This window comes from Melozone crissalis, unplaced genomic scaffold (genome assembly GCF_028551555.1).
Source record: "Melozone crissalis strain CALT ecotype California unplaced genomic scaffold, PUWL_Pcris_2 ptg000018l_1, whole genome shotgun sequence".
In the NCBI taxonomy this organism is placed as follows: domain Eukaryota; kingdom Metazoa; phylum Chordata; class Aves; order Passeriformes; family Passerellidae; genus Melozone; species Melozone crissalis.
The window spans coordinates 36561698-36678479 of record NW_026535796.1 but is presented as its reverse complement, the minus strand read 5'-3'; the positions used below and the strand labels follow the sequence as shown (position 1 = coordinate 36678479).

Genomic DNA, 116782 nt, shown 5'->3' with positions numbered 1-116782 from the left:
AGGAAGGGGGCTGAGTAAGAGCCATACTAACTCACCTGTGAAAGCGGTGAAGTTAAAGCAGACCTTTGCAACAAGCAAATATTCAGTGACTGCAAGTTAGACATGCACTAAACGTATAGCCGTTAAAAAAGGACTGAAAGTTCAAAAGAGTGATTTTGAAAACGACAGGATAGAGCAAAAGAGGAGACTAGCATTTCCCACATTATCAGACAAGATAAAATCCATCCACCAAATAAAAAAAAAGGGGGGGGAAAAAATCTAACCTTGATAGAAATGAAGTGGAATTATTGTCACCTTAAGTAGGTATACCACAAGACAAATGTCAGCATAAATGTTTGTAGTCTTCAGAGGGGGAAACTCGAAAATGTAACCTATGCACAGTATAAATTAGATTACATTATTCTTGGATAATTAATCCCTCTCCAGCTACATTAGTTATTCAAACATTTTGAGTACAATACATCAGCCACTATTTTGATATAACTCTTTAAAAGTACTTTAAGTCAGTTCACCAGTATGTGTTTCCTAAATGTAATGAATCCCCTCAATACATCTTTTTTTTTAAGGTAAGCAAGTGATACCATGGCCATAAAGAAATTTTAATATAAATCCTGATCTTATGGGCTTATGTTAAATCTCGTATAAGTGAGGAATCCCATGAGTTACACTTATCCCATTTAGGATGGTGTATCCTTTGGAGGTGTCCCAGAGAGAGGTCAAGCTGAAGCACCCACAAGTGTCCTAGAGAATTTCACACTGCATTGTATGAATTCCCTTAGAAACACTGGCTATCCTCTGCCCTGTTCAGTCATGTCCTTCTGACATACTGCTCACATCTGTAACTCACCTGCAGCCCTGAGAGCCACCACTCACCACCACATTTTGGTGTCTGTACCAACCTGACTAAATAACAACAAAGCCACAGGCAGGCACTGAATTTCAAGGTAAATGAACAAGGGAGAGAGACGGTCCACAGAGTCACAGATGAGACACAAATGTGACTCAGTCCAGCCAAGTCAGACATGGGGCTTGCAACTGTTCACCACTTTGGCCAGTGCTAAGGGACACAACCCCAGCATGGTGTAAGCGATGAGCTAATGACACATTTCATGAAGAAGAAAGCCGCAAAGCAGTACAGGTTCTGAGAGTGGAAGCACATCTACTTCTGTGCTGCTACCCCGTCTGGTCCTGTCCCACCCATCTTGTCCTCTGTGGAAACTAAACACACATATACTGTTTGGCATAGCTGAGAGTCAGCAAATACAACATTACCACAGTTGCTACAATCTGCAAAACCTACACTTGTCCAACACTCAGGGTAATATTGCCTGGCATTCATGAGGCATAGCCTGTCTTCCTGTTTTTGGAACCATAGACAAGATAAAAATTCTCATCCACCAATGATATCAGTTGTGGGACACAATTGTATTATTTCATAATAATCTGAGATCTTATTGATCTCTGAGGGCAAATCACCAGAATGAGATAGTGGGGCAAGCTCAGGGTTCTGTACTGTGTGCTCCATTCAATCCTGCTGATCTTTCCCAGATCTGGAAACACCAACTCAGAGTCCAACTGTACTATAGGGAGGCTTTTGCCAGGATCTGTGGGACTTGCCTTCTTTTTTCTTCTCATGCTGTTGTGGTTCCCATGACCATAATTTTTAAAAATTAAATGCAGATATATCAGAGATCAAACAAACATAAAAGTTTAGTGGATTTAGGCTTGCCTTGGATCCTCTACCCAATGGGAGTAATCAGCCACTTAAATTTCACCTAATGTGTTACATGTTACAAAAATCATGCAGTGCTATACCTGTCTACATTCTCCTCTAGTCCTCTTCTTACTGCCAAAGTAACAGCTTGTCCCAGGGACACTGTATACCTTATTAAAAATGAGAAATTAAACTCTCTGCACCTTTTGGCTTTGGCAAAGAAATATTTTGGTTGGCACAGGCTGACAACAAAGCATACAAAACCATCCAGCAAAACAAATGTATCATCAAAGGAATTTCTGTTGTCTTTTGGACCTCTCTCTAGCTTCTCAGATTATCTTCTCAGACGACGTAACAACTAGGAACCCAGACTTGGTACCATGCACGTCTGTGATGTGGCAAAACTTGTGTGACCTGGGCCACATGAATATGCTTCTGCCTTAGCCATAATGAAGAGGGATGAGAGGGATGAGATTGTGCTTGACATAGCAAGGAAGCTCTGAGCATATGCAGATGCTGTGCATGGCCCAACACATGCCAGAATTGCAGCGGTGGAAACACGTCTGCAGAAATTAGAGGATAAGATAGAGGAGGATCACAAGAAGCTCAGAGAGGAGGTTAAAGAAAACCTTCTCCAAATTTCAGCAGTACAGATCCGAGGTTCCGGTATCCAAGGCAGACGTTTCCCAGATGGTGAGAGAAGGTACACCTCACGAGCTGAGCTGTGGTTTTACCTGCGTGATTCTGGGGAAAACATGAGAAGGTGGGATAGGAAACCTACTGCTGTTCTGGCACGACGGGTGCGTGAATTGAAGGAAGCCACCAGAAGGAAAGCAGCTCCAGTTGCCCGTAGCCGAACGGCCAGGTATGATGATGATGACATGTCCGATCCCCTTGAAGAAACATCCAAAACATACGCCCAGGGAAAGAAGGATAACCAGGCTTAGAGGGGCCCTGCCTCTAGCCAGGTAGAGGCACGGGAAAACTGTGTTTTCTGGACTGTGTGGATTTGTTGGCCTGACACATCTGAACCACAAGAGTATAAAGCTTTGGTTGACACTGGTGCTCAATGTACATTAATCCCATCAACACATGTGGGGACAGAGTCTGTTTCTATTGCTGGTGTGACAGGGGGACCCCAGGATTTCACTTTGGTGGAAGCTGATGTGAGCCTGACAATATTGCTTGGCACTGTCCAGAGACAGTTTGTCAGCTTCAAATATCTTCCAGCTTAATCTCAGTTTTCTCACAACCAATTTTGATGACCTAGTACGACTCGGAGCACAACAGAGTTCTTACTTCTCACAACATGACCTAGTTTGCCAGAAAAGACCAGAGATGTGTATCCCGTCTCTAATTACAGTACTGCTGGAGTGATTTGTTGCCGTACCTTGTGTGTTACTCTCTGGCAGCCTGCCTCTCTCCCTCTTTTATTCCAGCTTCAGAGTTACTTTTTATATTTCACTGTGTATGGACAAAGCAAAGGAAAAACAGATTTATTGGTGGGAAGATAAGTAGTCCCAAGATTGGAGTCATTTCAGTAGCCTATCATAAACCAATTCCTCACTTGTCTGGAGTACTTACCATTACTAATAGGGTAACCTGAATTAGCTACTCCATCATAATTGTGCTTCAGATTCCTAAACAAGAGGAAGGGTAATTTGCTTCGTTGCTCTTTCACCAAGAGCAAAGTATTTTGGAATACTTTTCATTTATTAGGGAAAAGGAGCATGCACATAAATACTGGCATCAGAAGCTTTGGCATGCCAACAGCTCTGTGGTAGTGGTGATAGTTCAGAAAGAGTTAATGGAAGGAAAATATCTTCCCAGCTATTTCTAAGGGATCAAAAATGGAAATTATAAAAGATTCCATATAAAAAATGGCAAAGCTGACAAAAAGATGTTCAGAATAGACTCTAAAATAAATAAGAACCGCTTAATACATGATTTCTGGGCTTGAACCATAAATGAGAGAATGAAGGGACTCCCGTCATTGAAGGCCTGATAGCTTTGAAGGAAACAGGACAGAACATGCACCTTCAGCTGGGATGCAGGTCTGGATGCACCTCCTTCTGTGCTTCAAGACTTGGCTTGCACATTCTGAGCCAGGAACATCAACAGAGTTTGGGTAGAAAAATGACTGTTGCTAACCACATGGTGTTTCTGTGGGCACTGGTTTCACTCGGAAAAGTTACGTTCTAAGTAAAATGATGTTTGCATTGTAGTTTCTAGCATGTTTAAGGAATTTTCTGGTTACAAGTTTGCAATCACTGTTCAGTTGTTTGCCTCTGTCAGGGCTCTGGCCTGGCCAACCTAACCATGCCAGCACCATGACCCTCTCTAGGAGCTCCGGGGTGTAGTAGGAGTCCTTGTAAAGCATATGTGTTGTATAAGTGGCCTTGCCCAGATCCTAGTTGTTCTAAATGAGCTACAGCTGTGAAGTCCTTAATTGGGCAGCAGCTGTCGCTCATGAAGGCAACTGGGATAAAAGGGGGTGGGTTAACCTGTCAGGGAGGGTCTTGGTGGAGTTCTGATGAAGTAGCTGGAACAACACTGCTGAGAAGAACTGCTCATGAGAAATCCAGCCAGAAAGGTATGGGACTCTAGAAATATAATAACAACAATATGATTACAACACCAGGGTCTGGGTCAGCTCAGGCCTGAGCTATTCAAGCACTGAACTCATTCCCAGCCTAATTCCCACAGCCCCGTCTTGCTGACTGGTTTTCCTGCATTTACTGGAGACCTATGTGGTAGCATTGTCTTCTCTCCAGTCCTGTCTCCTTGGCAGACCTTGGACATACATTATAGTCTTGCCTCCAGCAGTCTCTTGCTCCTCATAAATGGACACTGGATCTATTTTCATTCCCTGCCTTGCTGTGACTGTCAGTATCACCAACCCAGTCCTGCTGAGATGCTGCAGGACTGTGTCCTGTTGGCAAGGCCACTCTGTGCTGTGGCCATGCCTGGCTCACAGCCTGCAGTCCCCTCCTAGAGTGGCCTGTCAGAGCTGAGAGCACTGATGGCCCTGACTGCCCCTGTCTGGCCTTCACCGGGCCTTTCCTCCAGCCTGCACAAAACCCAGGACAGTGTCAGCCTCCAGGGCTATCAGTCCTGCCCCAGCACCACCACGCACAAACAGGGGCCGCCTGTTCATGGGCCCCGCTGTGCCAGCCCTGCCACCCAGGCTGCCGTCCTGGCCCAGCCTTAGCCTGTCCCAGTTCCCCAAGGAGGTGACAGTACCTGGGGTTGTAGCTGCCCTAAAGGCCACCAGCAGCCCAGCCCCTAGTGGGGCTGGTGGGATGGAATGGAATGGGCTGCCAGGGCCTCTCTGCTGATTGAGGAGGATCCTCTGTGGCTCCTGGTGCTGCCCTGAGGGAGCTGCTAGCCTTGCATTGCCATGCTCTGCCTTCTTCTAGTCAGTTCCCAGTCCTTCTGTTCAACTTTTTCAAGAACAGGTCCAGTGAGATGGGGGAACTAAGAGCATATTTGTAAATCTACAGATAACCCCAGGCTAGGGAGGTCTCTGAACTCTGTATTAGAAAATAAATTCTAAATAGAAAAATACAGGTAGCTACATGCAATAAGACATACCCTGCATGGCACAAATATGGAAATACGTTGCAATTATTCAATTTCATTTTGCATTTTTAGCACTGTCTGGAATACTTTATCATCAAGAAGTAGACAAACAGGATTATTGACAGGATAGTAAGGAAAATAGTAGGTTTAGAAACATGACCTATACTGAAGGAATGATAGAACACAGTTGCTTGGCTTAGTTAAGACTGCCACTGTTTTACGCTGTAAAAAAGAACAATAATCAATAGTTTTGATCACATCAGTTTTGAAAAGTGATGGCATCTAGCAGCTTAGAGAGACTGGCAACTTTTCAACCCTGTAGAATATTAATAAATGTTTCTCTTTTATATACTAAAACCAGTTAATGTATTAAAAGTATTACCAACAAGAGTAAATCCACAATTATAAATATAATCCTAAGAACAGACATCCAAAATCCTGTATGCCCTGAGGCTAGAGAAATTAAGTAATTTTTATCAATTAGAATATCTTGTACTCTGATTCAAATAAACATATAGGAAAGAAAGTCACTTTTAAATCACCGTACATTGCAGATTTTTTTTTCTGGCTCTTTCAGAGACCCCTGCATGTTCCTATTAATTTAAACACAGCGAGGCTTGGCAGGCATTTTTTCCACTGTTACAGGCACTCCCTCTAGTGACAGCCACAGTTTGTCATTTAGTACATATCATCTCAAGCACTGCAAGGCTCCGAATTCCATCATTTTTGTGGTGCTTTCTGAAAAAAATAACATTATTATCATCTGCCAGATTTGGTGTAGTTTCTCACTTTTCCTTTCACTGCTTATATGGTTTATACACAAATCAGATAAACCGCAACAGGTTCTAACAAAAGCAATTAGGTCTAATTAGTGTTCCACATAGATCACCAGGTATCCACAGCCACATCTAGGAACATCTGCATGAGGAAATGTTTAAACTGGGAAAACAAATCAGTAAAGAGTAGATTAAAAGACTTGGTGGGGTTTTTTTCTGACTAATCCATGTGTTTTGACATACTAGATGCTTGGAAGATATGCCAATTCCTACCTGTTTCTATTTCAGTATTGCAAATAATTTCTGGCCTCTCAGAAAAAAATACATTAGACACACTGCTTTGACACAGCATCATTTATCAAGTGTTTGAACAGCTATATGAAATAATTTTATTCTAGGTTCTTGAAGATTCATGTTAGTATAAAAAAATTGTCTTCTATTTCAAGGTAGTTTGGGAGTTTTATGGTTATGGGATATCGAGGAACTCTTGTGCTTTTCCTTACTGTAAGAAAAATCCATGAAAAACTGTGAACATTGAAATACTCAGTAGGCTGCAGGATAAAGAGGAGGTACTGCTTTGTAAAGCCTTATAAAGCCTGAGGCTGTCAATTCTAAGAGTGCTCAGAGAGATGAGCAAGATGAAACTATCTCTTGGCCTTAAGCAATTAGTTTAGGAAAGAATGGTGAGAGCTGTTTTCAGGCAGTATATTTGTCTACAGAAAGGGTTATTGAATCACTGAGTCACAGAATCATTGAGATTGGAAGGGACCCTGGAAGCCATCTGCCCAAGCCCCTGCTCAAGCAGGGTCACCTAGAGCTGGTTCCCCAGAACTGTGTTCAGACAGCTTTTGATTATTCCAAGGATGTAGATCCACAGCTTCTTCATGCTCCCTGTGCCAGTGTTTGGTCACCCTCAAGACTGAAAAGAGTTTCCCGATGATGACAGAAAGTCCTGTTCCATTTGCGCCCGTTGCCTCTTGCCCTGTCACTGGACACTCTCCCTTCAAGTATTTACACACTGATGAGATCCTCCAAGCCTTCTCTTCCCCAGGCTAGACAGCCCAGCTTTCTCAGTTTTTCCTCAATGGAGAAATTAATTATCTTGGTGTTCATCATCCTGCCAGTAGCTACCTCAGCAGCCGTGGGTGCATCCCAGGGCCTATGGACTTATGTCTCTCTTTGTATATTTTTTTCCCTCAGGCTTACATTCCCTGTGCCTCTTCATCTAAAGTCAGCTTTCTAGCCATCTCTGACTTCCTTAGAAATAACCTTTAGCAAAAATGAATTTGCCCCCATAATTCAGACTTCAGACAGATCTTGCGCTTTTCTTTGACTTGGGTCATGGCACATACTTCCTTTAATAAGGAGACCAGCGTGTTTAATAGAGGAGTTTGAGTGTTTATTACAACAACCATAAATAAAAAATGGCTAAATGGCTTTCAAGCTCACTGACATAGGTGACAATTCATCTACCACATGGTGCTTCTCCTCTTTTATGCATTTATGATAGCTGTTCATAAAAGAACTCATTTTCTGAGTACCATGAAAGATGAATCTGTAGGACAGTTATTTATTTCGTGTTGTCTTTTTTTTTTTTTTTGATAGCCTTGTGAAAGAAATAGCGAAACAATTTCCTGAAAGCTACATGAATAATGACTTGTCATGGAGGACAAGTAGTACAGCATGAAAAGGTATCATTGGTGGCAAATACAAAAATTTAAAAAATTGAATTTAAGCTTAAAAAAAAAGTTATAGTCCTTCTGGATTTTCTAACTCTTAAGGTATGTGTCCTCAGACTCAATACACATTTATTTATATATATATGCACATTTATTTATATATATGTAATGGGTCAGAATAATATTTCTTTTATTTTTTTAAAGTTTTAGCCAAGATCTGTATTTGTATTATATATTTGTATTAGTCAAGGAGCACAACAGCATTAATCAAGCAGCACTAACCCAAAGTAGAAAGACCATGCTGGCCTCTCTAAATGCAAGCACCGTCATGTTACTGTCTAACACAGCACTTCACATAACAGAATGCTGGGATATAACTTTTCAAATCCATCTAATACTTTCTTAGAAAGTTAAACAACTTCTTTATAATTTTGTCTAGTATAGTGGTTTGTTTTGCACAGTTAAATAATTTCTCATCATCCTCATTCCAAACTGAGGATGTACTGTAGCAATCTTATGAACATATTTAACATCCTTATGACAAAAGGAAACAAACAAACAAAATCACAATACTCTTTAGCTTCAAAAAAACAATTCCAAAAACATAACTCTGAGAACTGTAGTGGGTACATCAGTATAAACTACTAGGAAGAGTAAAATTAATGTATGCATGCTCTTTGAAGGAAGAATCAGAACAGCTTTTTTGAAGGACAGATGTTCCTTATATGTTTTGAAAGTCATCTGAAGCTGTCAACAGAACTCTAGATACAGTTTATTTAGATTTTCAATTTGCCTTTAGCACAGTCTTCAGCAAAGACCCTTAAATTATGCAAAACCACAGAGTAGTAATAAAGCAGTTTTACACACTCAGAAGTAAGCTTCCAGAAATCATTGCTAGGAGGTCGGGAAGGCACACAGGATTATACAAACTGAGGGTCTACAGGCCTGTAAACAGACACGAAAGGAAACAGCCTTCTTACAAACGAGCTCTGACGTGACAAATGTAGATGACAGAAGAAACTACAGAGGGTTAGAGCATAGTACATAGCCAGGTTCGTGTGCTCTCTCTTAATATCCTGCTGTCACTGATGAACACAGTGTGCTGGGCCAAATGGACCACCAGGGCAGTGCAGTTACCTTTGGCTGGAGTGCTCACCTACAGGTGATCAAATATTCCAGTGAGTGTTGGCCTATTGCAAGCTATGCCCAAATTTCAGAGGCCCAGGAGACATTTCCTGTAATCGGTCACAGCACTCTTTATCCCTTTTCTCTCTTATAGGTCAGTCAAAGCAGTAATACCTGGTCGTTTTTACTGCACACAAGGACAATAGATACAACATTTGGGAGCAGGGGAATGCGTGGCTTAAGGAAACAAGAAGCCAAGAACCAGGAAGGGAAACGCCTCCTTGTAAGAACAGCTGCTCCGTAGCTCAATGCCTTTCCCCACCCTGCCTATCAGCCATCTGCTCGCAAGCGGAACAGACTCGCCGGCTTTACCAGTGCGACAGCTTTTGTTTCTGCTCTTCGCAGTCATTTAGCTGACTTGTTTGTAAACACCAATGTGTATTTTGTAAAAACTCAGTGTTTCGCAAAACAACGTTGACAAACACCAGGTCACTCGCGGAACCGCCCACCGCTCCCACCAGCGCTCTCCGCAGGCCCAACGGCCTCCCAGCAAGGCGGGACCTGCCCGGCCCTCTCCGCGCTGCCGCCGCAAAGCCTCTCGGGAGTTGAAGTCCCGCACCCTTCCTTTTCCATGGCGGGCCCGCGGCTTGTGGACTCGGTGTCCCATGGAGCGCTGCGGGGGGCCCGGCGCCCGGCCCGCGGCCCCGGCAGCTGGCGGCAGGGCGGCTAGTTCAAGTTGCCATAGCGGCGAGGTGAGGCGGGCGGGAGGTGCCCGGGGACGGGGCGGCCTCGCCTCGGAGCGCTGTGCGGTGCGGGCTGGGGGTGCGGGAAGGGCCGCGGCCGGGGCGGTGTGCGGGAGGCGGCTGTCCGGCATGGAGCGCCGCGGGCAGGCGGGCGCCGCTGGGAGCGGCGGCGGGAGGCACGGGGTGCCGCGGGGCGCTCCGGAGGCCCGGCCGGCGGCATGCCCGGGCTCCTGTCTGGGCCAGAGAACCGGGAGACTCTCGGAGCTGGAGTCGGGTGTTAGTGAAGTTCCCTGCGTGCCCGGCAGGAGGAGGATTCCCCGAGGGCATTACTTGCTAATGAACAGTGCGAAGGAACCGTTTCTGTGTTGTGCTGCTGAAGAGTGCTGGGAGCACGGTGTGACAAATTGGTAATAAAATGGGGTATTGGTCCCTGAAGGCACGATGGTGAAATATCGCCATATGGGATCACCTTCCTGTCTTTTTCCAGACTCATACAAACACTAAGGAAAGGGCCTTTCAGGTGTCATGTTGTTCCTTTCTGAAATGATTATAATTTTTTCTTTTGTCGTGCTCAGTCTTAGCTATAAGGCTTCAACCATTCCTTTAACACTAAGTTAGTTACCTAGTGATAGATTAGTCTGTGTGGAGCTGAACAAGTAAAACACTCGAGGAATAATCAGGTTGTGTACACTGACTTTTATCTTTTGTTTACTTAAGGTGAAGAGCTTGACGTTGAAATTGTCAGCTCTACTTCTTACCTGGCAGATCTCTTTAAAAGTCCTCAGTGAAGCTGAAATGTCCTGCTTCCTACAGGAAAGGAAAATACTGAGTATTGATGCTTTTCATCAGTTCAGCAAGGGTTATGACCTGCTTGGGTAGAACTAAAAACCAGTGAGAGCCAAGTGATTCTTACTGTCCAGTAGGTCATATGTGCTGAAATTAGTGTAGCTTTTTGGAAAAAGTGATAAGCTTTTGTTTTGTTTGTTTCAATTGATAGGCAGATGTGCATTTGGAACATTTCTACAAATTTCTACTTCTTTGTGATTTTTTTTAAAATCTAAAGTGAAACTTGCATAGTTGCTTTAAAAATGAGGATATTGCCTTATGTGAAACAGCTTCTTCACCTTAAAAGTACTTGTGGTTCCTTTTAGGTTGCTCATGAGAACAAAGAGGAATGCTTAAACGTAAATAGTAAGTTTTCTTCAGACAAAATGTCCTCCTTATCCTGTGCTTTGTTTTATTTTTACCTTGATTACTGTCCTTTCTTCTGTGCTTTGGCTAGTATGTATCTTAATGAGCCTATTTTTGGACAGCTGAAAATAAACCCATTAATCTTTCATGCTGTAAATAATTATTTCCCTTTTTTCCTTCAGTTGTTGCTTTTCAATAGTTGGGGCTCTTATGGTTCAGTCTACTTTTTTATTGGGTTTTGCTGATTGGTTTTTTTTACCAAATTACAGTAAAGCCAATATTATTCCATGTTATTATCTGTACCAGTATTTTATTTATTTTATTTTTCTTTGTCTTTGAAAATATCCCATAATTTCTATTTCCCAGTGTTTAGTGTTTATTCATGTTCAGTCTAATTAAGACTTCATTGCAGCTGACTAGAGTGAGGCACTGGAATAACGAATTCTGATACTGTTGGTAAAAATGTGCTTTAGTGAGGTGAGATAAGGAGAGGAAAGATGAGGTAAATTCACCAGTTCAGTAAAAGAAGGAATACTGATATACTTGAGCACAGACTAAGCACGTTGATTTGCTGTTCTTTCATGTTTGAAAGGTTTTTATCCAAGTCTGGGGGACACAAATGTGCAACCTTTTGAAAATTAAATATAAAGGCTTGGAAAAGCATCAAGTTGCCTCTGTATAAAATACAATACAAGATTTGAATCCATCCATGGGTTTTTTTTTGTAAATTTTAGCTCTCATAGCTACAAGAATGTCATCTTTGCTGTGACTTTTTTTTGTTGACTACAGGGGTTCAAGAGTTTGCTAGTCTATTTCTTCTTTCACCAAGTCATTCCATGACCTTAAGGCAAACTGCTGCAGTGTATAATAGTTTAAGAAAAAATTTCAATCTAACCTACCTTTTGAGGGTTGTTATTTTAATCAGTTACTATATGATTTTACTATACTAGGCACAGCTGTCTCTAGTTTTTAATAATTTCACCCATCTGATGATTGTTGAACTATTTTGCCTCTATTTTGCTGTCCTTGAGATTTAGCAATCCCCCATTCTGAACACAGCTTAGTGAGTAGTGTGAGGTAAAGGAGAGAGTGGTTCTGCAGACCAGGAAGATTGATGAAACATTGATGTTTTATCACTCTGTGTTTGGGGGGGAGAATTTGCTTTGGGCTGTGATTTGATCATGGATACTGAACATTTGGAAGCAGTGAGATTGCATATTTTGATTTAATTTGCTCCTAAGAGGCTCTGCCTTCTGCATCTTGACCCTGCTTCAGAGTGGGAACAAAGGCAATAACTGAGGGGCAGTTGCAAGATCTGCTTCAGAAGTACATCCTGCTGACCCAAACCAGAAAGGCAAATGTCATCTGAGTTGATGAAGTTGCTTTGGGAATGCTGTGCAAGACTTCAGTTACAGACAGGAATTAACACACATTAATTTTTCTTCCTGCCTAGGCTTCAAGACACTGATGGCAGATTCATCCAGTGATTCAGACAACTTATTTACGGGTCGGGTTGGAAGGCGGCCTTTGAGAGCGTCCCACAGCAGAGCTCAGAACTATGGTGCTGAAGAAGTTACAGAGAAGATCCATACTTTAGCAAGCACTTTGCAGGTTGTTTCCAAAATACAACTTTAAAGTATTTATAGAGCCTGCATTTCTGTAACACAGAGTCAAATTTTCATTTCTAAAGTTGTGGAATGTACTGTTCAGATGGGAAACATTGCTTTCTCTGCAAACCAAAGATTTGGGAAATAATTATTTCCCAAACCAAAGTTTTGGGAAATAATTCATACTGCTTTTGAGCTGAAAGTGTGTGGCTTGTCACACTTTTATACAGCTGCTATATCAGACAGTAGTAGGGTGTTGTTAGAAATAATGATGTGTTGGGGAATACTATTTTATGAAGTTAGCAAACTGAGTAAAGGCAAATCAGCTTTGTTAGATTCTCACAAAAGGCATGAAATTTTCTAGCAGAAGGTTTCAGCCTTGTCTTGGTTGTCTTTGTACTCTGTAACATTTCCAAATTTCTGACAGATATGTAAGTGGTCAATTCCTTCAGGAGACAGCTTATATTTCAAATATTTTCTAGATGTGAAAAAGCACTGTGGGAAGCATTATTTCTAAACTTGTAAGAGAGCAAGAAAAAGTGGAGGGTGTAGAGGGAATATCTGCTTTGTAAATTTAGCTATTCTGACACCATTAGTGCTGGAGAATTTATTCCCATTCTACTCTAGTTGACAGTTCTGACTACCTAGAGTGGGTGGGTGTATATTTTATTACTTATTATTTGGGTAGAAATATTTTTTTTAATATATGAGAAGAGAAAAATCAATATAGAATGGTAAATTTAAAATTTAAAACTTGTTATCTGGAAAATAAATATCAATCTAGAAAAAATATAATAATAAGAATACAGTCTGACTACTTTTTAAAAGGGATTCTTTGGTATTCTGATTCTGTCAAACCTCTTTCTAGCTGCTCTTCTGAAATTCTGATTTTAAGCAAATTGCTTTTTATGGACTGCTTTTCAGCAGATCTTCCACTGATCCAGCTGTTTATCTGGTGAGAAAATACTCATGCAGTGACCTTACCTAGTGTGTTCACCATCAAAAACTTGTTATTTCTCAGATAACTATTCTGTTCTATAAGTAGGTAATGTTAAGATTGTTGGATTAAAAAGTTTTTTCTACAGAATGGCTGAAACTTAAAAAAACTTTTTATTTGATGCTGAGGCCTTACTGTTGTACTGGAATTACAGAATCTGGTTGTTTTTTTTTTTCTTCTTAATTTTCCTCCCTTTAGCCATCCCTTCAGATTCTGGTTACTTGAATAGGATTTTGAATGCTTAGAGCCTTTAGAAAGCATTTGTGTTTCAATTTAATCTTAGTAATCAATGAGAATAAAGACAACAGTAATGTTTAATGTGAGGAAGTTTCTGTTTTGACTTTTTTTCTAAACCTTTTTTATTTAAGGATACCAACAGAAATCTAAGACACGTTGACCATTTGCTAGGACAATACAGAGAATACAACAAGGAACAAACCAAAGCAATAACAACTGTGAGCAACTTTCAGTTTATCTTAACTTTTTTGGCTTTTTCCATTAGTAGAATTCATAGCTGAAAACTTGGTATTAATGGACAGAATATATAAGGAATTAAGTAGCTGTAAACAGAAACTTTTAATTTTTATTTGAGCAAACTAAATCATAATATAGTAATATGTTATGTAATGAAACTCTGACAGGTTTTGTAAGCTTGTTACTTCTCTGTTTATAGGCACCCAGTAGATTATGTTATGGTGCTATGCAAAGTACAAGATGTGTAGCTGAAATAGAGTATTAGGGAACATGTTTCTTTTGCAGGAAGAAGTGGTAAGATAAAAGCTGAATTACAGCAGGGAATGAGATTGTGGTCATCCTGGTGTAGCATTTTTCCCTGTCATTCTACAACAGTTTCTGGACCTGTTGACCAGCTTGCTCTAAATTGCAGAAAGGATGCAAAATTCTAAAATTAGTCTTCTCATTTTAGAAACTCAAAACTCAAACTTGTATAAACTTGAAAACAGGTGTCTTAGAGAAAACAAAACAAATCAATGCTGCTAGGACAAGAGAAGTTTACAATTTGGTTACAAGCTGCAGCAGGTGCTGCCTTAAAACAGATACATATGAAATGTAGAATATTTTACATGTGAAGGTAGAGAGAGTGAAGAAGCAAATGTGTAGAAAAGAAAGCTTGTTTTCTTCAGAGAAAGAGATCCACCATATAATTCTGCAGGAGTAAAGCATCAATGTAACCAATATACATACAAGCCAGTATACAAACTTCTCTTAGAAAAAGGAGAACCTTTAGAAATTGATGTTTTGTGGATTGTCAAATAAAGGTGTAACAAGGCAAGTGGCTAAGAACCAAAGTTAACAAATGCAATTGTAAAAAAACAAGATGTAAGTTTGAAAAATGAAGAACTAATTTTTGAATATAGCTAGTTCTGTAGTCTTAAATTGGGAATGGCTTCCTTTTCCTGGAAGTAAAACTTCTAAAAATAGAGGTTTCTGTAAAGCTGCTTAGGGAAATTTGGTAGCCATGTAAAATTGATTCCAGATAGGGCTGGTGGAAGCATTCCAGTAAAAAATAATTTCTTGGAAGTTATTTTCTGAATTTTGTAGAACTGTTAATGAGCATTGCTGGCAAATAGGTCTTATTTTGGTTATAGGAGATAAACTTTTGAGTTTTCATGGTGGTGCACCATGTGGTGCGCCACTGTTTTAAGAAACTTGATATTTGAAGCTGCCAGTGTTGGAAGCATGTTTTGCTATAATTACAGGAATGTGATAAATGAGATATTAAAGAAAAATTCGTAGCTGTACTTGGCTTAAAATAGCTTTTATTCTCTTAATGACTTTTAAATAAATATTTTCTGTGCTTTTTAAAAAACAAGTCTGTGTTCATATTTCAATAAATTGAAATATTTCAATAAATATTAATTAATAATAATTAATTAATATTAATATCAATTTCGTATTTCAATACATTTCTACAGTTGAAAGAAACACTGGAGCAATCTATAGGTCAGTTGAGGAGCCAGCGACTAACACGAAACTGTGGAATGAGAAGTGCATCTCTCTCAAGCTTATATCCCAGTGACCTGGATGGAGAAGGACCATCAGGTAAAATGCTTGAAGGGCTTGAGTATGCTTGAATTATGTCATATGGCTGTGCTATGCAAAGAGGAAATGAGGAAAAATGTGTAGAGATGGTCTTATGGAAAGTCGTCGTTGATGACTTAAAAGAAACCGAGTTTAGAAATTTGGGAGACCTGCATTAAGTTATGCAGTTTTTTATGTGGTAAATTTTTCAGCTTTGTGTTTCTGTTAGTATTTTCTGCCGGCATCCCAGGAGATCTAAATGAAATGTTGATTCTTTCAGCTGAGGAAATTAATTTTCCACTGCATGAGTTGTAGGTACATACAGGTTAAAACTAAATCCAAAAGATATTGCAGCTTCTGAAGCTTGCTTCACAGCAAAAAGGGAATTTAAATTTTAAATGCATGAGATTATGGATGTTTGGAAACAGTGGAAAAGAAAAAACCAGAAATTATTTATGACACACAAAAGAGTATTTTTTTTTTTCCTTGTATATCTCACAAAATTCATTAATATTTTGGGAAAAGGTTTGTTTGGGAGGAGTATTTCTTTTAGAGGTAGTGTTGAATATATTTTAGCAGAAAGCTCTAAAAATTTAATTTCTATGTAAAAGCTGTGAAATATAATAGTTTGAAGATCTGATAGATTCATGTGGAGGAAAAAGTGGTTGGTTGGGCAAATAAAATTTGAGGAAAAACTACTCCTTGGAGAAGATTTCCTCTTTCTGGAATACTTGTATGTCATGGGTAAGAAATGTTTAAAGTGAAGAAGAATCCTGGGAAGAGCTAAGAGTCATATGCATGATATGTAATTCAGTAGTTGTTTTGTCTGTAATGTGACCTAGAAGGATATTGTCAAGATGAAATAAGCCTTTTTTTGTGAAGCAAAATGCAGAATTTCCCATACTAAATTTTGTTTTCCTGCTTTTTTTTTTTTTGTATCTCATCTCCTGCAGGCAACCACCACTTCCTGCCTACTTCTCCTCTCAGGGATTACGGAGGCGCACAGGGCAATAAACACCGAAGGTCTCGATCTGCAAGTGTTCGGTTTGTCAGTGAGGCAGACAATGTGGAGCAGGTACAGAGCACTAATGGGAGCTGCTGTTCCAAACAGGCAGTATGTTTGCTCTTTGAGAGTCCAAGAGTCTCAAAGACTCTTTGCTTTTACACTAAATGAGGTGATTCTGAAGACGCAGCTAAGAGTGTTTCAGTTATGATTTGTGCTTTCAATGTTACCTGCTTTTTTCATTAGGCAGTCACCTCTTGTATCTGTCATGAAATTTCATGCAAATCATTATAGAGAAAAAGATGCAGATGGTAGTGGTATCAAAAGTAAAATATGAAAATAATCTTCCTACTTTTTAGGCTGTCTAATGACAAAGAAAAATAATCTCTGAATAGCCTGTTTAGTCTGGAGAGGACTGAGAGGGGATATCAGTAATGCATATTAATATCTCTAACATGGGTGTCAAGAGGAGGGTGCCAGACTGTTCAGTGGTGCCCAGTCACAGGACAGGGAACAATGGCCATAAACTGAAACACAAGAATTCCATCCCAGTGTGAGGAAGAGCTTTAGAGTGAGTATGGCAGAGCAGTGGCACAGGCTGCCCAGGGAGGTTTTGGAGTCTCCCTCTGGAGACATTCAGAACCCACTTGGACAAGTTCCTGTGTCACCTTTTCTAGGTGACCCTCCCTTGGCAGGGTGTCACAACTGAATCAGGAATGGATGAATGAGTGACACACTCCAGATCTCTTCAGGAGGCTAATAATTTTATTAGGAACCCATTCCTCTTTATACCCTGTTCAGACACAGATGGACCTGACTGGTCCTTTAATCAACACACCTCACATGATTGGCTAATTAAGGAGACACCCTTTGGTAAACATCTTATAGGAAAACAAGTGTTCAAAGCACCAGCTGCAAGGCTGTTTTAATTCTTTCTCTCAGCCTTCTTAAAACTCCCCAGAACAATTCTTGGGATTGTTTATCTTGCTTTCTCTCTCTGACCAGGTTGTCAGTATCCACAGCAGGAGGCTTGGATGGGATGACCTCCAGAGGTCCCTTCCAGGCAGTTAACCTTCACCTTTGTGCTGAAGCTCAGTGAGGCTGTGAAGGGGGTTATTCTGCTTTAGCTAATGGTGTAGAATCTTAGTGCTTTTGGTTTTAGTTCACTGTAGCTTGACTTGATTTTGAACCAGGTAGTTCTTCATCTTAGTTCGTGGTCTGACCTGTGAGTGGGATAATTTGAGCCTGTATTTCAGGGAGATGATGGGAGGAGAAGATGTGTGTGCCACAGGTAATTTTCATATTCCTTAACCTGTATCTGCTTGCAGACTTGAGAAAAAATAAATTAATTACCTTAATGGATAGGATTATAGTGTTTCTGTTATCCTATAGGTAGAGAGGAGATTTCACTACCTGTTTTTGCTTTTTTCAGACAGGGTGGATAGACTTGCTTGAGTGAATCTGTGTAGACTAATGTTAAAGAAGCTGATTGTAAGGTATTCACATTGACTTTATTAAATCAGTCTCAGCTTCCAAATAATTTTAAACTTAACTAAAACAAGTTTTCTCAGTTGACTTTTTGGGAAATGATAGAAATTTTAGACTTTTATTTTACCCTGTTTCATTGTCTTTTCAGTCAAGTTCTCCCCCCATTCCTTCCTCTCCCAAGGTAAGTGTAGAAAATAATCCTTGGAAGGAAATATTATATGGGAATCTTTCCTCCCAACCATCCAAAATCCTTAGGACTATTTTAGATTATTTCTTGATATTCTATAAATATCTTGGAAATTTTATTCAAGGGAGTTCCTGCAATGCATACAGAGTTCTTCATATTAAGTAACTATGTAGGCAAATAGCATTTTTTTTCTGGTTTTGATGATAACTGCTGGTTTATGTTTATTCCTTATTCTTGCTTTTCAGTGGGTGAATGTGGCCTTTTTCTTGTCATTAACTATTTTGTGAGAAGAGTATAGTGCTTTGAGGAATGGTAAACTAGAAGTAGCCATTGATCATGATTGTAGGTAGAAATTACACCAGAGATAAAGCTGTACTGCTAAAGTAAAGTTGTGGCTTTTTCTATTTTCTGCAACCACTGTTCTCTTTATTCCCATTCTGAATTTTTCTGGCTGAAGTAATTTTTCAGCCAAATGGTCTTTTAACTCATTCAAGTCTCTCTCTTTCTTAGCACATACATGTTGAAAATACAACATGTTATTTCAAAGTCCTTCAGGTCAGGTGGGAATTTATGGTTAATCATACAGGGGAGGTAGTAGTCCCAGTGTCTGAATGTTGAGGGCAGTCAGCTTGATTGTGGAAGATCCAGGTTTAAATCTAGGACACAGAACAAAGGAATATTATAAATTAGGTTTTTTCATAAAGATAATCCTGGCCATGGAATTGTTGACAGCAATAGGTTGCATTAGGATGGATTAACTGTCACTTTCTGTTCCATGAAGAATGAATGACCTATTCATTTTTTTATTTGCTCCCTAAAACTTTGATGATAAATGAGGAGCTTGCTGAATGGGCAGAATGGGAGGTTTTTCAGAAAAAACCTCCGTTGTCAGAAGTACTTTTCAGAAAGTAGATGGGTGGTTTTGTTTTTTTTTGTTTGTTTGTTTGGTTTTTTTCCTGAGGTTTGAAAAAGGAGTATGTAAAGTCTTGGGCAAGGTAAAATACCTATTCTTGGTAGTTCCTGAATACATTATACTGTTCTGCTTGTTTCATTTCAAGTTCCCATGTAATCTATTTATGGTAGCATATATAGCTGGGCAGACTATAGACTTTGTTTTACCTATACTGGTATCTATTAACATGAAATTTGTCCCTGAACATTACTTGTTCAGATATTTCAATTTGCTTTGCATTGAGTTGAAGAGCTGGTATAGTTTGTAAGCTCTGAACCACATTAAAAAACCATAGTTAGGAAACTTGGTTTATCAAATAAAGTACTGAAAGTTAAACTACAGTGAGCAAGTATTGTGAAGGGTGGATTGAAACAGAAGTGCATAAGCCTCATCCAGTCATCCAGGCTCAACTACAGTTCATGGAGTTTTAGTTTTTTTAGGTTATTTTTATCTACTTTATTTTAAAAAGTGTGTAGATATCTATTTTTGGAATATCACAGAAAAAAAAGGGTTCCTAAGCCTTGGCATAATTTGTGGATTTCATTTACAGCTGCATTCTTTCCACCAGTCTCTTCGGGATCTCAGCAGTGAACAAGTTCGCCTGGGAGATGACATCAGCCGCGAGCTCTCAAGAAGAAATCGGTACAAACAGAATGTAACTCTGTGTGGAGAACACTGTGGAAAAAAAATTCTAAAAACTCTTTCAGTTCAGAAAATAATTTTATGGAGAATGAGTGATTGTGCAACATGTAGATGAAAGCAGGGTTATGAACTGCTTGTTTTATGTCATCTTCTGCAGTATTTTTAAATGTTAATAACACCTACTGATTCCAAATTGTATAATATATGGGGCTTTCCTCAGCTTTTTCAAGTATATGCACAAAATAACAAGATCTAGGGATTTTCTTTTATTATAACTTTGCTCTTAGTTTGTTCTTGTAACTGAGTCCCTTCAGGGCAAGCTCTCCTGCAGGCCGTAATGTATATACTTTGTCAACATGTGGTGCTTTGTTCAATAGCAATAACAGGAGTTAGACTGTTAATTCCTAGTAGGAAAGGACTGTTCAAAAGGACTGTGTAGATGTGTCCATAATTTTTTACTTGTTGACCTGAAACCTGGCTGATACTTATATGCTCTGTTGCTTCACTTGAGGAATGGGAATGCTTTTTATAATGAATTTTCCACTTGGGGCTTGTTTCTCATTATGCTATAAATTATTATGAATTGGCTATAGAACAAATTGAGGAAGCAAAAAATTCTGGGGGGAGTTGTTGCTGCTTAAAATTATCATGGGTGCTGCTTAGCTTCTACTCTGTAGAATGTTGTCTTACTTATATTTTTCTATGAAGGACTGATGCTGAATTAAGAAAGACTCTAGAAGAATTGTCTGAAAAGCTCACTGAGTCCCAAAGACAAGAAACGGTGAGTGTGACTCACATGAAAAGGATTATTTTAATCTGATATTCTAAACAAGATGTGGGCTTCTAGTTTAAAGTATCTGTTGGCAATTGGTATGACATACTGATATGTATATCTGAACATGATCTTATTTGGGTTGCTGTAGTTTGTTGAAATGTTACCCTTTGATGATGAAATCAGCAAGGCAAGTTTTATACTTCAGGTGCTTGTTTTAAGTACAAATGTTTTGCAGGTACGTGTATTGTGTGTTTTTCTGTTTCAAAATATACAGCCTTGGAGAAAGGTGCATTTTAACTTTGAACATTGGTTTGAATGCCTATGATTGTTCAAGGTACCTTTGGAAAGATACAAGCTTTCCCGTGTTAAGATGGTAAATACATTTGTTTCTTCTTCCTTCATCCCTCCCTCCCTGTTCTGTTCAATCCTTATCATCTGTGTAGCAAAATGGAAAGAGTCTCTTTGGGCTGTACTCTTCTCTAAAAGCTTCCTGACAAAATGTAGCAAAGGAGGCAGGACAGCCATGACAGTCTTTTTTGTTTCCTGTATCTGCTGGAAGCAGACTAACTGTACTCTATGTTACTTAAATCTGAGAGAGATCTGCTATTGAGATTGAAGTCAAACAGCATATTGCTGTAGGAACAAGAGAAGTTGAGAATCACCCCAGTAATAAGTAGGTGAGAATCCTGTAGGTAGCTCTTGACACATAGGACTTGAGTGTATGCTTTATGTAAGCATTTACTGTGATACTAGTAGCAAAGCTGACTTTCCAGAGCAGGTGTTATACGTGCATGTTTTCCTGTAGGTGATTCATCTTGCTCTAGAATTGCATGAATTGGTACTAAATGCTCTGCCAAGGGCTGTAGTGATGTGTTTGTCACTGATAACAATATCATTGGCATGGACCACTTATTGGTACCAGCAAACTTAATAAATATCCTTGTGTAAATTCATGTTTCTAGATTAAATTGGAGATTGATTCGAGAGACACTATTTTTACCAGTTATGTTCTTGATAGGGTCCATCAGAGAAAGAAGACTTGCCTTGTCAGCCTTTGTAGGCTGACAAAGGCCATCAAAATATGATGGGGTTGTCTTTGTTGGAATGTTAATTTTGATTTCTCCTACTAGCCTGGTAGGATAAGGTAAGTTTATCTGATAAAGAATTCTTGATACTTGGACAATGCTGCATTTTTCTTGTAGCAGACTTCTCAATATACTTAATTTTTTTTCCTCTTTTATGTACCAGGAAATTAGCAAACTCAATTTTAACCAAGGTGGTTCTCAAGAAAATAGCTGCTACAGCTGGCTACATTACAACTGTTCAGTGCCATTGCATGAGAGAAACAAACCTTCCTCAATCCTCTGGAATGGAGGCATCCACTATATGTTCATTAATGAAAGAAATAACTAGCTCTTTGACCTCCTACACTACTCACTGCAATAGAGCAAGTAGGGTTTCAAGACATGAAATTGAAAGTTACAACTTTTGACCTGAGAGAAGCAAAAAATGAGAGAGGTGAGGTATAACAAGGAAGTCTTCTGTAGAATGTTAATGCTAAGGGCAAATTCAGAAGAGTAAGTCTCTTAGTTGGGAGGGAACATTATAATGCAATAAAGCTATGAAAACTGAAATATTTACTGATATTCTTTTAGTGAAGACACAAATGCTGCAGTAAGCTGCAGTGGGATGATTTTTATGTGTAGGACTAGTAAGAATTCACCTGGAATATTCTGCTCATTGCTGATTACTGATTTTATGAAGAACATCATAAAGCCAGGTGGAAAGAAGACTGGAAAGAGGAGAGGGGGGGGAAAAAGAAAAAGGGGAAAAATAAAAAAGGTCACTAATTCAAAGACTTCAAAAAGACAGAAGAATAGCTGCGATTCAGTTTGCACAAGAAACAGATCATTAGGAAGGATCTAGCCATGTATGATGAATGCCCAAAAAGTGGAAGTTTACTGTACAATATAAGACAGTCATCTAATGATAATTTTGTACAATACAAGTCTAATCACCTGTGAGTTAGGAGCTTCTTGGTCTGGAAGTGATCTGTCTGCTTTCTGTACTGAGAAATAATCCCTCTGTGGATTTCTTTTTTGAAACTTGTCCAGTCTTTATTATAACTTGCATATCTTTATGATCTTGTCTCATAGCAAGGGGTTCTCAAAATAGATTATATATTATGTGAGGAGCTGCTGCTTTTTTGGTGATCTGGTTTCTTGGGATTGTTTGGTCATTTTGTGTATATGTGTTTTGGTTGATGTGTTTTGTCTTGGGTTTTTTTGTTTGTTGTTGTAGGATGTTTGTTTGTTTGGGTTTTAAATCTAATTTTTCATCCCTAATTTTAACTTGGGAGGTTGTTCAGTTTCTTCAGAGTCTTTTTAGAGTGTTACTTTTCGGGCCAAAAAATTCTGACATAATTCACTATCATGTCCAGCCAATTCCCCACCGCTTAAAAAGCCTGCTGGTAGCAACGTTGTGCACTGCTGCTTTGCCAGGGCTCTCCAATCCTAGGTGTGGATCCCTTGCCCCTGTTCAAAGCCTACTGATCTCCTGTTGAGGCTGGCAGAATCAGTGAGATGAGGTAAATGCAAAAAAGGGGAATTTAGTATGGATGTTAAAAATAAAAATAACTCTCATAGTATGCATAGCAAAGCATACATGAGATTAGAGTGCATGTGCAAACTAGGGTCTGTTATTGTAGATATTTGACATCCTTTAGCATGTGTATGCATTTAGGAATTTTTCTAATGAGATTACTTAATTCAGAATTGATTGTCATTGGTGAAAATGAGTTGGATAAGACAAAATACTACACTTCTTTGTGCAAAGTTGTTTGGGAACTTTTATCCTTAATGCCTTTAGGCTTGGGAGTGTTTATCACCTCAAGCATTGCCATCCATGTATTTATATTCTGCTGTATGATTCTTGGCAATAAATTGTCAACTTGAAATCTTGATAATTTCACAGGATGAGCTCATGGTAGAAACATTCTTTTCGTTTCAGTGTCCTTAAGTCCTTTATTTTTTAGAGACATATATCTAAATTCTTACAGTTTGGTATATTTGGTCCTGTTTGAAAATTGTCTGTGTGTAGATGTGTGACAATAAAGGTCTAAGTCACTACAGTTCTTCTGAGTCACTAGTTCAGGATTTATTTTATAAGGGTTTATGATTCTTAGAGCCTTTTTCATACTGCATTTGAGTACTTTAGGATTCATACATCACAACAAAGCACAATATTTTACCTCAAAAGAGAGCTTTTCCATGCCAGTATAAAAAACAGATGACATTGAAGGTGGTGACTCAAGCATAGTTGGATGTCTGTTTCAAGTCAAGCACTCTTCATGGCCTTGTACTTGAGAATTTATGTGCAGTTTTGCTAAAAAGTCTTTCTGGTTCTGTGACTCTCTATATCAGAATCTCTTTCTTACCTAGACATTTTGTGAGATTGCTTTGTTCTTGAAAAGGGTTTGGATGATTGCTACACAGGCATATAAGCAATTGAAAGAATATTTACTTACTTTATGGTTATATAAGATAGCCCTCTTGGATATTTTGTTGCAATTGCTTGGATAGATGCACATCTCAAATAGCACAAGATGCTGATCTTTATACATAAAAAGTAACTTCATCAGAGCACAGTTTAGTTAAAATTAAGTAGATGCTTGATTGAGATGGTGCTATTATAAAATGATGGTAGACTGTTTCTGGAAGAAGACAACAATGTCAAGTGAAATGGGTCTTACATGGAGTTACTGTGGTTATGATACCTCAGAGAGCCAGGATTATTGTCAGATAATTAACTGTTCCTCAGAAGATCTGGAATAAGGAATTTTGGTGCTGCACTGGTGACTTGTAAAAGGAACATATATTATCATTTGCCATGAGGGAAAAGTTTAACAATATTTAAAATTGGATCTCTGAAAAAAGTTTTCACTTTTGTGATTTTAATACTCCTGTTTCAAGTTTGCATTGATGATAAAACGGGTCGTAGCAAGAACAGCAGCAAAAATCTGTTGAAATAGATTTCTATTAGCAGGACTTTTGCACTAGAAATAACAGTGGAAAGCTGAAAAACAGGTCAGAAATTCAATAAGTAGAATGGTGCTTTTTGTACAGTAAGCATCCAGCATCTTCCATGAGATTATATTTAGCTGCGTGACTTAAATGTCACCCTAGTTTTACAAAGGACATTCTGTTCTTTGTGTTTAATTGTGGGGGAGGAGAGGAGCTTTTTGATAGCAGCAAAATATATGAAAGCAGATTAAGCTACCTGGAAGCTTAGTGGAGACACAGCTCTAGTATCATCATTATTATTCAGATAGTCTATTGCTAAAAATGCATGCTTGAAATCACATTCTAATATGTTCTGAATGCAGTAATTTAGTGCTAATATTCTGTGTCGTTGTGTAGGGCCTCTATAATCTTTGTACTGTCCTTTGGTGAAGCACTTATCTACACTAAGCACTAAGGATTTTGATAACATTCAGAGGTCAAGATACATAGTTTCATGGTAGAGGTGTTGTTCTGAGTCAGGGTCATTTGGAACAAAGGAAGACAAGTATGTTTGTAAGTTTACTTTGAAAGTACTACTTAATAAATTAACTGTTTCTAATTTTTTTTAATCCCTACTGTTGTATGCTGCAGGCTCTGTGACAATCTTAGAAAAGTCAGAGAGGCTACAAAAACAGGGAACATAATTCTCACGGGACATTAAAGCCTTGCTGAAGTGCAAAGGTGTTACCAATACCATACCAATATACAGAGTATGGGAAACAAATAGGAGTTGTAAGTAGCATCAAAATGTTTGGTGGTTTGTGTTGGTTGTGGGGTTTTAATTTTTTTTGTTGTTAAAGAGGATTATGTCTGTAGCTGAAATTTCCATGACAAATATTATGATATATAATCCATCTTTTGTAGTACCTTGTTAGAAATAATACAACAATTATATCCTGGAAGTGAGTTGAAGGAAGTCAGAGGCAAGGCAAATCACTTCATAAAGTTACTTTCTTACTTGTTCTGAGTTAGTGATAATTTGTAATGAAATCTGAACTTTGCAGGAATCTAAAGCCTGTCTAGTGCTGCCTTGTGTCCTGTTATCTGCTGTGCATGCTAGACCCATGACAGTGAAATAGTTACTAAACTCTCCTTTGGAATGTCATCTTTGGGGGTGATGTTACTTTTGAATCTTCTGTCAAAATTATATGTTTTCTTTTTTAATAGTGCAATATAATTAGTGCACTAAATTAGTGCTTAATAGCACTAAAGCTATTAAGAAAGTGCTTCATTGAAAAAGGTGCATGAGAGAGCTGAGAAAGCTTCTGTCTTCAGAAACATAGTCAAAACTTTTTGAAAAAATGTTAAAACATTACTGTTTCATTTCTTTATGTTAGATATGTATGGGGGAAAAGATGACAGTTTATTGCTTGGTTTCAGCAAAGCTGTAACAAGTTTAATGACAGTGTTATTTTCTGTTCCTACTACCTAGTATCATTGTTTCTGTTAGCTGGAGTATTTTATTAATTCTGAGAAGTAATGCTAAGTGGTAGTTGTCAAAACAAACATTGCCACGTGGTCTTTTTGTTTTTTTATACATTAGTTTTTAGTAAGTAATTTTTCTGGATTATGGCTGCAGGGCTTTCATAGCTTCATGAAAGTGTGTGGTTTGATGCGGTACCAGGCATCTTCTGATGGTTTTAGGAAAAAATACAATATTCCAGACTGTAAGCTGACTGTTCATCTGGCTGCACAAACAAGAAGTGTTTTCTGAGAGACGTATTCTGTTGTAAAGAAAGTGTTTTGTTCATGAAGCCTTGTGAAGCCCAGATTATAAGCGTAGCCTTGATTGTGTTTCTGTTGCTACATGAATTGTGTTGCTTGTGGTAACATTTTCTATGCAGGCATATGCCTAGTCCTAATAGAAGTGTGCTTAATGGGGAAAGATGAGAATTTATTCATCTCCACGTACATCAAAAGCTAATAGTCAAATGGTGCTTTATTTTTTATCTCTTTTTATCTCTTTCTCTTTTTATCTAATTATAATTTGGTAAGGGATATATTGTTTTCTAGTGTTTTAAAATAATTAGTTTTAAGGTAGGGAGGAAATGATACATAAGTATTTTTCTTACTAATCTTTAACGAAACAAATTTAATTTGCTGCCTCAAGAGGGTGCTGTCTGCTAGCAGCTTGAATTGCAAAAGTGAAGTAATTCTGGTATTCTAGTCTGATTGAACTTTTATGTTCATAATCCAAGTTGCTTTAATAAACACCTGTTGTTGTTTGTATTAGTTTCTACATGGATTCACAAAATATTGGGGAAAAAGCTTAAGTGATATAATTATTTTGTGTTGTTACACTTATTTTCATGTATTTAGTTCTTGTTTACAACTTCTTACTCACAGATTTTGGATCATTAAGGAGGCAAACATTGGTCTGTTTTGCAGGCTGGAGATATGAAAGAAATGTCCTTCCAGAGGTTAATCAGGCTTGTGACAGAGTAGCTAAGACTTTCGTATTGCAACTTCACATTAGGCTGCTCTAACCTTGATAATGAGATATTTAACCCTTGAGTAGAGCCACCACTGTAGAGAAAAATATGCATACACATAAAGGAGAATCCTGCCAGCAAGATAACAGTTTGGTTCCCTGCCTGAGTACTTCTGGAGTACTGACTGCTATAACTAGTTATTTTCTCTGCAATTCTAAATCTGCTCTAATAAAATACAAATGGTGTTCTCTTTTCATTTTGTCCCATGATCTATTTACATTTTTGCCATTGATATTTTCACATGTATTGAAAGGCACACTAATTTCCAACAGCATGTGTTTTTTTCCTTGTGAAGGTATCAGAACGAGTAGAGAGGAGACTTCAGGAGATAGAAGAAGAGATGCGTGCTGAAAGACAGCTCGTAGAAAGGCGCCAGGACCAGCTGGGCCACGTGTCTCTTCAATTACAGGAGGTATGAAATGAAAGCTTCCCTTGTAGTTTGGATTTAGTTATGAATGTGTTGCATTTGTGAGCCTGTACCTGTCAAATTGGCAGCAGTGCTCATATCTTAGGCACATGTTTTAGCTCAGTCCAGCTCACATTGTTTTGATCAGATGATATCAAGCACAGTCTCTGTCCTTCATTATATTGTCTTGACTACATTTAGACCTTTTTGGTAACTGCCACAAATCTTCTAACAACCTACCCCCTATGCCCTTCCTGAAAACCTAAGCAAACAAAAGCAAGTCATTCGCTGGGTTTTTTCAATTAAAAGGTTTTATTTTCTAAAAGGTAAACTTCGCTTGCTCAGGCAAATGAACACTTTAATTTATTTCAACAAGCAATCTAAAGCACTTTGTAGTGGCCAGACAACTTTTCAGTGCTTTCAGTTTTATTCAACAATACCTGATGAAATAAAAAATACTATTTAGGAGACAAATAGAAATGTTTAGAATATAATTTAAAATTTGAGACAGCTATTAGCTTTTTTCCTTCTTGTTTTAGAAAACATATGAAAAATACTACTTTTTGATTTTACTTCTTTTTGGAAAATCTGTTTCTTCACATAGAGTGACTTTTTATTTCACTCCACTTAAGATTTGCAATGTTATCTCTATCTGTGCAGTAGGATACTAAAATTGAAAATAAATATGCAATTCCTTGGTTTTCACTCTTAGTATTTGTAACATAGCTTTTTGGAAGGCTTGATACTGTGTGGTGATACTGAGGAACCTTGTTCATGATGCTACATATTTCATGTAAAGCTAGAGACTGTTCAAAGATGTCATATTTTAGAAGATGATATGCTTTTTTAAAAATATAGATAACAAGTTACATTTATCAAAAGGCTTGGAATCCTTCTGCCAGTATTTCAGGAAGACTTTTTGTTTCATTTTCCTTCCAGTTCATGCCCTGTTGGGTGAAAAGAACTAGTGTACTGAATTTCAGTTTTCATCACTCTTTAATATGCCTATGTCCACTTCTAGATTCTTCAGTTGTTTCTTCAGGCTGGGGAAGGGATGCTTAATGCATTGGGGGAAGGGATGCTTAATGCATTGGTGTGATTGGATAGTGTTATCTGCAGAATGGAACGTTCTTATTTTATCCTTTTAAAGGGAAGATGTCTTGTGTTCTCTGAAGATACATTGACACTGCCATAGTTTCTTTGTAAAGAAAACTTGAACTCAAGTGAATGGGTTCAAATGTAGTTCAAAGAATTTTCATATGATCTTTCATAGATCATGAGAATGATCATAGTGTGTGTGATCATGAGCCTCCAGGCTTGGGTGCCTTTTATTCTTGGTAGCTTATCTTTTGAATTTCATGCAAAAAGAATATGAAATACTGAGTACATCCTAGACCTTCTATTCCCTTAAGGTGTCCAGCTGTGAATTAAGATGGTTTAATAGTTTCTTCTGTAAATTCTATTTTATTTTTGTAAATTATTTTTCCTGAGGAGCCCCTTTTTAAAATACAGTTAAAGTTGCTGTATTTTAGAAAAAATGTATTTGAACTGCCTTGTGTACTTTTGCATAGCCTAGTGAGAATAAAGTAAATAAATATTTTGCTACTGTTGTTATTTGGATGAAACATGTTTCTGTATAATTTTGAGCTTGTTACTTTGTTACTCTGTTTATCATCCTTTGTAATTCAAACTGTGAGTTAGATGGACCAAACTCTGACAGTGGCCTCAGTCTTGTGGTAATCATTGCACAGACATAATGTTCTATTGAGGTCTACTTCTGTTTTCATTTATTTCTCCAAGATGCTTCCCAAGTAACATAACTGGGAAGGAGGGTAATGTTTGGACTGAGTTTTAAAATCCTGTCATTAATATGGCCTGAATGATTTACAGAGAAATACTACTTAAAGCATTTGTGGCTGTTTAATGATATAATTTTTTCATTAGTTTGCCTGTTACAGATTTCAAATGAATTAAAATTTTTCTTTTGCATGTGATCAACCGTTGCTCTAATTCAGAAATTGTGTGACATTTGTGAGGATTAGATGCTATTTTTTTTAGTGAAGTGCAGTGCCTGTAACTGACCACTGTTTGTCAGTGTTTTACCGTCTTAAGAGAATCACCTTCCTAAATTGCAATTATTAAATTATATATTTGCAGGATCTAACACAACATGATACATTTATTTTAGCTTTTCTCTTGTCTGTCTTTTCTCTCAGTTTTTTGTATAATGTGCAAACTTCTGATTTGCAATGTAGTATTACATATTACTATAAGCATAGACTGATTATGAACCAGGAAGATATCTACATGTATACTGGTCATTAAGAAAGCTTGATGTATAAAATATTTTATCTTTAAGTTTTAAATTTGCATTTTTGTTTTAAATCTTTAACCTGTCTGTGCTGTGTGTAGTTGTAAAAAACCTATTTTCTGCACATTTTACGTCTCTTTTACCTTAGTGTGTATTGGTACATTTAATCAGCAATTACTGCAAATTAGAAAATAGCAATTAGCAAACAAATTCATGCAAATCGTATTATCGTAATTTTTACTATATTCCTGATATAAGCATTTTTCTGATTAGAAAGAACAACAAATATTCTTTTCTTGCCAGGGGTATTGACCTGTGTGAATTGCTGTAACAACTGAATTTGTTGTGTAAATGAAAACTATCTTGAGATCCTTCAGTGTTTCTTTTTTTTTTTATATAAAGACACCATCACCTCTTACTTTTGTTTGCATTTTTACATCTATTTTCTAAAACAAGATCAAGTATCATTCTTAAAAATGTTTTCTTTGCATTCTTTTCTGTGCATTGGGTGTCCTGGATGGCTTTACAAAATTCTCTGCTTGGCTTCTTGGACTTTGGTGAAATGTGTCTGTGTGTTCATGCTTGGCATGCTTTAGGTAAACAGATTCATCATTATAGAACCTTTTGAATCCACTGACTGTGGTAAGGCAGTGACTGCAGTTATGTCTTAAGCTAGCAACTTGGGTAGGCCAGGAAGCATTTTTTAACTTTCTCCTAGTGCAACTGTACACTTAGACTCTGTTTGCCTTCCACTGCAAATACTGTGAACTGCAAGAAGCTGGTGGACGGAGGGTGGGGTAAACTGATGGTCAAAAGTCTTATTGAACAATGTTTTTTGCATTTCTTTATCACTGATCTTTTTAGACAAACATAAACTTGATCTGTGCTCTGAGGCACCTGGATATTTTAGAGCGTTGTCGATACTTGCTCTTTGGCTCTGTGCTATGCCACCTGTGGCCAATGGTTTCTGTTTTGATTGTAGTTTGAATCTGACTCTTGCTTGGAACATGAGCAAGTCTCATACATATCTGTCACTGAAATAGCTAGGTAGTCTCTTTTTAACTGCCTGGCTGGTATGTTTAGGTAGCATACTTGGAGTCATGCTAATCACTAATGTAGCAAGTTAGGGAAAGTGTTTTCATTCAGATTAGGATGTGGTACATTTTTGCCTTACTTTAAATTATAGCTTGTGGCTGTTCTGTTTGTATGTTTGTGATAGTATGAAACACTCACTGATCAGTCTCACTTTGAAAGAGCAAGTTTCAGTTTGTGGTCTGTACACAGCTTTCAAAAAGTCTGGTTTTATTTAAAAAGAAAAAACAATACAGCAAAACCAAACTGAGACCAAAACCCAAATCCTAAGGAAAGTTAGTAGGCTTAAGTTGCTGTAAAAGTTATGATTTGCTCTTGAAAGGTTACCATATGTTGGAAAGATTGAGAACTTGAGTTGTTTCACAATCATCCCCATAGTTTTTCTCATGTATAAGAAAAATTAATCTATGAAGCAGTAAGTTAAGATTTTGAAGTTTTGAGGTTCAACAGATATTCTGTGTGTATGGATGAGGTATGCTCAGTTGGGATATACCAGTTACATTTGTATTCTAATGCTGTCTTATGCTAGTGAGCTCTTTATAAAGTCCTATAAGAATTGCCCTCCTTAGTAAAATCAAAAGTTCATCTAGTCTGACCACCTAGCAGGCAGTGGAACTTGTGGCTGGTCCTTCCCACAGACATGCTGTGAAGACCTCTGTACATGAAAGTTCTCTGTCTCCTGTGGCTTCCAATATACCTGCCTCCTCCAAGGCTTCATCAACCTTGTCAGTCTCTTCCAGACCAATCTGGACACAAATGCTTTCAGAGGAGGATCTTGGTAGGAGGATCCTGCTGACTGCAGGCCTGGTGCCATTCCTTGGTGCTTCAGCTTCTCTGGGCAGTGTCTGCCTGCTGTTTGTGAGCCATCAGGGAGGAGTGTGTGCTTGAACTGCTGTCCTTAGCATCCTTTTCCTAGTTCCCATTTTTGACATTTGACTTCCTCAGCCCCTTCTTTGGGGACAGCAAATGAAATCAAAGAATCAGCTGGATCTTTAAATGTGTTGTTTGGTTTTTTCTTTTACCCCTCCTAAGAGAAAGCTTATATAGCAATCTTTAGTGGTGAAACAATGAGCGTAGCCCAAAACAACAAGAGAGAATTATTTAAAAAAGAGGACAGAAAGGAGGCAAAACACAATTAACTTTTACCTGTACAATTTCTGAATTGTCAGTATGAGCTGACGTTTGTCTGGCTATGCATGATCAGATGTTTCCATTGCCTCATGACATTTTGATTAACTGCTTACCTGGCACCTACTGGTTCAATGCAGGTTTCACACTCCAAGCAGTGCACATGTAGTATGTTTCATTTACTGTAACACTACTTCTTTTTTGCAGTATTTTAACTCTGTGATATCTATCTGTATCTCTCTATATATATGAGCTGTTATTTTCCTTAAAATGAAATGGCTATGGGCTATTTTTGCAATATGCAGAAAATAAAATGGAAGGTTATATTTATAATATCAGTTATAGTAAAGGATGCATTTCTGTTTGAAATGATTCCTCTTTAATAGCCTGAATATCAGTCAGTGAAGTTGAAATGGCATATTTATTTCCATGGTTTATTCTGGGAATTAGGATGTGCTACTGATGCAGAGATTTTTTGCTTTTAGCAGGAATAATCTTTGAAAATTTTACTAGTATTCCTGAATCCAGCCCAGCTGTAATATATTCTTTGTGATTCTGACCTCTCTAGCCAAATTTGTACATGATAACGTGTGCGTTTGGTACTATATTAATTATTAATTTAGTGCCAAAAATCAAATTGGCCTAAATTTGACTGTCTATAGCAAAGCTTCTAATTTTGCTAGTAAAACTGATGGTTGACTGCAGTTAATAGACATCATATATTCCAATTGGGCTGTTCTGAACCGATACTTCTTGTCATTAAAAATGAAGAAAGAAAAAAATGCAAGCCAAAACAAAAACCCAATGAACTTGAGTAATGCAAAACAGCATTAGCTGAAAAGATGATCTTAGGCTTTTGTTCATGTTGCTTTTTGGGACTTCTCTCAGGAGCCTTTTTGAGTAAAATGTATGCAGTGTTGAGTTTTATAGTTGACTGGAATGATAGATTTCAATCTCTACTGATTATTTAGGAAAGTACCTTAAATGTGCTACAGTCTTCTATTATCTGATTAGGGATCAGTATGACTAAAAGTATAACTCTTTACGTGGTATAGTCTTTTCAGTGACATAGTTTTGATTAATGCCTTCCATGGTCTCAGATTTTAATGTAAGCTGTTCAGGCAGAAGAGTAATCCAAACTGTACTGAAACCCTTAGGTTTTCTGAGGTGAGGTTGTAAGAGGAAGGTAAGTATATAAAGCCATTTATTTTCTCCAGAAAGCTGCTTTTAAAGCCAAAACTTCTAAGCTGAATGCCTGGTCTCACTGAAGTTGATTAATATCTTGTATTCTGTTTTCATACACTGAAATTGCTCTTCTGTGTACAGTGAAGAGAAAATGTTCAAAACTGAATGAAATGGCACAATTTATAGGGACAGATTTCAAGGAAGATAAGAAGAGATTTTCCTATAAATGTAAAATGAAAATGCTGCTTGGGAATGACAGACTGGGAAAAAGAAATTTCTTTCTGGAAAAGCTGTGCATTTTTGTTGTTGTTCCGTTGTTGTTTTAGCAAGTAATTATGAAAGCAATAAATGTGCTTATGCTTCGAGATGTGGGATGAAAGTAAAAGATTTGTGGTCAGGTACCTAATTAATTGATTTGTGACTAGTGTGAAAAATGCTTGGTCACGTTGCGCAGATAAAAACTGTGATTTATGAACAGTTACAGAAATTCATGGCAAATTATCAGTGTGTGGCTACTGATCTCTTTCAGCTGATGTTTCTAAGTGATATTTAAAATGACCCAATGTGATTTTAGATACCTCAGTCTGAGAGGGAATGGGAAAAGTCTCCATGGAATTTTTTTTTTTTTTGTTATTGTTGTCAAGGAAGGGCACATCAGTGTTGGTAATTATTGATCAGGAAAGTTTCAGTTGATTCAGCTGTAGTTCTATGGCTTTAAGGATCTGTCCAGATTCAGAAAAAAAGAAACTTTTCCTTTTTTTGTTTTTGACTTCTCACACAACCTTATGGTAGTGTTTTCTTGACCACAGTGCACTGAATTTCATAACATGCACACTTTATGTTAGAGAATATATTATTTTTCTCTTATATGTGCACAGCTAATCTGTAGGGGATCTCTTGAGCCTTTTAGACCTTAATCTAAAGGTGTTTGGGGTCAACTTGAGAGTCTGGAGCTCTATACATCGGAAGGATGTTAGTGCTGCTTTAGACGTTGTGTTTGTCCCTGTTCTCTGCATGGGTGTGTTTATGTATGCATGAACTTATATTTATCTTTTCATAACAATATACATTGGCTTTACATGGAAGTATTAGATGCAGACAGAAAGCATTTGTCTAGATCTTCTTTCTTTAATTCTTTATTTTTAAAAATTTTTAATTTTTTTATTTTTAAAAATTTTTATTTTTAAAGATTTTTAAAATTCTTTATTTTAACAACCTTGGAATGCTGGCTTCTGTAAATTTTGTGATGATGTTTGCAATATATTTTTCTCCTCTAAAGGTTTTAAGGAAGCAAGATGTTAAAGCAGATGAAGCAGAAGAACTCATGAGAAATAAACTTGTGAAGTATGAAAGTGAAAAGCACCAGGTAAGACTTTAATTTTTCCTTTTTGTTTGATTTTAAATGAGTGTATAGTGTCATCTGTTACAGTATATGCTTTCTTTTTCTGAGAAACCAGCAGAATGAAACTTTCTTTACTCTTTAAGAATTCAAGGTGTGGGATTTTTTCCTGCATCAGAGGCACTGTGAAATAGCTTTGCTCAGCTTGTGTCTCTGCTTCAAAGCTCTTCAGTTATAGTATGTTACTTCTAATGGCTCTTCCATCCTGTCAGGCAGACAAATTTATAACTTGGGCATAATCCTTGATTTCTTTCTCTACTTTGTCTCTGAATTTGTATGTAGTCTGCTGTTTCTTATTTGCAGGAGCTCAAAGCAGCTTTTCTTCATCCCTGCAACTAGCTCATGCTGGTTATGTTGCACCATAGTTATTATTAATTACTCTTACTGAACTGTTGCCATATTTCACTCTTTCTTTTCATAGAAAAGAAAATTTCTTGTATTTCTGTTCTAGCAGGATGCTAGGGCTATATTATGCTTTCCTTGGTTTTTTTTCCACTTGCATCAAGTTTAGCATCTTTCAAAGGAATACCCCTTCATGCCAAGCCTTTATGTAGTGTAGTGTTTTATGTAGTGTTTTATGTTATGTTGTTCTCTTCATTCCCTTAATGTTGGTCCTGTTTACTTTGCCCATTTGCCAGGCTTTCAACATCCTCCTTCAGATTGCTATCTCAACAATAACAATTTCTGCTGTCAAAACCTCTATTTATTTTCAAGTGGATCTTTGAACTATTTATGGAAGAAGTCAAAAAATATTTTGAAGCTTTTGCTTTCGTTTCTTTTTTTTTTCATGGTCATCGATTTGATGACTATTTCTGATTACACATTTTGAATATTATGTCTTTAGGAAAACTTTCAGTTTTATTAAATTTAGGGCACTTCAATTTTTAGTCATCTTGTTTCCAGAACAATTCAAATACATCATCTTGCGCAACACAGAAACCCCATAGGTTTTACCAATTACAGTTCTACCAATGCGTGTCATCTTTAACACTTCTAGGAATAAAATACTTACCAAAGGTGACTTAAAATATTAAGTCATTATTAATTTTGAGTTTGAAAGTATGTTTCAAATCCAGGGACAATGTTTTTGAAACTTTGTTAAAACTTATCTTCCATTTTTTTTCTTTAAACCCAGTAAAAATTTACTTTTGTGATTTTTTTTGTTTTGGGTGATATTAATTATTTTATATCTTTATGAATAAATTTATATATTTGTGGAAAAATTATAGACTGTAAGTAAAATTCCCTTTATGTAATTTAAATAAATATTGCAGGGATTTATTACAAATGAAGGTTTACTTAAAATTTTGGACAAATAAAAATAGTGTGTATATTATACCACATTTTAGATAGATGCTTATGTGGATGAATTTGTGTCAAAATTAAATGTTAAAATACACTTTTATATTATGATGCCTACATTGCTTTTCTTTTTTCATCATCCTCTGAAATGCAAGCTTGAGCAGGAATTGGAGCAGTCCCGGAAAAAGTTGAGTGAATCTGAAGGCAGTAGAGAAGCTCTTTTGCATCAGGTAACTGCTTTAGTGTGGTAAAAATCCTAAGGTTTTCATATTAGGTTGTGTCTGAGTCTTTTTGTTTAGTATTCTTATCTCATACTCTGATAAAATGGTTTTATGAAGGAAGGCATGAGGTATAGGAAGACAGGTTTAAGTGTGTATAATATGTGGACTGAGCTCGTTATCCTTTTTCTGCTTTCCAAACATTTATGTGTATGTGTTCCTATATATTAATTATAATAGTGATAGTAATGGTATGTTTTCAGTACATAAACACATTTTGTGAAATTTCCTTTCATAATATACTTTAGAACTACTCCTATATTAGTAATCATTGTTCTGCAAAGCATATGCTATAATTGGTGAAATCAGATAAATCAGTGACCTAGAGGTATTTGGTACATTGTAACATGTAATAAAAGTAAATAATTACCTGAAAAAGTATCTAAAGTGTGCTTTAAACAATAGCTATTGATGCATGTATGATTAAATTCAAAATTTGTAGGAATTTGGATTATGACTTCAGAAAGAATTCCTTTGTCCTAAATATCTTTCCTTTAGAGGGACTGGATAAAAAGACTGAAATAACTAGGGAGGGGGCAATTGGCATTCTCATCTTTTAGCATTAGTTGTTTGTCTTGTGTATCTAGCAGAATACTAGTTTTGAGTTAGCTATATTACTGTTTTGAATTTAAATAATTGTAAATGGCATATAGATTAATATGAATAACAGATATTTTTCTTCAATTCAACTTCAGCATGTTCGATTTTCTCTATTTTCCTACATGTCATCTTTGTAAGTGCTATACTGTATATCATAGAAAGGAAAATGTGAAGACCCCTGTGTTTCTTATGAATAAATACATTGTATTTTTAAGGAGCACAATTTAAATAAAACATACTCTTTATTAAATTTGGATAGACATTTTCACTAGCTATGAGAAAAGACAATTGCAACATATAATATGGTAGCATTTTGTTTGGTCTAAAGAAATTAATGCTCATCTGTGGTCAACATAAATTAAAAGGTTTCCTTTAATTTTGAATAATTAATTTATGGCCTGTAATTAGGAAGTAGTTTGTCTTTTTGTTTACCATCTGCAGTACTCTCAAGATGTATTTATAAATATTTTTCGTGTGCAATATTTTTCAGTGTTTAATAGAAGTATGCTATTTATGTTTTTTGTTCTGTTTTTCATTAACTTTTGATGCTTGTGCATATATTTTAGATTGAAGATCTTCGTTCTCAGCTTTTGAGAGCAGAAGAAGACCGTGTAGAATTGCAGCATCAAATCTCTTATGCTGCTATGCATCGCCAGAGCTATCAGGATGCACAGGATGATGACAGGAGAATTAGAGCAGGTACAGCTAATATTTTACACTGGAGACCTGCAAGCTAGTTAGTGGGCATGGATATTAATTTTATCTTAGAGTTGCAGTCTAATTCTTCTATTGTTTTGACAAAACCAGCCAATTAATTCCTCAGATTTAAGTTAATACATATTGGCACCTGAATATTAACAGACAAATAGCAATGACAATTAATTTATGATAAAATATTTTGACTTGCATGGTTAAAACCGATGAGACAATTTCAGCAAACTGAATGGTGTTTTTACAGAAGAAAAACATGTATTATTTTTAAGTAATAATTTTCCAGAAAACGGGCATTTCAGTCCATTTGCAGTTTGAATTCTGCCATTTTGAAAATGATAACATGAGTCATTGATTAGGTAGTTAATAAGGCTGATGACTTTCTGCTAGAATTTTTAAGCTACATGTTCCTGAGTGCTTTAGAAAATTTTTCTGTATGATGCAGTCAGAGCTTCTGTTTGCACTATGTTAGGGTTTTAGAGTTGGAATAGTTTTATTTAGAAGACAAATACTTTAAACAATTTCGAGATATAATTGCATATTAAATTACCACTTTAGCAAGGTTTTCAATTAATTGCTAGTTATCTATCTGTATTTAAACTTTTCAAACATAATCACATAGGTATTAGAGAAAGTCTTTATCTTTCTCCTTATTAGCATAGCAATGTATTACTCAAGGTAATAGAGAAAAAATGACTCTATTCTAGAGTCCATTGTCTATGGGACTATTTAATTGGTTTGACTAATGACATATTTTCTTAATTCAGAAGCTGAAGTACAAAAATAGCTTCGTTTTTAAAATAGGACTCTGACTCCATGTTTTACAAACCTCAGAGCACTGGAAATGGGCTTAGCTTCAGAAGTGTAATGCAAAATAATAATTTCAATAGTTTTTTCTCCAATCATGTTAATGTATCTGCCTAAAAGTTAGTTTATTTGGAGCAATATGCCTTTCATATTAATAAAAGCATATTTTAACTTTCCTATTAATCTAATAAAACAGTTGTAAAAATATGAGGAAAGTTATAATGTACTGTAAATGTTAAAATACATGAATACATTTGTATAATTTTTGCTGTTGTGTTTCACCTTGCTGTGTTATTCCTTTTTCATCAAAGATATATGGGAAGAAGACAAGTAGAGATTTTTTTCCCTTTGCCTCCAGTAGTTATTTATGACTTAAGACCTTTGAATTTCTGATTGAGAGAATTTATAGCTTACTCTTATCACAATCTTTGGTTGTAGTTTCAGGATTCAGACATAAAATTCACAGATAATGTGACTTTCAAACTGGGAGGTATTACTCTGGTGAGATAAAACCTTGGCCTTGGAAGTGATGGCCAAATTTCATTTACACCAGAACTTCCCCACTGTTTCTTCCATTCTATTTTATTTTATTCAGTTTTGCTGCAGCTTTTGTTGTTTTGGTTGGCTTTTTATTTGAGGGGAGCAGCTGTGTGCAGGAGGAAGAGTGGAAACCCCTATAAAATGTTGGAGAAGTACTGTTTTATTGTTATTAAAATGTTATTAGCTTATGATACAGGTATACAATTTTTCACAGATATTTTGGTGAAAATCAATAGTTGTAGAATAGTCTCAAGTGGAGAAACAAATTGCCAAAAATTAATTGAGATTAAATTAATTTACCATGAGTTGGTATTTCTACTGAATGTGTTGCTCTTTTCTTGCTGTTTTATAGTAGCTGAAAGATATGAGAGAGAGAAGCAAGATCTAGAGAAACATATTTTGGAACTTAAAGCAAAGCTGAGTCATAATGCTGTAATGTCAGAGGTAGAAGAACTGAAGAGATGTGTAGAGCGTAAGGACAAGGAGAAAGCACAGCTTGTGATGCACATACAGGTAAGTTGAGTTTTGCTGCTTTTTGCTTGGTGGCATTTTTGTTTTTTAAATAATTTCTCATCTGTTTAACATTAGGTGATGTATCAGATTAGGGATTAACCTTTAAAACTGAGAGTAACTGTCATGCTCATTATTTATTGTGTAAAGTTTGAAAATTGCCAACTTTTTTCTCTCCCATGTAATACTAAAAAAGGTATTTGCTCTTGCCAATGATTCCATGGTTTGGATTACTTATCTTTCCCATGTGCAAAGAAAAGTTGATCTGATTTTATCAGCACTTACTGTTAATAATGGTTTTTGGAACTACTTTTATAAGGTAGTACTTACTTTCTTATTCCCTATTCCATCATTCCACAGAACTGAAGTTCAACTTTAAAAATTGAAATGCCTTGTTCTATAGGAGAGTGTAGTGGAATAACAAAAGTAGGTCACAATTTCCCTTTTTTTAGTAATTAAATGCAATATAGTAATATAATCATAGGTATTAGTAGTCTTCTTTATGGTAAGCATATTAGAATGTTTAATGTGATTCTTTATGAGAAGGATGAGAGCAGCCTTTTGTACTGGAATTTTAGTTAGAAGATTTTGACCATAAAACGAGATCCAAGTAGGCAATAGCCTTCTTATTTAAGATGGGAAATTTCTGTGTTTCTTGCTCTTGCCTAGATTTGTCATTGGTAGTAGAATGGCTGAACAGTAACAATTTTCTTCTGTCTACCGTGACTGTCAAGAGAAAAGAGTTTGCAAAACCATGTGTACTATTTCAGTAGTCAAGATTTTACTTTTTGTTCAGCTTGTATTTTGGCATTCTGTAAGCAAGGAATTTTGTATGTATTTTCCTAATGAAGGTACTTATCTATGAAATGATATTGCATATCTTTGGAAATTCAAATGTAGGAATTGATTTTTTTTGTCTTTATAGATTTACAGGACTATACTCTTCAGTTTACTTCTGTTACCTTGTCAGTTCTCTCCTGATTTAAATCAAATTAATACATCAAATTACTTTTGGAAAAAAATGGCCTTCTGAAAATAAGTTCCTACGTGCTTTATGAAATTCGGTTGTTGAATAGGTTTAAAAGAACCTGAAGTGTTTCTGTAGAGGGTAAGATGAGCAGAACTCATTTCCTGGTGTCCATCAGCATTTGTATTCTAGCTGGTAAATAAAACCCATGAGTAACTGAAAACATTCTGGGTTTTGGTTTTGTTGTGCCTGGGAAACTAATTATTTTGGTGACAGGAATTAATGGGGTAAGAACCCACATAAACCCAATTATTTTAAACTTCTACTTGTAGAACATGCTTTCTTAAGGGTCAGAATGATTTTATAATATTAATTTCCTGCCCTGAAAATACTCATGCAATAGTGCTCAGTTGGGGTCATTGTCATTTCTCTGAGTTAGAAATCTTTGACTTCCCTCATTTTCTCAACAGAAAATACTTTGTACTTCTTATCTGCTTCCCACTGCCGTTCTCCTACAGGGGCAGTAACAGGAAAATAGCTAGTGTGTTTTTCTTTTAATGAGACATCAAGGAATGCAAGGATGTGAATTTCTAAACTTGTGTACTAACAAAGCATTTTGTCAAGCCTGTTCTGACAGCTGCTCCTATCAGATAGTCTGATTCCCAGTTGGAAGTGACCAGTCATGTTTGACTTGGGTGTGATTTATCTTTGTTTAGTGGGGAGAATCTAACTTGCCTCTGATGTAAATGGGATATTAGAAATTTCTTTTGATTTATTAAAATATCATTGTTTCCAACAATTTGAGTTGTGTGTGTTGTACATTTAGCCTCCTACAGTTTCCATAAAATTACAGTGTGATGTGAAATGAACAGGATGAAAAACGTTAAAACATATTCTTAAACTCATGTTTAGAAGTGAGTTCAATCTTAGTTCAATTTGATTTTAAATTTAATATTTATTTCAGCTACTCTAGTTTACTTAAGGGAGTGGTTGTGCTATCTTCCAAATGTTTACAATCATCTTCAAGTCATTTTTCTGCATGAAGCCAAATAGATATGGGGCTGTTGTGGCTAAATGTTAAGATTTAACTATTATGACTAAGAAATAATTAAAGTGCACAAATTACAAAGATGCTATACCCTACTTTCTCCGTAAGTATTTTTAGAGTCTTTAGAGTTTTTTAGACTCTTTTAGCCTGGAAACTTGTTTGATTTACTAATTACTCTTCATTTGGATTTGGTGTTAGTATTCTTATAGTATTGTCCAGTACAGCAGTCAGTTTGTTAAAATATTTCAGGTTTTCTGAGGGTATTGATATGTTTAATTAATGTTAGAATTCTTCAGTTATATAAATCTTTCAGTTTTATAAAGATTGATTCATATTCTCACTAAAATTTACTTTTACTTTTTCTTCTACAAATGAAGTTGTCGGCCAATTAAATGGCAGTAGTGCAAGCCCTTATAGATTAGAAAGAATTTTGGCAACTGCACCCATGTTAACACAGAGATACACATTTATTGCACATAACTAGGAATTCAAAAGTACAGATCAGTCCATTTGGGACTTCTGTTTTGATATAGAAACAGAGTGTGGAGATACTTTCTCTGTCCTCTTGCTTTACACGGCTGGCTTCATGAAATATTGACTTGCTGTTATGCTGTTTTCTACCTGATTTCAACTGTTGGGTCTGTGCTGGCTTAACTCTTTTAAGCAAAGTGCAAACTCTTTGCTAAGGTTTATCTTATTTACACATATTGTAAAAATAAAACATTAAAAGTCACTTCATATTGGTACATTCATGTCAAAATCCAGTTTTCCTCCTCATGCAAATAGTTCGGGTTGATAAACTAGTTGCATCAAGGTAAATACCTAAAACAAATGTTCCTCTTTATTATACTGTAAATCAATAAATTGGAGGTTGATTTACTTCTACACGATAAGGGGAATGTTTACAGTTAATTGAATATTATTTTATGTGTTTAAGATTAGACTCATATTTCATTAAAAAGTTTGTGGGAGCAGTAGTTTTGTTAATGAAGTGTGTACTCTGGGGAAATTATATATAAATAACTATTTTTTTGTGGTGCAGTGTTGAGTACTACATGAATTTAGTCTGACATCCTTTATGGTCTCCAGAAAGACATGAAATAGGAAGTGATAATAGCATGTGTAATCATAGGACTAAAAAAATGATGACCCGTTTTAGAAAATCTGTGGAACGGTAAATGTACTATCTGATTGTATTTTATGAGGTTATTTTTAACTTCTGCTATACTCAATTTAAATCTTTGTCTTTAAAGAAGTATGTTAATCTGTTTTCATTGGAAATTAAGCTTGTTTTGATTTAAATTTTGCTAGTTGTAGCTTATGAGCTTGTTTTGGTTATCTTTTTAGTACAGCAAATGCTGTCTCAAAGAGATTGGTACAATTTGCTGCCTGCCAGGAGATGTTGGCCTGGTTTGGACAGAGAAAAAACCCCAAACTAACAAACTGACAAGGAGAGAGCCCTTAACAACACCCTTAACAACAAACCCAATCTCCTCCTTCCCCCAGCCTTGTGGAAGTATCCTTGTCTAATTAGTCATTCTATGTCCATCTGTAAAGTTTCCCAATCTTTCATAGATAAAATAATTTTCCTTTATCCATTCTGAATTGCAGTCTGTTTATTTCAGGCTACATCCGCTGTTTTTTTCAGTCATTCTGAAATCTAATCCTCTTAAAATTATTTCAGTCCCCTGTGGCTTGATAATATGTTTGACTGGCTATAGATCAGGTCTATCAAATTTGTCTTTCATAATGAAAAGGCTGAATGGTATGAAAGCAGTCTAAATAGGCCCAAAATGCAGAATACTAATGTGAATTTCTGTGTCATGATCTCAGAAAAATACAATTTTGCTAGTGTTACTTCAAAAACTGATTTCTGAGCATGTCCTTTCAGAATGTGTGTGGACACTATTATTCCTGAGTTTCTTATGAGACTGTTCAGAGAAATATGATTTGAAAAATAGAGAATATTTTATTTTTAAAATGTGTGTTTTCAATTTAATTAATTTTTGAAAGGCTTATATATGCCTCTGACACTTTCAAACATCTTTGCACTTTGTTCTAGAAGCATTTACCAAGCTGCTGTATTCTCTTTGTATTCAATGCTAAGAAATATACCTTTATTTAGCATATTGTTTTCATACAGGCAACCAGCATAAAACTGGGTAACAACTAGCTCATAAACTATAAATTCCAGTTGTTGTGGTGACTGCTGTTTTGTCCTTTCCAGTTATTCTTTTCCTCTCATCTGTTTACATTAATCTCCTTATATCTTACTATTTGGTTTATTTCTTATTTGTGTAGTGTGTAATATATAGTCAATGATTGATCTCAAACTTAGAATACAGAAAAATAACAAGAACAACTAGAAGAGGAAAAAATGCAGAAAGAATTGAGTAGTATGTATTCTACATCTTGTGTTGGAATTCTTTACTCTTGCAGAGGGGGAGATTCTCTGGGCTAACAGAATTTTCCTTGATAGTCAAGAAGATCTTTTATGCTGTTCATACTTAGTAAAAATGTGATTTAATGTTGCTGTATGTTATTTGATAAAGTTTCATACTGCACATCTTTAGAGAATGTTTGTATTTTGCTATTATCATTCCAGATGTTAACATCTGACCTGGAAAACAGGGAGAAGCAACAGGAAAAAATGCTGGATCAGCTAAAGGAGATAGAGAATTGCTACAAGGCTTGTGAGAGTGGACGCAGACAAACTGAACTCCAGTCTGCTGAGTTAGCTCAGCAGGTTGAAGAGAGTACCAAGGAAGCAGAACGCTATCTCAGTGAATTCAAGCACTCAGAGGCACTCAGGCTGGAGATTGAGAAAAAAAGAGAGGATTTGAAGGTGAGAGCCCAGGAAACCATCCGCCAATGGAAATTGAAGTGCAAGAAACTGGATCGTGAGGTAGAAAAGCAAAATCAAACTATCAGTGAACTGATGGACAAGAATAGTCAGGTAAGATTTGTTGATTTTTTTTGGTACCATTTCCCTTTGTTTTGAAAATGAAGAGAAGGAGTTTATATGCAAACTGTGACTTAAACTGCTTTCTGCTTTAAGTTCTGGACCTCTTCTGTATAATTTTCAGAACTTTTTCTTTAAAAAATCAATTTGAAAATTGATTGTGTAACATTTCTGAGGTTTTCGTTTGTCTTTGTTCAGTATGGCAGACCACTTATTCCTCTTTTTTTCCTCCTCTAGAGTTTCTCAGGAAAAAACATAGTTTTTATTTTTTTTTTTGGTTTTGACTTAGAATTATTTGTTCAGTTGCTGACACTGTTTTAAAGACAAGCACATCAATGCTAATGTTTATCATCCTCTATCAGAATAATGATAGAAACCACGATTCTGTTGACAAGAGTTTGTTTCTATAGTGGCTGATATAGTGCTTAACTCTATGCTGTGAGCTTTTATCTTAACTTACATGCTCTGCTGGTGCAGTCTGTCATATTGTATGGCTTTTGTTTTACAGTGCTATACTCTTTTCACATATTTTCTCATGGCATCCTTCCAGTTTAAGTTACTGAATGTGATGGGCTTGAGAGGGCTCCATCCTCTGTTTTGTTTTGCTCAAAGATTGAGGTTTTCAAGGGCTAAATGGGATGCAGTGGTGGATGTCTATTAATCCTGTGTTGTTTCTGATCCAACAATCTGTTCTGAGAGTGGTTCATGAGTACAAGCATGGTCAAAGCACAGGAGAAGTCACAATGGGGCTATCACTGAGTTGAAATTAATAAAATGTAGCAAAACTAAACTTTGATTCCTGGTGTTGCTATTTCTTTCCTATTGCCTATCATATTCCTTACTTTTTATTATTATTTCCTCTTTCCATGCTCCAGCAATTCATTTTATAGTAATCTTGTATTTGTTTGCCCTAGTGCTTGTCTGGGAAAGTAAGTGTGGTGGTTTGACCAGGAAGAAGTGGGAATTCTGGGATGCTGTGGTCATTCTTACATGATTCTTAAGCATGTAAGAAGTTGGTCAGTCTTGCCTAAGAAAATGGAGGTTGTAAGGAGAGGAAGAAAACCTGAATCATTTAAAAAAACATGGGTGTCTATGAAATGGACAAATAAGAAGCAAAAAGTAGAAACAAATTGTGAATAAGAAGCAGTAGTTCCCAGAAAGGTTCTGGAATCACTGTTCTTGTAAACACATAGGCTGGTCTTTGTAGAGGCACTTGATAACTCTTTCCATGTTGAAATTTTCTTTGTTATGTAAGATTCTTTAATATGGATTTTTCCTCTTTTTATGTGGCAAGTATATTCATATGCTAAATGCAGTGGTTAAACTTTGGCTTAAGCTCCATTTAAGAAATGCTGTCAGTATTTGTTTTTACTTTTGAAGTGGTGACCATCCTGCCAACAGGTTTGAGGTAATTGTCTGATGAAGAAAGTTTCTTTATTTTAAGATATAGAAGATTAAATGAACTGTGTGTCATTGTGAAGGAGAAAAAAGTACAAACAATGTTTCATGTTCTCAATATAGAGTTGGAAGCAGTTTTACCTATAGAGATATAATCAATCTAGGTGCAGCATTTAGTATAAACTTGAGGTAGCTAGATGAACATAATTTAACTACCTTTGAAATGCAGACAATTAACAATTGAGACAAAAATCTGTAAAAACAATAAAGGAAGAAATCTGTAAAAACAATAAAGGCAGTTTGTTTTCTTTGATTTCTGTTAGAAGACTTCAGAGGGTTGATGGAAAATTTTCAAAATTGGGTTGCAATCATAGCTTGCAATTTTGAGATTTTTCAAATATTGGCAGACAACAAATGTGCTATACAAAGATTGTTTAGGTTTCATTCTTTTGGAATTACTGGGATAATTTGGTTGAAGTTTTGCCCATGTAGTTGTCCTTAATATTGTTTGACAGTGGAGTTTCTGACATCTTTTGAAACATATGTTCTTTAAATTATGTAATGTAGAAAACATACTCAAAGCAAGTAACTTATAGGTTGTAGTTTGAAATTTTACTGGAGTTTTGTTTTTGTTTGGTTTTTGGTGGTGCTTTGAGTTTTTTAAACCAAATTCTTCCAGTAGAATTACAAGATAGGTTTAGGAGAGTCTTTTTGTCGGGTAGGTTTTTTTTTTCTGGAAAAACCCATGATGGTCATCAGTCCATGTCCTCAATTTATTACATTTGTATTTTGCTTTGTGTTGCTTATTCTTGTTGTAATTGCAAACTGTTTTATTATTTTTAACTGCACGCTTTTAACCCTAATTGCCTTTTTGTTCTGGATTGTTTCAAGTTATTTTGCTATATCCATAAGAAATGTGTGTTGCTTGTGGAATTGATGAAAATGCTCAGTAAAATTTAGTATAAAATTTATTAAGTCAGTTGAAAGAATCTGATATATTGGAACAGATTGCCCAAATGGGTTGTGTAGTCTCCCTCACTGAAGATACTCAAGAACCATCTGGATGCCATCCTGTGTCTGTGTTGTAGGAAAAGTCTGCTTGAGCAGGGAGGTTGGACCAGATGACTCATTGCGGTCCTTTCAAGCTTGCACATTCTGTGATTCTCTGCTAATTTTTACATTAAATATATCAATGTTGAACACCCAAGCCCTCAAGATCCTAGGAAAACACGGGAATTTTTTATTATTTTATTGCATTTGATTGATTTCTATTTAGGAGATGATGTCGTTATTTCTTGGCTTTGATGCATAAGTGAATCAAGCTTTTAACTGCTACTAATTCATCTACTGGGCATAATTTCAAACAGAAGTTAAAGCTAGTATGCTTCCTATGTAATATTTTAGAAAATAAACAAAAATAAGTCAGCATATGGAATGGACCATAGGTATGCTTTATATTTCCAGTAGTCATCCCTGTATGCTGCTGCATTACTCTATTACCTTATTTTCTCCATCTTGTTTTCTGGAGGAGCCAATAAAGAAACACTTCTCAGTCTGCAAAGAGAGAGTGTGAGAAGCAGAGAATTAACCAGAACTATCCCTATTTAGAAGGCTATGTAATTTAAGGACGAGTCCAAGTTTGAGATTGCACATGATCTAAAGTGTGTAAATTTAAAGAAACACTGACTACATTTGAACTGAGTTCGTCGCAAGCAAAAATTTTGTATTTTCACATACATATGTTAATTGTTCCATAGACATTCCTGATGTCTAAGGATATCCTTCCAACAATTGTCTTTAATTGCTTCAGATCAGAATGGATTTTTTTTCTTTCCTAGGCCCTTAAAGAAAAAGATGATCTCAAAAGTCAGCTTCTCTCGGCTATAAATCAAATAGAAAACCTGCGGAAAGAGCTGAATGATGTGCTTACAAAGAGAGCCCAGCAGGAAGAACTCCTCCACTGTAAAGAGGTAAAACTGAATGAAATGGAGTCACACCAGGTATCTCTTGAAGAAGAGATCAAAGAAGTTCAAGGTACCGTAAAAAAATTGGAGAATGAGTTGAAAAAGCAAGTCTTTCTACAAAACCAAATGCAAGCTGAGAAGGAGCACTTGAAGACAGAACTTGCAACTATTAACTTGTTTCATAAAAAAGACCAAGAACGACTCCTAGAAATGCAAGCAGATGTAAAACATTTAAGTGCTGTCCGTGTGGAACTAACAAACAGAATTGCAGAAGAGGAGAAAGCCAAAAAGGAATTACTTAAGAGCCTCTCAGACCTCCAGAAACAGCAGGAATCTAGTCATGAAGAGATGATTTCAGCTAACAGGCAGCTGAAGATGGAAAGAGAAATTCACCAACAGGAGTTGGCAGATCTTAGATCAGAGTTACAAAATGTGAAAATCAAACATGAACAAAATGTTCAAGAGCTCATGAAACTCCTTAAACAAGAAAAAGATGATGGAGAGGCTCAGATTAGAATACTAAAGGTACTTATTGCCAAGAATTCCAATGTCAGATTTTCCCCCTCCTCCCACACACCCTACGCACAGCCCCTGCCACTGAATGACGACGGTAATAAAGCATGGACTTTAAAGCACTTAACACACATGTTATTGCAAGCCATTGTAAAAGTTTAAAGTTCAGGGTAAAAGTGTTACAGCACCAGTTTTAGGTCAGAAACTTAGTTCAAAAATAGTAAAATAGATATGATCAAAATAAAAGGAAATTTATGATGCTGTAATGTTTTAATATGGCAGGCAGGTGAAGTCCCAAGTGACTGGGAAGGGGAAGCGTTGTATCATACAGTCACCCCAGGACACCATCTTTTAATAGGGTAGAAAGGAGGACTGTCCTTTCAGGGAGCTACTGGCCTGTCAGCCTTCTCTCTTTTCCTGGGAAGATCATGGAACAAAACCTTTTAGAAGCTACACTAAACCACATGGAGGACAGGGAGGTGATTTGAGACAGTCAGCGCAGCTTCACCAAGGGCAAATCCTATCTGACCAACCCAGTGGCCTTCTCTGATGGAGCTGACTGCATCAGGGGACAGGGGAAGGGCTACAGATGTCATTTAGCTGGACTTTTGTAAAGTGTTTGACACAGTGCCCCACAACATCCTTCTCTCTAAATTGGAGAGAGATGGATTTGGTAGGTGGACTGTTAGATAGATAATAAATTGGCTGAATGGTCACATTCAGAGGGTTGTGGTCAGTGGCTCAGAGTCCAGATGGAGTCCTGATGTGCAGGAGTGATGAGTGGTGTTCCTCCGGGATCTGTATTGGGACTAGTGTTTAGTTATGTAATATATCATTCATGACTTGATAATAGTTCTTAAGCAGTTGGTAACATGGAAACCTTTAAGTGAAGAAAGCAATAAAAACCCCCCTAGGTGGTTGTTAGTAGAAGGATCATTAAAATCAAATATTTTGACAGCAGTGCTTTAACATTGTAGACCTAATTTTTAGTGTGTGTGTGTCATTATTTAAGTGGTCTGTCCAAAAGTGGTTTTTTCTTTGGCAATGACATTGAAATTAAGAGTTTACATTTGATATCAAGTGAGAAGAAAGAAAGTGTATTCTGGATGCAAATAAGAAAAAATAAGTTGGTGGTGACTGTGTTTTTCTATGAAGCAGCAAGTCCTACTGTTAGGACCTTTTTGTCTTTACTGATTGTTGAACCTAAACAGAGTATTAAAAAAATTGACTTCCATATTTCATTTACAGTTCCATGACTACCCCAGAATCATAAATCCTAAATATGTTTTTTAAGAGCAGAAGGTTTGAGGGAGATGAATTTTCTAAGATATTAGGGTAGGCAAATTTTTCAGAAGTATACGAAATGATAATGCACAAGATTCTCTTAATTAAGAGACTATAAGTGAAAAAAATAGAAAATCACATGTGTCTCTTGGAAGATCTGATGAGAACATGTCATCCTGCAGGTGATTTGGTTACTTTTTGTCTGAACTCATCATTACATTGCATTTGGATTTCAATTTTATGGACATACTTTTCTTCTAAAGTAAGGTAAACTTAAAATACATTTTATCTTTTTTTACCCCTTTTTTTTTTTAAATAAGTATTTTGTTCTTAGAGTAGTCTTTGGGGAAATCCAACAGAAAAAGTTGGAGTTTTTTTAACCTATTACATTTTTTTTTCAAGCTGCTAAGATTTTGTGGCTAGCAACCGATTGTCTTTTACTGTTACAGTAATAGTTGACCTTATTTATACCTCAGCTGTGTCCAACCTTTGTAACTGTTTTTGGAAAGGAATATACATACCCTGTCCAATGATAGTTAAAGCTTTAAAAATAAAGGTTGGTTGAGGAAGACTTGAGGAGTGAAGGGAAATTTGATATATTTGTAGAATCCAAAGCCTTAAATTTAAAGAGGATGCATTTATGAGTTACTTCCAGGAAATCAAGGGTAGAGAGTCCTGTGTTTAGAGAACTAACTTCTACACAGATTGTAAAAAGAAGTGACTTTTGATTTTAGTTGTTCTTTCCTCTCTTGCCTACTCTGTGTGGTACTTTCTGCCCCACTTTTTTCTGGTTTCCTGTACTGCAGCACTGGATTGAAAAATAATTAAGTAGTTAAGGATTTTTTGCGGTAGTAGGGAAGGTACCATAAAATATTGGATGATGCAAGAGAACCAGAGAAAAACAGAGTTTTTAGAGATACCAGTGTTAAGAAGGATCTTACTGTTTCATTACTGAAGTTCTGATGCTTAAACTTTTAATTTGGCTTCTATTAGAACATCCTAAATGATTCCCAGCCAATGCCTCTATGATGTCTTATTTAGTATTTCAAAGGATTGATACACTAGGCATAGGAAATCAAGTGGTTTGCTTAGTGATCCCCATTTGGCTTTATGCTCAGAAATTCTGGATCTGTCACCTAATTTTAATACATACCCTCATTTGCTTTAAAAACATACTTGTTAGAATGATAACATACAAAATTTACTGCTCCCTGACAGTATGGAAGTATTTGAAGTATTAATATTTAATCTAAACTTATAGAGATATATATCTAAACATATTAAATTGTGTATATGTGTACATTTCTTTTTAAATTGTTTTCTATACATTTTCCAATTGTGCCATCCCATTTTTCCTGGAGTATTAAATGTTAAAATTGGGTTCAATAAAAATCAATTAAATTACAGTCATATCTACCTTGTTATATTGGAAATTAATAAGTATTGACTTTCTCTTCTGTGTCTCAAGGGTAATACAGGTGAAGGATTTTTTTCTTGAAATGTCTCCATCTGCATAGATGTTATAATACAATTACTTTTAGTAGGAACTGAAAAGTTGATTTTTATAAGCATATTCACAGAAAATGTTTTGGGCATTGCAGGCTTGTCTTTGTGGTCTTAAATCTTTGTAGACTGTGAATGCCAAAGTTCTTTCTCAAATTGTCCTTTGGAAGAGTTTTTGTAATCCATTTAGTGTCTAAATTAGTGTCTAGATATAGTGTCTAAATTAATTCATAAAACTTCTCTCCTTACCCTTCTTCCTCATAGAAGTTTTATTTATAGTGTAATTGGGAAATAGAATTTTTGCATTTCCTCAGAAAGAAATTTACTTCCCAAGTTTATTTTTCTGTTTAACTGCATCCCTCATGTCATCTAATCTTAAACTGGTTTTGAGGACTGTGTGCGTTAATTTGCTTCTTTGTTGTATTTTTTAAAATTTTCTAGATACTATGGAGCATTTCTCAAATCTCTCATTTTCAGTCAATTATTTTTTTCACTGGAAACAAATATACATTATTTACTCATTGTTTTGGGGCTTTCTAGATCCTGACATGTTTTCTTCATTTTTCTCTGCAAAGTTTCATGAGTAGCATTAGTCGTACAAAGTAATAGCACTAAACCCACATAAATCTAGAACTTAAAAATACTAAATCTTTGCTGTTGTTTCCTTGCAGATATAAATTTAGCACTGGTTCCTGAAATTAAATGAGTTTTAGACTTTCTGATTCCAAATTATTTTAGTAATGGAAAAGCTGCATAAATACTAGGCTTCTCAGGATGACGTAAGCTGATGAGTGTAGCAGAGCCGAAATGAAGAACCTGAGACTTCTGTTTTCTGCTTTTAAAGCAGTGTATGGTTCTGCAACTTTGTGATGTGTGTTTTCCATGTTCAGATAAGTAATTGCACTTAGTAGAACTTAATTTTTTACATTTATCATTTGGCAATAGTGTTCCACTGATATAAAACTTTAAAATTTGGATGTGTTTTAAAATAACCCATACAGTAACTTTGTAATCTTTTTTCCCTTTACCATCAGATGGAACTTTTAGAAGAAAAAAACATAGTCAAGGCTCAGTGTCGACAACTGGAAAAAATAAAAGTTGAGTGTGAAAAGTTGACAGAAGAATTAACCCAAAATAAGGAAGAAAATACAAAACTAAAACGGAAATGTGAATTTGTAAAACAAGAACTGGAGAAAAAGGTAAAATTAACTGATTTTAACCATGATTTGTTTCTCTGCTGATAAATACCTAATATAAATGATGGATTATAGAAATAGATGGTAAACCTAAAGAAACCCTAGCCTGTATGTATTAAAGAATACACCCAGTTGTGCCACAGTACATGGTTTCTTTATGAATGAAAGAAGACAAAAATGATTTGGCTGGATTATGAATGGTATCCCTCCAAAGATTTGCTAATATTATTTAGGACTAGAAATATAAATCCTCTTACTTGCCTGGTGTCTAATGTAGGTAACCAACAAATGTTTAATCAGCTACTTCTAGTTTTCTTCATATTTTTCTTCAAGATGCAGTGGAGCTGTGAGTGATTTAGAAATAATTTGAAGTAGATATGTAATGTAAGCATAGTAAAAGAAATTCTAAGTAATGTTGGGGTGGAGGATTTTTGGTTTTTTGGGATTTTCTTTTATAGTATAGAGTTAGAAAAATGTTAAATCTGGCATTTCTTTAGCTTGCTAAACTATCAGGAAGTGATAGTTTAGCAAGCTAAAGAAACTTGTCAGACTAGTAAAAAGTACTTAAAATGAAAATTCAAAAATGTGTTTTTTCTGTGTTGGCATTTTAGTTGTGTAATATCTATCATTAAGAAAATGTGTTTATAGGAATGTACATAGGCTTCTGTAGTCTGTTGTGTATTAGCTCCAACCTTACCTAATATTGGGAAGACACTTTTTGAATCAAAATAATCTTTTATCTCTAAATTGAAAAAGACCAGAGAAGGTTTTAAGCATGCAATCCTGTGGTCTCAACTTTTGCAGGTAAAGGCAGATGGAACTTCTATTAGCTTGCATTAAGGTTAACTTAAAAGAATAGTTGCTATTTTGGTTTTGTGGATTGTCAAAAGGGATGTTAGGATGGGGGAAATAATATTACCTCTTCAGAAACCTCATGCTAGCATACAATTGTGGCAACACAGCAGAAGCTTATTGTGTTACAGAGTATTTTATTTCTTTTCCATGCTTTTTATACTTTCAATATTCTGTTCTTAATGCAAATACTAATTCAAAGGGGCATAGGTATTATAGCTAGCTTAGATTTTTTTTTAATTGAAAGGTGAAGGAGGAGAGCATAATGGGGGGGGGGGGGTTGGTTTCTTTCCTTTTCCTTCCGTGCACTTCTGAGTCATTAGTGACTTTTTTTCTCCTGTAAGCTCTGGATGTAGAATGATAACGAATGTTGACACATTCAGAAAATCAAGCAGATAAATAAAAAAATAAAGTTATGTGTTCTATTTTAGTCATGATCTTTGGGAATGAACTTTGACATGTGTTGGAATGCATTCAGTGAATAGTGGGGTAACAGAATACAGATACTGGAAATATATACAGCGCAATCTTATTGCTTTCAGAATACTAGTCTAGGTCAAAACTATTATTTTAACTCCCATCTTTCAGCTCCCCTCTTTATAGTACTGTATAGAAATACTGGAATCTGTCCATCTTAAAAAATCTATAGCACAGTATAGAAATACTGCAATCTGTCCATCTTAAAAAATCTTATGACTTCTTCAGTTTGAATAACTACTGTCCCAAGTATTTTTGTATTAGTTAAGTGAAAAAATCAGACTGCTTATCAAGTATTGGTATTTCACATTTGTAGGTCACCTACATTAAAAACCCCTGTTTTGCTAGTAGAAATAAACCCCTATACATATATATGTATACAGCCTCCTGAAAGGAGATAGCAAGGTGCATGTTGGTCTTGTCTCCCAATTAGCAAGTGATAGGACAAGAGCAAATAGACTTAAGCTGTGTCAGGGGAGATTTAGATTGGACATTAGGAAAAATGTATTCAGGCATTGGAGCAGGCTGCTTAGGGAAGTGGTTGGGTCACCACCCCTGGAGGTGTTCAAAAGACATCTACATGTGGTATTCGGGGATATGGTTGTGTGGTGGACTTGGCAGTATGGGGTTTTTAGTTGGACTCTGTGAATGATTCTGTGATTCCATAAATATCCCATTCATGGAACTTGAGTGTTAGATATTACCTAACTCTGCGTTGGTGTCTCATAAGAGCAGTTTATGAAGATTTCTAACAAAGAAACTTCTAACAGTTGTACCTTGTCATTGTGGAGGTCCACAATTAATAATTTTTTGAAATCCTTGCTGTTCTTACTATTCTTGGTGCAACTCACAGTTAAAGTGTTTGCCCTTTGCTGCATTACATCCTCCTGATCTCAGCAGCAGACAGGTGTGTTTCCATTTCACTTATTCTCACAGGATAGGTTTTTCAATATTATTTATAATGCATAATTCAATATTTTGTGTAATCTAGCGGCAGTTTTGTTTGGTTTTATGGCAGCTCTCTCATAGATATAAAAGAAGATAATCTGAATTTTAGAAACCTGTAATATATTTAATCAACTTTCTGACATTAGTTGATAACGTAAAACACTTTCCTCTGTGCCACTCACTCTCCTATGAGATATTCTTTGAGTAGTTATCTTTGAGGGCAGACTGACTGCCAATAAAATTTTCCTCCTGGGATTTCTTTTCTGACAATAGAGATTACATGCCTACAACAGATTGAGGGCAAAAGATAATAATGGGAGTATTTAGTCTGGGATCTTTTTCTACTCATGAGGAGATTTGTATTAGAACATCTATTTTTGACTTTGAAAATAGGCTTTATGATTGTTGAGTTTGGATTTAGTAGTAGTTTCTTCATAACTGATTTACAGGATAATGAGGAGAACCAAGGGAGGAACTTACAAGTGCTATTAGAAGGTATTATTTTTCCATGGCAAGCAGTTGAACTTAGCATGACTGAGTATGGTCTGATTATGAGATTGAATGATACATGGCTGATGACATATATTATTAATGCAATTACTTAACTTTGTTTTGTTTTTCTTTTTTCACTCCAGGAAAAACAGATCAGCAATGAAGATCATTTGAGAAAGATGAGTGAGGCCAGACTGCAGTTTAAAGATCAGCTACGTCAATTAGAAATGGAACAGCAATCCATTCTCTCCATGATAGGAAGTGAAATTGATGCTGCTTGTGAAATCATTTCTCGGGACTCCATGGGGAAATTCAAAGTAATTCTAAGTTTTAAGTATGCTGCAGGTTTTGTTCTTTTCTTCATGAAAATTTGTAGTGGAACTTGCATGCATTGTTTTCACTGTTGCATAGATAATCATTCTGACAGAATTATGGGTATTTAGCTGGTACAGAGGGACATTGCTGTGTATTAGAATGGGAAACTGTGAAGGACTGTCCATGCATTAGTTGGTACTGCTTCCTTTTTTTTTTTCTCTTTTGAGAAATAGTTCTCCTTTTGTTTCTGTGAAAGGACCTTCTATTAGCCAAAATTTTGAGGTAGGTTTTCTTAGGCCATGTTCCTGGAATTGGGAAATCCTTAAGAAGGGCCTAAAATGCTTTTAAAACTGGGAGAAAATGAAAGAAATTTTTTGTTAAAAAAATCACTTGGATGCTTTGTTTTTTATGTAGAGAACTGAATACTGAAAATGGAAAGAGTTTATACCCTCCTCTTTTGAGGAGCAGGTCCTTGTATCCAGAAAACTCAGACTTGAATTTTCAGGAAACTGGTAGCTAGCTGGAACCTTTTTTTTGCTATTTTGCTACTTCTCCTGCAGCCCCTGTCTCCCTGTAGCTTTTCTTCAGAGCGTTCTCATTTGCTCCCCAGGTACAGAAACCACTCTTGCGCCCTCCATATGATTCAACATGACTGATCCTCTTAAATCAACATTGTACATTTCTGAGAATAGTGAGAACAGACTGTCTGACTCAGCTTGTCGCCACACTTACAAGTGCTTGACCTAGTGGCCTTTTGGCCTTAGCTACAACCCAGAGTACATTCAGATTACATCTTTTTTTTTGTCTTGCTGTTTAAACAAAAAATGCTTTGTAGCTCTTGGTCGTTTGACTGGGCTGGATTGCTTTTGAAATTTATTTTTTTTTCACAATTGACACCATTTCTCCACTTACACATGGAGTTGGGGTATTGCAGCACAAAACTAGATGAGAATTCTAAGAAAATGTATTTTACAAACAGCTTTCTCCTCTGTATCCTTACAGATAGGTCTTTTTTTTAAATTAAGTTTTGTAATCTGCTGTGGTTGCCAGATTTTTGATCATTGAACCATGCCTTCTTGGACTTGTTGCTCACCTTGTGAAGCTTTTTGGTTTCTGGATAAGGTTTTGCAGATCCCTGTTTATACAATTCTCCTTGGTTTCTTATCGCTGGTCAACTTAAACCAGTTCTGAATGCGAGTTTTTGACTAGACAGTTAATGTGGAAAAAAAAGTTAGTTTTGTGATCCTGGTATGAATTTTTATTCTTGTTAAAGATAAACGTTGTCTTTTATAATATTGTTCCTCTGCCCAGTACTTTAGGTATTGCTAAAGTTTCTAAAAAATTTCACCATTTACTTCAAGAAGTTGCTGCTCCAACTTGGGTAAGCAGGAGGAATTTGATGGATAAATATTTGTATTGAGAGAAGTCAAGCACTAGGCTTAATCTTCCTTGATAAGAAATGTATTTCTTTGAGGAATTTCCAGTGAGCAGAAAAGACTTTCTTCCTCCTATGCCTAATTCCTATTTTATGTCTGTTTCTTTGTCACCTGCTTTTTCACAGGCAATATCCCTTACACCAACAGTACCGAATGATCCTCATCGCTGGTTAGCAGAAACAAAGGTAATAGTCAAACCTCCTGAAATTTTACTGAGTGAGCTAATATTCAGCATTTGATGATGTAGTGGGAGGTGTTCCTACACATATCACGGAGTTGGAACGAGATGATCCTTAAGGTCCTTTTCAGCCCTAACCCTATATTACACTCGAGTGAAGGGGTGAGTCTGTGAATGGATGGGTCTGGTTTAGTTGAAAGTCCATTTAAAATGGCACTTCAAGGGCAAAAGGAAAAATACAAAAGCATTCCTTTGGCAATTATTCTGATATTTCCAGACTTTTATTTCAACTGATAGAATAATTTTCCAAATGTTTCTATCAACAAGAAATAGCCATCTCTATAGCAAAATAAATAACAATATTGTTTTCACAAAAAAAAAGGCATTTGAAGTAAGAGCAGTGATAGCCTTTAGATTTGGTTCAAATTTTTTCAGTAAAGCATGAGAATGTAGTCAGCAGGTTAAGTTTCTCTTACAGCATTATCACAAGGCTAGAAATTATTTTAAATAAGGCCAGTATTTGTTCAGTCTAAAATATATTAGATTGGATTCTTGGAAAATGAATGATTTTTCTTTCCCCATTGAAGCTTTCAAATCCTATAATATGGGAGAACACATGCTTGAGAACATCTTCAAGGTGATGACTGTAACTCATGAGTCTTGCCTTTCATTTTGCAGCTTTCCTCCAGCTCCCTGAGCTCACACACATAGCACACTTCTTACCCAATATCTTCTAAAAGAAGTAAATTCCTCATGATTAAAATAGATTACAAACTGTGGAAGACAACTGGTGGTTTTGCTTCATATAAAAAGGTGAAAGTCACAGGAGAATTGACTTAAGGAAAAAAGTTGTAAATGTTTGCATGTAAGAGAAGATTATTCATGGCATGTGGTCTTTGTAAGACTTGTAGACCAAGAAAGACTTCCACGTAGATAACAGAAATAAGATTGGAATCAAAGGAGAAATGTTACGGAGGGAGTGTTTTCTTCATTTGAAAAAGTGACACATATTATTAAAAATTTTTTTTTAAAGACCACCTATTAATACTTTGCAAACCTAAGTTTGTTTAGCTGCTAGAGGGAAGTTTAGAATGAATGGCTGCCTAAAGTGCCACTTTTATTTTCTTTTGTTTTTAAATACTGTGTGAAAGTTTCCATACTGTATTCCATTTCATCACTTCTAGATTTACTAAATTGATCACAACCTTATCAATGAGGTCTTTTTCTCCTCTGAGTGAATCTTAAATATTGACTTTTGCTGACTAGAAAGGATTGATGTCACTTTTTTAGAAAGGGGAAATATTTTAAAATTCTGCCAACATTAAAATGAGAGAAAAAGGTACTCTGAAAGGAAGGCCTATCTCTTGGTGCCTATGTGTGCACTAATTCAATGTGAATTTCCATATCTACCCTAGCAAATTCATGCTTCTGATTTAAAAGAAATAAAATAAAAGAAAATCACTTTTCCCATATAATTATCAACCAAAATATGTCTTTTGGGTCTCTTGAAAATCAACTTTTCTTCTCTTAATATATCTAAATGCCCTCTATTATTATTGTTCAGATAGCTACAAATGAGTAATTTGTGACTCCAACGATCATATGGTCAGTGAACATTTATGTCCTCTTATTTTTATTAGAATTCTTTACTTTTTATTGTACCTTTTGTTTTAAATGTAGACTAAGCTTCAGTGGCTCTGTGAGGAGGTAAAGGAAAGAGAAAGTAAGGAAAAAAAGCTGCGATGCTACTTGCTGCAGAGCCGAGAACAGCTCAAGCACTTTACACAGATAAAGGAGACTGAGCATCAGTCTCTCTTTAAACAGATAAAAAAGCAGGAAAAACTTTTGGAAGAAGTTCACAGAGAAAAAAGAGGTATGTTATGGATTCCGTTTTTGTTAATAAAAGGGATAAAGAATTTAATATTCTATTAATTATAATTTCCATGGCACAGTCATTTTATCAACTAATTATTTCAAACTGCAGTGGGCTAGTGCTAACCAAGAATAAGGTTTTGTTTGTGGTTTTTTGTTTTCACTTGCTGACAAAAAAGGCAAATGCAATCAGACACGTTTCAAACCCATACAGTGGCTGAGTAACACACGAGTTTACATCATGCACAGTGGATAGAGAAATTATTTCCCAGCTGTACCATCTGGGACATTGCACGATCTGGGCAAAAAGGGATTATACAAGAGTCTGAGGCAGTCTGAGTTAGACTGCTATTGCATGGCTCACTGTGTCATGGCACGATCTTTCATTTTATTCTGTTCCCTCAGTTTTGGAAGAAAGGTGTCACCTTTTAGATTTTCTTCAGAAATTTTGTTCCAGCCTTTATTCAGGACTCCATACTGATAGAACTGGGCAGAATAAGTATTCTCTTTCGTTATTTTGTTCATTGTCACTTTGTGCTGATTGATGTAGATTCAGATAAGTGTAAACTTTTAGTAAATGTAGTTACAGCTTCTAGCAGTTGACTTATTGAAAATGTTTTGTGAATTGCAACAAAAAACAAAACTGCTTGGTTTTGGCGAGAACAAAGTTAATTCTCTTCCTTGTAGCTGAAATGTGCAGTGTTCTGGATTTAATATGGATAGTAATGTTGCAAACACACTGATGATTTAGTTGTTACAATCTAAGTCAAGTAGTTTTCAGTTTTTCATGCTCTAATAGTGAGATGGTGCATAAATAGCTGCAAGGGAACATGGGCAGGCTGGGGGAACTGGCAAAGGTATATTCCATATATTAGAATATTATTCCCAGTGTACAAACACAGGAGAGTTTGGGAGGAGCCAATCACAGCTGGAGAAGGGGCTGGACATTGCTTGGTGGTGAGCAGTGATACTGTACATCACTTGGGTTTTTTTTTAATTTTATTTCTATCTTTTTTGACATGTGCATGTCATGAGCGTGCATGTGACCGTGTATGCAAGAATAATGGATTTACAATCTCCACGTGAATTTAATTGGTTTGTTTTACAGTCATGTCAGCTTAGATTTTTCTTTTTAATTTGAAAATTATGATCTTCATTATACCAAACCAGTTATTTTTCAGAAGTTGCAGAAGGTAGAGAAATAACAGAATGCATATATGTTAATCTGAGTTTTGAGTACTGTTGTTTACTAAGGGGTACATTTAAATGTTTAAAAGGGGTTTTTATTTTAAAAAAGATGCAAGACAGAGTCTGACTGTTTTTATAATTTGAGCGAATACTCTTACACACTGAGTGAGAAGCCCAGCCTTGATTATGAAGCAAGTAATACAAGAATGTAAACATGTAAATAGTTTAATGGATAAATGACTTGAACATGAAAATTGGAAAAGCTACTTTCCCAGAGAGAAAAAAGAAAACCCAGCTAAAAGCATAAAAAAGGTGTTAAGCCAAAAGGAGAAAGCAATCCATCAAAATGATAAAAAATTTAAATTAAGGATACAGAATGCTGGTTGGCTTTTCTTACTTAAGCATAAAAAATGGAAGTATTTACACAATACTGAGGCACCCAGTAATGAAATCCCAGGTACAGGAATAAAGCAAATGAAGGCAGAATGTATTTAATTGATTAAAAAGCCCTTCACTTTTTTTTTTTAACACCAAAGTATCCTTTAAGGTATTGCTAAATAAAATAGATGTTCAGTCAAATGTGATCAAATGGATGAAAATATTTTCTGTTGCAATGATGCAGATTTTAGATGGAGCATTTTGTCAGATTCTGTGATAACCGTGAATATCCATAGATGTGGTTGACTGTCCCCACTGACACAAACCTCTTGTCTGAGTACCTGATATAGTCTGAAAGTAGTCCATTAATTTAAGTTCATATAAATCAAAACTTATGAAAATGAGACAGAGGAATTATATTCTCAAGAAATTGATTTTTTAATTTCCTTTCTTTGGATCTGATGTAATTTATTCATGGAGTTTTTTGGGGAAAAAGAATGAAAATAGAGATTTATGGTGGACATATCAAAAGTAGTTGGTATAAATATTTAAATTGCTTTGTTGATGAACATGTTTAAGGAAGTTTTATTAGCTTAAATAGATTTACTAAAACTTTTAACTATGTATTTTTTTTGTCTTTTCTCTTCACCAAGGCATTTGTAAATAGCTGGGATATTGTAGGCTTTTAAAACCTACTTACAAATCTCTGTAGAAGTGTTAACCTTATCACAGTGGTACCTGTGATGGTATAACCTGGCTGTCCATGTGGTATAATCCTGACAAATACAAGTAAGCTAACACAGAGAATCATCCGTGAAAGAATATGAATGAAGCAAAATATAATTGTGAAGCACAGAGTTCCAGGATTGTTTACAGAGTAGCAGAAGTTTCATAGTTATATGGAGATGCTTTAAGATCAGCTACATTTGTCTTCTTTTCTTGATAAGAATATCATGATGGTGAGTTTAGAAATTCAGAAGTCTAGCAATATTTATAAATACAGAAGAATTGAAGAGGATGTGACTTCTGATTTCAGGTTTGTAGTTTGGTACATTGGATGCAGTTCACTACTTAACAAGGTATTTATCTAGCATGCTACACAAAGGGGTATTTCAGTAACAACTTGGATTCTGTGTTCATCTTGGAGTGATTTTGGTCTTAGAATCAAATTTATTGCACTAGGTATTCAATATGTTAAGAAAATAGACAAAGGTCTGAGGAAATAAAATGCATAAGTTCCCGTTTCTTAGCTAAGAATTTAATTTGCATTCTGGAATCACTGAGCATGCCATGGTATTCTTAAGAACAATTTAAAAATTATTTTAGCTAACAAGAATTTTATTTTTATTATTTTTTGAATGCCATTGTCAGCAATTGTACCCAAGACCTGGGACAAATTTCTTTCATTTATTGTATTTCTATATGATCTAGCCAGACGGTGTAGTCTGAAAAGCTCATCATTCAAATCAGTGAAAGTCTATATTTGATCCTGGGTGGACCCAATGGTTTTATAAACTCAGATATACTTTAATTGCCTTCCCAAGAAAATCTTGGAATATATTGACATGTATATAGCTAGACATAATATGTTATATAGTGGTGGACATGAAGTCTGCACAGTTCTTTTGTTTCAGGATAATATACTGCTACTTCAGAGAAGACGCAGATGGTCAACAAATAAATGTTTAGCAAAATAAGACCTGACATATTTGGGAAGACCATATCTGTTCCTTTTTTAATGAAACAATGTTAGTATGTCTGTAGTGATGTAAGAAGAGGAGGTGCATTGCTTGCATTTACATAACTGATTTAATTTATCTCAAAATATTCTGCGAAAACTGTTTCACACCAAGTCCCAGGTGATGCAGGATGTATTCTGTATCCTTTCTCAGCGTCTACTGAACTAATGCTCTACAATCACATTTGAATTATTGCATATTTAGAATCTCTTATATAACATTTATACCTATACTGCTCTATATATATATATATATATATATATATTTATATTGCTAAGTAAAGCTTAGGAAGTTAACAGCTGTAGTCCTGAGCTGTGATAGACTAATGTTAGATGCCTTTGTCACAAGTACAAAATTGTTCTGGGCAAATGTGTGATGTTTTTCTTTATGTATTAAGTTTATCACTCATGCATTTATCATTGTGCGTTGTTTTATATTTGAGGATACAAAAATCCAATTTTGAAAGACTTATATTTTAGCTGATTTTAGTGGTGGTGTCAGCTCTATGAATCATACAGTTACCTTTAGTTTCGTCACTTTAAACAAGTAAAATTTACAGAGATTTTGGGAAGTGATTCCTGAAGCAAGACATCAGTTGATTTTAATTTCTTTTTTTCCTGTTATGTTCAGTCAGGATTATCTGTTATTCAACCGCTGTGGATACCATAAACTCAAAAGAGCCTGGTATATTAAAGTAGATTAAAAATGTAGGTAAAACCTTGCTTTGACAAAACCTAATCTTTCAAATTATATTTCTGTTTTTTCTGTTTTAAAGTCAGGAAGTCCAATTTTCGTTTGAGTCAGGAACACTAAAGCAGAAAGAGTAAAGATTTAAAATAAGAAACAGTATAGTACATTGAATGTAAATATACTGACACTGAGCAATCTCTGCTATTAAACTGAGGAACGGGATGAGATTAGAAACCTGTGAAAATCAAAACAGTCTAAAATCTTTCTATTATGACCTATTACATGTCATTAAATAGTACAGTACATATGCTGTTTTGAAGACAACTTTAAGTCTGAATCTGCCCTTTCAGCTTTGATTCTTTCTTTTTTATTAAATTTCTTTTTCTCATATATTGCATGATATTGCCCTTGTATGAACAAAAGTCCTTTCTGTGGCAACAAGAAACATCACAAGGTATTTTCAGGTCATCTTTTATTGAACAGTGGATGGGAGCATCAACTAGAGAGAACACTCTTCTAAGCATACATACAGGAAGGAGTGTGAAGGATTTCAGAGAAACTTTTCATAGTACTTGGTTTTCATAGTGAGCTTCAAAATTCATAAAGTTGAAAATCATTACTGTTGAAATAGTTCATTTCTTCTTAATAGTGTTCTTGCCCTTTAAATAATGCTTGGTTTTTTTAATGTGATGGGGGAAGGAGGAGGGAGGACTTCTAAGTTATTTTTAAACTTTGCCAAAATGAACCTGCGTTCAGAGTCTTAGAAGAATGGAAATAAACCCAAATCATTTAGAAATCATGCCCTGTGGAATTTTTTAAATCAGAAAACTGGAGATATCTAACTGGACATGCATTGCTGTAATTATTTATTTGTTTTCTGGAACCATTTTCATTTGACATTATCTTTTTATGCACTCATAAAAATATGGCTGCCATTGTAAAAAAGAGAAGGTAAGAGATGGGATCAAACTGTAGCTGAGATCTTTTTAAGACTTCCTTTGATTTCTTTTTTCTTTCTGAATCACATACTTTAGATGATTATCTGAAACTTATGTACAGTTTTTTGGTGTGGAAAGCATGATGAGTCCTTTAAGTTAGTGAGTTTGTATTGCTCATTAACAGTAAGAGACTATATTTATTAGATTTATTTCTTGGTTTACCTGCACATACCAGAAGCTAAACCAAAATTAACAAAAGTAACCTGGGGGATGAGGATTCAGTGTATATTAAATAATTAAAATGTATTATTTCATTTTTTCTTTCTTTTGTGAATTATGACTTTTTTTCTTTAAACCAAGCTAAAATAGCTGTTGTTCTATGACCTAGTGGTTTTTTTGTGTTTTTTTACAGCTGTTGAAATGATGGCATTGGACTCTTTATGAGCACAATTACAGCTTAACAGTGATTTAACACTGTGTAATAAAAAGAATCTTGTAATCAACTGTACAGCTTTTTCAGGACTCCTTGAATTAATATGAAAGGTGCTGTGATGCTTTCAGGTTATATACTATGTTTCTATACCAAACTGATAAAACCATTTTACAGCTATTAAATTTTAAAAACCCAACCAAAAAAACTCTACTCCAAGCAACACAGGTACTTCCACACTTGTCTTGAATTCAGTATTTTTCAGAGAAGTACGTAACAGAAGCATGCTATCTGTCATTTACTCTTCTTTAGATAACAATGACATCCTGAAGAAACTCATCAATATCTGAGAAGATGTCAGTTTATTTAAATAATATGCTGTCTGATAGGAAATAAAACTGAACCAAGGGCTCTATGTTCCTCTCCTGTTCCTCTCCTATGCCTATTCCCTTGGTCAAAGCCATCTTAGTCTAAAATACAAATGAATCATGTTTGAAATTTGAGCAGAAATAAAAAAATGCTATGATTTAGTATAGTAAACTTTTTGAAATTAAAGAAGTATTTAAAATCTTGCATCTTGCTATGTCATACATTCAATGTCTTTCAAAATTAGTGCTTGTTGTAATGGTTTTGCCTAGAATTTTTCAGGCTGTAATAGAGTATGATTTTCAGTGTAATTCATTGCTGTGTTAAGAGCTTTTATATCCTTTCAGCTAACATATCTGAGATCCTTTTTTTCCTAAAATGAGTCCTAATGATATGGTGTATGTGGAAAATTGAAGTTTAAGTTCTATGTCAGTACTAAAAAATTCCTCACTTTGACAAGGGAATTTTTTTCAATACCAAACAATTCCTCAGTTTGAGAAGAATTGATCATCAGTAAAACCAATTCTTAATGTTGACTGTATACAACAAAATAATTTCAATTACAGAATATACATTTAAAGCGAATTCTTGAAAAAAAAGGAAGTCTAGCTGGTTTTGGATTTTTCTATATAAAAATTAAATAAGTGCTATTTAATCTGTTTGCCCATTTTTTTCCTTCTAGTGGGTTAAATATGACAAATTCCTAGGTTGGATATTTACTCTGATCAGCATGTTCAGGGTAATAACTATTTATATCTAACAATCTACCATCTTTTTTTCCTTCTTGTTTTTTTTTTTGAGAAAATTAGACATGATTGGTACTTTTAAATGCTTTACATATTTTGTAGTTAAAGGGGAAATTCCTTAAAAATGTTTTAGAGCCAAGCAAGACAAGCAAATTAACTATACAGTTCATATAGTGTGAGTGATTAGAACAATTAGCTACTAATTGTTTTTACTAAATAACAGGTTCCTCTATGTAGTTTTTTTAAAACTACAGACACATAATACTGGGCACATATATCTGAATCTTTAGAGTGGACAGAGAATGTCATGGTATTTTTCTTGTCTGCATCTATTATGTCTCTAGGGTAAAGCCATAACATAGTCAAGGGCATTATTTGGATACTTCTGCCTGTTTTAAAGGACTTGAGTTGCAGGTCATTAGGCACTGTTAGTAAATATTGTTGCTGTAAAATTTTATTTGTTTGCTTAAACAGGTACAGTATCTGAGTCAGAGAGAATGTGCCTGCTTGTGGTTATGTACCAAACAAAAAAAAAAAAAGAGAGAATAGACGGTAAAGCTTGGTCTCCTATTCCTCAGCTGGATTTCTTAACTCTACACCACCTTTCTACTCTGAGAATTATTTTTTAAAATACACATGTTCATATTGCAGTACTTATTTTTGCGTATTTGAGCAGTACCTTTGTGCAACATTATGTATTGCTAGTATGTAAACCTGTGTTTAGTGGAAAACATTTAAATGTAAAGTTCATGACCTTACTTTTTGTTTCACAATTCTAACACTTATGATTTTGTTGTGGCTATGTTTTTTTTGTTTTAGTATACCTGGTGAATTGAGGTGCCTACCACTAAAAAAAGAGACGAAGTGCAAACCCAAGAAAACAGATTCATTGAAATATATATGTATGTACTTCGTGCATATGTACATACTGCATCAATATTGTATGTTCCTCAGCTGCCAGGATAAACCTTTGTTGTCCTGATTTTAATTATATTTGATGCCTTGGCTGTAAAACATTACTTTCTTGATTGGATTGAAATTCTTGGAGCAGCATTTTCTAAAAATAAGGCTTGAATGTTTTCTGTATGGGAAACTGCTTCTACTTGCAAATTCAAATGATCAGACAGTATACCATTTCTTGCAAGACACAATATAAAATGAAAAAATCCTAGTGACATTATTTTGTTCTAATGCAATGTGCTTAAAATCCATGGAGCGCATTTTTATTAAGGAAGAGCTCAAAGGGCAGAATTAAGTCTGGGATGCTATTGAATGTAATGCAATGACCTTACAGCTGTTTGGCAATCCACAGTTTACCCTGTCAAGTTTTTAATGCCTATTACAAACCAGCTTATTTTTTAGCAGAAGCATATTTAAATTGGGAGAGAACTTAGTTTTTCAGATGCCTTGCTTCTGTAAAGCCATGAGTCATGGAACTTGGGAGTGAGTTTGTTTTGCATAGCTTCATGTCATCCTCGTGTCTGAGGAATGGACTTTCCTCTCCAAGCTGTTGGGAATGTTGAGTTGATGTTTCTCAAGTGTATTAAAGGGATTATAAGTATGTTGGGCTATGTTTTTTTATTAAAGTGCCTTCTTACATAAGAGTGGAATGTGAATGTTCTACTATATACATGCTTGTTCTCTTAAAAGTTGGAGAAATATTAATACTTCATCCTTGGTCAATGAGACTTATCTACACAGACTGGTTTAATGAGTTTGTACCATGCACTATTCATGTATTACAGTGAAACAGAGAAAATAAGCAACAGTAGGATAAGATCTGAACTTTAAGGTTGAAATATTTTTAACTTGTTGCAAAAACATCTCAAGTTTGAAAACATAAAAATACTCTCTCCTTTCCGATATATGTATGTTATATACAATATGTATATTGTATAAAATCTTCAGGCTGGCTTCTGATATTGTGGGAAGATTGCATGATGAGGGGAATAAAAACTGAAAGCTTTCTAAGATTTCTTTTTTGGCTGTTTCAGGAATGATTTTATTTTAAAATCTAAGGTTTTTACAGTGCACTGCAACTCTTATATTGATCTGATCTTGAAACACTTCAGTGTGTGACTTCTAAGATAACTTGATTAATGTAACTGTTTTGTAGTCTTGCTGTAATTTTATCTGGAAAGAATTTTGATTTCCAAATAATTATTTACAATAAAGGCAGTGTTATTACTACTAAATTATGAAAATTTCCATCCTCACTATAATTGAGAATCAATGGTATGATTATGTGGGCCATTCAGCAGCATGATTATGCATTTTTCATTCATTAATCTGCTCTTACTATAAGAATGGCAACATAAAATGCTTTTAGTTCATAAAATTAGTGTTTCATATTTCCTGAAGTGGTAATGTACAAATATAGTGTGATTCAACTTGAGCATTCTATTTGTTGCTACTCATAAGGTTTTCATAATTAATTTCTTTCTGTTCATTGGGAATTTTGTTGATGATGATTCAATAACTTGTAATAATCTAACTTACTTGAGTAGTAGTGTAACAGTATTGGACAGATCCAGGAACCACGCTGCATCCAGTTAGGAGGAAATGTCAGTACTCATAGTGTCACTGGATCAGCTGTTGCCAGGGCATTTTTACAGAGCTGTATAAGCTCTGTAAATGTGTGTGGTCATCAGAAGGTGGGTAGTTTCTTTCTCCATCTGAATCACCAATTTGAATAATATTTTATAACACCAGGTCAAGAAAAAGAGGTATCAGATGTCTTGTACCTTAAAATTTGTTGCATATGTACTGTTCTCATCTGATGTGTGCCCTGAAGTATAGTGTGCAAGTTGCATGTGTACTCTGGTTCCAAGATTATCTGACTTTATTCTTTTTTCCTGAGCAGTGTTTTTAATCTGTGTCCTGTAAGAAATGACTGTTTTTTGCGTTTGCTCTAAAGATTTGTTTGCACTGCCTTATTTTAAATTGCCCTATAGACTTTGTTTGCACTGCCTTAGCAGAGCAAATGAGATCCAAAAGAAAGAGTTTATTCCAGAAGTTGTAATGCTAGTGTATTTCAGCTCAAGTAAACTGATTTGCTGGTGTATAAAATACACACCAAGGCAGCAGGACACACATTTAGAGTAAACCAAGTTTTTATTAAATGAGAAAATATCTGTTACTGATCATGCTAGTGCTTTGGGACAAATGAACTTTGATGATCAGGTGTGTAGAGGAGAAGGGCAGTTGTGTGTTGCACTGCGACATTATAATGTGTAAAGTGTAGGTCTGGAAAAGATGCTGTCAGAAAGCTTGACAGAGTAGAGATACCCAGCATGATTAATTTTAAATATTACTTTGATACTGAAGGTTGTCTATGATTTGTATTTTATTGTCATTATTAAAACAGTAGGTTGTCATACAGAAAAAAAGATACGATCCTTGTGTCGATTAAAAGATGTTGTCAAAAAATATTCTGGCAGCAAATGTTGTTGCAGTAAAGGAAAATTATACTAGAAAAAGGGGTAAAATTAGAGAAACCACAGAAAAGCATACAAAATTCTGGGTAAGAGGTAGAAAAAAGTTTCTGAAAAGCAGACTTAGATTTGCATTTTGGTTATTTTCTTGTTTTCTGAAGAAAGTTTACAACCATATTTTCACAGTACAAAATATATTTTAGAGCTAAGGCTTAAATCTTTACTTTTGGTCTCAGGAGCTTTAATTTTTGTAATTATATCTTGTTATACGTAATACAAAGACACAAGGGAAGTGAAATTTAGCCATCTGAAAAGATGGCTAGAGGGTATAAAAACTGTACATAAACAGTATGAATTTTCAACATTGGTTGTATATTAAGAGAGTAGTTTTTTGTTGTTTTCTCTGTTCTCAGGAGGCATGAGCAGATCAATGCACATTATAACCTATATCTCTTAGCAGTTATACATGAGGGGCATTTCCAGAGAAGCACATTTACTGTTTGCTTGGTACCGCCCTTGCCTAACCTAGGAGATGATGCCCCAGCAAGTTTCTGTTTGCCAACATAGCTTATAATGTATGCTGCAAGAGGCATAATATAAAAACATACCAAATATTTTAATACTTTAGCAAAATTCAGTTTGTTCCTTGCATTTGCATTGCTGAGATTAAACAGATGTGCAACTATAATGTAAATAGGTAAAGGATTAAGTATATAGAATACTCAATGTGGTCTCCCATTTACAATGGTATTTTTGTGGGATTTTGGCAGTCATTTTGCCATTTCTTTGATTACTATTTCAATATATCTGTCAAAATTATGTAATGTTGGGAGAATGGGATAAGCAATTCTGTAATAAGCATAATTTATTTGCAGCTCTTATCAACCTTGTAATAAGATTTGCAGTGTGTTTTTATAGCATAAATTTTTTCTAGTACATTTATTATACTGCTCATACTTAATATACATTTCTCCATGTAATCTCCATTGTGAGATAATTGCCTTCTTACCTTTTAATTCAGTTAAAGCAGCAGTGTAAATTTGGGGTTTTTGTGATCAGTCTCCAGAAATTCTGTTAATCAGAAATAGAAAGTCATGTGTCAGTTGAAAATTACACATATTCCACTGCACAAAAGAAAGAAAAGAAAAAAGCTCTGATGTTGGTATTCATTTATAATATAATATATGTAATTTTCCTTTTAATATTCTCCTCTCTTTTGGAATATAGGAGAGATTTCTTCCTCAAATCTATGTATAAAAAGTTCTTGAAAAAATTTACTGGACTTGTTGTACTGTAAAGTTTTGCAATTGACTATGCAGAAGGAATAATAAGTTAGTGCATTTAGCTAGTGTAAATTTCAAAATAGTTTTTTAGATGTTAAGCAAAATGTGCCATTCAGTGAAACTTAAAATGTTTGCCAGCTGAGCTGGTAAGTCTCAGTTGAATATCAACAGTTACCGTGGGACAGTACAAAAACAGGATTGTCTCACCAAGGAGTAAACTTAAAGCCTAACTACAGCTGAAAAATTGACAAGTAAACATTGCTATTACGGCTTTCTTCATAATTGCCAGCTCAGTTTACTGCATCTTCCTATGTAGTATGTGTAATAGACACTTATATAATGTCTAGTTGCATTTTCCTGGGTGTCAATAAGGCACACTGACCTCTGTGTATGTATGTTTCTTTGGTTGAAGTAAGTGTTTTCTCAGAAGCTGTTTGGGTCCTAGTGATACATAGGTCCATCTAGTAGAATTAAAAGCTTTCTTACAGCATTTGTCAAGGAGTGAATCCCATGGAGATAGGATGTGTGCTTTTTTGTATGCTGTACTCCTCTGACAAAACATCCAAGCTGCTTAAAAGTTCTCTTTTTTTCCTGAGATTGGTAGGGAAACTTAATTTCTGAACCAGTATCTCTGAGCTTCCCATATTATCTGTTCCCCTATGCTGTGAACATTGCAAATTTGATTGTTTAGTTCTGATCTTAACAGCCCAATTAAGAAATCCTCTTCTAGGCTTGGGAGAATTACTCATCTCAAGTAACAAGTGACCTTGGCTAGCAATGCTTTCTGTCTTGCAGCTGTTGGCATCCTTTGGTTGGCCCAGTTACTTCAAATGAGCTGCACTAGCTGCTTCAAAAACCTGGATACCCTTAATCATTGACCATTCCTTAGCTGATAGGTCCAAGATCAGTTCTGTATGTATTTGCATTAAGATTTGCAGCTGTCTTTCAGACGTAGCCAAAAGGAAATTTGCTGATACACATAAATATGGTTGGGATGATAAACATCAAAACAAGAAAATCCTAGGATATTAAGAGAGAGCTCACTGGAGCAAGTGGCATTCAATTTCCTGTTTGTCATTTACATATGCCATACAATGATTTTTATATAGCCACCATGTCCATAAACATATCAACATAATTTTCTAAAACAAGAAATGACAAATTATCTTTCTAGCTTGCAGTTGGTAAATGAAAACAAATTACATTTCAATTTCTTTCTGTGTGCTCCTGGAAAATTTTATTCATTATCAGAAAGGAAATGTTTCTTCATTCAGGAGAGAATTATAAGAGTTATGTATTATATGCAGTGATAAAAGTGTTCAACTGCATTTTTTGTTTAAAGTGTCAACTATTGTGAGGACCTTGCTTTCAGACATTTCTTACTATTTTTTATTTTATATAATGCTGATTTTTTTTTCTTTCCAGGTTATTTAATAGGTTTTCTAACCAAAGCTATGGGAGAAAAAGCCATTGTCAGTTTTCTTGCATAGATCTGTGCTACAGACAGGTGTGATGATAGCTCACACACACAAATCCAAGTGAATCATGAGTTACTGGGTCAAACTTCAGTTTTCGATTCATGGAGGCATTTAATATCACTGCAGACAAAAGGCAGAATTCTTATGTCTGTTTCTCTCACTCCTGTAAGTGCTACTTTCTCCATCCCTTGCTCCATGTCTCCATCCCTTGTTCCTCCTCTCCTCCTCCTATAAGCATAAATTACTCTATTAGCCACATAGGACTGTCTGTTTTTTGCCAGTATGCTGTTCTTCTTGTAATGAACTAAGACCTTATGGAGGTCCAGGTTTGTCATTTTTCCAAAGCAGGACAAAGTAAGCAAGAGCAATGCACAACCAGAGGCAGGGAGCAAAGAGACGTCCCTGCATTTTGGCAAATACAGCTACAAATGCCATCTAGGATGTGATCTGAGCACATCTGGCAGAACTGGAGCACTTGGTGCTAGCACCCTGTCAGCTGGGTTGGACTGGTTTCTGTGGAACACAAGAAGGAATGATTACATAGCCATTAGTACCCAAATTAGTTTATTTGAAGCTATTAGTAAAGAATTCCATTGTAGTATAAATGTGCTATTCGATTGTTAGGGTTGAAAATTTATGGCCTCTCAGCCAGATTTGTGAAGTGTAAAATCTGAAGTGTTTATTCACAATCATTGTATGTTAGATTTTTTTTAAAGTCTGTTCTCAAGATTTATTTCCAGTGGGAACATTATTGCCTGAATTCCAGCACTGGTTGGCTGTGTTACTGTTGCATGAGTAATCAATACCTATATATTTGGTAACAGTTTCAGCTAGAAGCATAATCAAGTAATTGACGTTTAAGGCCTTAGAAACATTAATAATCATCACACAATGCTTAGTGGCAGAAATTCAGAATGTCACTATTTGTGTTTTGTTTAAGAATAATTTCTAAATGCAGTAAATCTCAATTATTTCCTCAATTATCTTTATTTTTAAGGTTTTAAATCTTTTTTTTCCCCTCATAAGAAATTCTGTATAGTTATAACTGAAAAGAGACTTCTGTTATTGTAGTTAAGTCATGCCACTGTAATGATAGTCTGAAAGAAGAGCTGGAGTTTTCTGATAGATGTTTCAATAAATAGTAGCCAAAAAAAAAAGTATGGCAGCATACTCCAAATCTAGTGTTTAACTGTTCATATACCATATGTATGTGTGTTAATGAATTGTCTCTGGCATATGTGTCTTTGATGATAAGCAAGATGAAATTTGAAAATACTGTCTCGGTTACTGAAATTAAATTAATATTTTATTACTACCTTTAATGGTACTAAAAATTTTGCCATGAGGAAAGTTTGTTTTGCAGTTAAAAACGTTTTGCTCTTTTTGCCTGCAAATAAAAGGCATAATCCAGAATCTGTAATGACTGGAGGAATTTCACCATTGTTACTGTTTGAGGTTTGGATTTTGTGTTTAAAGTGCAGTTACAGACAATGTTTCTTAGCTCATGTACGAGGAGGGCATAGGCAGTAGCAATGCTGGCTTTTCCTGCTATACTCTTATGCTTTTTCTGTCCTTAAGCACGTTAAATGGAAAAAAACCATAATGTTGACACAAAGGACGTTACAAGAGGAGGGTAACTTGCAATTATTAGGTTTGTTTTAATATTGTTTACATCGTTAATTTGAGCATAGATTCAACCAACACCTTCTGGTAGAAGATTGCAGATTTGTGGATACAGTTTTTATAACTAGATAATTTGTAATCCGAAAATGTCAACATCCTGAAACTCCTAAGCCATTTCGAAAACAGCTATCCAAGCCATTAATTAAAAATAATGGGAAAAAAATGGTCAACTGCATTTTTGGTATTTGGTGCGTCCCATTTTAATTTTCATAGCAGAAGCCACGGCGTTCAGATAAGCTTTTTGCTTTACTGGATCAATTTTCCATGATTTTGTTCATGTTTGGTTTTTATTTTTTTTTTTTGGTTGTATCATTCTTGATATCTGTATTTCTTGTTTTCAGACAAGAAAGTTCTTCTGTCTAAATTATTAATTTAGCGTGAAATATGTGTATTTAAATGAATTTTTAAAGAAATTGTTAAATAGAGGCATAAAGAAAATTCTAGCCTGCAGTGTTTTTTTTTCTATCAGTAGAATCATGGCTTAGTAAAGGCTTCAATAAGAAAAGCTATGGTGGTGGCATCCTGCAGCAGTGAAGCAGGTTAAGATCTGTAGTGCAAGGACACTGATGTAGAAGATTTAGTATTCCTGGCAATGAAAAGTGGCTGCCTAAGACTGAGACAAGTTGATTGATTAATGAGTCTGCCTGAAACTGAAATTCCAGTGGTCTGACTTTATGACAGTTGAGCAAATAATGCAAACAGAAGGTTTTCTATAGCTCTGCAGTTGTGACTCACTGTGAGTTAATACCTTTATTACTATCCCAGCTGTGTTAATTCTGATGTAACATCTCTCTACATTCTAGAGGAGACCCTTGATTCTGTCTGTAATTCAGCTTGCTCATTTGGACACTTCTTCAGAGAACAAGCAATACCTGGGTTACCACGTCTTAATATTTCATAGTGGCAGCTGTTTGGAAATGACACTCATAATTCTAGATAAAAAAAATCTTTGTAGGGATTTGTATTAATATACAGACTGTTCCTCTTCTACGTACAAAAATGTGTTTGGCACGTCAAGATTAGTTTATGCCAATCATTCATGGCTCAAAAGCTACATATTCAGATATGCTGGATATGATCTTCTGCTCATAGGAGAGCCTCTATTTGAATAATAAGCTAATAAGCCACACATTCTGTCCCTTTACTGTAAATAGTTCTAGTCCCTTCTTCTCTTCCTCATTCTTACCAGAATTTCTCTTCCCATAGACACGCTTCTCAATTGACCTTGTTCTTACTTGAACTTTGTTTTTTTTCCTCTCAATTCCATGTGTTATGATGTATGCTGCTTGGTGTATTAAGGAGAAAGAATTTTGGAGTAAAAGGCTAGAAAACATTTCAGCTTTCTAAAAACTAAATGCCTTTATTAAAAAAAATTCTGAATGCTAACTGCCAGCCATAGTCTGCTTACTTCAACAGTGAGATTGTTCAAAGGTTCTAAATACTGAGTACTAGTCTCCAAACTTTGTTGATTGCATGCCCCAGTGGTAAAAAATTCATGAGCATTCTGCCCTAATATATGTATATTTATTGATAATATTGTATATTTATTTATATTTATATGAACAATAAATACATATAAATATACAACTTGATGATAAATAGATATACACATCTTTGTAAATTCACAGAGCTAGAAGATCTACCTTGAACATATTTTCATAATGAAATTGTCTTTGAACCAGAACGAGACATTTTTATTTTTTCACTTCAAGATTAATCTTCTTATTTGTCTGTGTCACTAACTGTAAGTTTCCTAATGAAACTTACTGGAACTTACTAAAGCATCTAGGAAGTGAACCCTCCCTCATACTCCTCCTACTCTAATTTCAGTTGGGAATCAGTATGGTCCTAAACAAATATAATAGCCATGCTCTCTCTCCCAGCTCATACCTCAGGCAGTTGCTGACATAGAGAAGTTTTGGGCTGTTGTCACCTTTTGTATTCATAAGAAAGTTCATAGGAATATTTTGCATGGATTTCAGTTCACTTTGTTTGAGCTTCACGTCAGAAGATAGAGAAATGTTTTCTTTAGCCATGTTCAAATGAAGCACAGAAAATTTCCCAGGAATAGAGGGGAGCCAGGAATAGAACTAAAAGATCTCATGTAAGCTTTGGGAAAAAAGCCTTCTCATTCTTTTGATAAAGGCCTCTTATAAAGCAGCACATTAGGACCTATAATTTTTTGATTGGTACCTTATAGTTTAGTTTTTTTAATATATTTAATCTCATATTCAGGCAAACTATTCCAATGCAATCATATTTGGACTGTAGAAGAGGTTACAGCAACTTGGCCAAGGATCTTGTGTACTTAAGCTGTGTATTTGAATATATATATATATATATATATATATATATATGTATGTATGTATGTATGTATATGTGTATATATATGTATGTGTGTATATATATGTGTGTGTGTGTGTGTGTATATATGTATATATATATGTATGTATCCAGTCTTGAACTTGTGAATTCACTGTAAGGCAGGCAGTGTAGTAGTTCAGGTAATGACAGGTACAGAGAGGTTATAAAACTGATGAGGAGAATTTTGGACTGGTTCTTGGGAAAAGTAAAAAATTGGAAGAGGTTTTCTAAATGAAGTGTGGGAGATATGCATATCTATATCAAATACCAATCAAAGTGAAAGGAAAATAACCCAGTAATGTATCATTCATTCCTAGAAGTCTTCTAAAAGTCATAACTTGAATAGAAGTTCTCTGAGAATATTAAATCACACTTCTCTGTTGTCCCACACAGCTCCTAAATGATTACATTTCCCTTCTATAAGCTATCCTTTTTTCTTTTTTTCCCCCCAGTAGTAATTAGCTTCTGTGCAAATAGAGAAATACAGACAAGGCCAGACTGGAGATGCGAATGTTTAAAAGTTTTGCTACAAAATATCAGGCCTGCCTAAGCCTCAGGGAGTAGAAAGAAAACAGTTCTGTTTCTTGTGTAGTATTAGGTCTCTTAAGGAATCGGAATGGTGAATTGTTTCCTTCTCTTTTAAGTTCTGACACCTTTCTTCTATTTCTTTTTCTGTTATGATTAGGTGTGCTGCTTCAGGTTGGGGTAAGCCAATGCCTCAGTGTAAGCTGAAGAATCTTCTTTGAATTTACACAGTAAAAATACAAGTGTATACCTAAAAGTTATCAAAAGAATGAATTAATTTCAAAAAAGTTCAAGTTTTCTGTAAAGTATATTATTTTGAATTCTTGATTATGTAACTTGCTAACTATAGTAGCTAATAAATTACTAGGAGCTGAAAAGGCAAAGAATATTTCAAAAGGCACTTCGTTTTTTAAAATTGTATTCTTTTAAGTCTGGAGCTCTTTTTCAATGTGGATGAGAAAACTTGATTTAGATGCAGACTAACAACTTTTTGGTCTTGGTGATCATGAGTATTGCATTGCTTGCAGTGGTGGGAACTGAACTAAAATCTTTAAAGACAGTGGAATGTGCTCAGTATAATATAACAGTTTGGTAATGAACTAGGAAAGCTCTAAACAGTATTAAAAATCACTTGAGACTTTTTTTTTTCCTTTCTTTTTTAAAATTTTGCTTGGAATTACATAAACACTGAATTTGGGATTACATAAACACTTGAGATTACATAAACATTCAATTCTGAAATACAAATAATGTATGGACCTTGTTCCACACTAGCAAAAATTAATGTTCTAAGAGATACCTATTTCTATAAAACTCCTTCAAGATGATAATAATATGGTTGTGTAGAAATTCCCTTCATGGCTTGCATGTGTGGCAAATACTGTTACAATTAAAATAATGAGAAGTAGGTGCCAGTGCTATTTTACATCTCAGTTGCTTTAGTGCCAGGATGATTTGTAGTGTTGGGCCTGACAGCAGGAAGCTTGAGCCTCATTGAAATCCTTTAGAACTGAGTGTTTCTGGATTGTGACAGTTGTCACAGTACTGTGGAGCCATTCATCACAACCTAGCACAGGTACAGGGCAAAACTGCAGTTGTTCTGCCTCTACTGGACATGAATTAATATATATTATCTTGTGAAACACTTTGGTTACTCTGGTTCAGCTAGAAATGTCCTGATTCACCCCCAGAATAGAGCCTTCATGTCAGATTCGTTGTGTGAAGGGAAGAACTTGTAAGTGTTATGTGATTAAACTTGGCTGTGTAGATGTGAGCAAGATAAGTAATTTCTAGCTGAGAGAAACTGATATATTCAGCTACTTGAAAATTCCTTCATACTTGATGGAAACCTGCTTGTGCCTTGGCTGCCTTGTGCATCTACAGGAATGCTGCAGTATCTGTTCAGCAGTTTTGTAGGAAACATATCCAAACGATGAGTGAAAGCTGTAGGCTGAGTATTTGAAGTGAGAATGATGGGAAATACTTCACATAAAAAAGCCTTACAATTTTTGATCAAAGCAAATTTAAAGGTAATGTGATCAGAGTGTGTAATTAAGTGACTTCTCAAGAGTTTGATATCCACTTATATAACTTAAAACCTTAATGTTTAGGGTTACAAACTTTGGGAAATCCAAAATAGTTGGATATCCAAAATCCCTGACTTGTGTTTCAGAAAAGAGCTTTTCTTAGCTTGATGATGCAAAAATTATGCTGACAATTTTTTTTCCAAGCTGACATTTTTTTTCTGGTAATAACCTGGATTTCTTGCTTTAGTGCCACATAGTAGCTGTATTTTTTGTATTATGTGAGTTCTTTATTTTCCTGTGTGATCTGCAACTGCTAGGGAGAGGTGAGAGTATTCAGTCAGACCTACCAGTAGCCTGAAGATATCTAGGATAGTTTACAGCATATTGCCTATGAATTCAAAACTCAACTGTAGTGTGAATGTCCTCATCACCTCACTGAATCACATTTTAGTATTTGTCACTGTATGAGTAGATATCTATGGCTTTAAGAATTGACTCTGTGTGCGCTTCTGTATTTGTGCATTCTCCTTGGCTAGAAGAAGGTAAACATAAAATTGTGGTATTGGTCCAATTTGTAGATTTTTCTCTGGCATATCAGTCTTCTCTGAGAATGTGAAGAGGAATGTTGTCTATTATTATCTTCAGTTTCTAAAATGGGGGGTCATGCAGTGTTTGAAATCAAAAAATTGATGCTCCAGTTATTATAAAGTCAATGTCCTGTTTCCCACCTTTGTTACACCCAGCACAAAGCTAAAGGAGTTGAACTTTTTAGTTCATAAAAGAGTTTTAACATTCTAGTTAGTTAATGGCATATTAATGGATCAATTAGAATAAATAAGGTAGTACTGTTGCATTTTACTCATTTAAGTCAATAAATATCTGCTCCTAAATCTATTTGCTGATACTTTTCACCAGCAATAAAAGTTACAACTAGGATGTTTCTGTGTGAAAAATCCTTTCAAATAACCCCTTTTCCCTCACTTGTCAGTGTAGTATGATGGAATATATAATCTTTATCTCCAGCTTAGTATTTGCAGTGTTTTGAAACATACTGTGGTGGTTCAGTGTCAAGAAAACTGTAAGAGATAATGATTCTGACAGAATGTTTTAAATCATAACCTAGATTTTTCCTGTAACTTTGATTAGTCACATCTAAGTCACTGTAGTGTAACTTCAAGGACACTCATTTGGTGTATACTGATGCATAGCTCAGTGAGATATAATCTTTACATGATTTGGAATTTAGGCACTGTAAATAAACTGGTTTTGTATGGCTGCAGAAAAGCATGATCCCTAAATTTACAGACAATGTCCTGAGCTTGCTGCTGATTTTAAACATCTGAAATATATCTGATTTTTTAATAGTTTTAGCTCATAGTTCCTTATTGGATTGCAATATTCATATTTAGCTAGAAATAAAAAGGGAATATACTGATGAATATCTTTGTTTCTACATCTCATTTCTCTTGTTGTCTTTTCCCATGTATTATTCATATTTTGAGAAGAGCCATCAATGCCTAAAGGTTCCTTTTTCAATAATGCTATTTCTTCTAGTAAATTTATAAATTGATGTGTTCTGTGCCCCACGAGAATAATGATGCAGTGCTTTGAAAAATCTCTAAGTACCCTGTGGTTACATTAGGCCTTGAAAGAAGATTGGTAGCAGGATTGTTGTAGCAACCCGTGCCACTGTGCAACTTCTTTTATGAACAGAATTTGAATTGGAAAATCTCAGAGGCTGTTCATAGGATGGATGAAAGGAGTTCCACTAGGGCCAGTGACCATCTTTGCTCTGCTCATTGCAGACACAATGCATTCTCTGTCTTAACTTTATTGCAACATTATTTTCTGGCACATGACATAAAGCATAAAACATATATTTAAGTTTGCACAAGAACTTAAATATGGGAAGTATTGTACAAATTATAAAATAAATCAACAGAGCTCTTCAGATCAAGTAAGCAAAGTTATTCTATCATGATAAATGATGTCCAGAGGAATGGTGTATGCTATATATGACTTGACTTTTTGTATAGCTGTTTAATTTAAATGGCTTAATTTTTTTTTTTTTTTACTTCAACTTTGGAGAAAACATGTCATTATTTTACATGGAATACTAAATGGAATCATCAGTTGAAATGCAGAACTTGATTTTTAAATATAGGTTCATAAAGGATGCCTCTGTACAGGTGTATATTTTGTCAGTTAACACAACTTGAACACCTGCCTGCCCTTCCAGGGACAGAGTTTTGTGAAGCACCCTGCAGGACAACTGATTTAGGCAGGAGTAGGATAAAGTAAATGGATTCTAGATAACCCTAATTTGAGGTGCAGAGCTTTCAAATCTAGAGACTGTTAGCAGAAATCAGTTCAACTTATTTTACATTTGTGGAAGATGTTTGAAGGGAACCTTCTAATAGCAACCTTTTCACTTAGAACAATCATGCCTATACAGTAACATTTTAATTACTATATTAGAATGAAAATAAAGCAAAGTAATAATAATTGAGGGGTTTTGGTCAGAGGGGACATGGGGATGAATTTTTCATTTCCCACCTTTTCCTTATAACTTATTCCTTGCTCCTAATTTTTTTTAAAGCTTGTATTACAATGCAAATTTTTATCAGCTTACATCTAATACTGGAATATACCCAAGGTAAACATACAGGGCAGCTACTTTTCAACCCAAATTTTTGTACTAATGTTGATGGCAGTGCATTTGGCTAGAGTAATTTATGTGGCAGTTGGATCACTGGACTGAAAAAGCGTACCAAAGAACAATCCAGAAAAACATAGAGTCACCAAAACAAAGTGAAGAAATTATAATTTGACTAATTTTTAAAAAGGATCTGGAAAAAGTGGCATTGAAGTCAAGAAGAAATAATAGTGAGTCGATCTCTCAGCTTGTGAAAGAATTAAGTAAAAATTTTTACATGGTATCTACATCTCTTAAAGGACTGGTGCTTGGAAATAAGTCTCAATCCACATACAATCAGAAATTAATAATAAGCTATGAAAAAAGAGGGTTGCAGTGTTCACAGGAAGGTTTCATAACAAGAGAAGAAGAAAAGATGAGAGGTACAAAGGAAAAATGACAAATTAACATCAGAATATTTTCTGTAGTTACTACTGTAAATCATTGAAGCTTATCTTTATGAACTATGTAAGTATCAGTAAAGTTTATTTCTTATGGAGGCAAACACAGATACTTTGAATTAGCTGTTCTGTACTAGGATGCTGAGAAAATTGACAGTCAGAATTCAGTCCTCTGACGTTGTCAGGGCAGTTTCATAATCCCATAACTCTCCTAATTGCTACCAAACTAGAGCATATCTGAATTCAGAGTCAGTCTCTGGCTTAGATAAAGCAATGCTCTTCTCATGCAAAACTTATGAGTAAACTTCTGATAGCTGAAATAGCCATAAGCCTGCAGCATGTTTTTTTGTTTTTCCTGCTCTTTATGAGGTTATAACTTCAAGGTCCCAGAATTCTAAATATGTTACAATTTATCAAAAACATGATTTTAATCATGAAACTATGTGAATGAAGGAAGAAGGGAAAAGGAACTCATGACATAAGCCACAGAATTCAAAAAAAAATTTCAAATGTGAAAAATTACATATGTGCATATATGTGCGAACGTCTATAATTGTCACGCATGATGATACAAGATATTAGGATTTTATCTTGTAGAGACTGTAAGAAACTTTTCTAATATTTTGTCACCGTGAATTATTTTCCTTAGCAAAATTGTTCCATTTTAGTGAGAGGAGGTAATTATTGTGAGTCAAAATAGTCTGCAGTGTTCTAAAGTAACTTTTCATATACAATTTGCATTGCTTTGACAGTCAGTTTTAGTTAATTTTTAGGCAGAATCTCTTTGATTTTTTCATTCAATTCTAAAAATGCACCAGAAGATTTATTTCAGGATAGAAAAGTTTATCTGTAAATCTTAAAGCTCTTTTCCCCCCAGTCAAACTGTGTTCTTGAGGCTGTTTTTTAGTCACCTCAACAGCCCATGCTTGAAAACAATCATATCACTGACACTTTTAATCTATTATTTGATCAGCTGAAAAGGGGTGTTGTGAAATCTGTAAAATAAAAAACTCAATGACTGTTTTACACAATACTTTTTCTATCCAGCCATGAGACAGGAATTTGAATTTACAAGTTCCATTTTTCATTTTGCAGAGCTACTAGAGAAGACACACAGAAAAGAAGAAGAAATGGGAGCTCTCCAGGTATATTTTCTGCTTAATTAACTAGCTACATTTTTTGTTAAATTTCTTTAAACATATTGTATTACAGCATTATGATTTTCTGAACTGCCTTATAGCTTAAATTCAGATTTGGAAATATATGCAGACAAATCCAGACCCAATAGCTGGTAATACTCACTGCTGAGTTTTTCCATTGGTTGGGGTAAATTCTCTGGGCTGTGTTACTTTCTTTTGTAAAACTGAATAAAACTGAAAGTAAAGTATTCCAAGTAAGTATTTAAAGCCTCTGAAGCACTAAATGTTCATAGCCACCTTTCTGAGGAAGAATGGACCAGTCAGTATTTGCTAGGACCTGGTACAATATTATAAATCCTTATTGTATGTCATCTAGCAGTAAAGTTGTTTGTGCTAAGCACTTTAAATTTGCGCTTAAAAACTTTTACCGTAAGCTCAGCTTTGGAATAGTATTTAAGCGTTGCAGTCAAAGAAAACATACTCCTTTCAATTTAAAATGACTAAGAAAGCAAAACCAGGCTGGAATGTCTCTGAATTGTGAGGCTCAGGAGGCTGTGAGGGAGGGTAATATGTGTATTCTTCAGAATAAAGAAAGAAAAAAAAGTAATTTTTAACAACAAATTGCTACAAACAATACCCAGTATGAACATAAAAAAAATTTACATGCACTATGAAGAGTATCAATGAGTCAGCATTCTGCAAGTGTATTGAAAGCAGGACATTTGTGAGGGAATTGATGAAGATAAGGCTCATAAGGAAAATGACATTATGTGTTGCCCTCAGTTTTAACCATAGCATTTTGCTTGAAGATGAGCCTTCTCTTCTCATATAATAAATAGAAAGCATTTTTAGGGCTAGAGGTACCAAAGAAGTTAGTGTACAAACAGTTTGATCCAGTAAGAAGAGACAAGTTGCAAGACCCAAAAGTTGCACAACACACCAATCCAGCTGTTTCCTGTTCTAACAAAAATCTTGGCCTGGCTTTCTGGCAGCTCAAGTTCAACAAGGCTGAGAGCTTGTCTGCGTAAGCAGTTTACACAGGTGCATATCTAATTACATCAATGTAAAAAGATCTCCTTTCATGTGAAGCAATTCTGCATCTGCTTTCATGTGAAGTTTCATGGTTGACAAATTGTTCTAATGATATTACTTCTGATTGAATGAGGAGTAATTTTAGACTGCAGGAAATTGCATCATAGTAGTGTCTTGCATGGCTCTATGTGCCTGCCTGCCTGTCATGTTCCTGATTAAATTGCTTTATTCCTTTCCCTAGCTGGCAGTTCTGTTTAAGTGTGTGAATTGTAGTGCTCTGGCTGCTGTTCTTTCATATTCAAATGCTTGATAGCAGTTTTTTCTCCCTTCAGATATCCATACTTTCACAGTCAAGTGGTGTATAAATTATCCATGGTAAATTTCCTAATACATTAGATGCTAGTCCAGAAAATGATCTGCTGAGATTGTAAGAGTTTATTATACTTTTAGAATTTGGCAACTATATCATGCACTTTATTTAACGCATGAATCATTTTGAAAACACTTTATATTCTATCATTGGAAACATCCTCACTCTAAGACCTTTTTTTCAAAGTAGTCCTCTTTAAATGAAAAACAATTATTTGAATTAATGTTCATTATTACCAGAAGTTTATGAGCTCTGTAAATACCATCTTTTTCATGGTAATGAGTATGTACTTCATTGCAGAATCTTTAAATAAATATGAGAGTTTGCCACTGGAATTTTGTGGAGGAACAAACATCTCAGAATAAAAATTTCTGAGTTTTCAATATAATACCTTTTGTCATAAGTTTGTTCTGATGCATGGAAATAATCTGTATCTCAGACCTACTTCTAAGGAAGAATAAAGACTTTAGCAGGTGATAGACTACCTTGCCTAAGAAAAAAATGAGTAATATTTGAGTAAGGCAAGAGTTCCTGTCATGTCTTCATGGTCACATACTCTAAATGGGGACTCACCTAAACACTGGAATATGTTTTGTCAAATAACTTAAAATACCATACTTAGTATGTAATACTATCTTGATTTTACTAACTTCATATTTTTCTTAAAAATACTTCAAAAAGGGAAAAGTATGTTGAAATAAATACAGTAAATTAGTTAATTCTGGGTCCTCTGTATTTTGTGCTGGATTAAAACTGACACAGGTTTGTTTTATTTGTTTGACTAATGTCATCCTGTTATTAATAAAACATTATTCAGAGCTATTTCTGGATGAAAGAATAATGATAAAGAATTTACTTTTTAGTTTTCTAAGGAAATGCGTAAAAGAAAACTAAGCCTGATGCTAAGATGACATGAATTCCAAATAATGCTAGATTTACAGTCAGAGATGATCAAAAAAAGAAATATTTTTTGGGGGTATGTAGGAGTAAAATCAGCAATATTGAAAACCTAATGCACTAATTAAAAAAATATAATGTGGAGTAATTTTTGTAAAATCCTTTCTCATCTGGTTTCTGGATGTTTTTTTATTTTTGGGGCAATTTTCTAAGTGGAACAGTATGATAAAGACATCCAGTGAAGTACAACAGTTCCTACTCAGTGAGTTTTTTACAAAAAACTCTATGTATGAGACCACCAAAACCCCAAAATTAATCCTATTCATCATTCTTTGACTTACTCTGTGTTTATATTTTTTGCTTTTTAATGGCATCTTGTATTTTGTTTTTAGGAACGTATTATGGCCTTAGAAATGGTAAGTTTCTTAAATTAATTTCCAAACCAATACCAATTACATTGCTGATAATTTCTCTAAATTATGAGAACATTATTTATATATATACTTTTTAAAAAGTTGCAGTTCTGGGTTTTTAACTGTCATTTTACTTTTAAGAGAAGATGGGATAATTTTGCATTGCAGCTCTCTATGTAGATCTTTACTACAGTATTTTTGTACTCGTTATATGAAATACAATGTATTTCAGAGTTGTTATTTTTCTATACAGTTCAGTCCTCATCCCATCCCTGGGAAGAGAAATGTTGTATAACACAAAAGGTGTTATTTTTCTAACACTTCTAATGTTTGAGGTCCATGTGATAGATCTAATTATTTCAGTGACTACTCTGTGTGCTTACTTGTTTGGTCAGGGAGGTGCAGGACAGAATCAGTTCATCTGCTCATATCCACACTGCAACTAAAAGAGTAAAGGAATGTAACTTTAACCACTAATTAATATAATTTAATGTGACATTAAGTTGGAAGAACAAAACTTTATGCTTGTACATGCTGTGAATGAATTTTTCAAATGTCCCAAGGTAGTCAGTCCGTCAGGTGGAATAGCTGGAATGAGTTTTAGCTTGCCCTATGAATTTGGAACCATTCTTCTTTCCCTTCACGTAGGAATGTCCAATAAAATATCACAAATTGTATGTATCGGGCCCACAGTTCCTTTTCATGAGAAATCCAGAAAACTTCATCTAAAGAAACCACTACTGAGACAATATCAATGCTGCAAGTATAAACTTCTAAAATTTATTTGTCAAATTATTACTTTATTCTTTATGATAGACTCTGCAGCTCTGAAAACAGTTTCCGATTTCAAAAATGTATTTTAAATGTATTCAATCTGTTAAAAACATCTTTCATTCAGTCATGAAAGGCCCTTTGGAAATTAGAGTACTGTGCTGCAACACCTGCCTTGTGGAAGCAGGAAGCGAATGCTGATGTTCAGTGTCCTGGCACTTCACATGGTGCTGTGTCAGGTGTTGACAGGACATTAATTCTGTTCAGGACCTTCTCTTATTCATGGTTTGCTTACATGACAACCAGTCAGGCATGTATCCACTGACATCCATTTCTCACAAACCATGAGTTAAACTGCCTGCAAATTCCTTGTCATTTCTGCTCCCAGAGCTATTTTTACACAGACAGAGGACAAGTACCCCAATGTCATGCAAATTCTATCTCTATTTTCTGAAAAAATTTTATTTCTATTTTTTCTAGAACTTTACTCCTTTTTTATACTCCCAATGGCTCTGACTTTAGAAAGGAAGATTTGTAAATTATTGTTCAGATAGAAGAAAAGGATGACCTATTTATCATACTATCCCACTGTTCTCCCTTTCTCTACAATCTACTCACTTCCAACTCCTGCACTTGCCAGTAAAATTGTTGTAGTGGCCATGAGATGAACATGCCAACTTAGATAATAAAAAAATATGTTGGGAAAGAAATGTAGCATGAACCTTTCAGATTCCATTCAGAGCTCTGAGTGAATTAACCTTCCAGGCATAGCTTAATTTAACTCAGTGGTTTTGTGAGTTGCAGCAAACGAGGAGGTCCCTTGCCTCTCTCTGAGCCCTCTCAGCTCCTTCTCCTCTCAGCAGTCTCTTTGAGCTGGAAGCTCCATCTCCTGTCTACAGTACCTGGCAGTTTCTTGGGTCTTCTATTTCCTTAGCCAGCTCCTGTTTCCAGAGGAAAGTGCTGTTATTATGAACCTCCTTCAAGATACTACACATGATCTGATCACTCCCTTAAGGAGCCTGAGAACAAATAGTACCCATTTAGAAGAAGCTTTTTGGATATTTTGGCGCTTTTTTGCAATCAGATCAATTTTGCTGTATGATTCAATAGATATACCGCTTCTTGCTCCAGCAAGTTGTGCAGGTCAGGAGCAGAAGCTGGAAGGTAAGGAAGAACATAGTTTGTTAGACAGACTCACTAGTGGATATAAAAGGAGATGAAGAACCTAGATGTTTTCTGGAATAATCCTTCAGCTCTTGAGAAGTGCCAGAGAACTAACAGATATAGCCAAAACTGAGATTTTGCGTATCTAGAGATTGTGTTTTGTTTGGCTTTTTTATTTGGTTTAATGCTGTTAATTAAAGTGAATTTAATTATTTAATAGCTATTAACAAGTAAATATCCTAATTACTTTAGCAATCAATTATTTAGTCTGACATTTTGAGAGAATGAATATGATTAGAATAAGTCATTTAATTGAAAGATTATTCTTGAGTATATTTTAGTTGTTACATACAAGATTTGCCTCTATTTGTAGAGAAAGGTGTATGAATTTTTGGAAAAAAAATCTGCATTGTATTCTCAGATGAGGCTACAGTGGAAAGCATATTTATTTCTCATAGATATGTCAGGATGCATTTTGTAGGTGCACACTGCTACTGTGCTGTGCTTGGGGTTTTAATGGGTTTCTATAAAGTATTCTGTTCTTTGTTTTGCATAAGCTGCAAGTCATGTTCCTCTGCCTTACGAGTACTAGTCTGACATAGAAGACTGCAAAATTTAATTTTAAGTCAACCACATCCTGAAGTTATTCCAGTGAACATATGCATTCTATATCCTTTGATCAATAAAACAGCTTGTTGCTTTCAGTAGAGAACCCAGAGTGAGGTTACCACTTTTCTAAGAATACTTGGATCAGACTTTTCTGGACACAATTCAGCTTCTTGTTACAATGTCCATAAATCTAGGTTAATGCGGGTAATGCTGTAAGTATTCAGCAAAATTGTGATTTTAATATGAATTTTTGGTTCACTATGAACATTTATGCATTTTGTTGTTGTAATGCATTTTTATGTTCAAGAATGTAAGGTTTTGAATCAGTAAAACAAATTTCTGTCTGCATCCACTCAGCAATGTAAAAGCTATTAGATTATTCTCTTGTAGTAGCATGCTCAAATTTGCATCAGTTTTATGGTTTATCATCCAATTTAAAAGAAGAATTGGAAGATAACAATACCAAATGCATTTTGTAGAGAGATTATGTGACTGCCTGACACCATCCATTTTTATGTGCTTGTTCTTCCTTTCTGTCTCTCTCTGTGTGCCTTCCATCAATAAGTAAGTCTTGCTGTTAGCTCTTGAGATTATTTCATGATTTTCATACTTTGCTTGTATGAATGTTGAGGAAATACTGAATGGAAGGGTTAATACTTTCTTTTCTTCTTTAATTCTGTAATGTCTTGCCAAAACTACTATTGCATCAAAGGTTTTCTGGTCCTCCCAGAACACAGCCATTCTTTGATCTTAAAAAAATGACCAGGAGCAGTTTGAGATCCTCTGTCCTGCCTGCCTCGCCCTTTCCTTTCCTTTCATCGGGAAGCCAGTGTGTCACTTCCCTTTGCTGGGCTTCCCAGAGCCTTTCCTCTGCTCATTACCACCAAGTGACTTCTGTGTCCTGTGGGCTCACAGCCCACTGCTTCTTTCCTCCTAATGCTCAGCTTTCTCTTCCCTTCTTCCTTGATGTTATCTGCTCTTGTTTAATACCCAGCTACTTGTCCACCTCTGCCCTCTACTATTTGGTGTTTCACTTGTTCTTTCAGGTTTTTTCTAATGCAATCACCCCTAGTTTTCTAGCCCTCAGAGTGAAAAGCATTTCCTGTGTTCAGATGGAACCTCCTGTGTTTCAGTGTGTGCCCACTGCTTGTCACTGGGCAGCACTGGAAAGAGCCTGGCTCCCTCTTCTTTACTCCTTTCTTTCAGATTGATGAGACCTCCCAGAGGTTTTTTTCTCCACACTAAACAATCCCAGCTTTACCAGCTTTTCCTCACAGGATAGATGCTCCAGTCCCTTAAAAATTTGTTGTCCTTTGCTGGACTGGCTCTTGTATGTCTCTTTTGTACAGAAGAACCCTGAACTAAACCCAGCACTCCAAATGTTGGCTGACTAGAGGAGAGGGATCACCTCACTTGACTTGCTGGCAATGCTCCTAGTGAAATCCCTACATGCTCTATCTATGTTCCTTTCAAAATTAGGAAAATGTGTTCCTCATGTTGCAAATATAGAAAATTTTTGCCAAAGTTTAAGAAACCAAAATCCTTAATTTTTAAATTAGAGAAAGTAAAAATCTCAGGAAAAATGCTTATTGCAAAAGATTTAAGTAATCTAAAATTATTTATTTCAGTTGAACTAGGAGTAGTAGTATACAGCATTCTCATTTTTTTTTGAAGTAGTGGCATATGCATGTAAATGCAATTGTAAAGAGAGATTCTATGAGTTCCTTCCACAGGATCTTCATGAGAAATCAGAGAATCACTGAAGCTGGAAAAACCTCCAAAACCCTCATGTCCAACCTTTGACTGAACACCACCTTGTCAACTAAACTATAGCACCAAGTGCCATGTCCAGTCATTTCTTGAACACTTCCAGGGATCACCCTCCACCCCCTCCCTGGACAGCCCATTCTAATACCCTTTCAGTGAAGAAATTCTTCCTAATTGAGCAACTTGGGACCATTTCTTGTCCTGTCACTTGCCTGGGGAAAGAGACCAACCCCCACCTGGCTACAGCCTCCTCTCAGTCACTTGTAAAGAGTGATGATGTCCCCTGAGTCTCCTTTTCTCCATGATAAACAACCCAGCTCCCTCAGCTGCTTCTGATATGAATTATGTTGGGATTTAATCTGTGGAATACGTATCTGAGTTCTTCCACAGAATGTAACTTGATAAGATATAGATTTGTGCTTTATTTTTTTTGGTTTGGTTTGTATATCATAAAATAAGTTAAATTTTGTTTGACAGCAGACTATTGACTAGATGTTTCTAAGTGCTGCTAGGTCCTTCATTTTAGATTTAAATGCTTCCTATTTGATCTAGGTATAACCATAGGAGCACAGGCATCAGTTACACCTATTACACCTATTTTTCTTTCACTATTGGGAGCTTTTTATTAAAATAGGGAAATCCATAAGGAAAATTCCTAATTCTTTTCCTATTCTGACACTGATTTGCTGTGAATCCTTGTTTAAATCACTTCTCTTTCTACTTTAATTTTTCTCACCTGAAAAACTGAGTGATATTTCTTCTTTCCCATGAAGGCTGCGTTAATTGAATTTTTGCGATGCTTTCTGGAAGGCTTGATGAAAGACTGTTAGCATAAAAAACTTTAACATAAATTACATGTAAAGATTTTTAGCCTGCAATGCTTCATAATGTTAAAGATGAGCAACAAGGAAGTCTTTACACCTTTTGAGAATGTGTTCTCACTAACATTGCATTACTTTGCACACTCTACTTCTTGTGTCATATTTCTTTTAGTTCCTAGGAATTATATCTGGATGTCTCTGATCAAAATCTTAGTAAACGATAAAGAATGGATTCTGAAAAATTACTCCTGTGGACCCCCAGAGTACTTGGAACACTGACTGATGATTCACAGAAAGCTACCTTGCCAAAAGACAGCAGTTTCCTCCATGTTTCCAGCTGTTAGGATGCATCAAACAACTGCAAATTCATAAAATAGTTTCCTAATATTTTCCCATGTAAACATTCCCCTAGTTAGCACAGGGATGTCATGTGCTTATGAATAAGAGAAAAGACAGTCCATGTCATTGCAAACAGGAAAGGAAGCATTCATGAAGTTCCTTTAATTAAAATGTGGTCCACCCCATGCAAAAACATCTGGAATCTAAATTGAATGTTCAAGTAGTTTGACATTGGCAATGCATTGTTAGCAAGGTCATTTGTTTTCCATTAGTGTAGTTTTTGCTTAAAAAAATTTTGCTTGTTGAAACTCATGAAACAATGTAATAGAGAAAAAAAAAGCCAATTGAGCATTGAAATTGTAATTTGATAAAGTTACATGTGTTGCCTACCTATATAGGTAGGTAATATAGGTAATTTGACTTCTTGATGTGCTGAAATCATCAAAACAGTGGTATAATTGGAGTTATGATATACGTGGAATATAAAGATATAAAATACATTTTTCTGGTTTCTCTGAACTTTCCCTCTCTATATATGATGTACTATTCACAGAATGTTCCAGCTGTTGTGGAGTTTGCCTGGTGTATAAAAGTCAGCAGAGCACCTCAGGCCTCTCAAGCAGAACCACCTGCTTAAAAGAAAAGTATTTGATTTATCAGTGGAGAGCTAGAGATTGAAGCTGATAGTGCATAGTTTTACAGATCTTAACAGGGAAAGCAAAGGATACTTTTAAACATGCTGTGTGCATCCTGTTCTTGCTATTTTGGTATTCAATACACTAAAGTCATTTAAAAATAAGTCAGTTTTGGTCACCTCTAACACTGTATTTTTCGTTTGAATTGTAACTGCCTGCTGACATGCATTGCAGCCAGTTAAAATGATGTTGCATTTAATCTTTTTATGATTATTCTCTGGGGATTAGCTAACTGGTACTTAAATCAACTCTTATTTAAAAAAAAATATCTGTGCAATACAGATAGCCATTTGTTTTTACCTACTTCAGAAAAGAAAGGAGCACTGTACTTGAAAGTCAATGAAGTTTGGTTTCTGGTTTATGTTTATCTGTTTTCAATATGTTGACTATAAAGGCAAACCTCAGGAGTATTATATACAAACCTGCTTTGATTTATTTGCATTTAGCATTGCAGCTTTGAGACTAAAAATAAAATGTGTCTTATTTTGATTTAGATCTGTCCCTTGAGACAGTGTGAAACCATGTATTACCAAGAACACATCAGAATAGGAGGATTAACTGTTCACATGCAGTTTAAACATCAAAGTGTTTATATGAAGTCATGGAAAATAAGTAATTTGTTTTGTCATTCTCTGCGAAAAATAGAATGCCCCTTTTAAAAGTAAATAGTCTTTATTTTAAAACCAGAAAGATTAGTAGCACTCAGTCTATCGAAGAGCACTGCTGTTAAGTAAAATGCCATTAATACTGCCTCAGACAGTACAATGGGTGTTTTTCCTCTTATCAGTACCATCAGTGCACTGGTCAGTACCTGCTGTTGCTTGTTATACAGAAGTAGACAGATGTGATTGCTGTCTTTAGGATTATTTTTATGTATTATGGCATACAGCTCTCTGATTTCTGGGAAAAAATTTAACAGTACTTAATTGGCCTCTATATCAGGTGTTTCTAACATCCTTTTCATGTTTTATCTGTGTGGCTAAATCTGTCTTTTTAATAGAATAGAGTGTAGTCATTAATGATACAAGTATGGCATTTGAACCATCTTGAGGAGGTTGCTGTGATTTTCGTTAATTACTAGGCCTCTTCTGTGGACCAGCTAAAAGCTCTTTCATCATCTTTCCCTCACATTCTTCAATGTATTTCTTCGTTGCCACCTTCCTTACTGAACCTCTCCTAACAACAAAAGTTGCTTTTTTTCTGTTTTTATTTGCACATCACTACCATTCTTTTCATTTGTTTTATGGAAAAGACACATTTCTGTCCCTGAAAATGTTAGTGTGTGAGTTATCCTATTCAAGTCCCTCAAGACTGCTCAGAAGACTGTGAGAATTTTACAGTATGTAAAAAGAACCGTTCTGGTCAAGACCAAAGGTCAGTCTAGCCCAGCTATTGACATTGCAACAATGGCCCAAGTAAAATGCTCAGGGAAGACTGTATGAGCAGGACTAACATGTATTTTGTTTCCCATTTATTCATTCTGATTCCAGCTGTTCAAAGGCTTCCAGACTTAATGTAGTTTCTGTGAATTTGGAACCATTCTATGGTCTTCCTCATTCATGAACTTGCCCAGTTTTCTGCTTAAAGCCATATAAAATTTTCTATCTTTATGTGACTTGTGATTTTGCACAAATTGGTAATTAGTCTTCTCAGGCATCTCTCTTACTGGCTGAAGAGTTCTATTCTTTAGAGTATTGTGTTTATAATTTCTTACTTGGAGACAGCACTCCATGGCTTTGAAAATTCTTGTTCAACTTCTCTGACCTTTCCCTTTTTCCCTTTTGAAATAAAAATCCGCATCTCCACTCAGCAGTCAAGATTACAATTGGATTAATGATTTGGGACAGTTATGTTTCCTGGCTTTTTTTATCCTTTCCTGATTATACTGAGTGTTGATTTCGGTTTTCTGATTGATACTGAGCACTGCATTAGCAGATTCTTGGTAATATGCATCACTACCCCATGATCTGCTTCCTGAGCAGCAATGGTTACCTTGGAGCCCATCATTTTGAATGTGAAGTTAGATTTAAAATTTAGGAGTCTAAAACACCTTTCAGAAATCCAAGTAGCTTGTACCATTCTTTATCCACATGATTCTCAACAAAACCAAAAAACCAAAGACTGAATATGCATCTAACCCAAAGGCTGGTCTCCTGCTTTCAGGATTATATTTAATAACATAACTAATAAGGATTAGCAGAGAAACAGCTAATTTTTTTTCCACTACAAAAAGTGCATGAAATAGAGGGGACATATTTAGGAGACACTTTGGAAGAACAGATGATTAACATCTTCCTTAAATTCATTTACAGACAGTGTTGACATGAGGTCTTGACATTGAAATTAGAGAAGGAATTGAAAAATGAATGGCTTAAGGCATAGGCTTAGACCTAGGGCCTGAGATCTTTTTCTTTTATGAGAAGAGATCAGAGGTCATCTGTATTAAAACAAGGTGGGTAAATGGATAGATAGGTATCTATATACATATCTTTGCAGACATGTAATTGCAGAAACAAAATAACAAGTCTCATATCCTCTATCTAATTTAGTTTATTGGTACTGAATATTGACTACAAGTTCAGTCCATGTTAGCTGCAGATGAATCCCATTGTTTATAAAATTTGACCTTTTATTGTTATGAATATTTCTTAAAACCTTAAAACCAGAATGTTAGGAACTAACAAAGAGGTAGACATCACTGCTTTCAAACAGATGGTGTGTCTTCATTTAGGTTACCTTGTTCATTTTGGATTCTACACTCCTCACTACTAGTCTCCATCTTTTTAAAGTTGATGCCACTTGTGCAGAGAAGCTTCCATTGAGTTTTCTTCTCCTGTTGTGACTGAAACTTTTAGTCTCTGGGATCTAAATGGAATGTTTTTGATGGTGGTCAGACTGAGATTTTCCAGAACTAGTAACAGAGGTTTTGTAATTAAGAGCAAGTTAATTTGGTTTGCACAGGCCTTACAACATAATATTTGATTTCAGGATTGATGGATTTTATTTGTTTTAAGATTTTGCTTTAAAGTACCAAGGCAGTAATATGATTAATGAAGCCCGTTACTGGTAGATTGAATACCAGACTCGCAGAAACTTAACCATAGAAATGTGATTTTGAGAATTATGGAGGAAATACTAACTGTTGTTCAGAAAGTACAAACAGTTCTGGTTTTACTTGCTCTTTGGCAAATAATAGAAGGACAGCCTTTGAGAAGCTGCAGAGGCATCTGACCTGTGGGACTGACTGTTCTTTGTGCATGATAACCAACTTCATCTGCACACAAAACCAAAACCATTATATTTAGTTTTTTCAGTTCTTTGCAGTTTTCAATAGGCTGCATTTTTTGTCTGGTGGGTGTGAATGTGAAATCTTAATGTTGAGGCCAACCCTAACTCTTCCTAGAGTGGTAATTCAATAGTACACACCATATGCCTAATATAGTATGCCTAATTTTTCAGTAGTACATACCATATGTGTGTGTGGTAACCAAAACTGCACACAGGACTCAAGGGGGTCATAAAAGGAAATCAGGTTTGATAATAAGAGGACTTTACTGTCATGAAATGAAGACAGCTGTGAGCAATGATGTTGTTGTCTTTCAGGTGTTTTTCAATACCTCCTAGCATAATCTATTCCATAACTTTACCACGCAGTAAAGGGAAACTGACCTGTAATTCCTGGGGTTCCTCTTTCTTGCCCGTCTTTAAAATTGTGACAAGGTTCGCCAGCTTCCAGTAATCTGGAACCGCTCCAGATTCCCAAAACCACTCAAAAAATATCAAGAGAGGTTTTGTGATGACATCAACTGGCTCTTGAAGAAATCATGAATGAATGCCTTCATGCCCCATAGACTTGTAGGGATGCAACTGAAGCAGCAAATCCCACACAAGTTCAGGGTCGACTGGGAGTTGATCATCTCACAGTCATGGTCCTTCTGCTCAGTGCACTGTGATCCCCTTGGTCGATCATCCTCTGTTAGAAAACAGAGGCAAAGAATGCATTAAATGCCATTGCCTCTCTCTGCCCTTGTTTGACCATCCTCATCCTGTAAAGCGATTAGTGTTTTCTTGCACTGCCTATTGCCATGAATATATTTTTAAAAACTCTTTTTATTTTCCTCCACATTTCTGGCCAGCTTCAATTCCAGTAGAGCTTTGGCTCCATGAATTTTCTCCCTACAGTGACAAGCTGTTCATTGACTCTCTGTTCTTCCCATATTAGTAATGTCTCTTATTCTAGTGCCTGGAGACAGCAGACTTCCCTGTGAGCTGGCTCCAGTCTGCATAAGGAGGCCCTCCATTTGCTTTAGAAGGGTGCTCCCTATTACAACTGCCCTTCATTTTCCTGTTAACAGAGGTCTTGGTACAGAGTACAGGTGGTGTTGTTTTAGGAGGCCACACTATCCCAGAAGGACCTCCACCCACCTCATCAGTAGTCTGGCCTTCTGGTTCCAGAGCCTCGCATGTATTGTAGAGGGTGCCAGCCCTGCCTGTCAAATTCTGAGAAGGTGGAGGAACCTTCCTCCTAGTACATGCTGTGACCTGCTTCCAGCCTTCACCTTTTAACAGACCCTTGGCTAATAGTCCTTTAACTAATTCCCCTGCAGGGTTCTGAGTGCATCAGCTTCTCCACTATAGTGGAGGTTCATGACTCCTGAGAGTCTTGGGACTGTGAGACTCTGAAAATAATCAGTTTCTTTTTTGCTTGTTTGCTCAAACACTGTGTAGCCTGTTCACTTCCTCCTGTAGCTGGTGATCAGCTCCTTAAGCACAGCTCACCTTCTGCAAAAGAATGGTGAGCCCCAGCCTCATGAAGAGGTACCATGCACGTGTGGCAGCCTCTGACATGGAGAGCTCCATCTCCCATCAGCAGGTCTGGCTGGCTGGCGTGGCTGCTTCAGTGAGTCCCACAGCCCCTTGTGATTGAGCTTTAGGGTGAGTCAACACCCTAACTGAGGAAGCTTGAACTAGTATGCTAATAAGACTGGGTTTGTAATATGTGGATGGCTGAAAGAATGGTTTTGTTTTTAATGTTTTAACTTGTGTTCTGTTCTTTAGAGTACCCGAGTGGCTTTAAACCACCTGGAGTCTGTGCCTGAGAAACTGAGCCTGTTAGAAGAGTGCAGAGATACCGGGGTAAGAAAGATTTCATTTAACTCTCTCAGTACTTCTAAAATGTTTTGGTTAATTAACAATATCTATGATGTACAGATAAGTTCTTTAATAAGATATTTACAGTTGCATATGTATGTATTATATAGACAGAAACATACTGAAATTTATTTTCATGTTTATATGGATCTTTTTGAAGTTATAAATTTAGTTCTAATTATTAATATGCTCCTTAATGTAGGCAAACATTGATAACTTGGCATAACAGGTCATGTGTTAATTACTGTTTCAGAATATTTTTATGGAGCGGTAAATTCTGATATTACATGTTAAAAAATGAAAATTTTATAAATGAATTATGCCAATTTTAACTTAATGAGTGAAAATAGATGATCTTTATAACTTTTTTGTTTTGTTTTGGCATAATTACAATGCTTGTTACTTATTTTTGCAGCACCACTATCCAATCAAGATGTGTTTGGACATAGTGGGGCATATTGACAGTAGCAATGACATACTGTCAAGAGTGATAAGGCTCAGGTTGGATTTTCAGTGGCTAAGAGCCTAAACCCCTGTACTTTCCATTTATGAAATGGGTGGTTTAATAGAAAAAAATTTGTAGCTTCCTTGAATGATATAAATTTTAAATCAGTATTAAACCACAGATCAACAAATGCATAATGATTTGCATTTTATTTGATATGTAAAATTTCTTAACCTGTGGTTGTCATAAATATTTCAAAATATACTTGTTTGGAGCATTATTTATTTTGTGTTCCTGCACGAGGTCATCAGATAATGATTCTACGCCATTTTATTGCTGTCATCATGAACAGATTTGGTAATGCACATACCAGTTAAAATATTTGGGTTTTTTATGAACAATATTGTTGAGATGTATAGTTTTAATTTCACATTCCACATATCCCCAGAAGAGCATTTTTGCTCTGACAGAGGTTTATGTTTTCCTTCTGTTTCTACTAAAAGAAAAATTTTGTTCTCAGCAGGCCTCTGCAATCTCCTTCACACTTGCCCTCTCACATTTAACACTACTATGAAATTCCACTGTAATTTTCTGGTTTGCTGTAGTTATAGCTTAGCCAATATTTGTGAGATTGGAATGCAAAATCTTTGGTTTCAGTCGGGCTTTGTCCTTCTCCATCATGCTTAATTTTTTAAATATGGTTTTCTGAAGATGAGCCCCTATCAACACAGTGTTTTGTTTAAGAAATAATTTATTATTCAAGAGGGCTAAGCTTTATGCCTTAGCTTTGAGAAGGATGTCAGTTTGGAGCTTCATTACTGTTTGCAAATAACATATTGGATTTTTTGTACAATAGCTAGCAAGTTCTTCCTTCAATGTTTTCATAGGAAGGGAGAAGGCGAGAGGAAGTAAGTTTTGGTAAACCTCTCGGGTTGTCTAGGAGGTTTGTTAATTCAAGTGAATTATGTTTTCTTGTGAAAATACTGTTTTGTCCATATCCTTAGAACTGTTTTTTCTTCAAGTGCTTGTTTCCGTAGTGTTGAAATTAATTTTCCACCATTGCAGAATTTTTCTTAGAAGGTATGTTATTGCCGAAGTTTGAAAAGTGTTACAAGAAATCATTCAACAATTAAGGATAAGACCATTTTCATTTTGATCTGCATGTATTTTAACATTATTTTTCTGTACATAGCATTATGCTTTTGTATGATGCTTGTAGTTCAGCCTCTGAAAGTTAGTCCTTAATTCATTCTTGCTGTAGTGAAAATTCTTGATGATATCTGTGTTTACAATAGTTAGAATTTCTAGCTACTTTTTACGTTATGAAATCATCTAAATCTTTAAATTCATTCCTAGGAGTCCCATTGCCGAAGGGAGATGATTGAGGAGAGGTATATGAGGTATAAAGACATAGTGACTTCTTTGCAGCAGCAGCTCGAAGATTCAAAGCAAAGAGTCAAGGTGTGTGTGTGTGTACTCCACTTCTGTGTCCCAATTGCTTTCAATCAGCAACATAACCTTACCTTATTAACTCCTAGTACAAACACAGACTGAAATCATGCATGAATGTTTCTGTTTCAAATAGCTGCCATGGCTGATGGCATGGCAGGCATATTGACATGGCATGAAATTTGATGAATTAAAGGTTGCTTTCATTGTACCCATGCCATGGATACTTTCCAAAAAATCTAAAAATCTTTCAGCTTTCACAAAAAGGTATCTTACTGTGTCTTACTTCTCTGAAGTTCTTACTGCTTTGTCAAATTGCTGTCTACAGCAATTTTTAATTTTTCAATTTTCTCTTGTCCTTTCAAGTAAAAGACACAGATAGAAATCTATTTCCCCTATAAAAAGGTTGACTAATTTATAAATTACATGTAGCAATTCTTCAGTAGTTGATATTTGCACTTATTGGAAGCAATTCTGTGTGAGGTCTCTTTCATACATAAATGAAATCCAGGCAAACAGAAGGGAGGTGATTTGCTAAAGGTCACTCACTGGACTTACAGCAGTGCTAAGCATGAATAACTAACTCCCTACAATACAAATCCAGTGCTCTTATTTAGAAATTTTGCCTGTAATGAGTTCAACTTTCCAATTATTAACATGCTTTCTTTCCCTTAGTAGCTTGTTCATTGTCATATCACTGTCATTGTAATAGCAGCTTACTTCAGCACAACTACGATTTCTTATGCAAGTGTTTGAAATAAGTGATCTGACCTGAAGAATCATACTAGTATTTCTGCTACGTGTCTCGGTCAAATCAGTTTCTTTGGCAATGCATCAAACCTGTGTCTCTAAGCAATTGAGCTCAAATTGAGGATCACACACTCTATGAAAAAGATAGAAAGATGTTTGTGTTCCCCAACTTATATGTAACTGTCTTCCTACTGTAAAATGAGGACATACTTACAGCATGTCTTTTAAAAAGTGGTAAAGCTAAAATAAATACAGAATGTTTTAGCTTAGTAAGTTGCTGTTGTGAGAAGGTACTAAGTTACTTGAGAAAGCTATTTTGCTCTTCTGTAAGAAAGAATTGAATGGAGGAAATAGGCACAATCAGTATGTTGCTGGTGATAATCTTCAGTATCTTGAATTTCTTTTCCCTCCACACAAGCATTACAAAGTCAGTAGCTACTGAAATTTGGAAAACATTGAAAACCTAAGTGGAATGCAATCAGCTGACGGTAGAACATAACATTGCACTAAGCTGACTGAACTTACTGAACTTGTGTGATTTGAACTCAATAATCAGAATCCAGTACAAAGCTGATTCCAAAACAATTCTCTTTCTTTAGACAACTGAGAGCATTTAATGGTTTCCATTTAGTCAGGCCTAATTGGGTTTTTGCATGACATACAGTACTTTTTGCTGTCACGGCTGCTGCAAATAGAACAGAATGTTCAAAACCAAGTAACAGACGGGTGCTAATCTGATTTCAGTGATCAGGCTAGCTTAGACTAAAAAAAAACCTTTTTAATGCTTGCCTTTCTTACCCTCCTTTGAAACTAACTCAAATGCCATTTATTTATTTATTTATTTTACTGTTTCTCAGTTGGGAGTCTCTAAAATTGATTGCTGGAAGACTGTAAGTTTGAGGACACCAAAGTTGATTCTTTCTGATATTTTTGGTTCACACTGTGTACATACTGCCCGTGCTATACAAAGTAGACAGATACTTAATAGGTGATAAGAAAATCCATGTTTCTATTAAAATTTTTACATTGATCATTTTAGATGGAATTACTTCTGATATTAAACTTCCTCCTCTGTTATGTTTTTCTTTCTAGCCTTTCTTATATTACACTTGTTTCAGCTTGCTTGCCAACATTGACCTCAGACAGGCATTATCTAATCTTGTGTCCCAGTCTTTTCATTTTAAGGAGGAAAAATTAAACCAAAGTTGAATGTTCCTCTCAAAGCATGTCTTTTTCTTTCTTTCTTATGATTTCTTTTGTCCCTACTCAATTTTCCTACTCTTCTGTAGTCTTGTCAGATGGCTTTAAAATACCTGTTGCTTAGAAGTCCAGAAAAATCATAATTTCTATTTATATGTTTTAAAATGGAAGATTTCCAGTAACAAAAGTAGGCCATAGGCTGGGACGATACCATCAGGTACAACAATCTTGATTTTTCAACGAAGAAAGGGCCAAATAATAGTAGATGAAGACGAAATTGGGGGAAAACTTCATAAATATAACATATTAAAAGAAAAAATCAACAGCAGCAAAATCAAAGCAGAAAGCCAGAGGAAAGCTAGAGATAAATGTTTTCAAGTAGAGATATAAATATTTTAGGAGAGTTTCCCTGCCACAGGTGATTGACCATCTACTCAAACACAGCAGATGTAGTTGTCCATGAAGCACATGACAAAAGGCACATTCTATACATTAATATTTCTGTAAAAAGAAAGCCATTTTGTTTTGCAGGTACTGGTAGAAGCACCTTTCTTGTTTAAAAACTCTTCTTTTAAAGCATTTCTGGAAGCAGAATGGAAAGACAAAAACGTTTTTTATTCTTTAAAAATTGTTATTGTGCTATGAACACTTTAGGTATTAAGTCTCTCATCAGCACATAAGGGGATTAATATGTATAATTCCCATTAGTCTTAACAGGAGTAAATCCTTCTTCAGTGATGGAACAAAAGCTTATTATATCTCTAAATTAATGTAATTTTTTTTTTTTGTTTAGTTTTCAAATCTTATGTATCAACGTAAAATTAAGTATCAACATAAATGATAAATTGCAAGATGTTTTAACAAAATTCCTTGAGGCTTTTTATGATAAGATTCAGCAGTAATATTGTTTGTTTTATTAATTGATGCATTTATTCATTATGACTTCTTCTCATTTCAAGAAACTGAGTAATTTGGATACCAAGCCAAGCTTTTAATCTCATTTTGGATTGTATTGTAACTGGGGACTACTTGCTGCAGAGCTAATAGAGATTTTTCAGGGATTTTTATTTAAATGACGTTTTTAAATTTATCTTCTCTTTTTAGCTTGTAGACCAAATGACTTTCCTCACCAAGAAGCTATGCTGTATGGGTTTAGCCATAAATAGTAACATGTACTTAAGACTTTATGTAATGGTTTAACAAAAACATTCAAAAGCACCTTTAAGTATTTTGACATGCGAAATCTATGAACTTTAGGTTTCCTCAGTGGCAGTGAAATTAGATTTATATTTATTACTACTTGTGAAATTAGTATGAACCATTCATTGATGAGGAAGTCATTATTCACTGATGTCTGCCCTGCTGATATGGTGTGTGCTGAGCTGTGCATGTGATGTGAATAGGAAACAGCTTTTTAGAACATGCTGTAGTGGCAAAGACTTGCAGTGATGCCAGTGCTTTTCTCAAGGCAAAGGAGTTTTTCACAGACATTTTATAGTGGTGAAGTGGGGATAAATTTGTAAGCAAATTTGAACCTAAGTGCAATACTGAGAATTCAGAGAATTCAAATCAGTCTTTTCCAGTGTGTGTGAAATCACAGCATATGCCTGTCTGTGTGCTACTAGCTTTTGTTGAAGTTTGCAGCTGCTTGATAGTGATAGATAAAATTATTTTTATCTGGTTCCCATAGGATGTGAAAATGGATGCTGAAATTTCTGATGTAGAAGTGGCTGCTCATTCTAGTTGGCGAACTCAAAACAGCTTTTTGTGCAGCTCACCGCTTTCAAGTTCAGGTTGTAAGTATTATATCACAGAAAAAAAACGGTAACACATTTTTTTCTTCTAAAAATTTTTTTTCCTGGATGAGTGAGATGCTGCTTTTCAGAAGTGCTGGAACCGTTTAAGTATCCTACTGTGTTTTAGTTTTAGATGCTAGATGGATGTCTTTGCCTAGGAAGTACTTCATTACATCCCACTGACAGTTGTTTGGGTTTTTTTGGCTGGGACATTAAATATATTTTGTTTATCTATTGCAAAGAAAAGGGCTGCTATTGAATTCTGAATCTCTGCTTAACAAGTCATCCCTCTGTAAGCTGTGTAGACCCTCTGGTCTTCTGAGGGACCACAGAGATATCCTCAAACATGGATTCTTTCCAAGATCTTTCATGTGTGCCAGTTAGTCCCATGCTTGTTGGGAAAGTTGAATTCACTAATTCTACTTCAATAGTGTTTTTAACTGTTTTTTCTCTACCCCCATGTGCATATTCAACTTGTGTTCATGTGAAGTCATGGGATCTCTGATTCGGCTGAGAAATGCTCAATAAAACTTAGGGCGTATTAGGTCTTGATTGGATATGTAGGCATGCCTTTGCATGAGTGTCACAAGTAACTTAAAACCCAGGCTTTTAAGGAGGTTTTTAAGCATATCAGTACAAGGATATCAAAATACTTCTCTTCAGAAGGGTATCGTCTTCCATTTATTTTCAGTATAGCCAGTTTGTGTACTGGGAACCTATTTAGAAAGTTGCATTCTCTTGAAGCCTATTTGAGGCTTCATTGCACTTTGAAATGTTGCATCTTTCTATGAGTGCTGTGGTACATTTCTGCTCACCAGTAAGTCTTGAGCTGATCTGATGAGGTTAAAGGTAATTGGTTTATCTTCCTGTCAGAATCTATGAGCTGGGGTTACTATCTTTTTGCAGAGCATATTGAATAAGAGTAGTGGGAATACAGTATAGGAGATAATACCTCTGTATCATCTGTACTGCAGGAACACTTTACCTTGACTCAGAGTTGATTTTTCTGTTTTCCTAAACCTCATCCCTGTCAAAGTCTTGCAAATCAAAGTACAGCTGAACCTGTTTTGGGTATAGAAAAGAAGTAACAGATGCCTCACAGAATATTCAGATAAATGGCCTCCACCAGTCCCTTCCAGTCCCAAGAATTTCAAAACTGGTCATTGCAAAAATTTACTGAAATTTAAAAATACAGCATAAGTGTTCCTAAACTATTTTCCTAAACTGCTTAGCCTGAATTAAACAAGGTAGGACTTTGTTGCTTTAAAACTTTTTAATAAATTTTAGGGAATTTTAAGAGAAATAGGATCCATGTGATCTGAATACCAATCTGATGAAGCAGTTGTGCATGTTTATTCTCTGATTCAACTGTTTTTTACCAGCACTAAGTATTAAATTTTCTGGAAATAAAAAAAATAAATGATTAACAAAAGACAGTGATGATTCAATTCACTACTTAGTCCTTATGGCACTGATGGATTACTCCACAGACTTTGGTTTTTGACTGATTGTCACTTTATGCTGAAACTGATTTCCACCAGTCAAATGTGTATTTTGAAGTTGTTGGTATAGTTCTTGAGGACAGTGAAAATTCTGCTGTGGTATTAGCATTAAGGAGATTTTTCAGTGAGTGGCAAATGAAAAGTCAGCTACTTCACTCATGATAGTCACAAAAACATAATGAACTTTAAATTTCAGTAATGGTATTAATTAATTCCCATTTGAGATTTTGACAGTGAAGTATAATTTGACATCTTTGCTCCCAAACTTACTGTAGCTTTTAATAAATCTTCCTATACATGTCATCATCTATTTTCTATGATTAATTGTCTCCTTCTTCAGAAACAGAAGGATGGAAATTTTTTTCCTTCATTTGCCTTTTGGAGCGGTTTGCAAGCCTTTGTGATTTATATTTCCCCATTCCATCTCTCTTCAACTCATGCAGCCTTACAGACTATAGATTCAATAACTAATACTAGAAGCTTCCTTCCCAATGTGGGTTTCCTATGACTTGTGGAGAGTACCCAGAAAGAGAGCAGACTCATTTGTTATAACTTAACTTATTTGTGAGGGAGATTGTGGGATTTAAGTTTAAAATTGGTTGACGAAAGAAGAACAAATAGTATGGGAAAATAAATAAGGGAACAACAATCTATTTCCATATATATACATATATGTTTACCAAAAATTTGCCAGTGCAGCAAGCAGTTAAAAGGAAAGTAATTAACATCAACATTGTGTTTTGTTTCTGGTAGAATTTCTTCAGTTATAACAACTTTTCCATTATAAACATATTTTAAAATATGTTGAGGGAATGTGCATTTATTTCTGTACCCATTTTCTTAGAAATTAAGAAGTTGAAATGAGAAAGTAATTTATTCAAGGCAACATTCACTAGATGTGGTTTCAGTCGATACTATTATCAGACCAGAATGGTTGGTCCAGCCAGTCACTGGTTGTTATCTAAAGAATAATCCTCAGAAACTATTTTTACGGCCACTGTATTTTCCTGAAATTTTGAGTACAAAAGTCCCTTGGGTTACACATGCTTTGCATTAACTTTGTGCATTGAGTCCTGCCTTTCTCTTTGCACATTTCATCACTTTGAGGTTTTAACCTGGATGGTTTCCCAGAAACCATATGTCTTAAAAGGTTTTCTATTGTTGTTGGGAATTTATGTTCCAGGGCTTCATAAGTTGTGATGGACAACACTCTTGTGTCAACGTGGTATGTAGTAGGACTGATACCACAGCTGAATAAAACCAAGCTGTCCTGAATGTAGGCTTTATTGTCAGAACAATTAACTTCTGCACTGTATTGCTGGTGCCTGTCTTTATCCCTCTATGTATAATTTTTCATAAATTCTTAAGACTATTTTTATTGGCATTTATAAATAATGTAATGTACTTACAAGTAAAAAGACATTGCAATGTGACTATGCTGTGGGCACCCCTCTAGAACAAAACCTAGGGCTGCTTAAGCATAAGAACTTGGAATGACTGGAAACTTGACATCATCACTTAGAAAAATGCAAATTGAATTAGTTAAGCAATGAACTTTATGATTTTTTGCCTTACTTTGAATACTGTCCACAGGAGGTACCACTGACAGCAGCAGAGCTTTGAACCAATTCTGAAAACTTTATGCTGAATACTTAGAACTCACTGTTATACCAATGTCCCGAACACAGTGATTTCATTCTTCTGAAAGTGAAAACATCTCACCCCTCCTAACCAAACTGTGAAGTCTTGCTCCTTGTTAAATAACTTTTGGTTATGTATTGCTACAATTTTACTGGATTGTTAGAAATTGCACTCTGGATATTCAGTAGGATGACTTTTCTTCCATGCTTGTGCTATAAAGAAGGCCATTAGAAGAAGGGTATATATAAGCTGCTAGCCACTTTCCTTCCCTTAGTTTCTGCCTTTTGCTAAATGTTTGGGTATTTGATTTTTTTTTCTTCAGCCTTTTATGATAAGATGTTTTGTCAATTCATATTGTTTGGATTTTGATGCAATGTAATATTTTTAGAAATAAGCACCGTATGTGTACCCTGCTGTGAAGGTATATACACAGTATGACATTGTATGAGCACCTGTTCAGTGTCACTTGGTGACTTAAGTCCATTCTGTTGGTAAAGATATTCCTTCACAAATTTTTGAGAGGTTTGTCTTATTTAAACAAAAATTCTGGAAAAATAAATGGAAAATATTTCTTAGTGTAAGAATCAAAGTTTTTTAAACAGTCTACATTTCTTGTGTATAAGAAAGCTCATGGCTATGCCTGTATTATAGAGTATTAAAATAGATTTCTCTAGAAAACAAAATATTATATTCTCAGTTATGAATATTGAATATATTACTTGCTGAATAAATTATAATACCATATAATGAAATACATGTTTTAAATAAAAACTAATGGCCAGTCAACCAAATCCAAGAATCATAGGTTTGAAAAGGCCTCTAAGATCATTGAGTCTAACTGATGTAATGTATGATTCTGAAAATGCTTAATCACCTTTTTTGTGTGACTTATTTCTAGCACTTACGAAAGGGATGGTTCCTTTGGATACAAGTGGCACCAAGGAAGATGCTACTAATGTTGCTGTTAGTGAAAAGAAGCTGCAAGCAGAAGGAGGAAAGCAGTAGAACATTTTATGAAACCACACCAGTTTTCTCTGTGGTAAATTCCATTCCACTTTTTTTTTGGTTTTGAACAGTAGTAATTCCATCTGCTGTAGGAGTGATGCACCCATAATGATTCAACAATTGCCAAACACTCAAATGAAAGAGCACCAAGACTAATTCTAATGAACTCTTTTGATAATTTAGGTGACTTGCACACCAAAGGCTTTCTGAGATTTTGCTATTCTCTTGTATTTGTTTCTGCAGTCCTCTTAGACTATATTTATTGTATTCCTGAATACTGTGAAGTGAAATACCTGTGACATTAATCTTTGCTATGAGCTTATTTACCCCTATACAGGAATTGTTCTGACACTTGTTTTTTAATTATGTTTAGTAACATTATTAATAATGAAAAAAACATTCAGAAATTGCCTATTACTATGATAGAGAATAATTATGCAGTGTTGTATAATTGTGCAGACACATTTGTGATTTTAGGTCCCTCAGTTTGAAAAAATCATTTCAAAAAGAAGTGATAAAACAAAATTTTCTCAAAGCAATTAAAAATTCACAGCTTGGTTTCGGGTTCAGCCTATATGTATTATAAATTGTCTAGAATTATTCTTTTGGCCAGAACACTTTTATTAGATGGCCTCAATTAGGCACTTTAAAGAATCTGAATCTCACCCGTCTGTATCAGGAGTGTTGAATGGCACTTCTTTGTGGCTGTGAAAATTTTAAAAGCAATCTTTAATGTTCATTTATTTATTCTGTTTTGTTCTCTATTAGAGAAGATGTATTATATTGATTGTAAAATACTATGGAAATAGAATATTGCTGATTTTTATTTGTTCAGATATCACTATTCTAAACAATTTAGACACAATTTTGCGTTACAGTGGTCTCAAAGAGCAAATCAAAGAATTTTCTGTGTAAGAATTCTGCTGTCTAAAGAAATGCAAGTGTTTCTGATGGTTCTAGTTTCATTTTCCTCTCAGCTACTTCTGGCTGGATCACTGCTAGTGTGCCTTAAAAGATTTGCCAAAGCTACAGGGTACTGTAGCAACATTAATACCACTCAAACAATTTTGTTTTGCAGACTTCTGTCATATTTAGGAAGTCTATTTCTTCTCTGAAACACTGTTATTTTTTAGCACTGTAGGTGTCTGAGGTATAATTCGTAGGCCATGATGTGCCATCACAAAAGAGGACTCTTTTATTTTTTTTTTCCAATATTCTGATGAAGTGTTCTGTAGTCCCAGTGGGTGCTCTGGACCGTGCACTTCTTGACAATCACCTTGTGTTCGTCCTGTTTCAAACAGAACAACATGCTGAGAACATCAAAATCAGACACAGAAATGAGAAAAAGATTGAGTTTATTCTCTGTTCATTTTCCATGAACTTAAATTGCTTAAAACTAAAAAAAAATCTGACATGGTTAAAAGTTTTCTTTACCTTTTGTTGTGTATTATGCTGTGCATGGCAGTGCTGGCATTGGCTTTTTGCAAACTTCTGGCATATCTCTTCATTCAGAGGGTCAATAAAACAAAACAGGCACATCCATCTGTTCTGATCTCAATGGCCATGACAGGAACAAAAAAAAAATCAACAAATAAACTGCTCTCTACAAAGAGTGTGGATGTCATGAAACAGTGTTTAGCTCAAGCCACAGCTACTATAAACCAAACTTATTTTAAGTGGATCCAATATTTGTAATTTATTTTTTTTATTAGATCAGAGCAGAGGTGGAAATAAGGCATTTAAAATACTTTAACTGGTTTGGTCTGCTGAAACTTAGAAAATTGCAAAACAAAATGTTAGCAGCTTGCAGACTTTATGGTACCTACAAAATTATGGCCAAAACATAGAAAGGTCACTTTAAAATATATTATTAAGCAATAAATCATGTTCTCAAAACATCTTATGTGGCAGTGAGGTCTGGTGCATGGATTGCTGATGGATAAATGTATACCCTAACTGTTTTACCAAAGTTTAAATGATTTTGTGACATGCAAGTAGGTAAATAAAGGAGCCTTTGAGAGTCTTAGCTGACAAGTAATACCAGAAATATAATGTCCTCTCTTTTTCCTAAGAAATTTGTAAAAATTGTACCATTTATGTGTTTATACATTTTTTCCTGACTTGTAACTTAGAAATCTGAAGTATGTGTTCTTAAAACAGGATCACTATAGATTTATATTGTTAGAAAACTAAGGACAAGCAGTCTTATCTCCCTCACTATTACATCAAGTATTGAATCGACTTCTGTACTACATAGGATAGAAATTACTACTGGGTGAACAATTTTGGCTTTAAAACTTTAGGTATGTTCAGTGCTTAGTATATTTGCCTTTGTCCATGTGACTGGGTTTTCATCAGTTTTATATCCTTTTATAAAATTTTCTAAAAGGAGTGGAAGAACAGAAGAGACGTCAAACCATGCACACGCACACACACTCGCAAAAAATTCTTACTGAGTAGACTTAGAGACTCCAAAGCCAGGAAATTCTTTCTTAAGTTTACCCTCTTGGCATGGCAGTCTAGATAGCATGTAATATTTGTCTCTCTTCCTCCTTTAATAGAGGTTCATATTACAAAGTGAATTTTGTTTCCTCTTTACTGAAGGCTAAAGTTCCGTTCATGACATTACGTGAAACTGTCCCTTTGTGGTTTAAGAAATAATATTTTTTCCATATTAGTCTGAAATAATATTCTTCTGCACAATTTCAGTTTTTAAAGTAGAAAAGCAGAAATTTTTAAATACAACCTTTTGTATATTTCACATCTTTAAAATTGCGGTCCTTTCTGGTAGCCAGATGTTTTTGTACTTTAACCCTTTAATGACCTATTACTCAATTCATACCCAAAACAGTTGTTTTCAATAATCAAAAATGTGGTATTGTACACACAAAAAATGATGTTTGTTCTGTTTAGCAATTGGTAAATCAGGCAATTTTTTATGCATGTACTAAGTACATACAGATTTATAAGCTAGTATCCGGCACTCTTTTTTTTAATGCTGCAGTGAAATACATTGCTTCAGTACTGTGCTTTCAAAAATGTATTGGCCCTCTATTTTAGCATCAAATAGCTGTCACATGAATAAGCTAGAAATTTTATGCCCTTCAGTTCCTAATGTTTTATAGCAGACTTGAGAGTACTTAATTACTTTTGAGACTATATTTACTAAACAGACAAAATAATTTATTTTTATTGTGTAATTATGTCATCCTAAGAAGAAATGTCAAAATAAAAATAAAAAATAAAATTTTACAGTGCAAAACAAAGCAATTTCTTACATTTACTTCCCAAATTTTTGATGGAAACTGGTCTTCAGTGATGGTGAAAATACTCCTTGGATATTCAAAGCTCAGCCACATTTTTACTGACTATTACAGCAAAGTAAATAAAGAAAATACATGAAAAGCCCATACAACAAAGAAACTACAATTCTCAAATCCATTTCTCAGCTAAGGAATCTACATATCAGTTCATATCTGGCTTGCAAGGCATAGTCTTTGCACTGGATAGCACTGAGTGGTTTTTCATGAATGAAAATGCCAGTATTACTCTGACAGGAGATCAGTATGTATTTTTTTTACACTGATTGTAATTTTTATGGCTTAATATGAGAAGTCTGCAACTTGGATGCATTCTCATATCTATAATATGCAGGAAAACTTTTTCATAAATTTTTGTGGCACTGCTTGTTACAGTAGAATTTTACAGTGTCCATGTTAAACTCCTTGTGTCTGCAGTGTGTTAGTAACAAATTTATCTGTCTAAGCCCTTGTCACCCCACAGAAGTAATTGATACTGCAGTTAATGTGAGTTGCAGGTCAATAGCTGATGACACAGCCTTCTCAAGAATGGATGTGCTGGAGGACATCATGCAAAGTCCTGTGATTTTGACGTAATTGTAGAATTTAGAAGCAGTTGTAGAGGAAGACTTAACAGTGGAAGGGATGGAAAGCAGTTCATGATTAAATTAAAATTTAAGAACACTTTTATTCTTGTTGCTTTAGCTTAAAAACTGTCTTATAGCTAGTATTTACATCTGAATGAAAGTGATCCCTAGACCAAATTCCATGGTGGATAATTTTTTTTTCATGCTTAAGTACTTTCTACTCTAGCACAACTCAACTCTTTACTGTAAGCATGTCTGGGCTGCTGTGAATATGAACTTATTTGCTTTTCTCTGTAAATAACTAAATTAGATTTTAAATCTGAACAATATTTCTGTGCTCTGTACAAGAGTACAACACAGCAGAATCCGATAACCAAGTCATTCAAAAATCTGCAATGCTTCTGGGAATGTTGATGGCAAAAATGAAGGACATTGCTATGGTTAAAATCCAGCAACATCCAACTTTTATCATTTTTGCTAACAATAGCTCTCCTGTTTCTAAAGCTGAAGTTGCACTTCTGTAATTTTTCTGGCCGAAATAGTGAGATTTTATTTTCTTTTCCCCTAACAATGACAAAATCTGTAGTGTGAGAATATGCAGTGAACATATTTTTAAATTTCTAGTATTTTTATTTGGGAATCTACCAGGTGCTATTTGGAACTAACACAGTTGTTAACATGTTTTTGTTAAATTATTACATTTAAAAACACAAACTCCATAGAGATACCTCTTTTAGAATAATTTTGCTGTCTGTTTTTAGGGACATGGCTCCTTGATAGGTGTTTTATGGGAGTAAGTACAACAATTGTTCTTGAGTAGTTTATTTTCTTCTCTCTTCAGACCAGAGTTGTTTTGATGTTAGACTGCTTTTCTCATCTGCCATCTAAAAGTGCACTAGTGTGTCAGAAGACATACCATAATTTCTTCACCTACCCACTGTCAATAATTTTGGTAGTTTATGTTCCCATGGAATTACATTAGTATTGATGGCAGTTGTTTCTTATAAGCTCTTTTCATATGACCTCTGACACTCTTGTTTACTTGTTTACTAAAATAAAAGCTACATAGTAAATGGACTAACATCAGGTCACATGCTGTCTAATTTTAAAGATTATTCTACAGGTCAAAGTAAATATCTCTTAGTACATTCGTCTAGATTTTCTGATTGCCAGCATTGATTCTACTATCAGTTTGTAGAAGGAAATGGTAAAGGATTGACTTTGCCACAATACCCCTGAAATATTATTGATTTGAGGCAAAAAAAGAGACTACAACAAATTTAGGACATCTGTCTAAGTGCTTAGTCTAGAACCTAAAATACTCATATTAAAAAGTGTATTTCTTCAGTGTGTTAATATCAAATCATCCTCCTTATAAACAGTTGCTGACACCTAAAATATTTTTGAAAAGTGCTACTGAAATTTGCTAAATGTGATCAAAAGGATTTCTGTATCACTCACATTGTTAAACAAGCATGGAACTGGGAAACGGCCCAATTTATGTTTCTGGCATGAGGCTCTTCACAGAAACCACCAGTGGTACAGTTTTGTATTTAATGTGGAAAATGATGAGGATGAGCTGTGTTTTGCTGGTGGCCAAGAGAACAGTTTGCATCTGTGGCTTTTTGGTGTAGGGAGCTCAGTGTGTGCACCATTTTTATTGAGGTTCTCCCTGCCTTGTGCGGCACTGACAGCACCATTTCACTCAAACAGCTGCAACCATGAAGACATCATGGAGCTGGCAGAACTTTTGTTACATGTTTTGCCTAACAGAGTGTCAACAAGTCCATCAGAAACCTTGGAGTTGTTTGTTTTGTCTTCACTGGAGCAGTCTCCAGTGCAGTCATAGAGCTGGAAGATGCAGAAACCTTTGTTTAGTGTGAGCTACATCAGCAGGGAGGCTTGCTGGCCATGGAATGTGAATGCATTAGTATATTGTCCATTGATCAATTAGAGGTCTACAAATTAACAAAAAACTAATCTAAAAGGTTGTTAAAAGTGAGACAAATTATTCTTATATGGTAGTTAAAAAATCTCTGCAAATATGAAAAAATGAAGTACCAAAGTCAAGAAACACTTCATTTTTCCAGAATGCGAGTAATTGCTTAATTTCAGTGGAGTGACAGACTGAAATGAAGCTCCTGAATATGTTAATCAGCAGACATCAACCCACTTCATATCATCTCTTAACATGTGAGACTTGCTGACTTTGATTTGCACTTAACTCTGTTCCATACTTAGGGTAAGTCTCTTACGTATGCTGTGCACCAAGTAGCAAAGTGGAAATAATTCCACTGGATGCAGCTGAATACAGGTACAGAAGGAATACTGGCTCTTGCAGTGTATTTTAACAAATAGCTCAAATGTTCACATTTCTGCTGTGGTATTACATTACCAGAAGAAAGCAACAAATAGAAAAATACTTTAATTGTAGGTGAGAGTGTCAATACAATAACAGTGTATTACTGAGGTTTTGAAGGTGTATCACTTTTAAGGCTGACATTTCTATCTGTGTTTATTAGCAAATGCTGATATTCTATTTTAATTTTTTTTTCCCTTGGGGCATATGAGAAGAAAATATGTTACTTGGTTTTGATTTCTGGAACATGTTTTGCAATCTCATGCTGTCGATTTCTATTTAATTTGGTGTTAGCTAAAAAATTCCACCATCTAATTCTGATACTTCATTACAAGCACTCCTAATTAAGTTAGTTAATACGTGAGTCACTTTCCTCCAGATCTTTTGTTTTCATTTCATTTGAATGAAATACAGTGGTTTTTTGCAGTTAGTGTCCTAAAACTGGAGCAAAATTATTCTTGTGAACTAGCATTTTGGTTGGGACATTCCAAAACTAAGATTTCCCAGGCAATTTACATGTGACACTGAATATATTACATCATATTTCCCAGTCAACTATTGTCACTGCAGTATAGTATAAAGTAACAACAAAGAATCTGTAGAATTTCAACAAATAATATGGATGAGAAATGCTTCTGTGCTGGTATGAAGTCAGAAGGGTCTGTTTAGTACTTCTAAAACTTATTGTATTGGTTAACGTGATAGAAATAGGCATAGTGGAATGAAATTCCTCAATACTGAATAATTTCTTGAGATAAAGTCCTTGAGTGTTTAGCAAGGAGTCCAGCTCTTTGTGCATGTTGAGGTTCACCTTAATGTAGTAACCAGACTATTGCAGTTTCCTTCAGTCTTGATTTCTGAAACATAAAGGTGTGTTCAGACTTCTAATAGCTGTGTAGACATCAAGTATATCCTGGCCACATAATTATATCTCTTTCTTATAGACATTGACGTATATAAACACGTTCATGCAGTGTAAAATTTTACTGCTCAAAAAGAAAGATTGCCTTTTATGCTTGGAAATCCTGACTGCAGTAAGGCTAGCAGAGGCCTTGCCATTAGTATCAGTAGAGTTACAATTTTGTGCTGAGTTTTAGAAAAGAGGAGAGAAATATTTTTTTGTCTGTTTTTTTATTGCATTCTGAAGGTCTGCAAGTCTGCAATATATGTTGGTTTGATGAACAACAAATGCTTGCCGAAAAATACATGATCTTATAAAAATCATATGGTAACAAACTCCAAAACACTTGGAATAATTTGACACTATCTCATTTTCATATTTTAATTTTTTTCAGAATCTAAGAAATGAGATTTTGAGTTCATTTAGGTTACTATGTTTTTTTCAAGACTAAATCAAAGTTAGTTATATCATGAAAACCATAGTACTTCTGAATAACATCAATCCAAGCTTATGAAATTTGAAAAATTCTGAAGCAGCTCTTTGATCCACTTCTGTGTGGTCTACTACAGTATTTTCAAAGTTATGAAGCCATCTCCAAGGAGAGATGGCTCATCTGTTAATATCTATCAATTGTATTTCAGAGTCATGACTAAATGTTTTGTTTTGTATCAGTTTTTCAACTGATCTAGTAATTTAATGAGAACCCAAAATGTGGATTTTTGTGTGTGTAGGGAGAAGCTAATTACATCTTAGATCTAAATTCCAGTACTGTTGGTATTCTTTCTTAACAAAAGACTCACAAAATAAAACCAGTTTTGACTTTTTTGTCCTATGATATTTTAGTTCCAAGATAGATAGTTCACAAGTTATTCGCAGTCCACGTTTTCCATTATCTGCCATCTTCAAGGAGGAAGAAATTTCAGCTTGACTATCTTGAGAAATATGTAATGAATTTTAAAAAAAAATCTAGAATCTTAGAATCATTTAGGTTAAAAAACATCCTTTCAATCAAGTTCAGCCAAACTACTGCTTGACTGTTACTTCCTGTAAATCACATGGATGCACATAAAAGTAAGTCTACAGGTTGGATTTTCAGAACACCTCATGCAGGTTTAGGAACAATACATTGTAGAAGTATAAAAGGAAGAACTGTTACCATGTTGATTTGATGTACAAGTCCTTACCAACCTGTGAAATTTGAGATACTTGGTTACACACGAGCTGTGACTCATGTCACACCAGAGCACCAGTTTTATTGTTGAGTTGCCTCTCTGACTTCAGAACATCTGTGCCTGATTTATACCAATATGAAGCCAGAATGAAATCTCCTGCATAAAGCCTAAGTACCAATCAAAGTACTAAGTGCTGAGATCTTGTCAAGTGATTGCAGTACGAAGTATATGAAAGCTGTCTTTTGTGCTCTGAGTATGTTGCTGCAAGCTGAAATCTTGGCACAGTCTGCAGGTATGTTTAAGTTTGGTTAAGGCTGTACTAGGAAAGTTCATATGTTAATTTAATGTCAACATTTGTACCTACTTTCTGCAATTAGACTGTAAAATTTTAGCCAATGAGGCAGTAACAAAAATATCAAACTACATTGCACTTCTGCTGACTTAGGGCTTAGTCCAAGCAATTCCTGAAGGCAGGGTTGCAAGTCTTCATTGCATCTCAGGAGATAGCTGGTACCTTGCAGGACCAAAGTTGCTAGCTGTATTTGTAATTGAAAGTATAACATAAAAACTTGTCATTTTTCTAAGCTAACACAATAAATTATTTTTCTAAGCAATGCATGGCATCTGTATTTATTTACCTAACATTGCCAAACTTATGTAAAGGCCTGTTTTATGTAATTGATCTTTTTTAGTTTTGTGAAGTATAGATGTGTGATATGGAATTATATTGCCCAGTTTTCTTCTTGTCTCTAGGAGCAATTGGATTTTTTATTTTGTTTTCTTTCTCCTACTGTAATATTTGTTTAAAAACTAAGATGATAGTTTTGTTATGAGAATAAATAGTTTTCTTCAAACATTTGTATTCAAAATACTTATTTAAGTCAAAGATTTGTATGCCATTTGTATGCCACTGTGCAAAAATCTGGCAATGTATTGTGGTGTTACAGTTGGAGTGGGTCTTTACGTTGGCCATTACTGACAGTGTTTCCAGAGGTGCCCTTAATTAGAAGAGGCTGTTGTGCCTGTAGTGTCTTAGGGAGTGTGAACAAGATTAATCTGATTGAGCTTGAGTGTGGATAGAACACATGCCTCCATCTAAATGAACCTGCTTTGTACTCAACGGGATCTGTAGAGTCCTTCATCTCAAACCAAAGTAAGCAGTCAGAGTTTGATCAAATTGCAGTGAACTGCTCTAACTAGGTAATTTAAGTCTCCATACAGTAAAAAGGAGAATCAGGCATCTCCCTTAGATGCTTATTGCTTGCAGTATAGGAACCATGTCCATCCACAGAGTGGGGTCTATCCATGTGTGCTTTATCTGGACTCCAGGGTAAGTTCTTTATTACCTTAAATAAGAGACACCCCTGGAGGCAGTGAAATGGGATGCAGTTAAACAAGCAAAGAGATTGAGCCATGACAGTGTTTAATGAAAGAAAAATCATTGTTGCTGGGAAGTTCCACACAGCTAAATTTCTATGGAAGCATTTAATGGAAAACAAAGCCTTGTATTTTAAAATACAAAGTAAAACCAAACCAAACCAAAAGGTATTGCATAATTGCATATAATGAAGTTTTCTTATTCTGGTTTCTCACAACAAGCTGGCCAAAATATAGTTTCTTTATATACTTAGAAATCAGTTACTGAAAACCTGTAATTATTTTACTAATTTCATTTTCTTCATTTACATATTCCCTTCCCTTTGGAAATTAAGAGGTTTTGCATGTATTTAACATTGTTTTTTGATCTGCAGTTATTAAGTTATGACAAACTTACTTTTCTTTGGACCATTGTTTTCACTGATGATAAGAGTTGTTTCTTTCACACATGATTATTCCTCTCTTCCAGCAGCTGTTGCACAACACTTTTGCCTCCTTAAATCTGCTATTCCAGAGGCTCTACCGCCATTGCCTTGGCCCTGAGAATTGAGCTCTTGTGATGTAAATACCCTACAGGCTCCTTTACAAGTGAAAACAAGTAGTTTATTCTGGTTTCCTTTTGGATACCTTCCGAATGTGATCCTTAAGTAGAATTTTAAAAGCAGAACATACTACTGGAAAAGTCTGGAAAACTGCCTGAAAACTACTGCTGGACGCATCAATGGTTCTACAGGAGACAGGATGCCTATGAGGACAGGTCAGTCAACATCTCTAATGCTCTTGGCAATGGACACCACTTCAGCTCAAACAGCATTTCTCAATGGGTAAGGAAAGTAGGTTGATAAAAAGAGTGGACAAATTGGTTTAATAGGAATTTTAGTTGTAGTCTCAGAAAAATGCTGTGACCTCTGATAAAAGTCCCAGCTGGCCCTCAGTTAGTGTGGACCTTAACTTATCCTTGTTTTATAAGCCAGGAACCCACTGAACTATCAAGTGATGGTTCTTCCCGGCCTGACCCTGTGTACCTCCTGGTGACTCAAATTCCAATAGGAACTAAACCAGAGTACAGGATTGGGTCTACAAAAGATTCCCCAAAACTGGTGAATAAGAGCAACAGACAATGCTGAAAATTACAATTTTGATTTTATCTCAGGAGCTGAGAATTTTGAAACAGTCTGTGTATAGCAAAGTGCAAGCACAGTCAATTTTGTCAATTTTATATAGTAATTTTCAATAGTCAATTTTGTGACAAAACTTCCAAACAGGCAGTGATGCATCTAACACTGAATCTAGCCTAGACCTGCAACCAACAACAGTGATAGAGGGCAGCTTATGATTTCCTTACCATCCCTTAGAAAAAACTGTACTATGACTTTACTAGCAGATGGTTCCAGAAATTCTCCCACATATATCCCACGTAGAAATGCAGTGTTATTTATCTTAGTTTATTGTAAACTATGTTTGTGGTAGAAATAGAATAAACTCAACTTTTAAGAAATGCACCAAATACAGGCAGATACAGGCATACACCAAAATAAT

The 116782-nt window shown here is 35.4% G+C and overlaps 1 protein-coding gene across 1 annotated transcript; it reads left to right on the top strand.

Annotated features, from left to right (window-relative positions):
• Nucleotides 1-12277: 12277 nt before the first annotated feature.
• On the top strand, nucleotides 12278-105985 carry CEP128 (centrosomal protein 128). The gene is made up of 23 exons (XM_054275953.1): nucleotides 12278-12421; nucleotides 13783-13869; nucleotides 15349-15475; nucleotides 16408-16529; nucleotides 19635-19726; nucleotides 20435-20507; nucleotides 27350-27466; nucleotides 34456-34542; nucleotides 36033-36107; nucleotides 37322-37454; nucleotides 39166-39326; nucleotides 43944-44294; nucleotides 47537-48187; nucleotides 51997-52161; nucleotides 55071-55244; nucleotides 56804-56863; nucleotides 58537-58729; nucleotides 81688-81737; nucleotides 84423-84446; nucleotides 95668-95745; nucleotides 97562-97666; nucleotides 101295-101400; nucleotides 105442-105985. Exons 1-23 carry the CDS (start codon nucleotides 12278-12280, stop codon nucleotides 105546-105548), a joined length of 3282 nt encoding a protein of 1093 aa, XP_054131928.1. The 3' UTR covers nucleotides 105549-105985.
• The last annotated feature ends 10797 nt before the right edge of the window (nucleotides 105986-116782 follow it).

Excerpts from the sequence above, each read along its gene's own strand:
- CEP128 (XM_054275953.1), top strand. The coding sequence starts at position 12,278 with ATGGCAGATTCATCCAGTGATTCAGACAACTTATTTACGGGTCGGGTT. Across the intron at positions 19,727-20,434 it reads GAGCTCTCAAGAAGAAATCG|GACTGATGCTGAATTAAGAA; the intron begins GTACAAACAGAA and ends TTTTCTATGAAG. Across the intron at positions 55,245-56,803 it reads ACTCCATGGGGAAATTCAAA|GCAATATCCCTTACACCAAC; the intron begins GTAATTCTAAGT and ends GCTTTTTCACAG.